The sequence below is a fragment of the Columba livia genome, chromosome 1 (assembly GCF_036013475.1).
Source record: "Columba livia isolate bColLiv1 breed racing homer chromosome 1, bColLiv1.pat.W.v2, whole genome shotgun sequence".
Lineage (NCBI taxonomy): Eukaryota > Metazoa > Chordata > Aves > Columbiformes > Columbidae > Columba > Columba livia.
In genome coordinates, this window is record NC_088602.1 from 32,792,924 (window position 1) to 32,937,102 (window position 144,179).

Below are 144,179 nucleotides of genomic sequence, written 5' to 3' on the forward strand. Positions count from 1 at the left end.
TCCTTTGACTGGTGGAGGATTTCTGTTTAACCCTCACTCCTGCAATATAGTGCACACAGTGTATACACCTATAGGCTACACAGCTTGAAGCGATTATAAAGATTCCAGAAGTTTTTAATAAAAGCTGAATTTGAATGCAATTTCCATTAAAAAAAAAAGACTACCTACTTGGCCATATTCTACAAGGGCAGGTATACTGAATATTTTAAAATGACTTTTCCAAATGATCTAGAAAGATATGATTTTGAGTATATTGGCACTGGAGTAGACCTGACTAGTCTAAAAGAAACTTCTTTTTTTTAAAAGATTGCTAGAATTGTTGATTTCTGCAAGCATTTATTTAACAAAAACTTGTGAGAAAACTTTCCACAAAGGTCAACATTATTTCATAAGAATTAAAATAAGGACAGAAAAATGTCTCAGTAGGCGTTTTGGAATCAGTCAGTAAACCCAATCAACCAGCTAAACAGCCAACTAAAAACAAAACAATAAAGGAAGATCAAGACTTGACTTGAACTTTCTAAGAAAATGCAGAAGCAGAATTACAACTTTTTCAGAGCTGAAAGGTGAGAATTTTCTTATGAGTGTTTCTCTAAGAGGGAAGAAAAAAATTGCATACATCTTTGCAAATCAACTTGGAGACTACAGTCAGCAATATTAATGAACACAGAAAAGCCTTCAGTCTAAACTAACAATGGCAGCTTCATAGCATAAAAAATATTTTCATTAAAGTTTTTAGAAAATTATTTATGAAGCAGTCACACAGGATTTAAAACACACATCAGACTGATTTGCCATGATTCTGACTGTCTTGAGTAAAAAAACCCATAGTATTCCTGTTTCTTTGCTTTATAATTACTCTGTACAAAGACATAAACTACTGCCTCTGCTAGGATGAACACATACAACTGTGTCAAAGAGCAAAGGAGCCAAAGAAAGCAAATATTAAAGTACTGCTTCTTCTGGTATCCTTGGAGAATCTGTGGTGGCAACAAAGCTTGTTGTTTCCTGTCTGAAGAAATATTACATATATGGGACACAGATCTCTAAATATTTACACTCTGAAGATCTTGTTCTCTTGCACTAGCCTGAAAGATAAGATTTTAAGGTTGAAATTAGAGATCTTCCAGACACTCACTCTCCCTACCTGGCAGCAAGGGCTGCATTGAGCCCATCTGTGCCTGCACATTCGGGCAGCACGTATGTAGGAGGTGTAATCCAAGCAACCCTCCAGCAGTGCCCAGTTAAGGTAATGATGTGGTTGCAGGACTGTCTGTGTGCTGGTTTGACTGAAAATAAGTTAATTTTCTTCATGCAGTTAGAAACCTTTCTTTTTTATAGCTAGGACGGTAATTATTTGGACTTAGTTTGAGAATAAGTGATAACACCCCAGAACAGAGTCAATGATTTAATTGCTCTGGTCTGAGAACCAAGGACGTTCTGAGCGCTCTGCCCACAGGTGTGAGGCATCGAGGAAGGGGGACACGGATGGGACAGAGCTTGACTGACAACCAGACTGATCCATAAGAGTATTCCATCCCATTAGCATCATGCTTCATATTTAAGGAGAGCTGGGATTTTCTGGGGTCTCTCTCCTTGCTTCACCTTCTTTGCTCTTTTTATCAAAGCCAGGGGAGTTCTATTTGGGAGGCTTAGTCTGGCCTTTTGGCATTTTGCAGAGGCCTCTGGGCCTTTCTGCCTTTTTTCTCTCTTCGGGATCAGCTCTTCAGGACCAGGTGCTGCTTCCTTGGACTGGCTGCTCAGTGTGGATGGAGTTTGTGAGGAATTGCATTGAGTATCTTTTATTTTATACTCTATTCCTATTATATACATATGTACACACATATGTACATATATATTTACTGACAGTGTATTAGTATTTTGTTATTTTATTTAACTGTGTTTATCTCAGCCCAAGTTTCTCCCTTCCCTTTTGATTCTCTCCCCTATTTGGGGGATGGGGAGGCGGTGAGTGAGTGTCCATCACGGTTGTATTGCTAGCTCGGGTTAAACCACGACAGTCTGCCCGGTAGTCATGAGCAGTGTCCACGGTAAACGAGGTGCTGGATCCACCCAGTGATGACACAAGCACCTCTGATTCTAGATAGTCCATTGACAGAGTTCATTAAAAAACAGCGGGTGGACTTGCTTGGAATAACTATTGGGTAATTTCACCTACAGTCCATACGTGGTCAATGGTGTTGTGGCTGAATTTTGAAATATTTGGTACTTTGTAAATGGGGTATATGATGAAATTTCTTTTTCCACTTTGAACAACAACTAAATGACACAATTCATAGCAATTAAATTACCAGTTTCAATGGTTTAATTTTAATTCCATGAACCTTGATGGATATGAGAATGAATTAAAATCTTTAATTTGAGAATCCCATTTTCATGCTTAGAGTGTCTTACAAAAAATGCAAGAGAAGTATAAGCATATACATAATGAAAAAGGGTATGTGTAACATGACATTCATATTTACAGACAGCATTGAAAATAATTTTAAATGTTCCTTCAGATGTGCTTTGTCTAGACTAGACTGCCATTTGGATTATTAACTAACCAGTGACCACATTATGCAGAGAAGTTATCAGTGTTATCTGAATTTCATTTTTTTGTTCAGTTTCTCCTATATAAGAGGAGAACGATGTAGAATCAATTTAAATAACTGTTTCACGTGTTGTACTGAGAAGTTTATAGCCCCAAAGATAACTGACTTATTTCAAAATGAATGTAAGTTATTCAGTTAGTATGCGCAAAACCAAACATTTAACCAATTACAGTACTGCTGGTTTATTTCTTCCTCAGGATTGTTAATGCCTATTAGGTCCACACAACTTCATAGCTCAATCTTTTTTGAGTTACTTTTGCACAGATTTTTAAAGGTTCAAAACATATTCATCTGTATTCATAGCCTATGTGCTTTAAAAGCAGTTGTACTTTGTTCAAACATTCAAAAAAAATAATCTTTAAGCTGAGGCTAATCATAGAAGACTTAATACCTCAAGGAAATAGTTCTGAGAAAGTTAAAAGCAGACAGAATAGGAATTTATAATGGAAGTTGGCCTGCAACCTTGGGATCTCATTTAAAAAATGTTTACAGGTGTGAGTATCTCATTAAAGACACATATAAGGCCTCAGCGTTGCATCAGGCATCAAGATGCAGACAGATCATGGGCACCTTTGTGATCCTTTCCTGCAATCCACGAGGGTCACACAGAGGTTCCTTCCTGTAGGGAGTTCATGTTCAGGTAGTATGGTCTTCAAGCTGTTCTACCTGGCTATCAGTTTAAAAAAATAACATTGTCTTGCTTTCAGAAAAAGCAGAATCTTATTTAATTACGTGTTGATCACTTTGTAGTGTTTGGCACTGTCTGTATACAGGTAGTGTCCAAGAACCACAGAAGGAGCAAGGGTTGCGAGTCTACCTATCAGGTACCCGGAGACCTGAGCTGAATGTCTGCATTCCAGACATAAAAGGAATTAAGCTGCAAAAGGCAGGATTTTCTCCACGCCAGCCCTGTCCCCACACTGAGTGAGAACTAGATAAGCTAGGTTAACAGGGAGAGGCAAGATGGAAGGGTGAAATTCAGGAATGGGCAGCAAAAGCTCCCATTGTGTGTATGACCATGAACCTTCACCCTTCTCATGAAATGGAGCTAGGAAAACAGCTTTTTTAGTACCTTGGTGATTAAACACCACACACTGAGTATGGGAGACTCAAATCTCCTCTCTGACTGGAGAAACTAACATTTACATCTCCCACAAGAACTCTCTAATGACTCAGCCATATGATATAATACCTCGGACTCTCACAACTTCTCCCTTTAAAGCTCTGCTGCTCTTCATGATGCACTTAAATATTCACTGCAGCAAAGCCCAAATCCAGTTTTCCCCCTCCTCGCCCTGCTGACTATCCTAATGACTGGGTTTTGTAGGCAGGTTACAGAATTAGACTGAGCCGGTCAAGTCATTTTATTCTTCCATGCAAAGTGGACTGATTTCAAAGCAGCGATCTCAGGCACCTCTACCAACACACAGGTGTTTGGAGACAAGGACATGCTGCTGGGAGGTGGGAATGTAAGCGGATCTCTGGGCACTGGTGCACACCCTTAAGAAACGGGGAAAAGGTACAAACCTGTCTCCCGCTCCACAGGAAATGAGGATGCCCCAATCTAATGCACTCTGAGAGCACTCCTGGACGGTCCTGCTAATAGAGCTGGAGTGATGCCCATGGCGTGAATCCATCAGGCTTGTGTGGCCAAGAGATACCTGCTGGGTACTCACAGCTGTATGCATGCTAACAGCTGCAAGGATGCAAAGGAAAAATCTCTTGGTGGACACCATGTATTCAAGAAGAGACTGGACAATGCCCTCGGACACATGGTGTGAACTCTGGGGTTGTCATATGCGTGGACAGGAGTTGGACTTGATGATCCTTGCGGGTCCCTTCCAACTCAGGACATTCTATATGCATCGAGCCTCTTCAGAGATCAGACTGTTGTTGCTCCACGATGAGGAGAAGCTCAGTTTGGGACAGGGGAGAGGTAGAGTACTGCTGCCACGGCAGACTCGTCGAGCTTTGCCAGCTGACTATGAGGAGGGCCACGAGGGTCTTTCTTGCCCGGCAGGATGCCGGTGATTTCACCTCAATTCCATCTGTTAACTTAAAAATACCTTTGAACAGCATCATTTTTGGAGCAGCGCTTCAGCGCGGCCGCCGTTCCCCCGCGGCACCGGTGCCAGTGCCGCTCCCGCCCCGCCACAGCCCCGCGTCCCCGGCACCGCCTCAGTGCGCGCCCCAGCACCGGCTTCGCCGCTCCCGCCCCGTCAGCGCCGCGGTGGCAGCGCCCGCAGCTTCCAGTCACCTCCCGGTGACACCGTCGTCCCGCCCCGGGGGCCTTTCCGCCCGGCTGAACGCCTGGAAGGGGGGGAGAAAGAAGGCGGCCATTTCGGGGCGAGGGGAGTCAAACGCGGCGACCCCTGCCCGGGGCACTAAAAGGGAAGCCAGCCCCCGAGCGCGGCGCCTCCGTGTGTGGGGAAAAGAGAACGGGCAGGAATATTCTGGAGGGAGGGAGGGGAAGAACGAGAAGGTGATGAATAACTTGAATAAATCTGCAGCGGAGCTGAGGGGATGGGGAGGGAGGCGGCGGGTCATGTGAGGCACAGTCATGCTGCGGGCCCGGCAAAGAGGGGCACCTGGGGGAAGCAATGCGACCGGAGAGCAGGGAGCGAGATGTCTGTCTGTCTGTCTGTCTGTCTGTCTGTCCACCACGGCCACCGCTGTGCCCCCACCCGGCGCCCCCTCCCCAGCCAGGAGCGCCGCCACGCGGGGACACCCCCGCCCATCCCCCTCCCCAGGCTCGGCAGCGCTCGGCAATTTCCGCCACTCGAGCCGAGTCTATTTCCGTCAGCCTCGGCCAGACGGGCTTTATGTCTGCCAGCGGGGCGCGCATGCGCCGCGGCCGCCATCTTACGTTGTCTCTCGCCTGCCCTCCCCTTTGGCGAGCTTTCCCCTCCCCCCTGCAGCTCGGCGCAGCGCCCTCCTACAGCGCTCCGTGAGGAGACGGGGCCGGGAGGGGGAGAGACCCGCGGCGGCGGCGGGGAAGCCGGGAGAGACCCGGAGGGAAGAAAGGACGGGGCAGACGCGCAGGCGGGAGGAGGACTGATCTCAGGCGCGGTTCTGCGGAGGAAGAGCGGGAGCCGCCTGTTATAAAGGGGGAGGAGGCGGAGGGGGAAGGAAGAGCGTGCGGAGCGGAGCCTTCTCCAGAGACAGCCAGACACAGAGGGAGGAGAGAGAGGCTGCCTGGCTGGCTCCCCCTCTCTTCCTCCTTTCATGGACTCTCTCGTTGGGCTGCTGCTGCTTTTCTTTGCTCTTTATTCCGTCTGTTTAATACCCAAAATGATTCAGCTCCATGGCTGCCACTGACGGGGATGTCCCTGCCCGGCTCAGCCTGCCGCTGCCGCCCTGCTGTGCGCCAGTCCTGTACGTATCTGCGCTCTCCTCCTCCTACTACTCCAGCGGTGATGGCGAGGGGCGCCGGCCGCCTCGCCGGGCTGCCCTGAGGGCCCGCCGGCTGCCCTCGCCCCGCCGAGGAGGCGGCGGCCGCCGTGGGGAGGGCGTTTCTGCCGGCGAGCCGCGGCGCCCGGCTCAGCCGCGGGGAGGACGGGGCTCGCCCCCCGGGGCCGGCCGGCTACCGCGGGGCATTTCCTCCGGGAGAGGCGCAGTCGGGGGGCGGCTGAGGAGGGGGGTGGAGGTGGAATGAAAAGGGTGGGGAGGGGGGGAAGAGGGAGAAAGAAAGTGAATGGCGGAGGATTGGAAGTGTCACATTCAGAGGCGCTAATCTAGAGGCGGCGGAGGACCGGCCCTCGCCCCCTCCCTGTCTCGGAGGGGCGGAGGAGGAGGGGAGGGGCGGGGGGTGGTTAGCGGCGGTGTCGAGGCGGTTCAGCCCGTGCTCTGCGGGAGCCGGGGGGGTTGTGCGTGGTGTCTCTGCCCGCCGCGGGCGCTAAGCTAACTGTGTGTGTATGTGTGTGTGTGTCTGTCTTTCTCCATACCGGGGGAATGCACCCTTAAAATACACCCGATACAATGCACCAGCCTGACTCAGCCGCAGACATTAGTGCTAGGAAGATGGCGCACCCGGCAATGTTTCCTAGAAGGGGCAGCAGCAGTAGCAGCAGCTGCGTTACTGCTCCCACTGCACCAGGTACCGGCGTTGGGAGCGCTGCCCTCTCTGCTGAGGATTATCAGCCGCCTTTGCTGGTCCAGCCGCCGCCTCCGTCTCCTGCAGCATCTTCATCAGCGGGTCCACAGCCGACACCCCCTCCTCCACAAAGCCTGAACCTCCTCTCGCAGTCTCAGCTCCAGCCACAGCCTCTTGCACAGACTGGAGCTCAAATGAAAAAGAAAAGTGGCTTCCAAATTACCAGCGTGACCCCTGCTCAAATATCAGCCAGTATGAGCTCCAATAACAGCATAGCTGAGGATACGGAAAGCTACGATGACCTGGATGAGTCCCACACTGAAGACCTGTCATCTTCAGAAATCTTGGATGTTTCTTTATCCAGGGCTACTGACTTGGGAGAACCTGAGAGGAGCTCCTCTGAAGAGACTTTAAATAACTTCCAAGAGGCAGAAACTCCTGGGGCTGTTTCTCCAAACCAGCCTCATCTTCCTCAGCAGCATGTTCCTCTGCCTCATCACCCTCAGCAGAGTGTTGTGATCAATGGAAGTGTTCACCCTCATCATGTTCATCACCACCACCATCTTCACCACCACCATCATGGACACCATCATCCATCGCATCCTGGGGTGGGCAGTGCCCCGGTTTCTGGAGGACCGCCGCCCAGTCCATCATTTAGAAAACTATCAACAACTGGAAGCTCTGACAATGTTATATCAACTGCACCAGTTTCTGCTGCATCATCCACTGGTTCCCCGGCATCTGTCGTGTCTAATATCCGCACTACAAGTACTCCTGGCAATTTAGGTGTAAGTCCTGCTACTGGAACTAGTACCTTAAATAATATGGGTGGTGGTAGTTCTAGCGTGGCAAGCAGCATGCTTGGTACTATAAATTTAAGCAACATCACGAGTACTGGTAATGTGAATGCTTTGTCTGGAACTAGCAGCAATGTTAATGTGAATATCTTGAGTGGTGTTGGCAATGGTACGAGTGCTTCCTCTAGTGTCATTAACAACGTTACTAATCCAACTGCAGGAATGGCAGCAGGATCAAGCCAGCAGCAGCCTGCATCTGGCACCTCAAGGTTTAGGGTTGTAAAATTAGATTCTAGTTCTGAACCTTTCAAAAAAGGTAGATGGACATGCACTGAATTCTATGATAAGGAAAACACTGTTGCGGTTTCAGAAGGAGTAGCAGTAAACAAAGCAGTAGAGACGATAAAACAAAACCCGCTTGAAGCGACTTCTGAAAGGGAGAGCACCAGTGGGAGTTCTGTTAGCAGCAATGTAAGCACACTGAGTCACTATACAGAAAGTGTGGGAAGCGGAGAAATGGGAGCACCTACTGTGGTACAGCAGCAAGCGTTTCAAGGTGTGGGTCCGCAGCAGATGGATTTTAGCAGTGCTGCTCCTCCGGCGATTCCAACATCTAGTATACCACAGAGTGTTTCTCAATCGCAGCTTGCACAAGTCCAGCTGCATTCTCAAGAACTAAACTATCCACAGCAGAAGCCAGGGGTCCAACCTCCTGCACAGGCCAGTCTAACCACTGTTACTGGGGTTCAGCCAACCCCAGTTAATATACTAGGTGTATCCCCATCTCTGGGCCACCAGCAACCTGCCATTCAAAGTATGGCTCAACAGCAGCTACCGTATTCTCAGCCGGCACAGCCCGTGCAGACTCTGCCAGTTGTGCAGCAGCAGCAGTTGCAGTATGGGCAGCAGCAACAACAACAGCAGCAGCAGACGGTTCCTATGCAGATGGCCACAGGTCACGTTAAGCCGGTGAACCAAAACTCTGTTACGGGGGCTATGCCAGACTACATTCAACATCAGCAGATCCTTCAGACTCCAGCCCCTGCTATGCAGCCCAGTTCTACTGGAGTAGGAGCAGGGCAACCGGTTTCTGTTGCCCAGGCACAGAGCATGCAGCCTTCAGTACAAGCACATCCAGCTGCTGCCCCAGCCCAGCCTGTTGCACATGCCCCAGCGGCGATACCAGGCGTAGGTACCAGTGGTCAAGTGCTGAATGTTGGGCAGCAAGGAAGCGTAGCTGCTGTGGTGCAACCACCGTCTGCTGCAAACCAAATTCCACCTCCAGTTATGCCGTCAACGGCTGCTCCTCCATCTTCACAAGTAGTGCAGCCTGTGCAGACAGGAATAATGCAGCAGGGATTACAGGCTGGTGCTTCAGGCCTTCCTCAGCAAATGGTCATTGCTCAGCAAAACACCTTGTTACCTGTACAGCCGCAGGCACAAGGAGTGGAATCTGTAGTCCAAGGGATGACAGGCCAGCAGCTGCCTGCGGTTAGCCCTATACCTTCTGCTAGTACTGTTCCTGCACCGAGTCAAGCTGGTTCAGCTGTGCCTCCTGGCATACCTTCTGCTTCTGTAGGTTTGGGACAGCCCCAGAATATAGCGCAAGCTTCGGCCGTGCAAAATGGGAATTTGGCTCAAAGTGTTAGCCAGCCTTCCTTGATATCAACAAGTATAGGTATGCCGGTGGCACAGAGTGTGCCGCAGCAGATGCCACTCAGCTCTACCCAGTTCCCTGCACAATCTCTAGCTCCATCAATTGTAAGCCAAACTGAAGATGGCAGGCGCCCTACAGAACCTTCCTTGGTGGGTTTACCTCAAGCTGCCAGCGGCGAGAGCGGTGTTGGAGCATCGGCCGTTTCAGATGGCGGTAGCAGCAACGTGCCATCCTCTGCTTCCCTCTTCCCGCTGAAGGTGCTGCCGTTGACAACGCCCCTCGTAGATGGTGAGGATGAGAGGTAAGACTGCCTGCAACTTTATTAAAAGAAGAGATAACACTGGTAGTTCGATTTGCACTAACTTGCAGGTCTTGTTACAGCCATTCTGTGAAATGAAGTGGTGTGATGCTTTTGTTTAATTAGAAAAAATGTTTCTCAGGTCTCAGCATACGTAGGTATGATATTAAAATACTTGTTTTTCTCTTGAGGGGGTGGGTTGTATTGATTATGCTCTGAAACTACTGCGTGGGTAAATTGTGTTTAACTATCTGTGACAGTGTGTATATTCCCATTGTATGGAGGAAGACAAAAGAATACTGTGGAATGTGGGTATGCTAGTGGTGATTGTAGTTTAGATTATTATACTGAAATAATTAATATTTATTCTTAGGTAGATTTTATTTTCTTCACAAGCCTACATTTCATCCTGCCTCGGCTTCACTTTTTCAAGTACTGACTTTACTCAGGTTGAACCAGTTGTGAGTCTGTGGTGAATGCAGAAGCCTTCTCTTTGACAGCCAAGAGACGCTTTAGGCAAATGAGTATGGTGGGAAAAGGGAGGTTCAACAACACTGTTGTGGCTCGTTAAATTGAACTTGGGGCAATTTTGGTCTTGGTGGTTTTGCTTCAAAGCATTAATCCATTGTGCGAGCCGCTCAGGCCTGCGGAGGGTTGGTGAGCCTTTCAATCTGGGGCACCAGTTCTGTGCCATCAGAATAAGAAGCTGCTCATGTTCTCCCGCCTTCACCTTTTCAAATAAATGACCACTAGCTGGTCTTAATGGTATGTGAATATTCTAATTTCTTTGACTGTGTTCAAAGAAGTAGCGTCTATTGTGAAAGGCACTTGCATGTGCAGGTTGAAGCGATCTGAATGGCAGCTTTAAAAAGTGCAGTTGTTTGATATTAATTACACGTGGGAATTCCTCATTGCATTGAGGACCTCTTGTGATAGCATTTACAAATGGATAGGAAGACTGTGGTGGTTCTCCCAAAGAACTTGTTGTACAAGAAGAAACTACATTAATGGGGGAAGTAACTTTAAGATAAATAGCCTGCCTTGAGAATGTGGGATAGCCCAGAAAAGAACCCTAGAAAAGAAAAACTGAGACTCAGGTGAGGAGGCAAAATAAAACCAAACATGAGTAAAATTTCATAGCAGTTGGAGGTGAAGTACTTCTTAAATATCTTCCTGGTGCCATAACTTAAATCAAGAGTGGTATCAGTGGCCAGACTTTATTTAAAAAAAAAAAAAAAAGGGTTGCTGGGGGAGACTGGATTCTTTTCTTTATATTGAAAGTACTCTGTCAGCAGTCTCTGATTATGTTGATCATGAGGTGTTGACTGCCTTAGTGGCTTTCATCATGTCTTTCTAAGATGCCAGAGAGCTATAATGAGTAGCAGCTTGTCTTCCAGGAGTACTGGAAGACAAGTTCCAGCACTGTTTCGTTCTGATTATGTTTTCTAGTCAATAAGTACGTGAAGGTGGTGGAAGACAGACTGAGGTGTTAAAGCCCACAGTGTCACCATTATGCTACTAGCAGTCAATTTTCTTGGAAACTTTTTTTTGTTGTTGTTTTCTTTCTTTCTGTCTTTCGAAAACCAGGACACTAACCCTTCTCTTAATAGGTCATGTTTGTGTTTGGTGTCTATATATATGTGCGTGTATATATAAATTTTTTTAACCAACCAAAAAAACCCCCAGAGCTTTCAGGAGATGCTAGCTGCGTAAGAGAATCCTAAACTCATTGATACTCAGTGTTTTGGAAAATGAAATCTAGCATGTGACTGTACCCTGATTTTAAGAGCATATGTTAGCTGTTTGTCATGATTGGTAGTTTTTTTCCAGAATGTTTAAATCCCTCAGGGTAACAATAGCCAGAAATACCCTCTTCCTCTGTTATTTGGCCAGCCAGAGATCATATCCTTTCTCCCATGCGCGTTGCGTCTTTGTTCAATCTGTCATCTCCAGGTAGCCTATACTTTTGTTTAGCTGCAGTTGGAAAATCATTTAGATGGGTTACATAGAGCAGGATATGACCCTATTAAATGGAGACCAAAAATAATTGTGTTGTTTTTGCATGGCAGTAGTGTTTAGGTTACTCTTCTGTACAATTAGACAACTTACAGCTGAACTTGTCCCTATGTATATTCCTGAACATAAAAAATTTAGCAAGATTGCTTCTGTTTCTGCTTCCAGGGGATATCAGGGTAAAGTGTTACTTGTGTTTTCATCTTGACTCTGGAATTTCTTTTTGTCTGGAAGTTAGACCTCATCACTTACTAAAGGTAGTGCAAGATATGTTGTTACTTTGCTTGGCTTCTCACTTCTCTGGCCTTTGGATGTTTTTAACTAGAGTTCTCTTGAGAGTTTTCTTGACGGTTACATTATTCCCTCTTTTACAGGAGGTAAAGGGTAGTGTATTGTAAAAGTACAGAAACATTTAAGAAGTGAATATACTGTGAATACATGTGTGTGTGTAAAAATCCCCATTTCTCTGTCTTATGTGTGCACACGTATCACTCATTTATTATTATTTATATCAATACATCCCAAGTGATTCTAACCCTGGCAAGGGAAAAGGCAGGAGAAAGTAAGTGATGACATAATTGGGCCAGTGAAGAAGCTGTAAAATTCCATTTAATGTGCCTTTGAAAAAACATCTGACCCATGTAATACCTTGTTTAGATTAACTCCTAGCTTTAGTTTAACCTATATATAATTGCATTTAAAGACACGCCAGTATCTTTAAGTCTTTAGCCCTGTTCAGTTTTTAGAATACCATTTTCAGCTCTTTCTATACCTATTGTCAGAGCATGGCCTTTTAAATGTAGACAATGTGGAGTTTATCTGCTTTGAAAACTGTAACCTTTATTTCCCCAGTGTGTGTGTGTGGTTGTTTTTGTTGTTGTTGTGTTTGTGTGTGTGTGTGTGTTTGTATTTTTGTGGCGTGTGTTTGTGTGGTTTCTTTTTTTTTTTAATCTTCACTATGACTTGAAATAAGAGATATTAAAAATGAACTGCTTGGCAGAGTGCTGTATGGAAAATCAATTTGCAAATTTTATTAAAGAGAGAATACAAATAATGCCATTATAGTTTCTGTACTAAAAAAAAAAAGGTTGACCTAGGTCCTCTGGCTACTCTCTCTTCAGCCTGTTGAGTATACCATAGATGTTTTTATGCTGATCGCTTCATCATCTCTTCTAATATTTCAGTCCAGAAAAATGTATGCCATGATTTTTTAGATGCTAAGTATCTTTTTTTCCTTAGCTTGAATCCTGGTATGGACTTGTTTTACTGCATATTTCTTCATAGCTTGTTGGATTTGTAGCAGTTACCTTGATTTATTCAGTTCAGTTATTAAATCCTGTCCATCTTAGACATGGTCTTTTGAGCTCAGTATTTCATCTCTAGAGCTGTAGAAGAGGATTTATTTTATTTTTATGCCTTTGAAACTCAAGTATGGAAAAATAGGTACTTACTTTGCAATTAATGTTCTTGTGTATTTACACTCTGTTGCAAAATGAATTTTATATCTTTGTAGACAATGCTTTATTATGGTATGTAGGCTTGCAATAAAGTTTTGTACAGACTTGTGAAATTCTTAAATGGCCTGTGAAGTGAGAACTTGAAAAAAAGAAATCGATGTATTTTACAGGTTTTATAAAGGCTTTTGTAAGTGAATTTAAAAATAACTTAATCTGAAACGTTGTTTACCATTACTCAAAAGGAGATTTTGTGAATGAAGGACAAGAGAACTAATAACTGTGTCCCTGTCCTTGACAGCATTTCCTGTCAAGTTGCTTTCATTCTTTAGTCTGCTGTGGGTTTTTTTTCACCTGTTTGTGTGTTTTATCCAGTGGTGAAACAAAAGAGGAAGGAGGAAAAGGTGATGATAAACAGATAAAACCAACAGGTTTGAAGTATTCTTTGTTATCTGACAATCTCTCAATTTTTTTTAAGATAATTTTTTATTAGAAGATCTCTTTACAGCTATACAGAGAAAAAGATGGAGGAAATATTTATAGGATGGATATTTTGGCTTGTTATTAATCTGCAGAGAGGCTGGGAGATTAAAGCTGAATGTGAGAATTGAAAGACTTGTGAGCAGCCTTTGAGAATCTCTAGTAGTAATAACTAGTACTAGCTTGTAAAGTGACAGTACAGTCAGGAAATTGGATGAATTTTCATCACGTATGCAAGTATATTGAAGGAAGGCTTATCGAGTGCAAATGAGATATTTACAGATGTAATGTAATACTTGTTGAAAATGTTAGTAAGCTGTAGTGAATGAACATACTGAAGTAGAACTGGAAGTTTAATTTCAACATTATTTCTGCATACTTATTTTTATTTTGTAAGCTGGTTTAGAGTGTTTTTTTTTTTTAATTTCTAAGTTTTGCTTATGTGTATTTGATGAAAAATGGAGAAGATACTTCTGGAAGATACTTCACAACAAACGATTTACAGTGACTTAGCATGAATTTATAGTGTTATTTTTCTTCTTTTTTTCTTAGTTGTACCCTAGGGCCAGTGTTGTTATTTTCCATTTTTCATATTTTCAACTTGCTTCAGAGTCTTGCCACCAATTTGAAAATTGCATAACTTGAATTCTAGGAGACTGACTTTTAAAAAAATCTCCCTGTTTTCAAGTGGACTATTTATGGAACTTGAAAAAGTAGTTACCCTCAGTAACGGAAAGTTACGTGAGTAAAAAGAGAGCACTTTAGCAAAGAAATTGTGGCTGCTGTTGTGTTACGCTGACAAGTCTGGCTTCTCATTTCATCTGAAGAAATAAAATACCTACTGTTGGCAGAACTGACCTTATTAGCTCTCTGCTTTAAGTAGAGAACCATGAGGAATTTAGGTGCCTGGGGCTTGTATGTCTTCTGGCCAGCTCTAGGTGGCAATACCTGTTAAAATGGACCTTTTTCTAGTATCTTTAACAGATGCATTTTCTGCATGCCATGGTTTTCTTTGAACTAAGGATTGCTACAGTGCTTGGTATTGCAGTTGTCTTTAAAGACAGGAAGAACCAGCAGATTTCAGGGGGTTGTAAAAGCAGTGATTTAGTACTTAAGATAAGGCAAAGTGTTGGAGATACTGAGGAAATGTGCCTCTTAAACTAATAATGTGATTTCCAGAAAATATTCCCTAGCTGTACAGTTTTGGCTGCTCTTTGGAAGTTGTCAGTGTATAAGCAGACTAAATCATCTGTGTATGTAAAAACAAACAAACAAAAGGTTTTAAAACATGTAATGTTGAAAAGAAGTCCTTGTGTCTGTCTCAGGATCTGCATTTTTAATGTTACAGGCTAGTCTGGAAATTAGAGTTATCCATCTGTCAGTCTCCATATTGGTAGTCAAGTGCTTCAGCCTTTGCAAGTTACTGTGAATAGATAATGCTGCAACAGCATAATGACAGAAACAGTGGTAAGTTAGCAAAATCACAAGGACAGGAGGGGAAAATAATAAAAACCAAACAAACAATCCAAAACGTTAATATGTTATACCTTCCTTAAGTGTAAGTAAAAAGACATGCAGATAGGTAGCACATCTATGCTACAACCTCTCCCCCAATAACGCTGTGCACTTCAGAGGGTAATAAAGTATTATAAATAAGCCTTTTCAGAACTCTGTTACAGCTTAGGAGGTAGACCAAGCTGTAAACAGTAATATTGCTCCAAACTGCGCACATCTGAATATGAGTGTAATGGCAAGTGTATTCTTGGTATGACCTCTTTGGGAATAATTTGTGATCTGGGTTTGCAGTTGGTGTAGGTGAAATGTAAACAAGAATAGAAGAGAATAGCATGTCTTTGTTCTCATTGATTTAATGCACTGGTTCTCTCTATTCTTGATTAATTTATGAGGCTAAAATGTGCTGTGTGTGATACGTGTTATACTTTAATAAATGACTGAAAACTTTTTTTGAAAGAGGGACTATACCTTTCATTTAACTCCACTTAGGCCACCAAAGGCAATGCTATTAAGCAAAAACATGCTTTAACAGCATACTAAGCAGAGACTAAGGGCAGGATTATTCAGTATATTATTTCATGGTAATGATCACTGTAAATAAGGAACTAGTTTATTCTCAGTGTGATTGTACAAGAAACCATAGCCTAAAGCTATGATGGAAAGAGCACTTGAGTGACTGGAGATACCACTTTATTTATTTTAGCCTGTTCTAAAGCATTCACAGAGTTACGAATTGCATGATGGAAGTGCAGCATAATTATGGTATCAAACTGGAGCACCTGATCATCCTTCTGGCTTTAATGTCTTGCAACACTAACTCCTGGTCTGTCTTTGGAATGTGCTAACAAATAGCAAAGATAGTCGGTTGTGGTGTAGAAGCCCTTATCAGCTCTTTTTCTGCGAGCCTTCAAACACCTATTACGTATTATCAGTGTCTGAAGTGGGATTTGGTTTGTGGTTGCAGTTACATGCAAAAGTCATCTTCCACTGAAGCTGGACAGGCTTTCCTGAGAGAGAGATTTAGAGGTTATGCATGTTTGGTAGGCAGGGATTGTAATGATCCCATACATGCAAATGCTAAAGAGTATCACTTGTGATAGTTTAGGTATTTTATCATTGTTGGTTACCTTATGGACTAAATTACTTGCTACCACCTACTGTATGAGGACTTCAGACTTAGGTGCTGTGCAGGATAAAGAACAATACTCATCATAGTTCAAATACAATATTATGCTATAATAATTGAACTTGTTCAATTTTATGAAGTTTTTTACGCTTTCAAAGTAAAATCTTCAACACTTGGTAGAACAGGAAAGTCACAATAAACTTTCTTCACCATTTTTTTTTCGAGCAAGCAATTAATTTGTTATTACATTTCCTTGGAATTATTTTGGCATTATTTTTTGTACTTTAGAAATGACTCCTGATGATTTTTTTTTTCCTACTCCACAGTTTTAACTTACACTTACAGGTCTTGATTTCATCCAAGTTGTTTTACTGCTGTTGATATTGAAACCTTTTTTATTGTTAGTAATTTTCCAGATTTCCACTAGTCTTTTTATCATGATACTTAAAATGAAAGTGTACATTGAGCCTGAATATTACTACTGTAAGTTTAGAATAATGCTATGTGAATTATTTAAAAAAATATAAACTGGGCTATATGAACGTATGAATATGCCTCAGTCTAAGTGTTGTTCTGTATGTATATATGAAGTCAAGCTCTCACTACTGTGCTAAGAGTGAAAGATTCACAGGTAGGTACGTCAGTATTTGGGCACTCAGACCAATGTGTGTTGCTGTGGGTTTTTTTATGTGTTTTTTTTTTTTCTTTGTGTTTAAATGTTTACTGTACAGCTTTCATGAGGTGTGTAGTGCTTGTGAATCTTCATATATTGAGTACTTTTGACAATCAGGTTGTATATTGAAGTACTGTAGGCATTCAAGCTTGAAGTTCAGGTAGAAGTAAAGCAGTTTGAAGGATTTTTAACATTAAGGATGGAACACTTTTTGTTTAAGCTGACTAATGCTTGTAGGAGAACAAATGCAGGTACAACTGATGTTTGTTTTTCTCAAGGAAACTTTCAGAAAACTGTGCTTTGTATTTAATAAAACTTGAGGGGTACTGTGATCATCTGTTTATATACTTTTGAATAACCCATTCTTTTGAGTATAGGAAGAGTACAGCTTTATAAATTGCTAAAACAGGCACCAGAAGATCATCCAGAAGTTCAGGCTTAACAGAAAGATGCAAGTGGGCCCCCAGTCTGTCTAAAAAAAAAAAAAAAGTGTAGACAGTATTTCTAGTAAGGTATAGATTTGATAGCAACTGGAAGTTGGTTGTCATGTATTTTATAACCTGCTGCTCAAGTGTGCTGAACCACTTGCCCAAGCAAATTGTTTGAGCTTGTGTGTGATTTAAGTACTTCCATTTGTATTTTGTTGTTGTTATTTTAAGTAGCATGGATATCCAGCAAGAACTTTTCAGGGCTCTGATTTCTTCATGTGTAATGAATATACAAACTTATCCAGCAGTTGCTTAAGCAACAGTATCATAGTACTGTGCTAAGTTTTAGGGATAGTACTGAAAGCTGCTGAAAATGTGGATATGCATTCAAAAACAGGCTTAGTGGCTTCATGCATTTAATAATGGCTTTTTTTTACTACTATACTGCAGTGTAGTTCTTAAAGATGAGTTATGCAGATAAGGTGATTTCAGCATGCCCTGGTGTTAGTCGGTGCTTATTTCTGTATTCTCAGCGTTACAGTGGGTTCATTCCTGTAAGATCAGAAGGTGCAAATCAAATATAAGTTGCATCATTTTTTGCAGATGTTGCTGATAATTTATTTGTACTCCTTTGTCTCGTGAATCAGTAACAGTCCTAGTGTTAATCTTCATTGCATACATATCTTGTCCGCAGTCCTTTTAATTGATTAAAGTATTAAGTTTCTGAACTTAGTATCTGTTAGATGTTGGTTGTGCTTAGTTTATAAATGGTATTTGCCTTTAAATCATTGTAAACAAAAATATCTTATAATGTTTTTCCAGTAACTTTGAACTCCCTGTGCAATATAGAGGGCTGGGATGCCTGTCAAGATGAGAGAGAACTTAAATGCCTTTTAAGCTTTCTCTGACCTTCACTTTGCCCAATTCTGTCACAGTTGTGTATAAATGAAAGATATGGTGTCTAGCAGTCGTAACTTACGTATAAGAAACTGAAGAAATAAAATAATTAAAAATGTAACCACACTGAATTTGTGGTTTTAAGTGCTGTTGTAGCTAGTAAGGAAGATTGTTATTAAAAATAAGCCCACTATCTTATGTATGATGGCTTTGACTTCTGTTGTGACTGAAAGTTTGAAATATATCACTTCTTAAAGAAGAGCAAGAAAAAAATGTCTTGGGCAGAATCTGAATTGAGTGACTTGTTTGCCATGTATTGCCTCTGAGTTGGGATAAGTAAAAAAAATTAACTTCTCTAGATTTCTTGGAAGATTATTTTCAGTTTGGTAGTTTTACCAGATGTATGTATATGTGTCAAAGTATCATAATGTCTTTTTGTACTGTGTGAAAAGATTCAGTGTTTCTCTGAGGAGATCTGTCTGTGGACTACAAACAGCAACTTAATTCTTACGTCCAGGTTGAGCCAGGCAGAAGCGGAATGCTTTTGTTTCCTCTAGGATTTTGCAAGGGTTTGTGCAGCAATGCCTGCTCTATAGAAAGGCATGTAAGGGGAATCAGAACAACTCGGGATGCTTAATGATTGTCATGTGTGTGGGAACTTGTGCAAGGTATTAATTGTCACTGTCCTTTGATGTCACTTGCAGTACAGGATTCTCAAGCTCTGAGTGTCTCTGAAATCTGGCAGGGAAGGAGTTTGCAGTAATAATTACTTTAAATTCAGCATTATGGTTTGTTCATGTTATAAGCTGTTGAATGAAAATCTTGAGCTGGCCATAAGTTGAAATTTCTGCTAAACATTTTGATTAATTTTCTTGGAGATTATTTGGTCTAAAATTCTGAATGGCGCATATCTGTGTACATGTATATCCGAACATATAAAGTATTTTTTTAACCAACTGACCAACCTACTGCTGAGTGAAGGAACAATTACTGCTTTTATGGTTTCATTTCTTGCATTCTTACAAAATAAGACCAAGTGAAAATAAAGTGAAAGGAACTATGAGTTAATTACTACATATTTTAAGTACTTGTTAAATAATTTACTGTAGCACTCAAATGAATTCAAAGTATAAATGTACCTCTTTATTCTATTGAATGAGGTTATTATGTTAAGAATAGATCAGCATATTGCACTGCCAAGTGTTTCTTTAGTAGGCCTAATATCCTAAATTGGGTGAAAAGGCAAGTTACTCATAAATGCTCAGGGAATGGTGCAGGATATGCATGTGCTTCCATTTTCTTTACTTTCTTTCCAAGTTTGTGAGACTCCGTCCAATTCTGTAATTGCTTGTGAAAGAGAGGAGTTGCTGAGCACGTATCTGATTGGAGAGAGATGAGGGAGGAAAGGAGGTGTGAAATGTTTTGATGGTGATTTTGTTTTTTTTCTTTCGTTTTTTGGTTGGGAAAATGATTTTAGTTTTTGAAATGGTATCAGGTATGTGTGTGTTAGATCCAAGTACACGCAGTTATTGGGAATGCAGCTTCTTATTAATTATGGGATAGTAGCTAAAAGGCCTCGTTGTGAGTTGGGGCTACACTTTGCTGCCTGCTTTATAACAAAGACCAGAAGAAATGGTACTAAAGGAGCCACTGTCTGATGTTCATGCGATTTCTGAATTGATTTTAAGATGGTGATGCTTTAAATCAGGCAAAATCCTAAATGTTTTTAGTACTTTATGAAAAAACAGAACAGCAAAGCAGGATAGTAATCTGTATGTTCCTCTAGAGAATGTATCCTGTTAATAATGAAGCACGCCATCTCTGAAATAGTACTGCATTGAAAATTCCTTGAGTCACCTTTTTGTTGTGAAAGCGTGGATTAGCATCTTTTGTAAGGTTACACTGACTCTGCTTTTGGGATGTTTAGATTCTTAGTGCTGCTTGCGTATGCTGCAGCATAGTGAAGTAACTGAGCAACCTTTTTCTTTCATTGGACTTTAACATGTAAATGGTAGATTATGATTTTCATGGAGATATTTTCAGCTTGTAGAGAGTACTGTGATCGCTGGAAGGAGAAAAATAAATATTAACACGTTACAGCAGAGAGTTGTGGCTAGCAGGAGTTATCGTCACCTTTTGTATGTGCCTGACCGTCAGAATCCAGTCTCTAGAATCGTTAATCGCTGTATTTGCTGTCTAAATACTTAAAACATTTAGAATGTACTATTTTAGTGCCTGCAAAGCTATTGGATGGAAGTATTTTCTTTGAAAGCGTGACAAGCAGTCCTCCAAAGAGTTCTGTAAAGGACATAAAAATTGTGTTAAGTGTGCCTGTCCTACAACATCTCAGAATTCAAGTGCAGTGTTGTATTTAAAAAAAAAATTAAAAAAATGTCTAAAGATGACCTACAAGGCTTAGCAGGAATTCAAAATGGAATGACAAAGTAATATGTAAACCGAGAAACAAATTTCTAAAGCTGAATGGTAAACCTACATCAAACTTCTGATTGGGACAATGACTCTTAAGGAACCTAAAGCTATGAGAACACTTTTTGTACTTTAAATTATAAATGAGAACTAGTGTAGAACAAGATCTGGACCTTATGTACCCTCAAATAGTCAGGGACCAAGAGGACACATGCAAAATTGTCTTGGGTAATATTAAGAAAGGTTTTGTCTGTGGAGTTCATTGCCATGTGATCCTGTGGATGCCTAGAAATTAGCAATACTTAAAAAAATACGTGTACATGTGTATGTACGTCTGTAGGAAACTATACAGCATTATAATAGTATATGGAATATTAAATGACTTCTGGCTTTAGCTTCTGGGACTACTTCTAGCCAGTTTGGAAGAAGCAAGTACATTTTTGAGTTAGATCTGCTCTACCTGTTACTTTCAATTTTTTTTTGGTGACTTCTGGAGTATTTGGTGCTTGCAACTATTGAAGACAGGATACTGCTCCATACCTTCTTATTCCAAACTAGAACTAAACTAAAACATAAGTCTTTTTATTTAAACTTTATTGAAAATAATATTGAAGTATGAGGGTAGGAGAGGAAACTAATGAAGTCAAATGGAAAAACAGAGTTATGGAAGAAGGCCATGTTATATACCTTGACTGTTGCTTGCAGAAATGTGAATGATTGCAGTTAATACCATGGCTGCTAAAAACTAGCTGAGATGCAATGGTGTGTTATTGACTTTATGGAGCAGCAAAAGCTGAGGTCGTTGCACCTTTTAAGTAGGGAAAAGTGTAACAACTGCCATGCTCTTTCAAAGCATAGGTCAGAAATTAAGATGTCATGTAAGCAGAAGAAATATATTCACCATTTATTAACAAAAACACTTATTCACAGTTGTTATTTTTCAGGAAGCTGTTCTCGTGGTTGAAAAATGTAATGGTCAGCACAGCAATGGCTTAAAATAGCATTTTGGATGCTATAGCACTGGCATTAGAGCCCCGTTGGCAAACATCCTGCAGGCCTGTAAAAGCGAAAAAATGCTGCAAATGTTAAACAAAACTTCAAAAGGCAGCTTCTAATGTTAAAGTTTTACAAAATTTTAAAATGATATGCCTATTTAACAAAATATTTGAGAACAAGTTTAAAATCCTGTAAAGACACTAGATAGCAGCAATTCTTGTTGGCAACTCAAACTAATTAAATAGCTTATACTGAAGTTGTACAGTGCATTTTTTCAGATACTTGGTTGTACGTTAGGATACACTGTAGGCCTTTCTAGGCCAGTTCTTCTTTATAAACATATGAATATGTTTAGTGGTTGTGTGATGGAATTGAAGTGTGTCGTTTGTCCTTTTGCAGACTCCGCGGGTACCGGGAGGAGGGGTGGCTTTGAGCAGCCTCCTTCCCTGTTCCTCATAGTCATTCTTGGTAGTTACACCCTGCCTCGGGGGAGGAGAGATGCCTTCTGGTGTGGTAACCCCTCTTAGAGCATCTGCTGATAACGCCATTAGCTGCTGCTAATGAAAAAATAGCCAAGTAGCAAGCATTTCAAAATCACTAGGTTCTCAGTGTTACTGCTGCCTGCAAAGGACTCTGAGTAGAAGATGTGAAGTGCTTCCTGTACTTACCCTTCCAATTCTGTCAGGTAAATGCTGTTACTAAAGTTCCCCTGAACTGTCTTCACAGTTTAAAACAAAACAAAACAAAAAAAAGAACAGGACAGTATCTATGGGCGTTTTTTCAACAAGGGTACATTTTAAAGAATGTTACCAGACTCTGAGATCTGGCATAACTTTTTCATTCTCTCATCACAGAGCTGCTTTGTCAAATGCTTTAAGTAAGTAACATTGAGGAGGAATTTGACTTTATGCTACTAACAAATTTTGGAGCATGTTTTTCAGGACTTCTGGGTTTCTAGAGTTGCTGGCGTACCAGATGCTCTGCATGTCAGAGGTTACTAAACCCTAAAGGAGACAAGTAATCTACTTAGGGTTTTCTCTGACTTTATTTAGAACTTCCAGTTTGTAACATTTTGGAAATAACTTTCTTTTCATTGTGTTGTATTTCTGTTTTAATTCATCCAGCAGCAGAATACTTACACAGAGCAGAATGTCTGTATCTTGTCCAGTCTGTGGAAATGAATGTTTTTCTTAGTGAGTTTGTGCTTGAACAAGATCTGGATGTAGTCCCTGACAGAGTACCGTTGTGGGAAGGATTTAAGTAAAAATCTGGATTAAGACAAGCCCCAGTTACTGTATCTGGCTGTTTCTTTCCTTATCATGTGACTATTGGCTAAATATTGATATTGTATTTGATCTACAGCATCTTGTCCAGGAATCCTATTTCAGAAGCTGGAAGTGTCTGTAGGCTTTTTGGGAGTTGTGCGTGGTGTTTGGAGGGGATGTTTGATTAGACTTTAAAGTGGCATGTGATGTGAATTATACCCAAATAATGCAATTATACCGCAAATTAGCAGTAAAATGAGGAGTAAATTTAGAAATGCAGGAAGTCTGTTGATCTTGTTTAAAGATAAAAAAAATTGGCAAAACTTAGTCTTTTTTATTACCATAACATTTTCTAGATATCGAGTACAAACTATCTCAAATGTTCTCTGTTGGCTGCAACATCAGGTAGTATTGGAGGATATTGGCTTAAAATACAAAATTCAGAAAAGTAATATACAAGTCATTCCATGGCCTATAACTAATGTATAAGACCAGTTAACAAATGTGATTTTGCGCATTAGTTTAGTGTCTTGCATTGAATTTCTGTACTTAATTAATTTTTTTTGTCTATAACCTGTTTTATGTAATAAGTTCATCTAGACTATCTTTTGCCTTAATGAAGCATGTTTAATATGAGATTAGAAAGTGCGGTGTGGCAGTAATTAAAATAGGATTAGCCAAGTGTTCTATTTACACTTCAGCTACTGCTCAGGAAAGTTATTTATGTCTTCCTCATGCTGGATAGTCTTTGTTTGAAGTTTGCATCGTATTATTATCTAGGAGATATTGTGAAATACTGTGTTTATGGGAATGCTAAAGGTGATGAATTAATTGTTCATTTTTGAATATCTTAAATTTCTTAGGAAATGGGTACAGAGTTGTTTGAAGTGGAATATAATATCCATAAAGAAATATCACCCATAATTCTTATGTTAGTGCTTATCAAGTATCACGTCTTGTTCACATCTACTGGAAGAGGGACAAACATGAGCATCTTACATTCTTGGAAGATAAACTTTATGCTAAAGATTGAGGAGGGGGATGTGACCATATGTAGAAACTTAGGTGTAGCTTTACACTTAAGAAAATGTGCCTGGCACCTCTAACATAACTTTGATATCTGTAAAGCATCCTAGGAGAAAAGGATCTGAAGAAGTTGATGTATTTATTGATCTGTGTTATTTGGACTTCATCTGTATAATGAAAAAAACAATTTGTATGTTGCTGAGCAAGGCAAGACAGCAGCATCTTTGAAGACAGGAGTAGAAGCTTGAGTGCAGGGGAAAACTATGCTCATGAAGGTGGTTATGTAGCCAAAATACAGGACAAAGAAGGGGTGCTGATAATCAAGACCAAAAGGAATATGTTCTTACAAAAGAAATCTTCTGGTGGGGAATAATAAACACTGATGGGTGAGGAGAGGCAGGTAGGAAGAGAAAACCAAATCCATTGATTGTAAATACATCCTCTTCCTCCAGATGCTACTCTGTAATAGTATGTGTTATTTTAAGCTGCCGTACTTTCTGAGTATATGTAGGTATATAGAATTGGGCTGGTGAGCTCCTTAATCAGAAGGGTTTTTCAGTGTCATTGACTAGAGGGTTTTTGCTGATCTTACAAGCATTGGTCTTGTCTTTTTATCTTCCATATTTATGGTACTGTGGAAACATTTTTTTTAAGATGTACATGTAAGTGTTGTATGTGTATGTGCTGCTTCCCGCATACAATTGGATATGCCTGTGATGAACAGTTCAGCATAAGGGGCTACATTGTTCTGAACTAGCCATCTAATTCTGTTGGAAGTTTTTAAATCTAATCAATCTAATAACTTAGTGCCAGAAGTTTTAATAGGTGCCTTTTGCAAAAACTTCTATTATGCCATCAGTTACAATTTCAGCAGAAGTGTTTAAAGTATGCAGTACTGGTTAGTAGGCTGTGGGGATGGATGGAATGTTTTTTTCTGCTTGTTGAGGACATGAGGTAGGGTGCTCCCAATATTATTTTTAATTACAACTAAGAAGTGTAAGTACTGACTCTGTTTTGCTTTTGAAAAGAATTGTCACTGCTGTTTGCATTTTGGAAGTGATCATGCTTTTTTGTAATTAGAGGTTTGAGACTAATTGGAGAAAATGATGAAACGGATTGATTTTTCTACTATTGCTCAGTATTTAATACTTTAGTTTGGCTAATTGATGTGGCTTAAATATTTTTTGAACTGTATATCAAAGTGGTACCTAAGTTCTTTTAAGTAAAAAAAAAAAATTAAGCAGAGTGAGGCTGAAGACAAAGCTCAGAGGAAAAATAAGGAAGCCAGAACAGCTTAGTGCATAATTGGTAGTTTGTAAATTGCTTTGAAATCAGTGACACCTGATGTCAGTGCCCTCAAAGTGCAAAGGGAATAGAAACACTTGCATGTTATATAGATCTCTACTGAAAAACTTGTTACTCTTGTTAGTATGTGACTCGTTTCAACATATAAACTGGTAAAATCCAGCAGCTTTAGGAGATACTAGATGGAAAAGTAGTAGATTTTCAGTGATTGTATTTAATAATAAATGTATTATTCACTGGAATGAGACCGAAATGCAAATATTTTTGCATCGTTTGAAATTCATATTGAAAATATGAACTGTTCTAAGGACTGCAGAACCTGATTCAGATACTTTTGTAATGCTGTTTTTCTGTTCTGGTTAGGATGATCTGATTCCCCATGTTATTTAAGCTGTTCAGTTGCCTCACAAAAGAACCTTACATCTCATTCCAGCATCAAAACAACCTGTTAAATTCTTTTGTGTTAATAGTGTTTGTCCTTTAAATGTTAATATAAGCAGGTCAAATAATTAGCTGTGTAATAGAAGGCCTACTTAATAATTAAAAAAATCTCAACACCTGAGGTTTAATGTGTAGAATTTCCAGCTGGGAAGGGAGATGGACAAGTAAATCTCTTCCTTAACTTTTGAATTTACATTTGATAATTCTTGGAATCCTGCATAGATCTAGGAAAAGGATTATTAAGACAGAAAACATTTATGATATGGTAGTTATTTCTGTGCTGTATCTAGGCAGGATTAATTTCAGAGCCTTTGACAAATGCTTATTATTTCTAGATATTTGGAACCCATTTTTCCCTGGAGGAAAAAGAGTGATGTAGCCAGAGAAGAATTTTCTGTTGGAATTTATTCATAGTGGTCTAAAAATTCATTGAGATTTTGTTCAACTGCATATGTATGTTTCTTCTTTTTGTCTGAATGGGTCAGTAAAAGGACATGAGCAGGAGGGGTGGGGAAATGTGAATTACTGTGGTTTGACGCAGAGCTGATTATATTAGTTGTTTGAAACTCTCATCTATCTCTTGCACCAATGCATCCCAAAAGTAGGAATCTGGATACGTTCCCCTTGAGGATTTTGATTTTACACAATGTTGACTTTTGAGTAGTTTCTTAAATGTTTTATATCCTTAAGATTTTTAATAATGTTGCTTTAGCTGAAAACATGCATGTACTTACAGGATTTTTTTATTGGAGCCAGTGAGATTATTCGCTAGTTACTTACAATATGGTGTACTTACAATGTAGTGTTTTCTTTCATTAATTTGGCTATTAGTTTATAAAAACCAGAACAGATGTCATAGCTGTAAAATATCTCCAAATATTTGATGTTTAAAACCTTACTTTGTAATACATAACATAAAAATTAGTATGAAATGCTCATGCTAATTTCAGTCTTTGACACAGTTTAAATAAATCACTGTCTTTAAAGGGTTACAAGTGACTGTGTTTACTTGACAACTAGGGAGGAGCAATTTAGTCTCCATAATTCTGCTAATGGATTTGAGTTAATATAACTCAACATTTTTTAAAAAGTCATGCTAATATTCATGCTTCAAGAGGCGTTAAATTATTTGCTTTCTTCATCTGTTGGTTTATTTAGTAGTCTTAGCATGTACTCTCTTCAAATGCAATGTGTCCCAAAACATCTGGATGAAAAATCCCTTGAAGTCAATAAAAAAATAGTGTCCCTGAATATTACTTGCTACCTTTGCTCTTTTTGGAACTGGCTCTTTGAAGCTTCTGTTTCTGTTCACACTTCCTCTTTTCATGTCTTTTGGTGTTTCCTGGGCTAAGTCATGCAGATAGATAAAAGAAAATTCGCACATTTTCTGTAGCTGTCTCTTGGCTCTTCAGTTTCAAAACAAGAAGTTATAAATTTAAAAATACAGTTGTTGCACAGACTTAGGACTGTATCAATTGGAGAAGAATGTACCATCTTCACTGAGTGTTTTACTCTCTCAAAACTTGGACGTTAAGATGCAAGCTTTTTATGTGATGCTTTTGCTGTATATAGATTTTTAGTTACAAATCAATAATAGACTGTTCCTATCAGTGAAGGTATGGTGTATTGCCTGGAAGAGGTTCTCAACAAATAGAGAAAGACTTCTTCTAAATTGGGAAATATCAAATTGTGACACATGTGTAAACAAGTTGTTTTACCAGTTTGATAATGAGGTGTTAGAATATGTTAAATATAGTTACTTAATGGCCTTGTGGCACATTGTGCTTCACTGAATGCCTGATAGTTCCTGTGAAGAAAAAGCCTGCCTTTCCAAAAATTAGTGTACAGGTATCTTAAATGCAGTTTTTGTTTCTCATGGTGAAGTAAGAGTACCATTGCTACCCAGTTTTTAAGAAAATGGGCATGAAAAGGTGGTCTGTTAGGTGCTGCCCTTGCTTCTGGGTCCCAGAGGTTGGTACACTGGAACATCTCACAGCTTACTATTCCTTTTGTAGCTTTTTACTCCTTTCTGCTAGCTGGCCCTGCTTTGAGCAGCAGGGTTGGACTAGGTGAGCTCCTCAACTTGTTGGTCATCCTGTGAGAAACTCAATACACTCTATAAATTTTTAAATATTTATATAAAAAAATCTAAGATACGTTGCTTATGCAGCAAACAAGCATGATTACTTGTCCTTTTTTTTTTTTAAGAAGGGAACATAAAAATTAGCACCTATGGAGGTAAAACAGGAACAGAAGGCAGTTCTTCACTAGAACAGATAATCTTCTTCCTCCATCACTGAACTGAAACTGAAAATGTTAAGTATCTTAGGTTGATGTGTAAACTACAAGCTTAACTTGTATTAGTCCTCTTAAGCTTGCAGTTATTCCTTGTTCTCTGGAACACCTTTAACTTATTAATGACACACCTGCATTTTATTTATTATCTCCCCCACCCCCAAAAAAACAAAAAACAAAAACAAAAAACACACACACAAAAAAAAAAAACAAACAAAAAAAACCAACACCAAACCATTTTTCAATAAACTGGATGTAGATACTGCTATAAATTCTGATGGCTGGCTTGTTTTAGCTTGCTTCCTTCCTGTGGTTCCGTACCTTGCTTTGGTTGCTCTCTGTATCTTTGCTTTTCTCCTCAACCTGTTAGTCACTAAAGAGAAGAGATAAGCGCCTGCCCCTCCTCCTCCCCTTGTGAGGAAGCTGTAGCTGCCATGAGGTCTCCCCTCAGTCTCCTCCAGGCTGAACAAACCAAGTGACTGTAGCCACTCCTCATATGGCTTCCTCTCCAAACCCTTCACCAATTTTGTAGCCCTCTTCTGGACACTCTCCAGTAGCTTTATATCCTTTTTATCCTGTGTTGCCCAGAACTGCACACAGTGTTCCAGGTGAGGCCGCACCAGTGCAGAGCAGAGCGGGACAATCATCTTGGGAGACCTCTATAGAAAGAAAATGCCTTGGTTTAGTTTTTGTGTTCTGAATTCCTTTTCACTAGTGCCTGTAGAGGAGAACAGAAACTTGAAGAACTATAAAGTTTGACAGGGAACCTGTTGACCTGCCATTTTCGGTTTGCCAACTCTTCTACTTTCCATGGTGCGCTGTTTTACCATATTGCTTTGGGCAGCAGCCTACAGGCTTCTGGGCAGCTGTCAACCTGTGCAAGCTCTGAAACTCCTTCCAGAGGAAGCAGCAGCTAAGTAGGTGTAGATTCTCACACAAGTGGAGAGGTGTATCCATTGGACTTGCTGTGTGCATCTTGGAAGTCTGAAGGGATCACCAGGCCTGACATGGGGTACTACAGACTTGTTTCCAGCTATTCTAGTGTTGGAGAGTTTCTCTTCGTCACTTTCCTCATTTTGTGTTTTCTGAACTAGTGGGAAATGTGGCATAACGGAGTGAAAATAACATGCTCGGACTTTAGTTTTACTAGTAATTCAGAACTTGTTTGGGTTTTTTTGTGGTTTTACTTTGGCTGGTGAGTAGACCAGAGTGGGTGTATAGGAGCCAAGAAAATGGAATACACTTTTCAATCCTTCTTCAGATTTATTCAAACTATTTATTTTCCTGTTCTGTTGAATTTGCTAAATGGCTTTAGTAGATAACTCAAGGCAAAACAAAGGTGAAAGAATTGGCAGCTGCATGTCCCTCTGCAAACACACGGTCTTGAGCTTGATGATTACCTTTTCATGAACTTCTGTGAAACTTTGAAAAAGAACTAAAAGAGACAGGAGAGAACAGGTATTGTTAAGTTTGTTTTCCCCTTGCCAAGTCCTGTATTTTGGGGTCTGATTATATCAGCATGACAACAGGAGTTTCACAAATGATGAACCTGGTTTCCCATGATGAATTTTTAAGATATCTCAGTCTTATGGCTGTGAAATTGCCAATATTTCAAATGTCATCCTGTATGTAGCTTGATGAAAACGAAATCAAGTCTGAGGTTAGAGTCAGCATGAGAAACGAACTAGTGATTGTAGCCTCCTAATTGAGTTAAACTGCCCACCAAATCAGACTCTAAATTTTTTTCTGAGATTGTAAACTGTCTGGAAACTGTAGGAAGATGCTGTTTTAGATACACACTGTAGGAACTGATGAAAGCTCAGCAAAACTGTGTGAAGAATTCTGTTGCATAACCTTTTATAAATGTTTCATAAATGTGGTTTTGCTTCAGTGGAAATATTTTTTTGAACTTTGGTTTGTGTTAGGTACATAAAAATACAGCAATATATAGTGAAGGCCACTAGTTCCTCCCCAGTCCTAGAGGTTTGGGAAGAAACTTTTTTTTCCAGTGTAGTTCTCTTGTTTGTACTTCTGACTCATCCATTGCATTCCATTTTCTTGCAGCTTCATGTGCTAGTAAACTCTTTTTGGTTTTAGCTGATGCTTTATTTCATGCTGTCTCTTGGATGGTATTTATTCTAGCACAGGCTAGTCTCACTTTGTATTTTTCTAAAACGCACTTGTATTGGTGGTCTCGAAGGAAGAAAGCTCCTGAAACTGAGCCAATGATCTTTCAAACTGGCCACTCAAAACTGTTTGCAGTTGGAGAACACTTTCAAAACATTTGTCTGTGCTTTGGTTGGTTAAAGGGGAAGAGATTCCAGAAGTGTTGGGTACTTGGAAACTGGGAACTATATGTCTTTCTCCCCCAGTCCAGGCAATTAAAAGAACTGTGGGGAAGAACAATTGTATCTATTGCAAAATATTCTTGATGGAGCCTAATTTCTTTTAAATGTTTGGTTGCCAGCTCTGGGAAGTGCTAATGTGTGCATTGATCGTCTTAAAAAAATGTACGCACAAATTTAAATTAAAAAATTACATTAAAAAATTTGGATTTTAAATTCAACAGATCAGGCTCTTTGAAATACAGCAGGAATAAGAGCGTGTATCGGTTGTAAGTTTTGAAGACTGAAAATTTTCTTTGAGTCCCCATACTTTGATTGTTTAAACCTTGATAATATGTTTTTTTTCAAAATTTCTATTGTAAATTATTATGTTTTGTTTAGTGTTCACCTCTCCGTTAGAAAAGCTTTTGTTTCAGGGTTTAGTACCTGTGGTGTCTTTTAACTTTTTTGCACAGTGATGCTAGACATTTTGATGCTGTCCTTCATACAGCCTAAGCTAGTAAAATGGAAGTAATAACAAAAAATGTGTTGCCAACTCTGCATATTATTTAGAAGGATAAATTTAATATTAGCAGTTCTCTTGTCAAGCATAACAATCATTGCTTTTAACGAATGTGTTTACTGGTAGACATCGTTGTGTGGTATTAGAATGACTCTTAACTATTTGGCAAATAGGGTGGTGTTGGACAAACTGCATTTGAACAGTGTTTAAAACAAAAACCATATAGGATTGCATCAGATTGTGAAAGAAAAGCTGAATTGTACTTAAAAATAGCATGGCTGATGCAATAGTCAGGTTAATGTTGAATCTTAAGTATTTTACCCATAACATTGGCTTCAGTCCTGGCAATGGCTTCATAAATGCAGAAAGTTACTGCTGCAAGAGTGTTCAGGTTGGTGGGGTTCACGCCAGTCAGCGGTTCTGCTACAGTGTGAGTGTAGGACATAGGAACCAACCTCAAAAGGTTTGACTTTAAAGTCCGTTTTTCCCATGACTATTGTGTTTATTATTTGAGAAATAAACAAAAGGTCCCATGAATGCTGAAGTTTAGCAAAGAAAAAAAAGGGGGGGAAGAATGTGTGTAGGGCTTATAAGTATTTCCATCCGTAGTCTCCTTGACTGTGGCACTGTAGGTATCCTTGTGCTGTTACCGTGCTGCTCTTCCCTTTGCCCCAATCATTTAAGTTCTTCTTGTGTCTCTTTCCTCTGCCCTCCCCACAGTAGTTCCCTTTTTTCTTTGTGTCTTCTGGCTTGCTGGCTGCCTAAAAAATACAGGCTGGGCTGCTGCTCACTCAGCTTGGGATGTGCTACCTGGAGAGCTGGTGGCCGTCCATCAGAACGGGTAATATCAGGGTGCCTCTTGCCATCCCTTGCGCTCATGGGGGCAAAAATACGGCTGCGCTCACCTACTCCATCGCTTTCATGACACTCCCCTGTTCTTTGAGGTGCCAAACTGGATTTAAATTGAGCAGTGGCTTCAAAAGTGGTTTAGTAGAAATACTTGGTTTGTCATGTATGTTGTGTTATGTTTATTTTTTTTAAGACTTAATCAAAATTGAAAGTTCTGTATGTAATGGGCTTTAATCATGTGTAGTCTTAAATGGTTTATGACTTCAAAACATTTAAGTGTAATAACTAGTAATTTGCAAGTTTATGGAGTTTTAAACTGCATGTAAACTAAAACAATTTTAAATAACTTTTAGTTATTTACTAAACAAAATGAGTAATTCTAATAAAACATAGAGACAAATTTATTGTTGCAGTTGCTGAGCTCTCTTTTCCTATAAATTGTATTTTTGTGCTTAATGTTAGCTGAAGTTTTGAAAAGGATTGTTAAGCTTGTGTGAATTTGGCTTCCTCATGGTGACTCTGGTTCCTCCCATTGAATTGTGTACTTTGACTAGGCCATGTGGAGATGGATTACTCCAGACTGACGTCATTGTCCATAGTGTCGTGTTCTTAGCTCAGATTAACTTCGTTTACATTATATATTTATGCTCCAAATGAACATGTAGTTTAAATTTGCCTTGTCATAGATGGAAAGCAGGGTAGTAAAATGATACTGACTTCTTTGATTGCTAGCTGCTGAATAGCCAGAATAGCTGCTCAGAATAACCATTTGTTCTGATTTAAGTGATAAAGAAGAGGGAAGGAATATAAGTTGTGCTAATGCATGTTGGGGAATAGGTGGGGAAAGAAGACATGAAGTAGTTGTATGTAGTGAGAAGAGTATTAAGATTTACATTTTCTCTCTTTACTTTCCTTTTAAAATATTTGCACTTTCTTGATAATGTCTTTTACCACTGTTTATTAAATTGTAGTTAAAGAATCATCATATGTTTGCATAGTTTTGTTTAGTCTATACTCAGTATTATTTTTGCTACAGTTAATGAGCTCTAGATAATGTGGAGCTCAAATCTGGTGCAGTCCAGTTAATGATTCATTTCTTTAAAGGCCAAGGTTATCATGGTGAAGTTATTGGCTCTTTGAAAATGGTCTGCCAGTGTGCACGCTGCTAACAGGTGTTCTGTGTGATTCCACTGGAGCCGTGGAGTATGTCCTTCCCCACGCCTCCCTCTGCCACTCTGGAGATGGAAGCATCTTCCATATAGTTTTGTTGAATTCAGAATAAATGTTTCATTGCAAGTTTTTGTAATGAACTGCAGTTAAGGATGAAAACAAATTATGACTTGATTGTGGTAATGAGAGACTATCAGTATTGGAAGTGCCTGAGGATCGTAATGTAGGAATTAGAGTTTCTCCTCCAAAAAGGTGGTGGGATCAATAGCACAACTGAAGTGCATCTACACCAATGCACACAGCATGGGCAAGACGGGAGGAGCTGGAAGCCCTTGTGCAGCAGGGAAATTATGATATAGTTGCCATCACAGAAACACGGTGGGATGACTCGTACAACTGGAGTGCTGCAATGGATGGCTATGAACTCTTCAGAAGGGATAGGTGAAGAAGGGAGGGGAGGTAGGGTAGTTCTGGATGTTAGGTGGCATTTTGATTGTCTAGAGCTTAATGGTGGTGATGATAGGCTTGAGTTTTTATGGTTAATAATCAGGGGGAAGGCCAACAAAGCAGACATCATGGTGGGGGTCTGTTACAGACCACTCGACTAGGATGAGGAGGCAGATGAAATATTCTATAAGCAGCTGGGAGAAGTCTCCTGATTGCTAGGCTTTGTTCTTGTGGGGGACTTCAACCTATCAGATGTGTGCAGGAAGTACAGCACAGCAGGGAGGAAACAGTCTGAGGCTCCTGGAGTGTATGGAAGACAAATTCCTGACACAGCTGGTCTGTGGGCCAACTAGGGAAGGCACCTCACTGGGCCTGTTGTTTGTGAATGGAGAAGGAATTGTACATGATACGATAATCAAAGGCCATAGTGATCATGAAATGACAGTTTTTGATTCTCAGAAGAGTAAGAAGTGGGCTCAGCAGAACTGCTACCTTGGACTTCCAAAGAGCAGACTTAGAGTTGTTTAGGAGGCTGGTTGGCAGGGTCCCTCAGGAGGCAGCTCTGAAGGGCAAAGTTGTCCGGGAAGGCTGTACATTCTCCAGGAAGGAAATCCTAGAGGCGCAGGAGCAGGCTGTCCCTGTGTGCTGAGAGATGAGCCAATGAGGAAGACCACTGGCCTGGCTGGAAGTCAGGAATAGAAGGAGAGTTTATGACCTTTGGAAGTAGGGGCAGTCAACTCAGGAGAACAAAGATGCCCTGAAGTTGTGCAGGGAGAAAATCAGAAGAGCCAAAGCCCAACTAGAACTTAATCTGGCTACTGCTGTAAAATACAATAAAAATGTTTCTATAAATACATGAACAACAAAAGGAGGGCTAAGGAGAATCCCCATCCTTTATTGGGTGTGGGGAGAAACAGAGAGAGAAAGGATGAGGAAAAGGTTGAGGTGCTTGATGCTTTTTTTTGCCTCAGGCCAAGAGCATCCTGGCTTGCACCAGAAATAGTGTGGCCAGCAGGAGTAGAGCAGTGATCATCCCCCTGTACTGGGCACTGGCGAGGCCCCGCCTTGAATCCTGTGTTCAGTTTTGGGCCCCTCACTACAATAAAGACATTGAGGTGCTGGAGAGAGTTCAGAGAAGGGCAATGAAGCTGGTGAGGGGTCTGGAGCACAAGTCTGGTGAGGAGCAGCTGAGGGAACTGGGGCTGTTCAGCCTGGAGAAAGGGAGGCTGAGGGGAGACCTGATCGCTGTCTACAACTACCTGAAAGGAGGCTGTAGAATGGAGGGTGTCTGTCTCTTGTCTGAAAAGTGACAGGATGAGAGGAAATGGCCTCAAGTTGTGCCAGTGGAGGTTTAGATTGGAAATTAGGAAAAAATTCTTCACAGAAAGGGTTGTCAGGCATTGGGACAGGCTGCCCAGGGAAGTGGTGGAGTCACCATCCCCGGAGGTGTTTAGAAGACACGTAGACATGTGCTTAGGGACACAATTTAGTGGTGGACTTGACAGTGCTAGATTAACGGTTAGGCTTGATCTTAAAAGGTATTTTCCAACCTAAATAATTCTATGACTTTGTTAGTGCTTTTGGTTTTTCTACTGCACCTCTTTTTTCTGTCTATGTATTTTAAATGTACAAGAGAGAAAAATCTTAATTAATGAAAGTACTGAGTCATAATATCAAGATACATTGCTGGAAAATCAAGCTTTTTGATTAGCATAGGCTTAAATATGCCATATTTCTGAAATCTGCATTCAGTTTGTGTAGAAACCTCTGCTATGTTTTAATGCTGTATGCAGTGTGCCATTTAGCCCTCACCCCAATATTCTATATGAAGTTGTGCTGTTGCCTATGCAAGTACCATTACAATGCATTTTAGTGGGTACTGGATATTAATCTTCTGTCATACAGACCACTTAAATATATATATATTCATGCTTCATTTTTTAAATTAGAATGAAAGAACTTGACTGGTAAATGGCAATTCCCTGATAACGTGAAAAAAAAATAACATTGAAAGATTGCTAGGGCTAGGAAAAGCAGACTGTTACAGTAAGTCACATCTTGAAGTATGAAGCTGGAAGTTCTGTTAGGAGAATTTTTCTGTTGGACTGAAGTCTACAATAAAAATACTTAAGAAATACAAGAGTAGAAAATTACTTGTTCAGATGTAAAATTATTTACATGAATTAATATTCAGTATAATACCTGTCCAGAAAAAAAGAAGGAAAACCAGTTACACATATTAAGCTTTGATCTAGTCTGCAAAATACTTATGGGGATTTGAGTTATTCAGATACCAAACGATGAATTAAGAATAATTTAAAACTTGGGGAAACATTTATTTTGAACAGTAACTACACTTAAATACAGAGTCAATCTCAGCTGAATTCTGTATAATATAATGCTTAACTGGACAGCCTCTAGAGAGAAGGAGTTTTGAACACCTGCCAGCAAGGAAGGGCTTTTACTTTATTAGGCATCTGTGTTGCAGTTTTCTTTATGTTGGCTGTATCAGGCTTTGTCACATGCACTATGCTTTCCTTTTTGTATCTTTTGGTGAACTAGAAGATGGAGTTTGACTTAATTTTAAGAGAGTGTGAGATAGTTTTCTAATAAGAGCTCTTTTGCGTGTAGAATTAACGGCAGCATGGAACACTTGTGAGATTTTTACTTTTTTTAGTAACTATGCAATTATTAAATAGAAAATTAAAATTGCATATAGTGTATGGCTAAAACCTCAGAACTTTAATGCAGATATCTCAGTCCTGGTGCACACTGATTGTAGAATCTTCCATTGGAAAGTAAATGTGGTGGAAGGAAAGGAGCCTTCGTGGTCTTTCATAGGACAGCTGATCTTAGGAACTTACAGGCAGAAGTGTTTTATTAAATATAATAACAGTTTTGGGGAAACTCTGTCCTTTACATTTTGGCACAGAAATTGGAGATCAGGCAACTAATTTCATGCTAAGAGTCATGTCCAGAGTATCTCTGGTATCTGTTGTCAAACTTGCTTCAAAGTAAATGATGCATATTGTATCTATCAATCACATGTGAAAGTGTTCACTAGTGATTCAAAGGATGTTTTTATCAAGAGGCCTCATAGTGTCTTGTGTGTTTGCCTGAGTGTGTGAGAAGCTCTCTTTTTATCTGCCCTGGATTGTGTTTATTTTTGTCAATGAAGTCTTGACTCGAAGGAAGGAGGGTCCTGTGAGATTCGGTATATGGTTAAACACTCTCCAACCCAGATCAGTCAGTGGGGTAAGTTTCTATTTTGGTATGGATGTTTGTCTCTCTTTTTTTCCCCTTCTGAATAATCTTGTTAAAACAGTAAGCCTAGGTAAGAAATAGATCTTTGTGTTTTCATATGTATTTTTTTGTAATGTATTACTTGATACTGTGTACTTTTTTTTGTTTCTTTCACACAACCTAAACCGAATGCTAATATTTCAACAGATACAGAATGACAGTCAAACATTGCACACTGGTATGCCTGTGAAGAGGCACTGCCAAAGTTAATTGTCTAGTGCAAAAGCTGGGAGTTCTGGCTGATCCAAGCAGGTAGGTGTGAAGGCGCTTGCATGGAGAGAAGATACAGGGACAGATCAATATAGTTTTACTTAAGCAAAGCCAAATGCTGCATTTCAAATGGCCTTTACCTCAATGGATTTATGAACACTTCTAGTATAAAATTTGTGGTAATCTTATTCCAAGTTGTATTTCAGAGAATGACACTATTTTAATTTGGTACTAAAATACATATGAATTTGAGGCACTAGTCTGAAAAGGAAAGTTAAGTCAGGAAATCTTCAGAACACATTTACTTAGCTAGTTAAAAGGCAGCGTGTTTTGTGTCATGGTAGCAGTACGAGATAGTCTAGAATGCGTATTTCACGTACTGTTTACACCTACTAGGTAAAAATAATGTAATTCTAATAGAAAACATAACTGACTGCACCAAAGACTTTTTAAGCTTGATTTTTGAATCTGAGAGTCAGACTCTACATTCAGAGGTATCATGGTGTGCTTGCACATTGTTTGCAAGTCATGACTCTAAATTGGCTTCTGTCTCCACTGTCACCAGCTTGTGTTAGACAAAAATAAGCTTTGGTTACGTCACACGCCTCTAAGTGCTGGAAAACTAACACAACTCACAATAGCATTTGACATCAGCTTGTGTCTTAGCAGTAACAGTTACTACAAAACTCGGTCCAGTTTTGGCTGTGGAGGTCTTACTGCTACTGAAAATGAGGAGAGGATCAAGCCTGTTGGTCAGATTGCATGCTGAATTTATAAGCTCTAGAGGCAGGAAGTTCTTTTAATGTAGGAGATGTAAAAATTAGTATTTGATATGAAAAGTGTAACAGAAGTGCTCAATTCTGAAATGCATGTTTTGAGTACTTTCTAAAGGAGAACCTCTTAAAACTGGTGACTATAAAAAACAACTCATTTGTTTAGCTTTTATTTTCCAGTGTATCCATGTTGCCCTTTACTAACATTTATCTATTCAATACATATATTTGAGTAAATATTGCATTAAAAGGACATTTTTGCTGCATTTGAGTTCTCCAGAGATCCCAGATGCCAGAGGAAAGTAATGAAGGAAATTATCAAAAAGGTCAAAACCTACAGAGAAAAGCCTTTAGTAGCTTCTCACCTGAAAAGTTCAGTTTGGACTTCAACCCATCAACCCCAAAAAACCCAGTATCACAGACATCCAGTCCAGTCTGGCTATTGAACAGTACTAGAATCACATCTCTTAACGTTGCTTACATGTAGTATTTCAGCTTCCAGGTTCTGCAAGTAGACTGGCTGAAAGACCCTGACAAGAGAAGTGTAGGAATTGTGTGAAGATTGAGAAATCAGTAAGAAAAATGATGCTTTAAAAAAAAAAAAAAATATGTAAGAAATCTCTGTAAGCTAATTGCATGTAAATGGAATCAAGTTAAATCAAGCAAGCCATGTATTAAGAGCTAAAAAGTAAAGTACAAAGACATTGTTAATATTAAGAAACTCTGGATTTTGTAATTTCTTCAAATATGTTCCAAGGTGTCCATCAATACTGTAACCTTTGTTGCTATAGGTAGCTTTCTTAAGGAGGAAAAAAGTGAACATGGCATCATATGATGTCTTAAAACCACTTATTATTTATTTATTTTTCTTTTTAATATCAGCTCACGTACTCTGCCCAGAAGAGCAGAATTTCCCTAAAGCTGAATGCAGGTCTGTCTTTATGACAGAAATCTATATTAGTGCCAGTAAAGTCTGTTAATCTGATTTAAAATGTGGTTTACACTCCGCTGTGCTTGGCATACAGAGTTGACAAGAAACAAAAATCACGTTAATAAAGACATGTGAAAATGTTCTTGCAAAGTAAACCATTTTAAAAATGAAAAAATAATTATAACATTGTTTAACAAATACTCATTTCTTTAGTTTTACAAAATTGATGCGTCTATTAATGGGGATTATTTTTACAATATAATATTTTCTGTAATCAACCAATCATTCAATTTTATATCCCTAGTGTTTTCCTGCTGTTATATATGCGCCAAGAAATACTGGCTGTGTTTCTCAAATGTGTGTTGCTGTGACGGCTAAATACAACTTTGGAATTCTCTGTCATGCTGACTTCAGAAAAGCCATATTTTTTTAGTACTCTTAAACTGGTGGTAGGAAGGGTCTTGCAGGGATTGGTACCTATGCCTGTCTCAAGCAAGTATTGTCATACACCTTGTCTTGATAATCTAGAAAATGCTGTGGCCTTCTGTTCTTTTAGAAGGCCTTTAAAGAAATTGAGCACAAAATGTTTCTGGAGAAGCCAAATGCTTTAAAACAAATTCTAAAATTCAGAAAGACAAGATTCCTACCATTCTATTGGTTTGCAAGTTTAGCTTTTAATGATGGGTTGCGTGACACTTAATCTCTTAAAATCAACACTTTGATCAATTGTTTTGCTGCCTTTTCTCCATTTTAGGACTTGATAACAATATCTGATACAGTTGTTGTAATACTTTTGACTTCTTCGCTTCTCTCCTGTTGAGTCTCCTCCTCTTCTTCCCTGCCCTCCAAAAAAACAGAACAATCCAAACCCAAGAAGTTTTGGAAAACTAGTATTTTTTCATAGTGTCAGTAACTTGGAATTTAAACAATCAGCCTTACATCACTCCTGTTGATACTTTAATATGCATGTCATGTTGGTGCTAGTTTCCAGGAGAAACATGCTTTACTAAAATTTGTAATATTTATTTTGAATAACAGTTCAACTGGATGCTGGTGCATAGATCCTGCAGCGGGTTTGCAGCCTGCACGTATTTGTGGAGGTATGACTAATGGTAGCAGGGTGACAACTGTAATACTTAACCTAGAACAAGTTTCATTTTAGGAACTGCAGGTACTCCATATGGCTAGTTGCACTTAAAAATAATTGCATGCTGCTTTAAAATTTCAGTTTGGTGGTTGAGAAATAGTTGATCTTACTTGAATCAGATGTGGCAGTTTGCGTTTTGTTGCTATGTTCTTTCACTTGAATCCTGCAGTTGTTGGAGCTGCAGTGTTGTAAATAAAAAAATGCATTGTTGCTTATACTCTATACCACTTACCAAATACCTAGATTCAGTTTTTTGCTTATTTTGCAGATGGTATTCTATAGGATTTCATCATCTTTGTTCAAAGTTTTTCTTTACTGGCTATTGAGCAGAACCACACTACAGAAAAACGGGGATCGTTCTTCACTAGCTTTTGGATTAGTGAGTAGCAGTGAAACCTGACACGTAGCAAGGGTGGAAGAAAGCACTAAAGTGAGTTTTTTATCTCAGAGTATCTATCGACAGTAGGGTCACTATGGAAAGGCATTGCAGAGATTCCTTTCTTTGCCCAAAGAAGATGAGAACATTGATTATAGGATTCCTTACTGGCTTCTGTATGCTCACAAACAGAACTGCCAGTGCCTTTCCTGACTTCATCTATATCTGAAGATCATCAACATTAGTTGTTCTTGTGTCATCACGGCCATAACTTCTTCTTGCTCCAACTAGAAGGATCTCATCACAGCCTGCACTTGAGTTAAATCAGCGAAATCTACGGTACAGTGACTGAGAGAAAAGTTGTTGTATATTCAGCTCCTTAAACTGGCTTAACATCCCATCTCAGAACTGATCTATGTGAGTCAACAAAAAAACCTCTCTGAAAATTTCTAGAAGAGCGATTCATGTTCTTTGGATGGTCTGCTCTAGATCTCTTTTCCAATCTTTTAAAACTTCGGAAGAGCAAAGGAGTATCTATTAGTATTTCTCAGAATGCCAAAAGGTGTAATTGTTTCAGCCTGAAACGCATATCTGTATATAGGAATCAATCAGGTTAGTATTCTTGATAGCTAGAACACAAAAATTACCCACCATGTTTATTCTTTAGAGTTCATAACAAGTTTGTTCGAGGGAAGAAAGATGTATGATAGGATAAAAATGAGAAGTAAAGGGTTCTCCCTTTTTTGGCAAGGGAGAGATACTGTGACCTTGATTGTAAGGAAAGGAATTTAAAAACAAGTTATTTCAAACAGCTTATTTCACATTGATCTTCCAGAAACTGTTTGGTTCAGCTGTTTCCCCAAGGAAAACACCAGTGGACAAAGTCCTCATCCTTTTTTTTTTTTTTCCTCCTTAAATTTTACATTGGATTTTTGTCTCTTCTACTGAACTGCTACACAAATAGTATAAGACTAAGTAATCTTCTGTTCTACACCCCTGAAACTTCAGTCAGTGATTTCGTACTGTGCAGTATTGCTGAAGGTGATCTGGAGTCTTCTTTGCAGTGAACAGAATCTTTACCTGGTGAAAGGGGTTGTCTCAAAGGCCCAGGCAGATTCCTGTTTGAAAGGAACCTGCAATAAGCTGGGTCGTGCTGTTTCATGTGGCTTGATTTGCTCTGATGCCTTCTATTGCTTTGAGCTGCAAAAGAATGTTGCCTTCAGAAGTGTTAGTGGCATTTGTAGGCTGCAACGCGTCACCTGAAATTAAACCTATAATGCTGTATATGGCATTTAGTTATGGATTATAAGTAACAATATTAGCAACTTGAAAAGCTTCTGAGATGCAAGGTATTGCAAGTTATCTGTTTAGAACGGAATCTTGAGAAGAAACATGCTTTTAATTATACTGTCCTTTTATGGTAGTTTCTTAGCCAGGAAGCATAGAGCAGTAGCAATTTGCATTAAGTTTGTTCTGTTTATTATATTTTCTCTTATTTTTATCTTACATCCTCTACTTTACTGGAAGAGGAAAGTATGTCATCCTGGAGATATCTGTTGGCCAGGTACACTTATGGGTGTGTTGTTCAGCTATTCTTTCTAAACAGAAAGACCTTCTTTCACAAAAACATGCACGTGGGATGAAAAGGCTGAACCTGACTATCTAATCTTCAAAAGTTGGTCTGAAAATATCAAAAAGGCAGTGTTTTGTCAAATTGAACACAACTTGGTCTCATGTTTGTTGAAAAGTCATGAAATTCCATTAAAAAGAATTAATCCTATTTTTTTTTTTTCTATGAAGTCTTGCTGTTTAGAGCATAAGTTCTTACCTTAAATTGAGATACCATCACCATATTCTGTGTTCTCAGAAGAACCAAAAAGCAGAGTATCATTGTGCATGCCCAAGCAGTTTCTCTGGAAGGAACTTGTGTTTTGGTCTTAACTACTGTAGGATATCAGGTTCTGTCCTTGACAGCTTTATCTGTCACCTTTTTAGGAAACAAAACAAACAGAAAAAAAAAAAAAACCCACAAAACAAAAAAATGGAGTAAGTTTTCCTGTCTGCTACTCTAATTGCAAAAATTAAAGATGCCTTTAAAAAAAATATTATTGCTGTGGTATTAAAACCTAGTTTTTTTTTTCCCCAGCTTTTCCTTGTATTTGGAGCACAGTGAAGGAGTTTGAGGAGGGGAAAGCTTAGAATTGAAGGATATGTGAGATACCTAACCATATAAGCTGTTTTATTTAGGTGTGTACTCTGAAGGAGAGGATGAAGAAACACCAGCAAAATTGCCCCAGAATGAATTAAGTGAAATTGCATCAAACACAATGAGTAGCGTACCTTCTTGCTTAACTCTTGGATCATACTCTACCTGGTGTCTTGGGAGCAATGAAGAGCACTGCAGGTAAAATGATAGTGCCTCCTCATGTGAAGCACACAGCTCCATGGTTACCCTACATGCAAATACCCGACACTGTTGCTGTGGTGCAGAAGGTATTGCGATGGATAATAACCAGTGAACACATACACAAGTGGCTTTGCATATAACTGTTTTAAGTCCAGACCTCTGGGTCTGTTTTGTTGCATGTTGGCTCCATGCTGCTGACAAGATTTCACAAGGGTGTATCAGCTTTCAGGACTTGCGAAGAAGAAAATTTCAGCTCTCTTATACATTATGTTTTTGTCATTCAAGTAACAACAAAACTCCTAGGACATCTAGGTTTTCAGGGGAAAAGAAAATGAGTATTCTAGAAATCCAGAAACAAGATCCAGGAACTTTCATAGGTTCTTAGCCTCCATAGCAATCATAACATGCCTATGTTAAGTCAGAGGTTATTACAGGAGCGTTAAACTGCTGTCAGTGTTTGATTGGTCTGATTTTGCAAATAGAGTAGAAGACTTGAGATCGGAGTAAGTCCTTTGCAGAGGAATTGGGGTGGAGTTAGGAGGTCAGTGAGGGAAACATTCAGGTAAGTATGATCATTTCTTCTTAAAGAGATTATGGGGAGATGTTCACTGCATTGCAATAGATGCCATTTTTAATTCACTTGAGAGAAAGCGAACAGAGGAGAGATGTGGAATTTTTTTCCAAGAAATGAGCACTTAAATGTGTTATTTTCCCCCCTCCACACACACACACACATCTACTTGTAACAAACTGAGAGAACTTTCTGGACAAAACATCTTATGATTGATCTTGTCTGTTGGTAGATGTCTTAAAAGTCTTGAAAGTTCACAGCTCAAAACTTCGGGGTTGTATTTTTTGTTGGCATCAGAGCATGAAAAAACTGCATGTCTAGTACCCATCTCTTGTCATCCTCCCCTATTGCAGTGACTATGTGTATGTCTCTGTGTGGCAGGAAACAAGGGAATGCAGATCATTATTCAAGAAGTTACCAACTAGCACTTTTCCTTCCCCTCCAGTCTTTCTGCCTCCCTATCCTGGACGTACGGAGTCCCTGCCTCAGCCTACGGCTTCATTCTTTTTCCAGCTGCCCACAAAAGTAAAGAACCAGTGTGAGAGTTTGAAGAAAGAATCCGCTCAGAGGACTGAGTCTCAAGCAAAAGCTCCAGGTTGCAGACTCAGAAAGAAACTTCCTTTGGGGAAGGATCTGCTTCCAGGATTTGCGCGTCTCTTTTTCCTTGGGCAAGCAGGGTTGCAGGTAGGTAGGGCCCCTTTGAACTACCATCCGCTCAGATATGAAGGATGGACTTTATGCTGTTTCTCTGTGCCTTTTTTTGTTGATATTATCTTCCATCTCTAGACTGAGATAAGGGAAGAGTGTGAGCAGTTTAAAGAAAAAACGTGGGGGAGAGAGAGAGGAGAAAAAAAAATATCCTGGGCACTTGGAAATAATGTTTTCTATGCTTCTGTGTAAGCTTCCTGTCCATGGGTCATATTCACACTTCAGTTCTTTGAAGCACTAATGACATTCGTTGTTTGACCCTTTTCTAGACAGGAAACTAAGCCAAGAGCAGAAACGGGTGGCTGGGGCCAAGGTAAGGCCAGCGATTGTATATGGCCCGTAGTCACACAATTGCCATCTCCTCCCTGTCTCTTTACACCAGTGCTAGGTGTGAATGTGCAGTAAGATAGAAGCTGCCAAATGGGTCTGAAATACGGCTTGACTCCTAGCACTGAAAAAATTCCCCAGTTCTAAACGTGTAAATATGTTCTTCCTTCAGAGGGACCTGTGGCTGCTGGGTTTGTTAAGTCATGTTTCTTTGCCCATGTGAAGGAAATAGACTGGGATGCCCTGGTTAAGGGGATGTGTTACCAACCCACAAGATCAGCAGTCCCTCAGGCTCAGAGAATGGGAATCAGTAGAATCAGCTCAGGTAAATTCTGCCTTCCTTGCTTCACGCTGTGCAGAGCAACAGCCTCTTCCTTGCAAACATCGGTAGCCCACAGTCAGGCCTTTCTTTCTCCAGCTATGTCATTGCTGACACAGGAAGTTTATTCTAAATTTCCTTTTGATTTTTAGCAAAAGGAATCACTTGAAAACTGGCAATGAAATTCTAAGGAGGTTTTACCAGTTCCTCTTTTGTGCTGAGTTGAAGTCATTTGGAACTATGTTACATGCATTATTACTTTGGTGCATCTTGTTGACTCTTCTCTCCCTCTTCATTCCCTCCCAAATTGCTTCAGGACACCTTCTAACCTTTATACTGCATCACAAGCCTTCAACAGAAGATCTTGAGAGCCATTTATGTTGCTGGAAGATGACTGGGTTTGGATCTTGGCCTTCCTCTTAAGCAGGATCTCCTGACAAAAATGGGATTGGGAAAGAAACGACTCCTCTTTCCATCACACAAAGCCACCCTAGAAATGGAGGCCTAGGCAGAAAATTACTTCTGATGCATAATTCTTTAGGAAGTTTGGCCTCTCATGGTCTTTTTGTTACAATGTCATAAAGATGTCTTTTTATAAAACCTAAACCTGGCATCTTCCTATCTGAAGATCAAGTCATTAAATCCAAGTTTAAGAGTTTACAGGTCTAATAATGTGATTAGATCTTGCTGTCCCCTTCATAGGAGATGCCATGTGAATCTGTGAAACAGGGTTCTGTGGTTCAGACTGTTATATTTGTAAAGCCTTTTCTGCTTACAGTCCAGTTAAATTATTAGAAATAATATTAATAAACTTCTTGTGAAAATGGTATTAGGCTTCTACCTCTCCAGGTTTTCGTAAAAACAAATTTCATCCAAAAATGTCACAATGGCAGTATGGGAAGTACTGCATTTTTTGAGGTTTCCTATGGTTTTGTGTTGAGAAAAGGTACATTGGAAATGTTGAGAGCTATGGAAGTGGAAAAACTTAGGCTTTTCTTTAAGAGTGAGAAGTTATTTGTTAGAAAGCAGAAAGCTTTAATTGTTTTCCCCTGAGGGATTCTATAGTCAAACGTAATTAAATGTCTTGCGAGATCTCAAATAAAAACCTTGTGTTTGGCAGTAGTGAGCAACACACGCGCATGCCCTTGTACTTTCGTTCTTTTTGCTATAGGAGATTAGTTTGGAAGAATAGGACTTAGTTTTAATGTTCAGATTAGGGAAGGGGAAAGCTTTGTTATGAAGCTGTGTGAGAGAAGGGATGGTAGGAGGGTGAACTGGACCCTCTGGCAGTAGGTAAAGAGCACTTTTATTTTCCTGTTTTCTGCTTCTGGCAGTTGGAGTAAACTAGTCAGATGCTTGTGCTTGAATCCAATTAATCAGTTACCATGAAACTTTTTATAAACAAATGCCTGGATCTTTCATTAAATTAACCAGTGCATTTAAATCATTGAACAATCTTAACGTAGCCCTGAGGCTACTGCTTCATGGCAGTTGCAACCTCTTACTATGCCGGAATGCATTGCAGTCTTGGTACATTCTAAAAACAATTACTGAAATGGTGCTATTTAAGTGTACTTACATAGTGAGCCATTTTCACTGGACTTCCTGAAATTTGGGTCTGTTGAATGGCTTTTTAATATACTTCTTTTGCTGTGAATATCAGACTTATTTGTCTTGCTGTTTCTGTGGTTATTGAGTAAAATGCTAAATTTATAAACTGGTATTTTTAGAAAACTTGATAGTCAGATGTATGTGTTAAACTATGCAACCACAGTAACACTTGTGAACTTTGAAGTTTAAAGAGAAATCAGTTTAATGTGTCAAATTCAAGACTTATTTTTAATATGTGGAAATATGTATGTGATGACCGTAAGATTGAGTGGTGGTTGTAGGTACAAACCTTGTGTGCTGAACAGGAGCGATCTAGAAGTTATAAGCTGAAGACGTGCAAGTCTCAGAAATAAATACTAACATCTGTGCCAGCAGTACTTTTAGCTGAAAACACCGATTTTTCTAACTTCTGGTCCATTTAAGGTTTTATATGTTTTGTGCCTTACTTAATAGGTATACTTGCCACAGTTTTTGGTTGTTTTGTTCTGTAGTATAAGGCAAATTTAAGGCCATCACATACTTATGAGCACTAAATACTTACAGTAAAATAACAGAGGCACTGAGAACTGTTTCTAATGTTATTGTCTCAGTTGCTAAAATGACTTTATTCTCTCTCTCCTTAGTCACAATTAGAAGGAAAAAAACCAAACAACAAACCACAGACCAAAAAAAAAAGCAAACAAAACACCAACCACACAAAAAACCTGTTGCTTTTCTGTAGTCAGTATTTTGATACTTACTGTCTATCAGCATTGTGTTAGCATATTACTATCATGCTCTGAGTTTTGCAGCTGGAATCCTGGGTTCTTGATACATCTTTAGAGTAATAACTCGTGCCTTTGTGTTATTAAATAATAAAGATGTCTAAAACCATTTTCTTGTTTATATTGTACTTAACATAATTGTATGAGTATCAAGTGACTCTCTTCTGACTGACTCCAGAATACCAGGGAACATGGAAAAACACTGTACGATTTTACGGGTTTTTAATCCCCAGTGCTAACAGAATTTTATAAGGTAGACTTGTAGTGTTCCTATTTTCCCTCTTTCTGTTCCTTTTAAGATTCCTTCATAATTTGAGCCACCTATCTCACTTTACGTAACCCTTTACATCTTCTTGACCAGATGCCAGCTCCTCCTAATTGTCTCATAGCCAGGCAGTAAAATCCTGGCTGTTGACAGCTCCTTTTATCCTGTGTGAGAAGAGCTATCTTGTTTAACCTGAAAGATTTGCTTGCTTCTTTCCACCTTCTATCCTCTGTGGCTTATGTTGCAACTCTTTCTGTTACAGGGTGCTTTGAGAGTGAGGAAGCCTTCTCTAAAAATCAGGAAATTTGGGGGAAAATTTTGCTATTTCAACCAGCGCTAAATGTTTCATTTATGTGAGATGCCTTGTCAGTTCAGAGTAGCTTAAGGAAGGGTTATGTATCAAAAATCTGTACCTTTTACAAATCAGAGGATGTTGTCAATTTTATAAACAACAAGATGAGAATAAGGAGCATAGGTTCTGGGGTGTGTATATTCCCTTGCTTGCAGTGAGGGAGGTGGGTAGCAAAACACCAGCAGTTTACAGTGAACTTCTGAAAGCCAGCCTGGTTCCTTCAGCAGTGGAGTGCTGTAAGCTGCATTTCATTGCTCCAGTACTGTTTTGTAGGGTGTTGGGTTTAGAGCAGGTAGCAGGGACAAAAATGCTTTTTCAGCATTAATATCGATGAAAGTAGATTGATACCTTGGCTTGCCAGATCTCTGTTATTGATCCCTGAAAGAATGAATTTGATTTATAGGTGAGTTTAGAAAAGTGCTTTTAATTGAAAACCAGAAAAAGGCTTTCTGAAAGCAATGGTAACAAATGGTTGAACCCTTCCAGTTTTGTTTCTTGCATGGACTTTGTGAAGACTTGGCGGCTGCACAGCTCCTAGCGAGGTCCATAAGTTGGTATCGGCAACATGAGGTGAGTTGGTGTGTTGTTCAGGACTTGTTGGGTTTTGCTACATAAGAAGGTAGATTTTGTAAATGGTATGGATGGCTTTATGAATGAACTATTTTAAAAATGGTTTTGAAGTCCATATTAAGTCCATGTTTCTTTTACTGGTGATGGTGACACTTCTCTGATCACTTGCCTTTTTTTTTCCAAAACGTAACCTGAGTGGGGCGAAATAATTTTATTTATCCTGATGGACAGTTGCAAGAGGTTGCACAAACAGAGAGGAATATGGCTTGGGGTGGTTTTCTTCTTAGTAACTACTTCAACAATTTCAACCTTACCAGTATCTGACGCCCTCTTGCCAAATTGAGATTATGCTATAATGTGTAATTCTGAAGTAAATAGCATTTGAACAAATAATGAAACTTTTATATTTATATATATGATGTGATCATAATTGACTTTTGATGGTTGATATGTGATTTAGGTAGCTGTCTCCAAATTTACCTTTGTGCTGACTTGACCTGAGGTTTATCCATTGGACGGAATTATCTTAGAGCCCACGTTAAAGTTGCAGTAACATTTATGCAGAAAGATTGCCAACAAATGTATACTGCTCTTCAGGGTACGCACTCTTCAGAAATTGCTGACAAATAATAGATTTTTACCTGTTTTTCCAAAACTTTGTTCCCTATGGATTTAGACATAAAATCAGGAGATCTCAGCTCCTTAAGGTAGAAGTTTAGTTGTGTTCTCATTTGTTATGTCGTCCTGCAGTTGTATATCTTGGCATTTACCAGTGAGAGAGGGTGTTACAGAAGGCTAGGAAATGCTGTTTTATGTGCAATATAAGTGAAGTAGAATGTGAATATGAAACATGAATTTCTCAGAAACTGTGGAAATTACCTTGAACACACATAAGCCGTGACTTGGAAAGCATCCTTATCTATTCAAGTGTTTCAGGAGAATTTTTACACACCTGCCGCTGGCATGTCTTTAGAACTTTTCAGAGTAGTAAAATTTGAAATAATTTAAAAAATGTTTTCCTGATCTCTGGTCATACTTTGCATTAGATGAGAAAGCATGAAAAATTAATTTGCAGAGTATTTTGAGTACATATGTCAGTGACGGAGAGATGAAGTCAGACTGAAGCGTGTAAGAGAATGTGAAGAGCAAATAACTTGAGCACAGTGGCTGTGCACTGGGGTGTTCTGGGTGACTTCAGGACTACAGAGAAGTTAAGGCTGAGTCAGATACTGGAACAGTGCAGGAATTGGATTAATGGAATAACAAGCACCCAGATAATGTAGAAACTCCCTGGACCTGACAGAACATCACCTGCATCAGCCAAGCTTTTCCCTTCCCCATAAACAATTGCACTAGTAAAATCTGAACTCCTATAGATTTGTAGTCTGTATGGTTAAGTTCTCTGGTGTCTAATGAAGTATAAGCACCTATTCAAAACTTTAGTATGCCTTGGGAACTAATTATGTTTATCACCTAATAGTGTCTAAACCAGCTGAGTTAATGCTGCGGCTTTTTTTTAAGGGGAAAGTTAGGGACAAGTTAGAAGGGCTCCTGGACTTGACTGTTTATGTAACTTTTTAAGAGCTCGTGTATCTTTGGAAGGTGTAACCCTCTGTTAGATCTGGTCGAAATTAGGAATAGGTTAAAAAAATTGATAGGGATGTGAGAATAGGGGCGTTCACAGAAAGAACTTAAATTGGTTCCTTTCCTAATAAATTAAGAGTAGTTGTAAAAATGAGAATGTGCTATAACAAACTTTTTAGCTTTTCATGTGTTAATCTCTTCTCAGTTTTACCTCTGTAGTATCCTAGAACGCAACTAATATTTTTTTGCTTAATTGATCTCTGAATTTTTTAAAACAATATTTACAAAGCACCTGATGAAATTATTTTGAGTATCTTAGGGAACAATAATGCTTTCTTCTATTACGTATTATGCTGAGGAGTGTTCCGGGAAGTGATTTCTGTATTGACATTTTTGTTCCCTTTATATTTGGACAGATGATATATTTTAAGTATCTGTTTCTTTGTATTAATGCTAAATTTATTGAATTTTTTTTAACTGTTCTTCCCTATACTTGCATCTGCTTTGGAGACTTTGTCTCTCTCTGTTGAAAGCGTACACTACTCAGGTCTCTCTAATACTTCCTTTTTAACTGCCTCAGAACTGTTTGTTTTAATAAAGCAGTTCTGCAAATGAGAAAGATGAACAGTAGTACTATGTTCAAAGAATAAATGTTTAAGAAAAATCAAGGAAACTTTTGTCCCCTTATCAGTCCTCACATTGTTCTCCAAAAATACATATTACTTGGAAGACTCAAGTATATCTCCACAGCTACCAGTCAAACCAGTGCTTGCGGTGTGGCTGTACTTCAGCTGCAGGGCATTTTGCTTGTCTCTCCAGGTAGTCTTAACATCCAAATTCCTGCTTGTAGCTGAATTTAAGTTAGTGTTTCAGATTAATTTTCTCTCTCCTACAAAGAGATTTAAAAATTTTGATCTTAATGGCAATATAATAGTGATACAAAGGGTTATGCAGCTTGCCTGTTCCTTATAACTTTGCAAGCTAAACGTTTTTTTCTAAGGGTTTTAATGCCATATATGAATGGATGAGAGAAATTGAGGATCTTCACTTGCCTTTATGCTTAAGCAGTGAATGGTTTATATTGCCACATTTTGTCACCCTGAACTACCATCTGTTTTGTGTCCCTTTTGGAACACTGACTGTTTCAAAATGTGGTTTGCTCTGTGATTCAGTGTACTTTATAAAGAAACTCTCTTTTCTGCCTTTACATAAATACTGAAGTATATGCAAGATGTTACGACTGGACGAGCTGTTTGTATTAACTTCTTCGCACAGAGCGCAGGATTATAGATTGGAAATACTTGAGAACTGCATTGTGTAATGCCTTGGTTCAGTGAATAGTCTCACCAGTTTGATTGGCATCTGATATTCAGTTATTCTTAGGACTCTCTTTTTTTGTTGTTGTTTAACATTTTTAATGTGGACTGCACTGGAGTAGATCACAGTGACTGGCATTCTGCAAGGCGGGTGTTCTTGTTGCCTGAAGGAGGTTTTTTTTGCTCTAGCTAAAAGCAAGTACAATAAAACTGCCACAGTCCCATATTTCTTTCCCTCTTCTTTGCTCCTGTGTTTTCTCTTTAATTTCTGGCACAATGAAGAGATTTTATTTACTTAGCAAGCTCCCCCCATCCATTGGAGAATCCTTGCAGGTTAGATAAACCTGGAAAATAAATTGCTTTCAGTATCTCCCATAACGTCATTGAGGAAATAGACTAATGTGGATACTTAAAAACAAAAAAAAAGGCCCGTATCAAAATACAAGAATTTACCTTTTTAACTTAGAATTGGAACAACTGTAATGTTTTATGAATGCTGTGTCCACCTCATGTCTCAAATCTAAGCTTCAGTTTAGTCTGTATAAAATAATTCAGGATGTTATTTGTTCCCATTTTCTCTAGATGCCAGGAAGGGACTTGTTTATTAAATGAGACCCATGGATAGTATTTCAGTACAAATATTAATTCATTTGGTTTATAGGGCAGGGGTTTTATCTACACCCCTAAATGAACTTGCATTTCCTCATTTGCACCCAAAGTTGAAAATTATTCCCCCAAAATTCTGACTGAAGTGTAGGCTGTCGTATAAGGATTTTGTGAAAACAAAAATCCTACTAAGGTTGAGTTTTTAGACCTGTAGTATAAAGTACAATACACGATACAGTGTTCTTTTTACGTGACACAAAAATAACTATCTTCTGTGTGGGTTTACTTTTTCCTTCACAGTTTGAGTCCTTTTTTTTTTTCTTTTGTAAGGAATAATTCATACTTGTGAGTGGTGTGAGACTTTACTAGTGAAGACCATCTACTTTTAATAAGCCCTCTGCCCTTGTTGCCTGGCGCCTGCCTTATTTAGCACACTGACCTTATTTTTGACTGGGTTTGTAGTAGTGGCCTCTTCCTATAAAGGCCATAGAAATACTTCTTTTTTTTTTTTTCAGTTAAACATTTAGAAGTTTTTTCTCTACTGAGCTGTTAGTGGCAGCCTCAGCTGTTTGTAATATCTTTTGCTAAATTGAAGCATTCTTGCAGGTAAGGGAGCTAAATATATATTTGTAGTGCTTTATATAAAATTTTATGCTCTTGTATATAGAAGAAATCAATATCTTTCCAACCCATGAGTATTATCTCTGTGGGGGTGTGCATATATATATATATATATATATATATATATATATATGTACACACAAATATGTATATATCAGGTTACAAAGGGATTTGTAGTTGAATAACACTATAATGTGTATTTTATTTTTTTACACTGAAGAGGTATTGCAGGTGGTACTGTGTATTGTGTGACACTTAATTTACCACTTTGCTTTGACCCTTAAGTTCTGATGTCTTGAACTTACTTAAAGAGCTGCTTCATAGCACTAGATGCTGATACTGACCTTTAAAATGAAAGTTAAAACCAAAACAAGCTCAAACTAGAGCAACTAATGTGATTGCCTGCAGAAAGCAGGCTGAGGTAACAAATTCTGCAAGGATTCCAAGGGAAGCTGTTCCTCTGTTTATGAGGAGGTTGGGTTAAGGATGCAGATGTCTCAGTGAGGATGTTCTGTGGGGACAGTATTTTCAACAGCTTCAAAACCATTACTTTGTATCTTCTGAAGTGCTCAGTAAGCTAAAAGCATGAATTTTAATCAGCTTCAAACTCGGTGCAGTCTGTAACTGTGTGTCGGAGTATGTCCTATATCTGTATAAACAGATATAGACATACCTCTGTTTCTGTAGAGAGATATTCTGCACCACCACATTATATATAATATCACTTTTGCGAACAGCTTTGAGGACTCACAACTTGAATTTCTTCCTTTTGAATTTAAAGCCTGTCCAACCCAGTACCTAATAACTAAACAGGTAAGGGCTTTAAAATAGCTTTTCCCCAGCTTTTCAGAACAGTATTATTATACTGCATCTGTCTAGGTCTTGATGATTCTGCACTGATGTGTAACTGAAGGGTTTTGTCCCTGCCAGGAGCAGTGGTTGGTCACTGCAGCAGAGATGCCCCTCTGGCCCTGGATAGGGCTGTAGGAAGCTTTTTTCTTTGCCATCTGTGACTCTTACGTGTTGCTTTTTTGACTTGACCTGAATGCCCTTACCCTGTAAGGGTGGTGAGGTTTGAATGCTGAGCACAGACCGATTAACAAGGCATTATGTCAGTTAATTCTTTCATTTTTAGATAAAGTATTGACATGGTTTTTGGTGGGCGCTGATTTGCATTTTAAGTAAAAGAGACAGCAGTATGGATTTTTAAACTGTTTGTGGTGTTTAGTGGTTTTAGTTCTTTGGTCTTAAATTGTAAAGTTTAAAGAAATAAGTTGCTTAATTTGTTCATGGTAGCTACTGTAGTGATAAAGAACAGATACGTTACTAACTTCTTTAAAAGATGAAGGCTGTAAATGAATATGGAGAGTGCAAGTCTGGTTCAGAATCAGTATTTGTGTGGTTTTTAGAAGGGATTTCCTTGTTACAAAACAACATTAGATTTACTTATCAAGAGGTGGCTTTGCCACTCTGATGGTTTAGCACCTGAGTGAGAGCCAGCTCACTTGGAATAAAATGAGCTAGGGCTTGAGGGAAGTGGAATGATGTCCTATAGAAATAGTAATGAAATAACATGACCTGCAGCTTATTTTTTCAGGACTTCTTAAACCTCAGATATGGTGGACTTGAGTATTTCTCAGTCACAACCACAGCAATATGTAAAAACAAGACCAGAGGTCCCAACTGGAGGAGCGGGGGGGAAATACTGAAATCCTTTAGCTTTAGAAGTGGATTGGAATGCTGAAGTGGGTTTCCTATTTCTGTCTTGTATTTACAAGAGTGTCAGCTCAAGATTCTGTTTTGAGGAGGTGCTTTTGAGTCCTGAGACCATCTATAAAAAGATTTTTATTGAAAATATCTTTCATTCATCTAAGAATTTAAAAGGATTAATTGATAGCACTTTAATTTCCCATTTGTGGAGAGGGTATAAGAACTCAGTATGGCAGTAGCAGGGTACCTGTGTCTGTTGTGCATCCTCCCTGGGAGGTGGCTAATGAATTTTTTTGGTAGAGATGTCATGGTCCTTATGGATAGACAGGTACTGTCTAACACTGTTACCATCTCCTGGTATCTCTTAGGAGTTTTTGTCTCAATTTCTGCTCTGTAAGTTGATGTGCCCTTGCAGGGCATGTCAGTATTTCTGGCATACACAGTCACCTGTTGTGTCTGTCTTGCAAGTTCTGGGCAACCTTCTGACTCTAAACACGTGCTTATTTAACATCAGTGTTGCTTGGTAGGGTGACGGTGTGTAGGGCAGCGCTTCTTTCCCAAACGCTGTGTTAAGCAGACCTGCTAGTGCTGTTGCTATGTTAGAACAGACCCTTCTAACTGGAGATCTGGGGGCTCTCATCTGTTCCTGGGGCATATTAACAGCAGTTTGGTTATACTAAACTTAGTTATGTCAGCATGTCAGAATAGGTGATGTAGTTTGAGATGTGTGTAGGGAGAAACCAGACTGGCTTGCAGGAGAGGCTGTTCCTGGGAACTCCTAATGATTGTGTACCACTTGGTACAGTAAACACAAGTGCTCCAGGTTTATCTTGGCACCCTCTCCAGCTGTGTATCTTGTGCATGGAAAGGCCATTATTCATGTTCCTGGAGGCCAGAATAAGATAGAGAAGTTTATTGCTTGCAGATGGTGCTTTACATGCAGAAATACGTGCTTTCTGCTTGTACAGATATATGACTTGGCATCTTACACAGCTTTTTAATTGTGTTAGCACAAATCTGAGGCTGAAGTTTTGTTTTTTTTAACCAGTCTATTTTCTAGAGCTTATTTTAATGTTATGTAGACCAGTAAAAGTTGTTCTTAGCAGACTAGTTGTTATAATAAAGGAACCACCATTTACTGGAGTAATTTTCTGAAGTCTTGCTGACTGCATTTTAAAATAGGACTGAAAGTGTAAGTGAGAATAGGAAATGGTCTTTGCTGAGCTGTAAAGACTTTGTTTTCCTTCCATCATATATATACTTTGAACTAAGTACTGCACTGGTGTTTTTACATGGAAGGAGAATCTGCACAAAGAATAGTTAAAATAATGTTGATAAGTGTAAGGGATACTTGGTGATGTTAACGTGGTTGTTTCCTCTGTAACCCGAGCGGTGAAACTGTAACAGTTTCACTAAGGATTTTTAAATTTGTATTTCTCTTATCTACAACATTGAAACTGATGAAATTCTTCTAAGTCTTTCTGTAGTATTTCCTTCTGATAAATTTTAGGCCATGTGTAACTGTTAGGTATGTCTAAATTTTTTCCCGTGCCTTTGTGTTGTTATCACTGTGGTGTTCTAGTAGAATCAGATATGCCAGGATTTAGTGTTAAATTTGGTCCAACTTATTATTTTGGTAGTGGAATTGAACCAGTATAAATTTGACACAATTGCATTCTAATACTGAAATTATCCATATATATATCAGTATGTGACTAGTTCTCCAATGACACTGATGGGGTGTGATTTGTTTCCCTTCTCTTTCGTTCTTATATTGAAAAATAGTGTGGTTTTATGGTATTATTAGAAACCTGTGACTGTTGACCTGAGTAAGCATATGTAATGGGTTTGAAAGGATCTGTTTGTCTCGTACCACTTCCTCCTGTATTCCCCGACTGTCCCTGGAAAAGTTCAGAGATACAGTCTTCATAATACCTTACTTTTTTAACATGAAGACGAGTTGATGTGTAACTCAGAGGCTTCAGTCCTCTCTGATGCCAGGTACTGTTATTGTATAAATATTGTTTATTGTTTCATAAAACTATTTAACCTGAGGGAGCTATTGTTTAAATTCTTCCACTGAGAACAGATTTTTACTAATGCAGCTCATGTTAAGCAGACATTGTAAGGCTGGAAAGGTGGGGAGTTGTCCTTTCCTCCTCAGCCTCACTGTGTTTCGTTCTAGTTCTTGCTGTTAGCTCTATGTTTTAAAATTTCAGGAGTGCTGCCTTGCAAGGTGTTTTTTGGTTGTGTGGTTTTTGTTTTGTTGTTTTTTATTTTCTTTCTCTTTTTTTTTTTTAAATTTTATTTTAAGAGTAGCAATATTGTTCTGTCTTGGCTACCCACTTCCACTTTGTGGGTACGACATCCTTCTTGCCACTTCTTCCCTCTACCCCAGCTGTTGTAATGTTGACTTTACGAGCAAACTGAAGCTTTCTCTCTCATGTTCAATACAGAAAAGATACTCTCTGTCTGAGAAACTTCACAAACAATTCTAAGAGGTCAGTGTTTCTGCAAAAGCAGCTTAAATCTATTGTATATCCTCTTGTGCGTGATTCCTTCCACTTGTGTTCCTGTTGAGCTATAGGCTGCCAACAGCAATGTCACAGCTCCCCTGATAATAGTACAGGTGAGAAATCAATAATGGTGAGGGGAAGGATCAAACAAAAAAAATAAGGCAATTTATGTTGGGAATGTCTGGTATAACCTACACATATGGTTGTGTGGGTGGCTATAGGCTTTGTGAAGCTCCATGCTTAGAAAACCTGCCTAGCTAATATTTGGGTTAATCTCTAGTAGAACATTAAATTCCAGACATTTGGTAATCAGAATTTTTGTAGTCTCACCCATCACTCCAAATTCATATCATTTATCTGTCTATTTTAAACGCATCTCTTGTGAAGTAGTGCTAAAATTACCCACTGTTTTGACCTGACAGTTACAGGAACATGTGAGCTCCTCCTGCTGCTGCTCAGCTGGTGCATGGCTGCTTACACTGCTCAGCAGGGATGGTGCTTCTGCATGGAAAAATGGGGCATTTAAAATGTTACGCTGACTCTTACCTGTATGTTTGACCTTTCCATAGCTGTGATCAACAGGGTTTCAACTCATCATTGCAGTGATGAGAGCATGACTTGTTTTTTAGGCAAGATGTTCAGAGCTGTTCACTGAAATTCAGCTGTTAAAGTGTTGCTGCCTATATAAAACCTGCAAGAACCTGGTTTGCCCCCCCTTAGTGGGGTTGCCAAGCCATGTGCTGTCACTCAGCTTGTCTGGCCAAGCTCATCGCTCTCTTGGAATGTGAACTGTTGTATGATTTCTTGCACAAGGGAATGCACCACTTAACTTCAGTGGAACTCGTGGAGGAGGTGTTAAAGTCAGTAATAGTAGCTGTTTTGCCAGATTGTTAAATTACGTCATTGGGATCAAATAATTTGGAAATGCTGAGGTTTAAATTTAAATAAAAATAAACCTCTGCTTTTCAGAGAAAATGGAAATGAAGGATCTGAAAGAGCTATCACACCATGTATTGGTAGAGAAGGACAGAATTAGGGTTATTGGCAAAGGTAATCTGTGGGACGCAATGGAAGAGAGCAGCTTTTCAGTTGTAACACAAGAAACACAGCACTGGTTCCTCTTCGACTCTTCCTCTTCCGTTTTCTGATGAATTCTTCTGTGTGTGAACACGTTCGCATCTTTGCAACTCCTGTAGCAGCTAGTACAGAGAGCTGAGTTCCCTCAACTTCTAGGCATAAAAAGGTATTTGGCAAATTCCAGATAATGTCTTTAGTTTTGCTTCCTCTACCTTGCAGAGCTGCTGTGTAATTAAATCTTCAACTTTCCTGGCATCTCCTGTACAACTACACCTCCTATACTTCTTCATCTCTTCATAGTTCCAGTCTTTTAAATGCTAGTGGAGAATGAGTTTTTTGTCATCCAGTGATTCAGATATTTTATTGACAGTTTAAAAAAATCTGTTTAGTGTTAGTTAGGTGTGTAGATCTTTGAATTGTGAACTAAAAGAGTTCAAAATCATTCATTTGCTGATAGTGCTATGCAAATACTGTACGGTAGATTGTCCAGTTGCTTAGCAATAACATTAACTGTCATGAGTGTTTATAAAGCAAATATAATACGGTATGGTCAACAAGGTATGTGGTGCTTTTTGTATTGCTTAAGTGTCCTGATAACTGTTGGAAAATGTGTATTAGGATTACACATGAGCAAGCACCTGACACTTCAGCGCAACAACTCGAGTAAGTAAATCTGATAAATGATGTGCTTGGGTTTTGTAACTTAAAACCCCACAACTTGAAACAAGTGGTGAACATGATGATTTTCCAAACACGTTAGCTTTGAACTTTGAAATGTTATTTTCGTGGCTTTGATAAATACTCTTAGAATGGCCTTGGATGTTCAGCCTGGGAATACTAAGAGTGATAATTATGTGATGAAAAGGCACAGTGTAGCCCTGAGGTGCAATGGGGAAGCCCTGATAAACTCATCAGAGGAAGGAGCCCCCAAACCTGGCTCTGCCAGGGCTGTCACTAGAGATCATCAGCCCTGGGGGCCTGGGTGACAGACATTTGATGAGTAAAGGGTCTCTGTGGGGTCAGCCTGCAGAGTGGGAAGGGGAGAGAGGGTCACTGCAGGACTTGTGGGATGCAGGGAAGAACATTTTGGGAGTCTACACAACTCAGCATGGGGATGCTTAGGGGAGGGACAAGGGTCAGGGAAAGAATAACCGTGGGGAAAAAACAGGGGCAAAGGGATAAAGTGGGCTGGTTGTGTGTAAACAGGTGGCTGTACAGTATGTTTGGCCATGCCCTTGTCCTCATCAGAACAGTCTGGCATGTCTCCTCATTAAATTGTTCCCAACTGTTAGATAAGGGGTCACCTTCTGTGTGTGCCTGTGGGGGTCTCGGTGCAAGCAGCTGGAGTCAGAGCACGGGTGACAGGGGCCTGAGGGGAGGGTGTATGTGTCAGTGTGTGATCCCTGGGGACTGAAGTAGACTAGCCAGGAGCAGGAGGAGAAACCTGGGAGTGGGTGTGAAGTCTGGGCAAAACATGTGCATCCTCATGAGGCAGCTGGAGGAGCTGGCTACTGCAGGAACTGGGGCTGCAGCCCAGCTGCTGGGGAGACTGGGGTGTGTGGCCAGCTCTGCATATGTGTGCTGTGCATGTGTTTTTGGATGGGTGCCTGTGGGGATCGTGTGCTCAGCCTGGCTGTTGGGCTGGACCATGGGGCTGCATCACCTCGGGCTGCTGCATTCGACAGCTGCTAATAAAGGGATGTGGGTCTGAAGAAACATGCCGAAGCTCTTCAAAAAGTCTTTCCTTGTTAAAGCTCGAACTGAACAACTGAGATAATTTACTCCAGGAGATACTGACTCTGGTTTTCAAATGTATTGTGCTGATGAAAAGCATAAGAAACTTAGTAAAAAAGGAATCATGGAGAATTATTCTAATGTAAAAATTTACAGATGCTGTGGCTTACAGAAAGTCAGAGAAGTCTGAGAGTACATAATTCATAACTAACTTTGAATATATATAATTTGGAAGATAACATTTGGTTTAAAATACAACTTTAAGTGTGCATACTGTGTTTGACAGTACTGCCTCCCTGCTAGACCTCTACTAAGAATATTTTCAGACTGCTGAGATCTTTTTGGTAGTGTATTTTCATTTGTTTTTAGACTACTTGGGAAAAATTCAGGGTCCTAAATCTGACCTTGAAGCCTTCTCCCTGGTGTGTGTCCCTTAAAGAAAAATCCAGATGAGCAGCATGTATTTAAGTGTCTCCAGTTCCTGAAATAGTCCTCTATTTTGGTTTAGTGGAGGTTGCAAATCATATTAAACCTGTAATAAGTTTCTCTGTAATGACATAAGCTTAATCTGAACAAAAGCTGTCATTTATAAAACCTTCTAGATACTTAAACTGTTCTTCAGTAATATTATAAACTTATGTAAGTTGTCAGCTTTTAAAAAAATATTTTGCTTTGGTGACTTCTTTCAGCCACCTGTTTGGCTGGAGGAAATTGCCACCAGACAAAAACGAGGAAAAGTGTAAAGCTACATGAAGTGAGCATGTGAATAGATGTTTGATGCTGTTGTGTTCTGTGGAACCTCAGGCACTTTGCTGCAAGGCTGTTTCAATATGTCACAGGCACGGTGTAAATCGGTTGCTATTGTGTTCAGCCATATTCTTGTGCCCAGTACAGATACATTTGTCTCTTTTTTTTGGTGTAGTTTTAAAATATGGTCAGACCTCTGAAGAAGCTCTCATTAGACACAGTGTCATTCTAAAGTCTCATCTATTTTAGAGCAACTGATGTAGGGGAAAACTGAAGAATGGTTTGCTTCATGTGTATGTACTGCTGAAAAATCTGAATGGCTTGTGCTATTTGAGGAATGGTATGCAGCTAGTAGCTGAAGACTGATGTAATGCACTAGAAAAGAGAGTTAAAGGTCTCTGATATCTTAATGTGCAGTGTGGAATAAATAAGTAAATGTGATATATAAAAGCTGAGCAGGTTACTGAATCTGGAAAGAATTGATTTCAGTTAAAATCTATGGAGTGCAATGCCTCTGTCCTGAAGATGGAAGGAAAGGTCCTCTGCTGAATTTAAGATAAAAATTTAGATTGAGATTTTGAAACTAGAAGAGAACTGTCTCATCTTTTAAAAAAAGAGAAAAACAGATATTAATTTCAGCAGAGGAGTCTTTTGGAAAGAATGTGTTATGCAAACCAAGTTTCCAAGGAGTCTGTAGACAAAACAGACTTTAGGACTTGATAGGCAAAATGATTTGTGTTCTAGTGCAATTATTGGGGGGTGTGTGTATTATCAATAAACTAGTGTCAAGGGCTATATGACTCTTTGACAAAAATTTTTTGTGAGTGTTTAGAAAGATTGACGGTCAGGTTTGTGTGACACCATTGTATTGGAAACAAGATTTTGTAGTTCAGGTGATCTGTGAAGATTTTTTTAATGTGGGTCAGATCTTTGAGAGCTGTGGGAAGGTCTCAATTCTGAACAATAATGAACTAATAAAATAATTCTGGTACCTGATTTTGGTTTTTGTTTGCTGAGGAATTTAGTGGGCACATGTCCTTTCAGTCTTTCTACATTTTTCTGCTATGGATACATGGCATTTTTTGGTTTCCCATTGTTTCCAGGCTTGCTTAGCAGGTGACTTGCTGAGATGACTCCTGCTCATCATTGGCAATTGAACGCTGTGGCTCCATTAGGGGATTAAATCTTTGATTCAGAAGTCATTAGCTTCATCCTCTTTGGCCACTAAGTACAGGTATAAGTGTTTTCCATTTTATATTCTGTTAGCTTCTACAAGATACAACTTGACTTTTAAAGCATGTTAGTATTTAGTCGTAATAAAAAAAAGGGTGGGTCCCTTACCTGAATACTTAGATAAGGACTTTTTTTGTCTATGTAGTGTCTGCTTACTGATTACTCACTTTCAAATGCAAAACATCAGAGTATGGGAACAATTGTCTGCAATGATTCTGGATTCTGTTTCATGATAATATTTTTCCTTTTACTTGTTAACATACTTGCGTGCCTATTCCTGCCTTCACCGATCTTATAAAAGCTATCAGTTCTTCCCTATTCTTGCTTGCCAAGAAGTCTTAAGCTAAATTAGTTGATGAAAATGTCTCTATTCTGCTGGTGCTGAGTCAGAAGTGTTTATTTAAAGATGATGAATTTAGTAATCATCAAACCATGTTTAAATCATCAGGAATGCTAATTATAGATAAGCTAACCTATATCTCTGAAATACTTAATGACTTGAAGCCCAAATCCTTCTTTCTTGAGTTAATAAGTGCGTTGGTTTCAGTTGGAAATGGGTGACACTATAATTCACAAATGACAAGAATAATAATTATCTAGATGAAAACATGAAACTTTTATCCCATGATATGGAGGGAGAGGAACTTAATGAGGTTCTCACTGTTTTCTATGCTCTTTAGGGTAAGAAAGGAATAAGAATCTTTGAGATTCTTTATGTGGTGTATATATAATTTTGACCACTTTGTGTTGGTGGCTTCCTGTGTTTTGGTAAATGTTGAATATTTATAGCTCTGCTGTTGGGACTCTGCTAACTCTTTTTCTTAATTCTTATGTTTTCTATGGGCTTCTTTGTTAGCTAATATTTGAGGATCATACTGTTGATTATGGCTAGTGGGTTCGAGAGCTGATCTGAGGAAGAAAACAATTCTTCTGTTTAGCTTAACAATTTATTCAACATTTTATTTCCAGTAAGTATTTATGGTGGTAATATCCCTCACTAGCTGGAGTAACTTTGCATTGAAAGTTACTCTGAGATGCAGCTATTTTAGAGAAGAATGAAAAGTCGTCTTCTGTGTTCAGACAGGGAGACAGTTATTGAGGTGAAGTTTCAGTCTAAATGGTGATAGTTTACTTTTTGTCCATTACATGTGATGAAGAAATATCCAGATTGTTGTGTCTGCCCTTTGTTAATCTGGAAGTTCCGTTTTCTTAATGATTGTGAAATGCAATGGCCTTGCATGCTGATGTGAAGCAGTGCTATTTTACTGAAAATAGAACCTTCTTGTATTCTCAGAGACCAAAATGCAGTTCTTTCTGGTTTTGTTTTTAAAATGAATGGAAACCTGGGTACTTCCTAGTAAGAATCTGTGGGAAAAAAAAAAAGGAAGACCATGAAAGAATTTTAATGTCTGACTAATTTAGGTGAAGAATCTGTCCTGATCTGCTTTCAGAACTGATCACCAGTCCTAGGGAAGAGTCCTGTTTAATTATGAGTTGAAAAATGATTCAGTGCAGCTTTCTCGTGTGGAAGCATTTGAACTTAATGGACCCTTACTTGTTATGCTAACAGGTGATAAATAAAATTAATGCAGAGCAGGCAGGTACGATTACTCTTATTTAAGTCACCGTTAGTGTGTCTGTATTCAGAGTATTTATGAATGTCTTTACATAAAATTTCAAATAGAAATAATGAGTCTGATGGGCTCTCCTGGTACACACGAGGCTTTAAGTATACTTTATTTTTTAAGTGGAATGCAAAATTTAAAAAATACCTGTTTCACTGTAGGCTAAATGGATGTGTTTTATAGGTTGAGAGAATTATTCTTTTGCTACCATGATTAAGTTATTTTCCCAATAACCGTGGCTTCTGGAGAAACGGCATAGATAATGTGAAATCAAATAATGCTAAATTTGCCAAGTTGGTTGTTTCCTACAAATACTGTGGGAAATGCTGTGCTGTTAATGAAGATAGATGCAGCATGCCACTCTTGCTGATGAAATGCACTTAGTGGCCACTGATGTTGCTGGACCTCTCTAACCTTCCCCTCCAAGTTTAGTTTCAGTGTAGATGGATATAAAGGTAAGACTGTCTTAAGGTGTTTTAAGCTTCTGAAAGCTTTGGGAAAGAAATTGTTGTGAATGGCGACTTGCCTGAAAAGAATGGGTTTGTCAGAGATTTTATTTAAATCCTCCTCAAGATTCAAGGATCAAATATAGGCACATTTTCTGATACCAAGTGTGAGCCTTTTCTTTTAATGTTAGGGGGAAAAAAAAATATTCTTATTTTGTTTTTATCTTGATGATGGGAAAAACCCAACTCCCAGCACCTATTATCTAATTCTCTTCAGTGAATTCCTGTTGTGTCAAATTCCCCATGGAGATTTTTTTTTTTCAGTGACCTGAATCTCTCAAAAACTTTGTGACAGCAGAGGATTGTCACCTCATTAAACTTTTGTGTGGCTTTGGAGCCAGGACAGTCAGTGTTTGAGAACAAATGAGTCTGAGCATCAGAAGAATGTATTGTGCCTGTGTAGAGTCCCAGTTCATAACTGCCAAGTTTAGGCCACTGCTTATCTTTGGGCTATTCTTAACCTCGGCAAACATGTATTGCAAACATTTCTAACGTGTCTCTAACCGTGCTGTTAAAGCTCAGTCTAGAGTACAACTTCTAGCATAAAAAAAAAACCCACGAAAATTCTGTCATAACTTTGACCATCTATCTATTGAAATGGTAGAAACCTCAGTCTTTAACTCGTAGAAGCTATAGAAAGTCGTTCAGTTAAACATGTGATTACTGTCAGCAGTCAGTGCAGGCGAGAGTGCTTGGGATTCAAAAAGCAACTGGCTCTTTGTAGACTTCAAAAATACTTAAAATTGTGTGACACAGACATTTTGAAAATAATGTTAAATGCGATGATTTAACATTAAGATATGTCTCCAGTTCATTTATACAGTGTATTCCGCTTTCTTCTGTGGTGTTGTGGTTTGTTTTGTGTTTTTTTTCTCTGAACTATAGACATCAGCAACATTTGTTCCTGTTCTCCTCTTTTGCTTTATTTTGCTTTCAAGTTCTGGAATTGACTGTAGAGAACAGTACTCACTGAGTTATTAATCAAATATGTATCTTTGCACTTTAACAAACTGTTAAGGGTAGTTTAATTTGGGCAGCATTCATCTAAACATTTGGACTGAAACAGTGGTTCAGAGTGATACATTATGAAGGAAATAGTCCTGAGGTTCATGGGTGTTTGACTTTGTGCAATTGGTGATTTGAGTGTTACCGAACAGCACCAAAGCGTATAAAACTCATGCAGATTCATAGGCAGGTTTTTAACAAAGTTAAGACTGAAGTATTCTAATATTTGCCGCCTTGTTAATATTACCTACAGCTGCCTGTTAAACAGACTTGGCATTTTTAAAATGGATTCTACTTTTTCTTAAGTGTGCAGTCTTCAGAGCATCAGCATTTTGGACCAGTCTTCTGGGGTTTTTCGACATGGTCTTTAGACAGGATCTCTCTTGCCAGTTTGCCTATAGATGTCTTTCAATACTGTCTGCACCCCAGATCATGACATTATATCTAATTACAACATAATTGTTTGTGACCATTGTTTATAAATACATAATTGGATCTTATTAGCATGACCTGGTAGTACAGTTACACTGTCTTGACTTCTTGAGGTTTCTGGATGGTTCAGAGCTAGAACCTGGTCATAATTGCATTTGCAAGGAAAGCAAGCAGGGTTTCATCTGGAATAGTACTGTAAAACCAGTTGCCTTCTGTCTGACTGATGTATTTGTTTTGGAACAATCTGTTGGAGAGCAGTGTAGGAGAGAGGGACCTGGGGGTCCTGGTGGACAGCAGGATGACCATGAGCCAGCACTGTGCCCTTGTGGCCAGGAAGGCCAATGGCATCCTGGGGTGTATTAGAAGGGGGTTGGTTAGTAGGTTGAGAGAGGTTCTCCTTCTCCTCTACTCTGCCCAGGTGAGACCACACCTGGAATATTGTGTCCAGTTCTGGGCCCCTCAGTTCCAGAAGCACAGGGAACTGCTGGAGAGAGTCCAGCGTAGGGCAACAAAGATGATTAAGGGAGTGGAGCACCTCCCTTATGAGGAAAGGCTGAGGGAGCTGGGTCTCTTTAGTTTGGAGGAGACTGAGGAGTGACCTCATTAATGTTCATAAATACGTAAAGGGTGAGTGTCACAAGGATGGAGCCAGGCTCTTCTTGGTGACAACCAATGATAGGACAATGGGCAATGGGTACAAACTGGAACACAGGAGGTTCCATTTAAATATGAGAAGAACCTTCTTCTCAGTGAAGGTGCCAGAGCACTGGAACAGGCTGCCCAGGGAGGTTGTGGAGTCTCCTTCTCTGGAGACATTCAAAACCCACCTGGACGCCTTCCTGTGTAACCTCATCTGGGTGTTCCTGCTCCGGCAAGGGGATTGGACTGGGTGATCTTTTGAGGTCCCTTCCAATCCCTGACATTCTGTGATTCTGTTACTTTTCGCTTTGGTATCTTCCCCCCCCTTCCCCAGTTCTGATTGAATTGGGCACCTCTGAAAATGTTTCATGTACTGTGTTTCTTGCTCTCTTCAGCTGCTGCCTTATTTACCCATGCCAGGGAAGTCTGAGGGAATGTGACTTTTCTCCTTAGAAACATCCAGAAGGGAGAAGAAGAGTTATTTATACTTTTTATTTTTCAGACTAGTGTGATCTCTTAACTTAAACTGTTGCAAGTATACGTGTATGACATGCTAAATGCTACTGCTGTTGAAGAGCTGAGGTTCTGGTTTGGCCTCCAACCAGGAGTGCTGAAGCCAAATAGCTGAAGTAATTTTAAAAATATAGCTTAATATAAGGTATCTTCTGAGGAGTTGCATGCTGTAGTTTTGTAACTATACTTCTGATGAGCCATACAGTTTTTCTCGGTTCTCGTATCCTAGAGCTGTCTTATTTTGGGAACTAATTGCTAGTTCTTCTGATGCCCTGTTCTATTCCTTTCTGCTGTTTCACAAAATAATTTGTGCTGTTTTAGTTGAGGGTGGGGAATCACAAACGTGTGCTCTTTGTGAAATGCAAGGTGCATATGAAGTCTGCACCATTTTTGTTTACTGCTTTTTAGCATTCTTCAGGCTTAGTCTTTCAGGTGGCGCCTTCCAACTTGTGGTGGACTGTCAGGCTCACAGTGCTCATGGACTTGGAGCTCTGTCTGCTCTTGTTCAGTCTCTTCAGAAGGCAACATGGTCTTAATTTTGAAGCTAGCCCTCCTTTGAGCAGGAGGTTGGTCTAGATGAAAGCTGAAGAACCTTTGCAATCTGACTTTTTTCTGTTATTCTGTGGTTGGTAGCACCTGTATTATACATCAATACGTGGTTTTGAAGGCTTCCATTTTAGCTACTTTTCTTCATTGCTCTTTTCTTTTTATTGTACCTGCTGTGTCATTACTTGTTCCCATATCTTGAAGGTATGAACTTCAGGTAGAACCTATAGCAAAAGACATTTGGTCAATTAGGAATACTTGCCCTTGAGAATTCTTGTCCCTGTGTATTCTGGTCAAGGTCCATTTTCAGAGAGTTTTCTTGTTATTTCATGCAAAGTAGACAGTAGAAAGAACTTCTCTACTTAAGAGAGTAACCAGGAAAACTAAGGCAGTTCACTGAAATAATTGAATAAAACATTGCTTTCATAATCAGAAGTATAAATACGGTTTTGATCAGATAATTCATGGAGTCTACGTGCAGTACTGAAACTACAGTAGTAGACAAAACTTCAGCTTGGCACAGTAACAAAAGATTCAGACTCTTGTCAAATCCTGTTATGACAGTTGATTCATTACTAAATTTGGAAGGGTAGACTGCATAAAATTCCTGTTTTTGTTTGAGTTCACACTATTTTCTGTAAAATACCGTGTTCCAATGCATGTGTAGGTAAGTCAGCAAGGGTGAAGGTGAGATGGATGAGTGCAAAAAAGTCGAGGCTTAATTTTTTTTGTGTGTATGTGCGATTGCATCTGCCATGTCTTCAGTCACTTGGGTTTTTCTGAATTGGATTTCTGAGCCTATGGATCTTCAGAGGAATTGAGCTTGAGCGATTAAGTTTGAGGTGATCCCAGATCTTTTTTGATGATGTTGTCTTGTCTTAGGAGCTTTCATACTGCTGGGCTAAGCAAACTAACGATAGTTTCCATTAATGCTTGACCTGGCAAAATGTGTATGTTCTGTCTGTTCAGGCCAACTTCACTAACAAAACAGTGCTGACATCACCTTTATACTAGTGATGCTTTTGGCAGTTGAGGAACAAGTCTTTGCCATGTTGGCTGGTGCTCTGTTAAAACAAACAAACAGGAAAAAAAAAAGGGGGAGAAGAAAAATAAAAAGACAAAAACAATACCCTCAAGTGTTTGGTTGTTCATAAAGAGGAAAAACACTGAATTACATATTCATCAGCACAGAGAAAATGGTTGCACAGTGGACCACTCTCTCTTTTTTTAAGCTTTTCATTTTTCCTAATGAAATATGTTGAAAAGAAGTCTCATTTTTAGAAATACATTCTAGCAGTATAAAGTCTTGGAAATTAAGACTGCCTAAAATCTGTGTTAGGACATGCCAACCTCACTTGTGTGCCTGTGTGCACACATATGCATTTGTGTGTACTTTCTTAAGCCAGGTTCAGCAAGGACTTGTTTGTTTTGTTTTTTCTTGTAGTATCCCTGGAAATAGGGCAGGATTTGAGTGCACAGTATCTTGCTGCTTTATTATTTGCGCAAAGGTAACTGCTAAAAAGCAAAGTCGGATTAGGTTGGGAGGCAGAGTGCAATGACCCTTTGGCATCTTCAGCTAAAACAACTTTTTTCTTTTTTTCCTGTCATATGCTGCATGGCTGGCACAATGAATAAGGGTCATTTCTCAATAAAGGTGCAATGCCATGGACATGTGTTTGTTGTGGGTAAGCAGGTGACCTCTTAGTAATGGAAAGTAGTAAATTTAGGGGAGTTTTCAGAAAGACACCAGAGGGACTCTGGTGATCCAATTAATATAAGAATTACTTTAATCTGAGATGTGACATTGGCTTTACAGTTGGGAAGGGAGAAGGGTTTTTAAATATATTGTCACTTCAGTGTTTTGAAGGAAAAAAATAATAGATGTCCTATTATTTATGTGAAATACCTTGTTTTCCTTTCTCATCAAGCGTGGATGTTCTGATGTGGCATCAGTAACTTGCTGCCCTTGCCAGTGGCTTTGTCGCTGATTGGAGGACTGTCGGAAGGAAGGGTGTTGTTATAGCTTGAGTTGGTGAGTGTGGTGTACTACAGCCTATCTGCTGCAGTTTTAGAGGTGAACTCTCCCAAGAAAAACATGGTGTGTTCTGAGTCTGGTTCAGATCACTGTCTGTTTCTGGACCCATTCACAAGCAGGCTTCAGCAGTCAAAGCTGTGATGGCTTCCTGTACTTGGAGCCCAGGGGAGATTTATCTGGGCTTCTTCTGCCTGCACAAAGCCTTAAATATTTACTGGGAGAGAAAATCAGCACAGGTTGGCCCTGAGCTCTCTTTAGACCTGAAAGTTTAGGGAGTGACTCTGGGTGGCCTGGGAAAGGGTCTGGCTGTTGGGGCTGGTACTGTGTCCTGGAGGCACCCCCTTTCTCAGGGCAGTCTGTGAGAGGAGATGCTCATGGCAAATGGGCTCAGGGCAAAGATTTACCATCTTGGATTTTCTCTAGGACTGTGTCTCTGCAAGCTTCCCTTTGACATGTTATCTGTAGTAGGGGAGAGTATAAAAACAGGTAGGAAATGCATGGTACAGGCCTGGGGGATGCACAGCAGTTGGGGACAGATGTGGCCTGCAGGTCCCAGTTTCGCATCCTGGGGTTGCGCTCCACCATCATCCAAGAACCTGCTTTTTTTCTGTAAGTTGAGTTTTGTCTGCAGTACCTCTGAGTGCTGTCACTGCGCTTGGATACTGTTATATGCTGTTATAATGTTATATTTCTGTGATAGTATAAATCCTGCCTAAGAGGGTCTTACGCATGACTGTCCTGACACAGCTCCCAAACAGCAATCCAGTCTGAGTTAGAGCTGGAGTTAGGTTGTGGTTGGACTCGATGATTCTGATGGTCTGTTCCAGCTGAAATGATTCAATGCCCGGCCTCTGTGCAAAAAGGAAATACTTCTGTCCCCTTTTAGCTGTTATCTGTGTAAATGCAGGCAAAATCGGCCTGTTGTGTCTTCTTTTTTAGACTGTTTTCAGGAAGATACAAGTTTTCAGGAGAAACAGAGGAGAGCTTGAACCACTGGCAGCATCTCATTTTTAGGGAGTTATCTCTTGATTTTTATTTTTTTTTTTTTGTTTTTATGGCAAGCTTTCGGTGTCTGTGAGAGCAGTTCCGAGCCCGGAGGTCCGCTCCGGGGGACTCTCCGGAGCGGGGCGGGCCGTGGGGGCCCCGGGGTGGTGGCGGGAGGAGCGGCCTGCGGGGCCCTCCGCGGCGGCCGCGACCACAGCGCTCCCTGGCGGCCGCGGCGGCGCCCCGGGCGGGCTCCACCGGCAGATCCGCGCCTGCGGGAGGGTTATATCCCCCCCCAAATCCGTAGCAGTGGGGTGTGGGGTGAGTACCCCCGCAGGGTACGGGGGTGAGGAGGCGCGGGTGGCGATGCCCTCCCGCTGCGGAGGGCCCGGCCGGCGGCGCGGAGCGCAGTGTCCCTCTGGCGGCGGCCACCAGGTGGCGGCGTTGAGTCGCTGCTGGCTCCTCCGCCCTTCAGGAGACTGGGATGCTGAAATACACGGGTTTGGCCTTCTTTGAATTTTGTCGAATGAACGTGAACAGGGTAGGTAACCGTGTTTAAACGAGAGCGGTGCGCCTGTGGAAGTGTCATCCTCGGGAATCGTCAGAAACTGTCTGTAACTTCAAGTTGTTCTCAGCAGAAGCTTGATCTCGGGTGTGCAGCTGCACTGAATGCAGTATCGGAGGAACAACTTCACAAAGGGGAAGAAGGTCAAGTCCTTGCTTGCTTGAAAAAAGGTGATGGAGTTCAGTGTTGGCTCTGCATGGCAAAGGAAATAGGCAGAACATAAGAAATTTGCACAGTTTGGGGGGGTCTTAATTTTCCCACAAGTTATTAACGTCCTGAACTACTGATTTGGATTTTACTCTTAAGCAGCTTGTATCACTAGAAGCAGGATTCACTCTGAGCATCATCTGATAGCCAGTAAAAACCAGAACAGCTTTAGTAAAAAGTAACTGGTGTCTGCATGTGCTGGTAATTGGAAACGCAGCTGTATCTGCATCTGACCAAACTAGCAGCAGTGGGAGTTAGTTGGTTGAGGGGAGGACCAGGGATGCAGACTCTGCTGGCATATGGCATTTGTGAAATGGTACTCAGTAAGTCAGGCAGAGCTTTCCACTCACCTTATAGATGGGCTGCTGGGCGTGGGTTGGTGGAAGTAGCTAATAGCATTACGGTTGCTTTTTTTGACACCACATCTGGCTATTTTGCATTTATGTATGATGGTGATTGTTTCACCTTTTTATAGACTGATTCTGCAGAGTGCCAATTTGGGGCTGCATATGTAGATTTCATTTATATTCAGCTTTTAACTCAAAATATGTATAGCGCTATAGTTCTGGGGTTGTTAGTGGCTTGCCTGACCTCTGCGAGCCAGCTGTATCAGGCTGGGGGGTGGCTGCCTCTCCAAGCCCACAGACCCCCATCGAAGGAGGGAAAGGCAGAAAAAGCTTCAAAACTGCCAGGGCTAGGTTATGTATTGCATTGGAACAGAGTTCGCTCATGTACGGTACTCCTTTAATTATTATTGTGGTTGAACAACTCCCAAATTGTATGGAGAAAAATAGTGAGTGGCCTGTACCTGTACTTACACTTTTAATCTTTCTTGTTCAAGTTCCTGGTTGTAAACAGAGAGGCTTTTCTGCCTTAGTGTGACTGTAAAAGTTAATTCCATACATAAGGAGCCCTCCAGGGGCAGCTTGGTGTGGATAATGTTGAGCCTTCCTGCAGTGACACTGGGAACTTTCTGGTTACACAAGCGTCGGGCACTTCCGATTCCTATTTTTGTGTAGACTGTGCTGGATGGGAAGTTTAAAAATACGCGTGACCTCTTTGGTTTTCCTCAAACATTATGTACACGGTCAAAGGATAAGTGTTTCTTTTTTTAAAAAAAAACAAACAAACCTGCATCGCTATTTTAGGTGCCGATTTCCAGTGCTGATATCAGTGGCAGTTTCATCTTGATATAAAATTAAATTGCTACAGAAGTAAAGAATAAGAACCTGAAAAAGTTGTGTTTGTGCCTTTAGAGGAGTGTTTGTAGCAAAAATGGATAATTTGTCTTTCACGTGTGTTGTATGGAGATGTGAGTGTTTTATAGGCAGCTGAGCTATAATTGAGTAGGGGCCTTAAAGAAATAAAAACCAGCCATCTAAATGGTGAATGAAGGGAGGTCTCAAGGCAGCATGAGTAACCATTTCCTTTAAAAACAAAGATGTGCTATGTGGACTACCTTTTAATTCTAGTAAAAACTTCCGTTTATGCACGAACAGCAGTTTGAGACTGAAAACTATCTATTTTGTCTTGAAAATGGCAAGAAAATAATGGAAATAAATAATAAAACAGAATTAAGAGAATGTTGCAGTTTCTTTTGTTCAGTTGCAGAGCAAAAGGTATCCAAGGTTCAGGTCTTTAAAAATCATAATCCAGTTATTCTTCTTGCAAGCAATGGTTATTGCTAGGTTTTCAGCACTTTTTTTTGAGGCGTTGAACTAAATGTAAAAATATCTGATCATATGGTGGTTTTAGGGTTAGTCTATGCAGTTTAGGATGATATATAGTGATATTTTTTTTTCCTTCTTTTAAAAATTACGATTATTTTTCTGTTGTCTTTGGCTTTGTTAAAGGTGCCAGACTGATCATCTTCTGTGCTGTGGATCTCAGCTTTCCTTACAGTGTGGTGTGATAGAATAAACAGGGTTTTTTTGTTTGTGTGGTTTTTTTGTTGTTGTTTTTTTGTTTTTTTGGGTTTTTTTTACATTTTCTACAGAGACAGCTGTAGCTCAGTTGATTTACGCATGCTTGATATCCATTGCCTGTCTCTATCCATCCTTTTACACTTCCCTCGTGCTTCGAACTTGATTGCAAGTGTGTCTTCTGCTGGGGAGAGGACACTGAGAAGGTTTACAATGTGCCAGTCAAACCAAACCAAAGAGAAAAATACCAGAAAGGGCAGAGAAAATAATATGGGGAGGTTGGAAAGAAGTGGTGGATGGACTCAGAAGCAGGAGAAGCGCAGGAGCTGCTATTAAGTTCCTTCGCAGTGAGGATCTCAGCTTGAGTAACCTTGTGAAGCCAGAGGGTGCTGTTAGGTGCTGTGCCAATGGCTTTTAGCTACCAGAGTTCTCATAGTCCATTGTATTGATATTTTGTGTGTGTGTGCGTGGTTTCTTTTTTTTTTCTTCTTTTTTATGAGCTTCCCTTTAGAGTTTGGCTTATGCTGAAAAGAACTGCTTTAAAAGAGGGGAGGATATTTATCACGGTTAACCGTAGTGTAGGAGATTAAATGTGTAGAGCTGCTTCTGTGATCAGTGGAGAGGAAGGCAGGGACAGTGGGCTCTGGGCTGAGTTTTACCCTCTAGACATCTAACCGTGCCTCTGCCGAAGTAAATTTTGGGAAACACGCCTTGATAAGCAATATGTGAATTATGTTTGGTAAGATTGCGAGCAGACTGTTTTGTTTTTAACCATGTGCTTATCTTGAAGGGTTCCTTTGAATGGACCAGACAGCGTCACAGGTGACAAATCCATGACATAACCATATTTTTTGAATAAAATAATCAGATAATGTTCTATCTGTGTCAATATCTCTTTGTTCCCAGGCACAGATGATTCAGTCACTTCTCAATTAACCTTGAAGTAGCAGCCTTACTGTTCATTGTACTTGTTTTGTATCTCTTAATATGATATCTTAGATTATAGTTTAGGTGGTTTTTTTCTCCTGTCTTTTCTGCCTGCCTACTTATCTCCTTTGGAATGTGATTCTTCAACTGTTCTGATAAACTTTTGACACAGGCAAATATCAGTCTGTTTATATCTGTATTTACTGAGCAAGCCCTCTGCTTGGCAGTGTGCAATGGATCTTTAATTGGGCATGCTATACGGAGCTGTAGACAGGAGAGGGAAATCCTACTGCCATGATGGGTATCATTAGAAAGATGATTAGCCAGGAAAATGGCCCGAGTATTTTCTTCCTTATCTACTTTTCTTATTCCTTCCTCCTCTTTAAAAATGACAACAAAAAAAACCCCTAAATAGATGATGATAATAATAATAATAACAAAAAAAAAATCATGTTTGCTTTTTGGTGGTAGCAATTCCTGTCTGGTGCTTCCTGGAAGACCTTATGCTGATAGTGGAGCTGGTGTATGTGTAAGGAAGGGCAAAGCAGCCTAGAATGAAAAACATGTATATATTCTCACACCTCCCTCTCTGCCAGCCACTCATTTCTGCCATCTCTTTTGTATTCTTCACATGGTGTAGCAGGTAATAATTTTTGGTTTTCTGACAGATCCAGCGCAAAGGAGAGGGCAAGAACGTGTGGGCAGGATGAAATAGGAGAACCTTTCACGGCAGTTAGTTGGAGCCCATTGTGAAATACTGTAATAGTGGAATACATGTAATGGAGTGAGAGGAAAATAAGGTTATTTAACTTATCTTGTTAGCTGCATTCATGCCTTTTATTAAAACATGAAAAGTTCAGCCTTTTTCAATGGAAAGCTTGTTGCCATGAATGCCTGAGCAGATTACTTACATCTTTGGGCTTAAATCAGTATGTATGTGCCAATAGGGATCACCACAGATGTTTAATGGAATATGGAGCTGTTCACTGAAGAAGAAAGTGATAAACTTTGATTTGTTTTTTTATTTTTTTTTTTTTCCCAGACAAGTTGGAAACAAGAACTTTGAGTTCTTATAGCTTGATAGATTGATATTCAGAAGCCAGAATTACAGAGACTTTTTGGAATGCACTTCAAGCACATCATCCTTACTGCTTCTGGTGCATTTTTCAGTGAACAATAGGAAGTGTTACCCATTATTAACTACAGCCGAGATGCAGATAGGTCAATAAACTAGCTTTGTGTCCATCTGTCCTCCCCACTTGAACACCCGCTCACTTTCTTCCTCCCCGTGCTCTGCACAGCAGTGACAATAGCTCTGCATTGTTTGGCGCTTGCACAGAGCGCCACTTTCTTAAAAAATCCTCATGCTTGCAGTGACTGAATCAGTTGTGATTGTGGAAAGACTGGTGTAGGCTGGCTTTTTGCTTTTTGTTGCTGCACTGTTTGGTGCAGCTCTGCCTCATCTGGGTATTCCTGCTCTGGTGGGGGGATTGGACTAGGTCATCTTTTGAGGTCCCTTCCAATCCCTAATATTCTGTGATTCTGTGTGTGAAAAGGCACTGGCCATAGTGGTTAAACCAAGGGCTGCTGGTGCGATACCAAACCGTGGGGCTACTGGCAGGAGAATGTGTGTGGTGGAGAAGCTGTTGTGCACAGACAAAGTCATCATAGGCTGGATGTGTTTGCTCAGTGGCTCGGAGAAGAGCGATTGGGAGTCTGAAATTTCTGATTTTATATATATATATATTTTTTTTTTTTAATTTTCCTCTTCTTTTTTTATTTTTTTTATTTTTCTCCCCTCTTCCAAAAGCTGTCATCATAAGATAATGATGTCATGGCACTGGGTAATGAATCAAAGTGCTGGTCTGCCAGGAGAAATTGAAGGGCTTTGGCAGCTGCTCACTGTAGATTTACTTTCTTAATACTTTTTCTTTTTTTTTTCTTCCTATATTTCTATTTTTCCAGAAAAATCTGGCATTTCCAGAAATGCTCTTTCTGTTGTTCAGATGCTGTATTAAATGTACCAAAAAAATAACATCTGCTCTTACCTTTCTTTTGGGTATTTTTAGCCTGTAATTCCTTTATCCTCTTCATTCCCTCATGCAGTTCCTGACCCTTCTCTCTTTAATGCCTCAGTCCCCTTGATGTTTTCTCTGACTGCTTTTTCTCCCTGTTCCTTCCCTGCTTTCACTTGCCTTTTTCTATTATTTTCTTCTTGTCATTGTATCTTTCTTAGTTCACTGATGTTATTTTAGTTTCCAAATTTGTAGTTAGATGGCTTTCCTGTGGTTCTGTTAAATTAATATTTAATTTCATGATAAATACATTTTTCAGGCTCATTAATAATGGCATATATAAAAATAATCTCTTGCTCTGTGAGATGCAGTAATACTATTCCAAACCTCTATTTTGGTCTCCCAAATAACCCCCATCACTTAGCTGATTAGAGCAATTAATTTCAATAAAATGACAGATAATTACTGGTTGTGGAACTGAAGTCCCAATTTCTGGTTTAAAAGAGGGGCATTTTAGCACATCTGTGTTGTCACACATTCTGTGCTCCCTACTCATAAGGGAATAGATGAAAAAATAGTCAGGTCTCTGAAGAAAATGCTTTGTCAGAGGCACTTAATTTCAGAATTACTTGTTGTTGTTATGTAGCCAGATAAGAAAATTAAAGGTTGTGACTTCCAGTCTTTTCTGAAATAAATGTTGCCAAACACATTCAGTTTAGAATATTGGAACAGATAAAGGGTAATGCTGTTTAAGAGTTAATTGTTCACAGTAAAAATAATCAAGTATAGGATTTGTACTGTCTTCTAATGCCTGCTGAAGGAAGTAACCCTTCATGTTTGTGGTCTTGGTGACACTTGAACTGATGTGGCTTAAGCATTTGCGGTGGGCCACTGATGGGATTCACTGCAGCAAAAAAACCCTTATAATATCTGTGGCTTAAAATGGCAAGGCATTCAGTTTGCTACCTGCAGTGTTATTTTTGTTGCTGCTGTTTTCCTGTCAAACCTCTTTAAGTACTTGTGTATGTTCACAGATATCAACTTATTTGAGAAGGTTTCACAGAAAAGAAAGATGAAGGATCATGGTTGGACTCGATCTTAAGGGTCTCTTCCAACCAGAGTGATTCTATGAAGGTTATTTGTGTGAGGACAGATGATGCACAGAATACTTGTCAGACCCTGGAGTTTCAGTTTCAGCAGCAAGTGACACCCTTTGTCCTTCTGCATAGGGCAGCACCTGTGTTGTGCTGCTCCTAAGAGGTCCTGCTGCAGCACCTCCCCTCCTGGTGGCCCAGGGGCCTGGTGGAGTGGCCTTCCTATTGGTAGCAATGGGCTCTTGGAAGGCTTTATTCTGGTCTAAACATCAAAGAATCATTCTTTTAGCTAAATTTCACCTTGCAGAGTGTCTGGCTTAAATGAAGGAGAGAATCAGGGTGGCGAAGCGTTGCTTCCTCCCTGGGAAAATGTTGGCCACGACAGGGAAATGCGGTCTCTCTGGGGTCCGCAGGTTCCTTTAGGGCATCAAAAGTCACGTTACAGCTACTGTGCTCACGATGCCGAAAGTGGTTGGTTGCTTCTGTATGGATTTGTGCTTGTGTAGTGTCTCAGAGGTGATGCTGCATTGTTCTACTGCTTGCCTCCTTTTTGAAACAGGTTGACTTCTTAAAAATAAGATGCTAGCCTCACAGGGCCCAAAGCTTTTTGGGCCCAAACTGTGGCTTGAGTGCAGGCTGTTCTCTGGATTCTGAAAGAAAGGAAAAATTTGGGGAAAGAGTTGTAGAGCTAAAAACTTTTCCTATGTGATAATGATTAGAACTAGATTGTCATAATTTAACTTACTCCTTCGATATGGATGTCACCGAATGCCCAAGGAATGTCGGCTGTAATTTAGTGTCGTAAAGTTCCTGTATTACTGAGGACTTTCTGGTATCCAGGAACAGCTGTAACTGGTTGCTGTTAGCCCACATCTACTGGTGTGTCTCAGTCTGGAGGTTTGGGCAAGACGCGGATTTGGTTTGTAATTGTCCTGTGAAGATTTTCTTGATGGGAAGGCTTGAGAGTCCTGCTTTGTGCTGCATCTGTCTGTTGAAGTTAATTTACCACTAACTGTGAGGCTCCATTTCATAGATTGTGTGACGAGCAACTTCATAGTTCTCTAAAGTTTTCTCTTGTATGCATAGGTTAAAAAAAAACCAACACAACCAAACGCATGTGCGTGTGTGCTGAGGGTTCCTTCCTCTCCAGTCTAGCTGAATGTCCATAAATCCTTCATTATTAATTTTGTATTCAGCTGATGCAATGTGAAAAATAAATTTACAATGCCTTGCAGCAAAAAGTGCTGAGCTGCTGTTATTGTGCTGTGTCAGTCCGTGTTAATCAGGCTTCTTGTTAATCGGAGATTCTGCTGTTTTGGATTTCACAGGTGCTGGAGCAGAGGAGCACTCCCTTTAGGCTGGGATAATATAGCAGCATAGTCAGGGTAGAGGTGCCTCACCTATAGAAGTAGAGAGACTGGGCTTGTCTCTTGTAGTCTTCATCTGATTTTACTGATCTCCACAATAGAAAAAGCAGTAACCAGTAAATATTCTTATGGGAATACCAAGTACCAATGCTCATAATTCCTTCTTCCCCCCAAGATATTTTACTCATTTTTTTAATCACGTTTCTTTGTCCCAATAATAACATAGTTCCACAGCTTTAATACACTTTGAGGACATCTATTCTTCAATAGAATTAAATCCTAGAACTTCAGTGACTTCTAGTTAGTGGAATGTAAAGCACTTACTTGTGGTTTGCTGTGGTTCTTAGAGAAGACTGACTCCTTGTAGGTGCTCCTTCATGCTTGTGGTGGCTTCCAGGTGTACCTAACATGTATTTTTAAATCAAATCTGCTCTAGAGATTCAAATTCATATCTCCCTAACAGGCAGTGTGGTTGAAGCTTCATATTGGGTAGCTTGAAAACTGTCTTTTCCCTTGGTAGGTAACTCAGAGTTCACCGAGCAGAGTTTTACAGAGTCTCAGAACTATGTCATGTGAGTAACTTCTTTAAAAGAAAAAAACCGGACTAGTTCTTGGAAGAAAAGTCTCTTGAGTTATTAAACTTATTATAACCTATTAAGTTATTCCTTCTTGTGCAGGAACTGCTCAAGCTGCTGGTTGCTGACAGATAGGAGGATACAGTAGGAAAGTTGCGTTTATCTGCCTGCTTTTTTGGCTTCTGTCCCAGCCTCTGCCTCTGGCTGTGACTAGATGTGGCTCCTGGGCTGGGTGGGTGTTTCAGGTCCAGAAAGATCTTTCTGGTAGGTGTTTCTTGATCTTTCGCACATTGAGGATTTTCTTGTTGGCAGTATATGTAGCGGTACTAAGATAAAAACAAAAATTAAGTGGAAAACAGCAGGCTAATTCTGTGCAATTGTCATGCTCATCTTTGTCAACTCAAAGCCTTACTTTTTGTGTCGCTTGGTGATGACTATGAAGGCTGTATAATATTCCTTAGATATTCAGTTAGGATGTTAATACCTAAAGAGACTTTTCTTGAGTTGCTTAACGGTGGGCTGAAATAAAGCTCTCTCTCTAACTGCACTTCAGTACATCTGTTCAAAATACAAGGATAGCAAAGGTACAGCAGTGATTTCTGCCGCTAGCATTTGGGAATGAGATAATTCTCAACTTGGCATTCACGCATCTGTCTTTCACTTCAGTGCTTTGGTTTCCATTGTGGTGCGGATGTCTTTGTACAGTGTTTATGTGATTTTTACCTTTTCTTGTTGTCAGTTTTATTTCCTTTGATAATCAAGCATGTATTGCTTCACTGGTGAATTTTAATGAATATTTTCTGAAGTCAGATTTGGTTTTTGAGTGCTGCAGCCTTGCAAGACTCTTTTGTGCCAAAGTACTCCATAAAGATTGGTGGGAGGATGGGGGGAACAAAGCATTAAAAAAACCAAACAAGCAACAAAATAAACAAACCTCCCCTAAACAAACAAAAAAGACCCCACAGACAACAAAGCCCAACAATTTATTATGCAAATGGTATCTGGGGCATCTTCTGCAACAATAAGCCGTGCAACTTCATATCAATGTTTCTTTGTTCTTTTTGAATCCCCCTAGTAGTAGTCTTGGAGGCTGTGCTGTAATCACAAAAGAAACACTGGAAATCCCGGTTACTTTTGGCTTATGTCACTCTTGGATCACTATTTTAGAAATTTTTTAACCCTTAAACGTCTTAAAAATTGCAAGTTTGTTGCTTTAAAGCTTCCAGAAGAGCTTCGATGTTTGGTATATTTTCTGCTTTGTCAAGCACTTGTTTGCAAATCAGAATTTTAAATTTATTCTTAGTTTGCTGCATCACATCAAAGTTGACATTTTTACTGTCGGGCTTTTCATGTCTGTAGTCTGAAGGTTGGCTTGTGTTTTATTTTCTGCTTTTTCCAATGGTAAAGTGGATTATTCAAGCTGTCTCCGAAGTCCTCTATAGTAGGCAGAAAATGAACCTGCGATGTGTTTTTACCCCATGAAGGTCTGGCAGCTGACTCAGTGATGTGTGACGTGCTGGGGAACTCGTGCTCGAGTGCTGCGCTGCATTCAGACTGACACAAACAGTGAATTCTCTTGGCCGAATGCCAGATTCTTTCACTTACCGTGTTAAATCTAAAACTTGGGCTGATGGATTTTGTTTCAAAACAAAACTGTCACGGAGTACAGCAAGTTAAGTACCTTGAAATATGCTCCCTCCTCCCCTTTGGGCATAAGAGCGATGGGCGGGGGGGGGAGGTAGAACCTAGGTATCCTGATGCTGTCATGCATGAAATCCTGTTGTTTTTTTGTTTCACTGAATGCTAAAACTTACCCGTATCTGACATCCTCATGTACCCACAGTGATAACTCATCTGTGTGCAATCTGTCACTTTATATAACAGGCAGAATGGTTCAGGACAAAGGAAGGAAAGCATAGCTTGGTTCTGAATTCTTGAATGTGACAGGAGAAGAAAGATGATCCTTGTACTTCAGGCATTTTTTGGTTGCAGCTAGAGGCTGTTTTTCAAAGCACTAAAAATGTTCCATTGCTTAGTTAATTCAGTTGACTTACAATTTCTTTGTGGTTTCTATTACCTGTAAGCTGTTGACCTGCACATAACTAAGCAATACTTTTAATTACTTGAAGTCACTGTAGCTGGAATTGTCAAATTTATGGGAATACTTACAAGCAAAATCACATAGCTGCTGCAAATACCTGCTTCTGAAGCAGTTATGTTTTAACACTTAATTTGATTTCAGTCTGGTAACTGACAAAGCAAATCCTTTGCTGTTTTTCATGAAGGCAATAAATGGAACAAATAAGACTCCTGTGGGGCACAAAACTCCCGGATCAAAAGGTGATGAGTTGGAATTAGGTGCTTTTAGATCAGTGGTATAGAAACCATTTTACTTGGCATAACTGGAGAACTAGCATCAAATGGAGCCTGTGAGTGTTACCTTACTGCAAAGTCATCACTAAAATTGGGGCTGAAGCACGAGGAAAGGTGATAAGTGTTCCCAGAGACGGAGCTCCTTATGGCTTCTCCCTGTGGGCCCAGCAGCGTACTTGCTTCTCTGTAGAATTAAGCACCTGAATATAGTCAGTAGTCCTGCATTATACATGCATATATATTTATATTTGCTTTTTATTTTCCAACTGAATCCGACATGACTTCTTTTAATAAGCAAAATGCAAGGATTTTGGTCTAGGCTGATGAGGATGCTGGGAAGATAATTTTACAGTAACTTTTACAGCATACGTTGATAGAACAGTTGTTTATCTTTCATACATTATATTTGGTGCTAGATTTGTGTCTCTTAAAAAATTTATTTCCCCCCCCCCCCCCCCCAACTTGTATTCTAACATTTAATGATCCCTCTGGCCACAAAGGAAACCCAAATTTGAGTCAGAGCAGCATTAGAACATTGGATGCACATGACTTAGTGGACCTTTTTTTAAACTGTCTTGGCACAGCCCCTAGTGTGATGGTGCTCCTGTTCAGAGAACATCTTGGAATAGGAAAGGAGATAGCAAAGACTGTCCGTGGGAAAGGTTATCATCGCTGCTTTCATCCCTTTCCCACCCCAGCATATTTTGATGTATGTCTATTGTTTTAGGCATCCTGGAAAACACCTGTGACCAGTGTGTGCACTGTATACACAACAGTTATGGAGAAGGTTGTCCTTCTATCTGATGTCGACCATGCAGCTTTGCAGAGGGGAAAACAGGTGACAGAGATGGCAAGAAGAGTGTTACAGAGAGTTAGGAGACGAGCAGCTTAAATCAGCTCTGTCGGTGCAGTTCTGTGGGATACAGAGCCAGCAGAGCCTGACTGCCGCTGGTCAGCCATGTAGTTTATAGCACAGCCAAGGGAGGTTGTAGGATATGTAGTATGTAAGACAACCTGACTAGTGGGATTCATGAGGGATTATTATTGTACTAAGTCTCTGATTATGAAAGGATATGTAAGGATGCCACTAAAATTAGAATTTCTGTTGTGATTCAGCTTTCTGGAATTGGTTTTGAGCATTTCTCTGTCAGCTTGATGCTTTGGCTCTTTAAAATAAGCAAGACTCCTTACTATAATTAAAATTTCATCTTGAATGCTGAAGTTATTTAATAATACGGGGTCAGACTTTCTCTTTAATAGTTGCTGATTGCTGTAATTGGTCCCTTTGTTCCTAGCTGACTGTTCCTTGAAAGCCTGGTGAAAGTCTACTTCCTTACACAAATCATTCCCCACCTTTTTTCTTTTAAATATGCAGTTGTACCATGTTGGTTTTCACTTGAAGCTTTCAAGAGTAACTCTGCTTTCAGAACAAGTGTCCCTGTCATAGGACCATTACACCTGTCTGATGCTTCTCCAAGAACCAAGATCCTGGAGTACAACTGTTCCACCATCTGAGTGGTCCCACCTCCATGGCTTTTTGATGGGACTGAGAGGAGAACGTTCAAATGAGCTGTGGCTGTTAACCATTTCCATGCTGGAATGGACTTGATGTAATGAGAGAAATGTTGATTGTAGAGTGTAACTTGCCTGCTTCACTTTCCCTGGTGTGCTTTTAAAAGGAACATGATGCTCTGTCCTTACCAGCCAGGCCTACCAGGTTCTGGGAAGACCCTTAAGAAATATTTTGCACTGTTTCACAGTTAGTAGCTCTGATGCCCAGTTTAAATCATTTGAATTCTCTTGGCTCTGGGATCGGGGAAATAATCCCACTGCACCACTCCCCGCGCCACCCCAAAAAGAAATGTTATTGCATTATTTCTTTTTCTCCATTTCTATCTCGTAACCAAAATGCTCCCTTTGTGTGATGGTAGACTTGTTGGTTCTAATAAGTAGGACTGGTTTGCTCCTCCCTCCTCCAAGCCAGACTTTTCTTTTTATCATGTAGTACCTGCTCTCATGCCATCGGTCACCTCTTCAGTGCCTTGGCAAGGTACAGCAGAAACACAGCTAAATAGTAGATGGCCATGCTCTGAGTCAACTTATTTCTTCCCCTTATAGTCTTAAAAGGCAAATCTAGTTGAGGAGACACATCTGACATTGCTTTAGCAGGCAGTGGTAAGCTCAAGAATCATTTGCTGCATTTGATTTCTGGTTGGCTCTGCATTTTTGTGGTTTTGGTCTGATGGAAAAGTGTAATATCAATGCCTGTGTTATCTTGTGTGATGGGGGTTCCCGCACACATGCTGCAAGTAGCCAGCTTTTTCTATGGTGAGGGATTATCTCCAGCTTGTGTGTAGGCAACGAAGGTGAAGCTTGTTGACTTCTCTTCTATGTACTGTGGGCAATCAACTCTTGTTCACACTGAAAATGTTCGAACCAGGATAGAAGAAGGAATATGTTTACATTGAAGCAACTTTGGATAATAGTATCCATGCAGGTAAGATTCTAGTTACATAGTGTAGATGTACCACAATGCACCAAAAATTCCTTACAGTGGTCTGTGTTCCTGTGAGGAAGTATATGCAATATCTGATTGAATTTTGAGTTGATGCATGATGAGTTTTTATCGTTATCTGGTCTGCAGAGGGCCCTGACCAGCTGCACGTTTGTAAGTCTTGTCACCAATTCTTGTTATAATAGCAATCAGGGATAGGATTTGCCTGTGTAAAATACTTTTTAGCAAACCAGGTTCTGTGTCGAATTACAGTTGCCATTAAGCACTGGAACTTTGAGGCTCAGCTGCCTTTCTCTGAGCAGAATTAGCTACCTGGAGCGATTAACATGTGCTTTACAGAAGGCGGGAGCAGGCTGAATCAGCTTGAGTGTTGGCCAATTTGGCGCTGCTGAAAGAAGATGCATTTGTTTGAGATTCGAAAACCTAATCGCGAAGATGTTAATCTCTCTTGATGCTTTATGTAACAGGGCACCATGTGACCTCAGGATCTGTAGCGTCGTCACTGTTCGCCCTTCTTGTTTTTGTTGATCGTGACCAACCACTGTTAAACTCCGCAAACTTTGAATAGAAGCGAGTGGATAATCTTTAACGGGCGAGGCTTTGTGATTCTTGAAAGTGCTGCGGAGTTCAGGACCCATGGTTAATAGTGGAATGCTAATGCTAATCTTGCGGCTGCCCAGGACGGAGAGGTATTTCTCCCGACCTTCCATCTGGGGGAAACCAATCGGCAGCTCCTAAATAGATACATCAATGAAAGTGACACTTGTCCAGGGACACGGCTCTGACCAAATAACCATGAAAGTGTTATTCTTGGAACTGGAACAGCATCTAAAGAGGTATTTATAAAGTTTTAAATTTTTAGATGCTTGATTTGCTTGTATTCCTCCTTTTTTTTTTTTTTTTTTTTAAAAATCTTGAACTATTTTGTTTGAGCAAGTACTTAAGTGCTTCTCCTAAACTGAGGTGCTTGGCACTTGTTAAAACTATTTCAAACTGTTTCAAGCTAAGAGTATCATACTGGTTGAGAGTACTACTGTGTTGTGCAGAGTGGTTTGCATATTCACTGAAAATCTACATGTCTTGAAAAACCTTTACTGCAATATTTAAAGTATTCCATTTTATAAAATGTTTAGGAGTACAGGTACTTTTCTTTCCTCCTTTCATAAAAAAGCCCCACATTGTTACAGTTATTTCAAATCTTGTTGTAATGCTGAACTAAAAATGATACTTTTAACAGTATTTGAAACTTCTTATCAAAACAAGTTTGTATTCATTTGTATATTTTTTATACATAATATATACTGTCTTCTATCTTGCCACATGTTCAAATAAATATTTAGTTAATTAGCCTTGATAAATGTTTGGAGAGGCATTGAAATATAGGCTAGTCTTCTGCAAGTTACGTTTATTATCCTCCTTTTCCATATAAACAGTGAAATATGAAAATGCATTGTTCTGATTGAGTTCCTTTCTAGTGTTGAAAAGAAATGTAAAGTAACTGGGTGAGTAGGAAGAGTTATTTTACTGAGTTAAAAATACATGACAGTGGGGGGAAAAAGTGCCCTGACTCTTCGTGTTTTAGAGTTGTTGTTCTGTGTTCAGAAGGCAAATACCTTTCTGTGGGAGGGAGCACAGAATGTGTTCTTCCTAACTTCTGATCTCTGAACTGGTGCTTTTGTTATGCCACACCCTTGAAATCCAAAAGCCTTGCTCTTATTATATAAATTTTGACAAATACCAATTAATACATTTCACTTTATATTCTTGTCGTGCTATATTTGTAATATTGCCTGTGGTGAATAGGTGTCTCTTTAAAGAATGTAAATTTATACATTGGAAAGCTTTTAAAAAAAAAGAACACCTCAGTTTTTATTTCTTCAGCAATCGGCAGTTTCTGAAAACATGCTTGAACTTTCAAATGAAGGTTAAAAAATATACTGAATGAATTCATCTGAACGCCTAAGGGAAACAATGTAATGGAAATCTTCTATAATAGCTGTTGAAATATAATGACAATGGGTATGCTATGCTTGAGCAGTGTGTGTTCAACGATGACCTGTGTCATTGTGTAACACTGAACAAGAAAGGTAATATTGAGAAAATTGTTTCCTACCACAAACCAATCTACTCTACAAAATGTATGATGAAAAAAGTGTGATGCAGCATACATCTGATTTTTCTTTAACCTTTCTGCATTATTAAGAGGTTTTGCTTCAACTGATTTTTGCTGATATGCATAGCAGCATGATGTAGCACCTCTAGTCATAAACCAAAATCTGCATCTGTTAATATTGTACATAAAATTTGGATATTTTCTGCTGTATTTGTACTAAATGAGGTGCTTCCTGTTTACTTCTGGTTTGCTTTTGTTTCCTCTAGTTTCTCTTGCAGAGATGCTGGTTTTGCTCTAGTTGTTTTTCTGTGAATTAAGGTTGGCTGATTCTCATGTCACCAAAGATTTCAAACCAAGGAGAAGCTTTCAGCTCTCTTGCAGCTGCTCTTGGCTAATGTTGCACATAGTTATATTTTCTTTCCAGAATTGACCCTACTGAATGTGTGGAGTAAATCCAGAGAAACATCTGATTTTTCTCTGGGTTAGACATAGGGTCTCTTTTTGAGGGAGAGTACAGTTGTGTGTGACTTTATGGAGGAAAGAGGAGCAATTTCCAGGTCAAGCATCTCGTTTAAAACTTTGAGGATAGTGACACAGTTGGTGGATCTTTCCCACTTGCAGTCCTTTGTCAAGGGCAGGTTACAGCGGACTGAGAAGGGTTTTTACTCCTAATTACGTTCAATACTTCATGCTTTCTCAAGTTTGGCTATCGGAGTGAAGTCCAAGATCTAGAGTTCAGGCACTGGAGCTCGATGAAGGTGCTTTGGAAGGGGCATCCCTAAAGTCTTTGTGCTACTGGGGAGCTGTCTGGGCTCCAAGCAGCTGGAAAAGGTGATTACATGGGTGTGCAGGAGCTCCTGCTTCCCGTGGAGCGCAGACCACAGGTTGGTGGCCATGTCCACCTGAGATCCATTGTATATCAGCACATCTGAAAGGGGAAAAGAGGAAAAGGGGAAAGAGGAAAGGGACCTGGGGGTGCTGGTGGACAGCAGGATGACCATGAGCCAGCACTGTGCCCTTGTAACCAGGAAGGCCAATGGCATCCTGGGGTGTATTAGAAGGGGGGTGGCTAGTAGATCGAGAGAGGTCCTCCTTCCCCTCTACTCCGCCCTGGTGAGACCACATCTGGAATATTGTGTCCAGTTCTGGGCCCCTCAGTTCCAGAAGGACAGGGAACTGCTGGAGAGGGTCCAGCGTAGGGCAACGAAGATGATTAAGGGAGTGGAGCATCTCCCTTATGAGGAAAGGCTGAGGGAGCTGGGTCTCTTTAGTTTGGAGAAGAGGAGACTAAGGGGGGACCTCATTAATGTTTATAAATATATAAAGGGTGAGTGTCATGAGGATGGAGCCAGGCTCTTCTCCGTGGCAACCAATGATAGGACAAGGGGTAATGGGATCAAGCTGGAACACAAGAGGTTCCACTTAAATTTGAGAAGAAACTTCTTCTCAGTGAGGGTGCCAGAGCACTGGAACAGGCTGCCCAGGGAGGTTGTGGAGTCTCCTTCTCTGGAGACATTCAAAACCTGCCTGGACACCTTCCTGTGTAACCTCACTTAGGTGTTCCTGCTCCAGCAGGGGGATTTGGACTAGATGATCTTTTGAGGTCCCTTCCAATCCCAAACATACTGTGATACTGTGATCTCCATTTTCATACTGAACAGTGTTCTAGCATCCTCCATATTTCTTTTTGGAACTTGGTTGGAAACACTGAAGATGTGAGCCTGGGGAAAAACAAATCAGGGGATGCTTCAGCCTCTTGAGTATGGTGTCAGAAGGGAGTGCTGGGTGTACCTGCTTGCTCTCAGGATGGCTGAAATGGGCTGTAGTTGGTTAAAATACAGGAATGATACTGAAGGCAGGGACAAAACCTTCAGTCTTGCACAGTTATATTTAGGTCACCCCTATCAGAATTCCTGTAACTTCAGATTGTTTAAAGCATACCATAGTGAAAAGCATCTAGTTTCTATCTGATGGTATCAAGGGATAGAAAACCCACTGTAGTTATAAGCTAGTCCTTCTTATAGTTCTTAAAAGTCAGACTTTAATTCATCATGAGATTATTATTAGATGAACACTAATACGAAAAAATGAACCAAAAATCTAACAGCTCCTGAAGCCTAGTATTTTTTTCTGTTTAAAGATTTTTTTTTTCACTCAAGTCAAATTGCATCTCAGTCCTTCTAGGATCCTTTCAAGTACCTTGACATCTTTCAGTTTATCAGTATAAGTAAATAACCCCCAGCCCCAGTCTTTGGATCCATTTGATTGGTCTTTTGGATGCATTTCAGTTTATCAACAGCTTGTTTTAAAATGCTGAGCTCTTCAGAAGTGGGGCTGAAAAACAGGTTTGGGCAAACTAATTCAAGGCAGGAGCCTATCTCAGTTGCGACAGTGCTACCCTGTGACTCAAACATTCACTTGCAAATATTTTGTTTATAGCTGTCATGATTGCTTGTACTCTGCTGATTGATGTTACCTACCTGCAATTAGCAGTAGCTGGAAAGAGTCAGAGAGGAATTCCCCCGGTCAGTACCTTGTGTGGGAGCTGGTGATGCCTCCCTGGATGGGAGGCCGCCTGGGGTGGTTTTTGTAAGAGGTGGCTTGTCCTCTGTGCTTGGTGGGACACTGCAGCACTGGGGGCTTTAAATCCTCTGTCTCAACAAGGTTGTTTTTTTAATTTTCTCCTTCCTAGAACTTGACAGCGGTGTGTTGGTGCTGTAGAAAAATGGGCATCTGGGCTAACACCCCGCGTGAGAATGAGGAAACGCACCTGGGAGCTGTTTTGGACTCCCATGCGTTACTAAGTGGGTTACTCATTTCAGACTTCTGATACTGGAATTGGTTGGGTTTTGTTTTTGTAGGGGTTTTGTTTTGTTTTGAGGTTGTTTTTTTTAAGCCACAAAGGTTCAAGGTGTCATCTTAATGACAGTGGTTTCTGGAGGATGAGGTAATTGTTTTCGAGAAGTACCAGGTGCCTGACACAGTATATACATGAGCTCAGACCTTGTTTTTGGACTCTTGTAACGGCTAATGAAACATATTTTAGGTGGATATCCACCAGAAAACAGGCATCAGCAGTATGAGGGAATAGTCTGGGCTGCTTCATAAACAGGATGCCACTCATAAATTTAGCCAGCTCTGCATAAAGACAATTACTTGGTTATTGAATAGGTATGAAATAATACGCTGGAATCTTCCCTTCACAAGTTGTGTGTTTAAAGATTATAAGTGTGTCTTCTGCTGTTTGCAAAATGCCTGGCTCGAGAGGTGACTAAATGTCAGTGGTGGCCACCACAGACCTGACGGTCTTGAGGTACTTGCTGTTCGCAAGCTAGAAGATGCAGTCCTGTGGAAAATGAGAGATTTCTACTGCCTGGGGTTCCTTTAGAGGAGCAGTAGGGTACTGAGGAGGGCTGAAATCTCACATTTGAAGGAGAACTGGGATTTTAGGACGTACAGGCCTTCTGGAGGTGACGTGGACCCATGCCAGCCATTTGTACTCTCTGGCCTAGAAGGTGCTCTGGTGACATCTTTAAAGTATGCTGAGCCAGCATATCTGTTCTGACTGTTCTCTTTGGTTTGCAGTGTGGCAGAGTTACAGGAATGAAGTGTTGTGCCAAAGTGGGTAATATATCTCTAAAGCCATAAGGCATAGTCAGGTCAGGTTTAAATATCTATTTATCTCTCTTTAGGTAATTTTTAAGTACACCTCATTTCATAGTCTTATGTACTTTCCCAGGTATCTTGCATTCTGTTTCAAAATGGTATTGCTTTACAATTTCTTCCTTCAGCAAGGAGAGAGTAAATGTTTTTTACATAGATATACTCTGTTGGGATTTCTGCGATTGTGAGTCACCAGGTTTTGTGCCTCTTAAATCACTAAAGCTATGCTTAGATTAAGAAACCTGGGAATATTTTCTCACTCCAGGGTCTAGCTGTACCTGTTACTCAACGCCATAGCAAGTTGAAGCACGGGCATACATCAGGTTCCTTTCAGGTCCTTGTTTCCACAGCAAGAGTTTTGGGGGAAAAGGGAGCACAGGCTGGGTAGGAAATTGTCCAGCAAATACCTGGTTTGGTGGTTGATAAAGGAGAGCAGGACTTTGGGATACACCACACTGTGCAATCACCTCCTCTGGTGAATCAGGTCACATTCTTATGTGTTTCTGGGAGTTCCCCACACGCTTCCTGAATGGGTAGAGGTACACATGGGTTGATTTCTTCAAATGAAAGTTTCCATTCAGGTATAAAAACACCTTTAAATACATTAGAGTGAATTCCGCCTGTTAAAGAGCACTTCTGCTTGGACGGAACAGCAAGCCTTGAATTTTATCTAGATTTTTTAGGAAGTCACCAAAAGATGGTAGACTGTGGGCTGAGGCACAACTGAAGTAGAGTGTTTTGACCACTCAGACATTAGGAAATATGGTATCACAAATTTGTGTAATGCACATGCATTAGAGCCAGATGAGTTAATCTGAAGATCATTCACCTACTTGTTCATTGGTGTTGCTAAAATGTTTGAAGCCATTTGTCAGTGATTGCAAAGAGAATTAAATTGAAGGAGTGCAAATGGACGCCTGGATGGAGGTCTGTTGTCTTGCGGGTTTTGCCAAAGAAGAAAAGTAGCATTGAACCTTCACTTTATTGTCTTTATTCTACCACACATACAAGTGAGCTGCAGACTTATTTAACAGAATGGCCTTAAAAATGTTTCTGCACAACAGGGTGGTAACGAGTGATGTGCCGCCTCAAGCTGAGTAGTGACAGACCTTCCTTCTTGTTCATGGCAGATTGGGTTCCACCTCCTGGCTGCTCCGTTCCTGCACTGTGGTCTTGTGTTTTGTTTATGTACTTTCCTCCTTTGATCATCACTGACTATTTTTAATAATTTCTGTAGAAGCTAGAGTAGGGAACTTCATTCCCATCTTCCTGAAGACCACGGAACAATGCTGGTTAAGGATTTCTTCCTAGCAACTTTGAGTTGACTTCTAGTAGGATATACTTCTGTGGGAAGTACAGGCTTAATTTCCAGTGTTGAATTGAAATGTGACCATCAAAGGGAAAATGATCATCAGTGAGGAGTGTATGCCATCTGTTATGCCATATAAATAATTTCTTAATAAGTGTGACTAAATTACTAGCTGATCCAAGATTTCCAATATAGTTTCAAGGGGAACAATTAGTAAAAGGAGACAAGGTGGGAAAAGAGGAAGGAAGGGATTAATGGGCATAGGCTTTACAGGGGACTGGGGACAGGGGAAATGAACAGAGTTGAAATTCTCCGTTCCTCTCCTTCCACAATTAGTACCAGTCATTAAGACTGTATTCCCATTTTGTGTGACTTCGTGTGACTTTCCTACAGTCTTGAGGAAACAGATGATATTGGGAGTTTAAAAAGAACAATAAGAGATTACCCTTCTCAGTTACAGGTTAAGTGGGCTAGTTTTTAATATGATTACTAAATCCCACTATGTGCTATCAAGTTAAGGTGGGGTGGGCGAGTGTCAACCACTGTTCCTCCTTGGGCTGTTGGCCCCCTGCATCAGAGATGCTGTTTAGTGTAGAGAACTTCAGCTTTCCAAATGTGTGTCATGCCACTGCACCAAACCACTTCCTATACTTGCTATGTTTCTTTTGTTATGTTAGGTGTAACTTGAAATGCTTCAGTGACTCTCTTTTCTCTCCTCTTCATCTAATTTTGGAGTACGTGGTTGAAAAATCTGAAGTTTACAGTTAGAACAAGTGGAATTAAATGCTCGTGTAAGTGGGCTTTACTCTGAGGTGTTCTTAGCTTTGAGAAAGGCACTGCCCATGAAAGCTACTTGTAAGACCAGGAAATTGAATGCTCTTTTTATGAGTTAAATGTAAAATCATTTAAACCCAATTTCATTTTGCAGAAAGGAAAAATGAATTTCAGCTTCATGCTTCAGGTAGTAACACTTAAAAATTGTAACATCGCTTTCGTACATATGCTGTTTTATGGCACTAAATGTTTTTTCTCCCCTTCCATCCTGGGGACAGTGACAACATGCTGAGTGAAGTCATTTACCGCTTTCTGGAGGAAATAAAATCAATTTCTGGCTCAGATGTCTCACTGAAAACTTTCAGGATGCCAACACGTTTGGTGGATCTTTTCCCACTTGCAGTCCATGGTCAAGGGTAGCTCATGGGATCCTGGGGAGGGCTTCACTTTTAATGGAGTTACATATTTTACACTTACTCATTTGAAGCTTGGATATGAAATTAGTTTACCAAACTATATGTTACTGCAAATGTGTAACCCTTTAAATTTGAGTGGTGTTGCATCTGGATGCAATTTCAGGTTTTGAGGTAGGGTAGACCTCATTTGACTCTATGAGGAGACTTTGAATCTCGCTGAATGTGCCCAGAACAGGGTCCTTCATCCCAGCCTGCTTGCTACGTGGTCATCTACGGATGGTCTCAGGGAAGGGGATGCCACACGCACCTCTCCAAGCATCAGAATTGCTTTAAGATGGCTTGTATCTCCTTGCAGAGTTCTCTCTGCCTAGTGAAGAGTGGTTTATCTCTGTATCTGACTATATCCAAGTGCTTGACACAGACCTTATGATTTATTTTGCCCACATTAAAATTGGTAGGATCATTATAATTCTCATTAAAAACAACTGGGATTGACTTAGCAATTAGTTGCCTGTAAAACAGAAAAAGAATATTCTCAGAGGAGACAGTGAGAACTGCTCCTTGTTTGTCTTTTGATCTTACATGGTTATCTTCTTGCTTTTAAATGCAGCTTTCTGTCTCCTCTGCAGAGTGCACAGCATGATACTTCTGTGTATGCATTGTCATTAGAGATACTGTCAGGTTATTTTCAGAACCCCAGCGGGTTATATGTATTCTTTCCACTGAATATTTATTTAGTTATGCTTGCACATCTGGCCGAAAAAAAAATAAAATACGAATATAGTACTTTATTTCACTAGCATCTTGCTTAGCTTTCACTTTTATCTGTTTTTCATGGAACTGAAAACCACTTCCTAGCAAAACAAATTATAGATGCAAATAACTTTTCTCTGGGGGAGGATAAATACACATTTAGGAAAACTGACAGAGTAATATCTGGTAGCAAGAGGTTCCTGAGTTTGGCGATAGTACATTAAATTGAAATATGCAGAATTAAAACTAGAAATAAAGTACATTTTAGCATTTGGAGCTGAGCAGTACATTCTTAAAGGCTTATGTTCTTTAAATCAGAATACTAAATACAAGTTTGGGGCTGGAAAAGGAAGTTGGCTGAGACTGTGATCTTTATTTGGACTATATGAATGTGATCTTTTTTTCTTTTTTCCCTAGTATGTTAAAAAAAAATAATTATGACTGTGGGAAAAGAAAATCATTGAGTAGTACAAGATAGGCTTATCTTGTACCTTTGCCGAGATGAAGAGGAAAAAAAAAACCCAACCAAAACCTCATGGCCTATTGAAATAAATAGTCCTCCAGTCCTTGATGTCAACTGCAGCCAGAGTCCTCTTTAGGTTGGTTGTTGGCTTGGAGCAATTCTGCGTAAGTTTGATACTGGGAGGTTGCTGTCAATACACAAATAGTTTTGAATTTATGAATTTTAAGGCAGAATAGTGCTTTGCCATTTATTGATCATTTTTAGATGCTAAGTGAAATGTAAATTCAGATGTCATGTAGAATCTCATTACTGTAGTCTTTTATGGAGTAATTAACAGCTTTTTTAGTGTTGTTGTTGTTAACCTCTTCTGTACTTTTACTTTGTAGTTGAATCCACAGGATCTGAGCCTGTCTATAGTGTAAAGCGAGAGCGTGCTGTGACAAATTGTTGTTTTCTAGTTTCTGGTGTGGTGTCGTTGCAACATAGTCAAAAGACAAGATTTATTTTAAATTCAGGAGGTGCTCGTAGGGCTTTTTAATGTTGGCATCTAAAGGGAGCAAGTTACTTGAAAGATACATTTTTAACACGCACACAGAAATATGCCAAACCAGACTTGCATAGAGACAAAGTGAATCTGTGCCACAGCTTCCCTCATTATGTGCTGAAGATGAAAAGCACTTTTTTTCAAGTGCTTAGCATGATTAAATTGAGACAAGAGGGAATTATTTAGTGGGAGAAACATGGTGTTTAAGAAGTGAAACACTACAAAAGGTGAAACGTGCTAAAATGTCTCTGACTACTATGTATGTTTCAACTGCAGCAGTTAATTTATTTGAGGATCAAAGATGCTGGTGAACTACTTGGTTAGCGCTATTGTATTCTGCTCTGCTCGGTTCTCAGTAACTCTATCAAGTCTTTTTCTATTATTTTATGCAGTTTGTGAACACCTGGGGCGCTCCATGGATGTGCAGGTTTCCAAAGCGTGTCACCCTCTGTGTAAGGAGACTCCCAACAAATGTCCCCCCCCATCGCCTATCCAGGGCTAACAGGGGCTTGAATTGGTCCAGCACAGTGCAAGCCCAGAAATACGAAATTCTGCAGCCTTTTCTCACCTCTGCTCCCAGAAATGCAAAATTGGAAGCTTTTGCAAGAGTGGGATATCGTGTAGTGTCTGTTAATGAGGTGTTAAAAGCGATGGTTAGAAGGTTTTGAGTGACAGGGTACTCTTCTTGACTCCCTTCTAGGGAGGTTGTAAGGGAAGGTGAATCAAAACTGCATAATTGGAGTGAAGTAGGTGTTGAATGTCGTCGTGGAAGAGGCAGGAGGGGAGACTAGGCAATGAGCAAGCAAGGGGAAGTGGAGTTTGGAGGATTATTTTCCTTAGATACTTTTATTTCATAAATTAGACTTTATTTAGAGTTTATTTTAAATTTTATTGTTTGATTTTTGCATAAATGAAGTTTTATTTAATTTTTAAAAAGCAACAGCGAACCCCCAACCTTTAAATACGGAGTTGAGTGTCTGTCCCTGCCAGGCAGATGACAAGAGTGTGAGGTGAATGTCAGAGGTTAGTGATGCTCCCTCGCTGCTCAGTTTTGGGGATGAAAGTGATACATGTCATGTTTTTTCATTTCCTAGATGATCTGAGAGCTCAAAGCTTTCTCAGCCATCAAGAGACACTTATGGTTTGCTTTTTTTTTAATAGGGTGGGCAAAGCACAACATGCATAGTAATGTGTAGTTCTACTTGTGCAGCTGGCAGCTCTCTGTTGAATCACAACTCATCTCGTAGGCATCTAAAAATAAATGAAGGAATTTGCTAAAAGCCCACTGAAGCTAATGGAAGATGGTTAATGACTTTACTGGGAATTGGATTTAGGAGCATATCTGTATCTCTTCATGAAGATGTATTAATATAGACTAAAGAGGGGGAAGTTATTTATTGCTAATTTAGTCTGAGAATCATATCATTTTTCTGTCATAAGTGGATTAATGGCATTTAATAATTGACGATCCTTATGCCAGCACTAACAATCATCCTGGAGTGCATCCATGAGTTTTATTTTTTTCGTGTATAAATGAAAAGACATGCAAATGTTTGTTGTCTATCCTGCAAGAGCAAAGCAAGTGTCTCAAGGGTATGTCTGTTCAGGCATGTGTGTTTGTGATCTTGAGTTATTTTGTAAGGATCTAATTAACAGAGATAGGACTTCTCACCTTTTATACCTAACCTGATGTTTTCTGATTAAGAGCTTCAGGGTACTGAGGTTGACCCTGAGCTTCATTTTTGTAAACTCTGGTGTCCCAAGTAACTGCCATGGTGAGGAGTAATTTGAGACATTACTGATTTCCAAGCCCAAACCCTTCATAAAACATTAATTTAGATCAACTCTAGGACAGGAGCTGATACAGATTCCAGTACAGATGATATGCTTTTGGAGCTGTTTATTAAATTGCTCACTTGATCACTGAATATGATGAGTATCATCATGTGCAGTCAACTAACCTCTGCAAAGAAAGTGGTTAGTTGAAGGGTACACACTGATGTTTGTCCATCGGGATGTGGGAAGCTGGAGCCTGATGCATATGTTTGAATGTGTTGCTTCTAATTTACTTGCTGTTAAATTTGCAAGTCAATACAGGCAAGGAGGATTTTTTTAAAAAGCTTCCTTTAATTTTCAGCCTGTTAGGCAATATTCTGTGCAATTTCCCCAGGTACCCAGAGGGCAAGGTGAGCTGTGCCCTTGTGGGATGTGCATCGTATGTGGTACCCGGAAAGCGGCTACGAGGACCTGTTATTCTTAAATGTGACCTCTCTCGTGAATAGGATTAGTTTGTACTACTCTGCTGGCATTATTGAATGAAAGAATAGTAGACTAGGACAACATAAATAAACTAAGAAGGATGATGCAGATACGCAAATGCTAAATTTAGCTTTAAGATGATTATTCTGTGCCTCCTGGCTTTCCTGCTTCGCTGGGAGCAACACCTGTGACATATATGTGACTTATAGTTCTTGGAGAAGTGTGCCATAGAGAACTGAAGAGGGTTTTGGGTTTATTTTTGTGCCTTTAAGTCATGTAATGCCTGGTGAAAGTGCTGGTCTAGAAAATAGTGTTTTTAGAGGTTGGTTGTTTCTTGTGGAAATGTTTTGTGGCGGTGTAATTCGGCCCTGGGTCTCCTGAAGCGTTAATGGTAGAGAGGATCATTTGGACTGGCTGTGACTGCAGTGGTTGTGTTCCATGGCACACAAGAGGAGCATAAAACATTTTCTGAGAAATACACCACAGTTAGGTGGGAGAAGGATTTTTCTTAAATTATTAATGCATGTGCTGCAACTTTTAAGACTGTAAGTGATGTATGGTACAGTATAATCTAAAAATGAGGGAATAGGCATTTCCCCTGTTACTGTGGAAGAACATCAGCTGGCTTGTTAGAAATCTGCAGGTTTGTGCTGCGTGTGCTTTTTGTGGATGATTTCATGGGTGAATTTTTTTTTTTTCATGAATGGCTTTATGGGCCAGTAAGACCTATATAAGGGATAAACAGGGATCGTGGGAGCGTGAAACAGTTTGCTCTGTCGTGGGCATCAGTGTGTGTGTGCGTTTACTGCCTTTCACAGACGAAGCGGGTACGGGTTTTATTCTCTGAGGCTAAAACTTGCCGCGCCGGGGGCAGCGCGCCCGTCTCGGTCCGGGCCGAGGCGGTGGTCCCGGGAGGGTGTCTCTCTCCCGGCGTGGGGGGGCGGGCAGCCGTGGGAGCCGGGGCTGGTCGTTACCGGGCGGCGCTGCCGGCTGCCGAGAGGTGGCGGTGTCGGCGCGGCCACGGGCGGCCCCTCGGCGGCGCGGCCGCGCTCCCGCCGGCGGCGGCTGGCAGCCCGCCGGGCCGCGCTGGGCTTCCCCGCCGCTCCACGGCTCCTGCTATATTATTTGTGTGTGTGTGTGTGTGTGTATATATATATATACACACTTATATATATATATTGTTTTTTAATTCCCTCTCCGTTCTTGCGGGTGAGCATCGGTACGGTGAGCCGCGCTCCGGCACCGCGCGTGCCAGGGTTTCGCGGGTATGGGGGGGCAGTGAGCCCTCCCACGCGTGCGGGGCCGTCCCGCGTGGGCGCTGCGGGGCGGGCAGGGCTCTGCCGGTCCGGGGGGGCGCTCCTAATGAGATGCGATGGGGGCGGGGCCCGGGTGCGGCGTAGCCAATGGGCGACGGCGCCGCCGCATAAATTATGGGGGGTGGCGGGATGTCCAGGTTTTGTGCGGCGCGGCGGAGCGCTGACCTCGGAGCTGGCCGAGCGCAGCCCCGCGCCCCACAGGGTCCCGCCGCACGGCCCCGCCGCCGCCCGGCGGAGCTGCCCCGCCGTCCGGAGCTCCCGCACACGTCCGGAGAGAGGGAGACCTGATTTCTCCGGGGAGCGTTTCTGGCCGCGATTGCATGAATGCCCAATGTTGTAGACCAGTGGCAATGGATCTAGGAGTTTATCAACTAAGACACTTCTCGATTTCTTTTTTATCGTCCTTGCTGGGCACCGATAACTCGTCCCTGAGGCTCGACAGTAGGTAAATAAGTGTTGTGTCCGAGGGGCCGTGCCGGCGCGGCGATAGCGGGGCAGGTGAACGCCGGGCTGGCTCCTTTGTCCGGGGGAGCCGCAGCGGCGGCACCGGGCGCCCGCCTCGCCTCGCCTCCCGGGGGGCGATGCCGTCCCCGGCGCGGAGCGCTTTTGCCGCAGCCTGCAATTAAGCTCCATCGTCGTGGTCTGCTGGGAGGGGGGGGGGGGGAAATGTCGGGATATCTGATCCGGCTGCGGGCGGGGGTTCGGGGCGGCTTCACAGGTTGCTTTGCTGCATTGGAGCATCCCGGTGAGGCGGCGGCAGCGGCAGGGCAGCGCGAGGATGACTTTCTCAGCCAACTAGCTACCAATGCCCGCGTCTCTTGGCTTTTAAATAATTCAGCCGCTGCTAATGTATGTTTTTTTTTTCTCTCTCTTTCTTTCTCGCAGCTCCTCTGGTGCAAGCGTGGTAGCTATCGACAACAAAATCGAGCAAGCGATGGTACGTACCGATTGGGGCATAAAACCTTGTTGATGTTTGAAGCAGTAAACAATATCGGGATGCGGCGGGCGATGGTTAACCCGTGCGCGAACGTGTTTTTCTAGCGGGGCCGGGGAGGGAGAGGGAAGCACGGCTTTGGTTTGGGTTTGTTTTATTTTTTGTTAGTCGTTTTATTGATCAAAGGCTTGCAGAGGGGAGGAATGCGCTCGTTTATCTATCGATGCCGGGCAGGGAATGACGGCATTGCTTTCGGCTCCTGCCTCTCCAAACGATTGATCCCGGCTCCATGCGGCGGGGGAGGGGCGCTGCTGGGGCAGAAAGCATTTGTTTGTGAGGTTTTACCCCTGCAAGAGGGAGGTATTTTGGAGTACTTTTGATTTTATTTTTTTAACTCCTCCAAGCGCATCCCACTCCGGGACACCCCTGCCAAACGGGTGCATCCCCCGCGGGCTGCAGCCGCAAGCGACCTCTGCCTCTGTGCCTTTCTCCCGGGCGTCTCGGTGCGCGGGAACGGCAGCAGCCCCTCGGGGGCCGCCGGGCCGGCCCCCGCCCTGCCCCCGGCGCGGTGCCGCCGCGCTGCGCCTGGGGCCCGGCCGCCCTTTGTTACTGGAGCGGTGCCTGGAGCCGCTCTCACGGGAGGCTCTGCCGACTGTTGCTAGGCAAACTGCGAGCCTTTAACTCCCGGCTATAAATAACTCGGTCGCTCATTGGCCGGGCCGCGCTCTGACGTCAGCCGCGGCCGCGCAGGGCCGGCAGGAGGGAGGGAAATGCGGCAACCTGCGCTGAGAACTGGCTGCAGCCGGTGCGCGGGGGGCGGGGCCTGGCCCCGGGGGCGGGGCTTAGCGGGGGCGGGGCCTGCTGCGCGCCCCGGCGCCGCACGTGTGCGACACCCGTTTCCCGCACCCCCCCCTCCCCCCCATTCCTGGTGCCGTCCCCGTGCGACACCCACACCCCCTCAGTTCCTTGTGCCGTCCCCGGCTGGGGCGACCGGGCTCTGTCAGCCGCTGGCCGCTGCGAGGCAGTGCTTTGCCCGGCCCCACTCCCTCAGCTGAAGGGCTGCTGGCCGCGGGTCCGGCTCAGGGGGCTTGTGGCCCTCGTTGGGATGGTTCTCTGTGCCAAGCAGGGCTGGGTTTGCACCAGCTCGCTGCATCCCCAGCTGAGCAGGGTGAGAGCCCCTGACTGTCGTGGGGCTGCTTTCCTAATGCATACGCTCTCCTCTGCTTTTCAGGATCTGGTAAAGAGTCACTTGATGTATGCGGTAAGGGAGGAGGTGGAGGTCCTCAAAGAGCAAATCAAAGAGCTGATAGAGAAGAACTCCCAGCTGGAACAAGAAAACACTCTGCTAAAAACACTTGCCAGCCCGGAACAGCTCGCCCAGTTCCAAGCACAGCTGCAGACTGGTTCTCCACCTTCCTCTTCCCAGTCCCAAGGGACAACGCAGCAGCCTGCTCAGCCGGCATCACAGGGGTCAGGGCCTTCAGCGTAGCTCAAGATGTCATTGCCGTTGTGATCGCTGGCCTCTGGACTGCCCAGAGCAAGAAGGACTAGCGGGAATCCGCCGCAGCCACCCTTCATCCATTTCAATGCACATTGCAACTCAGACTAAGGACTCCACGCCCTGCACACATCAGGAGGGGCTTCTCCCCCCATGAATTACGCACTCATCTGTCTCTCTCTTTCCTCCCTTTCCCCCTTTGGCTTGAAGGAGTCTTTGTTCTTAGGTTGATTGAGTAAAATAAACTTCTTCCAGAGAATTAGCACAAGTTCACTGGGGACTCGAGCAGCTTCTGCAAATGGCTGAGAAACGAAGCTGCATGCCTGAATTTTTCTGGTTTGTTTTTTAAATCTTCCACTCATCCAGTGATAAAACTGATACAAGTGCTTTTCAAGCTTGGAAATATGAAGAAATAGACTGGAGTAAAAAGCGATGGCTCAATCCCCCGTAGTGCACTGGGGTTCCAAAGTGAGGACTGGTGCATAGGATCTAAGGAGCAGGGAGAAAGGTAAATTCAGTGTTCAACACTTAATTGTCACCTGAAACCTTAAGTGCAAATATTTGCACCGTTTTCTGAAGCAGTGGACAGGTGCATAAAGCTGTATTATATATAGAAAGCAGGTAGGTGACGTACAGTTGGGTCATAGGATAATTACAATGAAGGTTATTTGCCTCCTGTATATTTGTGTATTTAGTGTAATTACTTTGTAAAATAGAAAACTGTAACTATTTAGGTTGTACAGATTGAAGTTTAGTTGTTTCATTGGCTGATCTGAAGAAGTTTGGAAAGTTGTTTTTTTTTATGCTACATAAATAAGAATGCACCTACGCAACTGTTCAGAATTTGGCAGATTTATGCTGTTTGTGTAACTTCTGAAGTTCCCTGGCTGCTGATTATCTTGAAGTAAATCTTTGTTCATTGTAGTTTGGTTCAAGACAGGAAAAACCACTCCAAAAATTATCAAACTCTGCTAGCAAAGAATTTAAAAAAGAAAAAAAAAAATCGATTTCCCAGTATGGATTTTTTGCATATGATCTGTATAGTAGTATGCATATGTTTTTGTGCATGTTCTCTAAACAGTTGTAACACGTCAATGTATTTAACTGTTGCACTTGTCAACTTTCAATAAAGCATACAATGTTGATAAATCACTGTTTGTATATTGTACTAATGTTAACTGCAGTCACTTCCAACATGTTGCAGTGCAGTTTTACATGAGCAGGGAGGTCAGGAAGTGTAGGTCTGGGTGCAAGATCCTCTCTGTTGGCTTCAGAGCTTTAGTTTCAGCCAAAAAATGCAGCTCCTTCTTTCCACTGTTTCTTAAAAACGCAGCGAGTGTGAAGTCAAATTAAGGGGGAATTGGGGGCCTGACTAAGAGCAAAGCTCCTTGTTTTGGTCCAGTCTTGTGAAGTCAGGACTGTTGTGTGGTTCTATACGTTGAGTAGGAGATAAGCAGGAGCCCATGCTGGCAGCAGCTCTGACACGCTTAATTTGGGGTGACAAAGGCAGGGAGCGTTACCGCTGCCCCAGCAGGTCAGCTGTGGCATTGCCTTCTCTATGAGACCAGGCTGAAATCTCCATGTCCAAAAGTTAATTGCTTTCACCTCTATAGCTCTTACCTTGATTAGTTCTTCTTATTTCTTATTTTTTTTTTTGTGAGTTGAAATGGTGTAAACTTGTATTATTTCTGCTTTGTGAAAGTGTTGAGGAGAATTCCCGGTCCTGTGCAAAGATAGAGCTGTTTCCCTTCAGTTTGGAAAAATAATTTTATCCTTTTTAGTCGTGATAATTAAAATATAACCAAATCTAAAGCTATGAACTTCCAGATGAAAGACTATAGATAGCGTGTGATAGTCTGTAGCTGGGGGAGTGAAGGAATTTGCAGGTTTATGGTGGATTCTCTTTACTGGTGTTTAGGATGTGAATCTTGGACATCTAGAGTATTCACAATTAACGGGACAAAATGGTCAAATCCTTTTGAGGAGTAGTAAGACAGTACTTTGTGAAAGTGGCATCCTAAAATTTGAATATAAGGAATTAATCTCACTTAAAAAAAACTTTGTAATTAACGTTTTACATGGCCTTATGTGGCTGCTTACTTCATATAGTGAAAATCAGGAGATACCTTGTGGAACTTCAGAATAGTCAGGTGCAGCAGAGGAAACAAGAAGGCTGAGGGTTCAAAGGCAGGACAGTCACCTTTTTGTGTGATTTGCAGCTAAATTCTTGCTTTTGGGGACTCGTCATGCAGCAGTTCAGACACCACTTATCCGTATCACAGCGCAAGGGCTGTGTTACCTTCATTGGGATTAGTGTATCAAAGCGTGTGCGTGAGTGTGTCTCTGTCTAAGTGTGAACTTTTAATTCGTAGTTTGTGTTCTTGAGATTTCAGTACGTAATTTAAGAGTCCTCTTAACGGGGAAACGCCAGCGAGAAATGCGAGATGTTTTTCTTTTGATGGATTAAGCTAAAATTAGAAATTGATGATAGCCTTTGTGGCAGAACAGCACTTGAATTATCTGGATCTGACAAAAGGAATGCTAATTTTGGTGCTGGTTAAATGGCTTAATTGTCTCCAGTTGCTTTTATATTCTGAATGTCTCTTTAGCACTTCCAGTCTGTAACACTGAGTATATAAAAAAAGTCAACACACAGATCTGCTTTTTCACCTGCTTCACTGACCAAAATTTGCAAAGAATTATTTTTTGTTTAAAAAAGAAATAGACCTCTGGGTTTACTTCTTTGTTTAAAGAACAGCTTGAATATATTCTAAATGCAAGGGTTTGTGGGTTTTTTTTAACTGTTCTTTAATACAGTGTGTGGATGTCTGAAGGTTTTCAGTTAGGTAATACATTAATAATTTTAGTACACGATGCTTTAATGTTGGCAAATCTGATCATTTAGTCTTGGATACCGAATACTTTTAAAACCACAGAGCCAGTTTGTGGAGCTGTTTATGAATTGTTAGTCAGAGCAACGTTTTGTTGCTGAGGTTATTTTAGCAATAGCTCTGTCAAAACTGAAGCCTCCATGAAACAGATTCAAATTGACTAAAATTGCACTTGAGACCCAAACAAAGAGTAGACATTTCAGTCGGGTTGTGTTGTAATACTTCTGGAATGAATTGTTTTTATTATTGCTTTTGTTCTAGAACAAATGATTTTTCAGAGCACTTTAAATCAAACATTGTCAATAGTCAAGAATCTTTTTTCCACCAGAATTTTTCTTTGTACAAACTCTGAAATGCTCAGGTTTTCATCCACAGTGAGAATCAAATTAAATGTAATCTGTCTTTTCTATGTCAGGCTTTTTGTTCTTTGTGTATCTCCAGTTCAGTAACTCTTCAGGCTATATTCAAGCTGTTTGTCATTTAACTTTTTGTTGACATTTAGCTGCACACTTGCTTTATTTTTAACAGCAATATTTAACTGATCTAAGCAGATTATCACTGAAAACAAGTTGCGATTTTTTTTCCCCTCTCCTGACTTTTTGTTTTAAACAATAATTTTTGGCAATTCTGTGGCAAGTCCAGATTCTGAGGGGCTCTGTAAATACTTGGGGAAGAGAAATGTGCTTCAATAATGTGCCTGAAGACTGTCTGGAGAGCACCCAGGCAAAACCTCCCAGCAGCAGTGGGGTAAATGCAGTGCCCCAGAGATGCCTCTCCCTAATTCTTAGGGAATAAATCAGTGCCTGGGAGGCAGCTTCCCCCCTTTCGACTGGAGAAAGAACCCAGCGAGGCTATTTGGGAATTACCACCCTTGATTTCTGTAGCTAACAATGAATGTATTAACCTCAATACAAAGAATTTTAATTATTATTTGTTCCTCATAGGGCGAAATAGCAGTACTCAGCTTGCTGACTGAAGGCATACTCGTTCAGCTTAATATATGCCATTCGCAAAACCTCTTGTTAAGCATCTTGAGTACTTTTGCAACAGTTCACGTCTTACAGACGTTGCATTATTTCTTGCTTTTCTCCTCTCTCTTTGGGGTTATGCATTTTAACTTTATCGAGAGTTTTCTGCTGTGGTGAACCTGAAACAAGCTATAAATCCGAGGCTTCACCTAAGCTGGAAATTAGCCCAATTCCATCCATTGCTGGTCAGTGTAACTTAGATGGACAAAACGTAATGCAGGACGGCTGCTGGAGGGATCTCCTGGGAAGTCTGGAGGGAGCTCAGGCACTTGAAATGCTTGTTTGAGGATAGTCTGAAAAACACCTGCCACTGGCCCGGTCCTTTCCTGCCATGAGAAACAAACCCTTCCAACCGCATTGACTACGTGCTGAGCCAGGCCAACAAATGGTGTGTTTGAACATCCCATGGCAAGGAGTTTCCAGCAGACGCTGGCAACTGCCCTCCTGAATCAGGGTCCGATTTCCAACAGGAGCAAAGCCAAGCTCAGCAATGAAGTTAAAAGCCAAACCATGAATAAACCGACTTCCTTACATTGTAAATACATCGGAAAAGGGCAGCAGTTCAAAAGGGAAAACAAGTGAAACTGCGATGGCTTTTCCTTGAAACTAAGTCCCAGGCCATGGTTGTTCACTGAGGTGCCCCCAGGAGAGTTGTACTGGGCCAAGAAGAGACAAGGGGGTTTGGGTAGGACATGGCCAAGAGTCCCCCGAAATGTAGCACAACAGGAATCTGGGTACATCGTAATGGCCAGCTGAGGAAAGGGAAAACAGTTCTCAAAAGGCTTGATCCTGAGCTAAGCCAGGTTCTTAGGTCATCTTGAAGCTTAACTTTGATTCTTCAGCTGTGTTGGGTGGGGGTGGCTTTTCAGTGATGCGCATGTGGTAATACATGTTGGATGCGATTCAAGTCATGAGAAAGTGGCTACCGGGGGGCGGGAGGAAAAGAAAAGGTCATAACACTCTAGTTTACAGTCTCCTAATTTGGGTGGACTGAGAGCTCTGTTAGAAGTTTTCCCTCTAAAGGCTCTGTAAGATGGTGAGAGGTGGAGATCTGGCAACTGCAAGCTCAAGGCAAATCCACCTGAATCTTGGAAGGAACAAAAGGGGAGCAAATACAATTTGTGAGTCTTTAAAACACGAAGTCAAGATGAACAAACATCTATTGCTTTCAGAAATGAAAGCAAATCTGTTGTTCATCAGGGAGTATGGGAAGCGGGGGAGACTTATTTGTGCATTATTTAAATTACTGTCAGCTGCTTTCCAGTCCAATGTACAGTCAGGTTCTCTAGGAGTTGGAGTTGGAAGCTGGGTTATCTGTGCTGAGCTCTCAGATCTCCCCCAAAAATCTCATTTAAAGTATCTGCCTGTGTTATGTTTCTGGTGGAGGCTGCAGTAAATGGTCATTCTTCCTGCCATTAGTTTTATTACTGAGAACCAGCCTGTTCTGCCTATCCACTGCTGCTTTAATCAAAGCTTTGCTCCCAGATAGCCATCAGAAAAGACATCTGCAATTCAATTAGATATGTGCTTAAACTCACGATCTCTGCAAAACCGGCCGCTGCCAGAACACAGTGCCCTCCGCACCGCGGGCTTGCCAGGGCTGCAGGGCTCCGCTCCAGCACTGCTACCTCCTGCCACCAGCCTGTCCTCCTTCCTGTCACCAGCTCTGCTTACGAGTGCTTGAAATGAGGATTCCTTCCTCATAGGAGGCTGGTAGGAGTCTATTTCTTTTTCCTTGTGAAGCAGGAGAGAAGCCGGAAACTTGACACGACTCAGGAACCACGAGATCTGCTTTACGATGTATCACGAGTGGTTGCTGTAGAGTAGCGTCTTTTTGCTTTGGGAGGTAGGATGAAGAAGCTCCAAAGGTGCTCCAGGGATAAATTATTGCACCTTTTGCATGGGCGTGAAAGCATGATAAATTGATGCAGATGTTCACACCACAAGAAGTCTTGGCTTATTTATTTTCACAGACTCTGCAGTCTCAGGTGCTGTAAGTGCATATCCCCTGGTGCCGGCTGCTCCAGGGCCACCATTCTTGCTTGCGGTGACCCTATGGGGTGATCAAGGTGCAACCCAAATGCCTGGGCAGACCAGAACACTTGAGCCTCTATGAGGAACCGCTCTTCGGAAATATTTCCTTGGTCCTACAGGTAAAAGTGAGCTCTGAGTGAATGTCAGGCAGATCCCTGACATCTGCCACAACCTTGTTTAAAATGATCCAGAAGGATGTTACAAAGTGCTTTACTGGTCTTGCTTAAAGCATTTCTAAGAACTGAACATAAAGGCTCGCAAAATCACAAGTGAAAGCAGTTCAGAAGGGAGGTTTGTGTGGGCTCCCTTCTCGAAAAGATGCAGTTGACAAAAACCCCAAACCCAAAGAGAAGCGAAGGTGAATGTGGGGAGTGGATGTGGGCTGCAGCTCACTGCAAACTTTCACGCCACCAGTTGACAGACAAGCGGGTTTGATGCTTACCTGGGATGGGGGACAAGCAAATGGGGGTCATGGCAATGCAGCTGAGTACAGCCCTGAGTAGTCCAGGTGCTCTACCTGTCTGGACCCTCTGAGTGCAGGACTTAGCAAAGCCTTGGTAAGTGCCTGCAGCCATGGACTTATCTGTCATTCATGAGGGATGCACCCTAATGGTGATAATGAAAGTGCTTTAGCTCCGTCAGGAGGAGGTGAGAAGAGAACAGAATTGTAAATACTCACAGGCAGTGCAGGAAAAAGTCCCCTAGCCCTTCTCCTCATCTCCATCAGCTTTATCTTTAAATCCAGTGAGCAATGGTGGTGGATCAAGTTCAGTCGTGCTCTCAATGAACAGCAGCTGCCCTTTTAATGGGTTTGTGTAGAGGATCTGGACCAGGACAGCCTTTTTGCTCAGAAGGCAGTTACTTCTATTTACCTTTCTAAGTGTCATAAATGCAATTGGGCTTTCTAAGGAATGGCAATAGCTGTATCACCAGAGCATGTGGAGAAAACTGAAGCAGCTCCAGCCAGTGATAGGACACAAATAAGTCAGGGCTGCAGGTGCTCAGCTAGATCTGGGATAGAGGAAGATGATGGGAGAGGCTGTATTCTGATGTGACCTGTTGGATGCCAGTACCTGTGTTGGAGGTGTTGAAGCTGGGTGGTGATTTTACTCCAGCCCTGGGCTGCTTTGGTGACCTTGGTAGCCAGCAAGGTCTGGGAGTAGGTACCAGGACCAAGCTGCTGTGATAACCCACATGCAGAGCAGGGGAAAATTGAAAGGGCTTGAGGAGCCTTATTTTCTTCCTCTCTCACAATATTGATTTTCTTAGAATCCTAGAGTCATTTTGGTTGGAAGAGACCCTCAAGATCATCAAATCCAACCATTAACTGAACTCTGGCACTAAACCATGTCCCTAAGCAACATATCTACCCATCTTCTAAACACCTCCAGGCATGGTGACTCCACCACTTCCCTGGGCAGCCTGTTCCAATGCCTGACAACACTTTTCTGTGAAGAAATTATCCCTAATATCAAACCTTAACTTCCCCTGGCATTTCTTCTTTTCCTCTTTTTCCCCATTTCCTCTTGTCCTATCACTTGCTACTTGGGAGAAGAGACCAACACCCTCCATGCTACAATCTCCTTTCAGGTAGTTGTAGACAGCAATCAGGTCTCCCCTCAGCCTCCTTTTCTCCAGGCTGAACAGCCCCAGTTCCCTCAGCCGCTCCTCATCAGATTTGTGCTCCAGACCCCTCACCAGCCTCGTTGCCCTTCTCTGAACTCTCTGCAGCACCTCAATGTTTTTCTTGTAGTGGCTGACACGCCAGAAGGCTGTGCTGCCATCCAACCTGGATAGGTTGGAGAGTTGGGCGGGGAAAAATTTAATGAAATATAACAAGGGCAAGTGTAGTCTTGCATCTGGGCAGCAACAACCCCAGGTTCCAGTATAAGCTGTGGAATGACCCATTAGAGAGCAGTGTAGGGGAAAGGGACCTGGGGGTCCTGGTGGACAGCAGGATGACCATGAGCCAGCACTGTGCCCTTGTGGCCAGGAAGGCCAATGGCATCCTGGGGTGTATTAGAAGGGGGGTGGTTAGTAGAACGAGAGAGGTTCTCCTTCCCCTCTACTCTGCCCTGGTGAGACCACATCTGGAATATTGTGTCCAGTTCTGGGCCCTCAGTTCAAAAAGGACAGGGAACTGCTGGAGAGAGTCCAGCGTAGGGCAACAAAGATGATGAAGGGAGTGGAGCATCTCCCTTATGAGGAAAGGCTGAGGGAGCTGGGTCTCTTTAGCCTGGAGAAGAGGGAACTGAGGGGAGACCTCATTAATATTTATAAATATGTAAAGGTTGAGTGTCACAAGGATGGAGCCAGGCTCTTCTTGGTGACAACCCATTATAAGGCAAGGGGAAATGGGTTCAAACTGGAACACAGGAGGTTCCATTTAAATTTGAGAAGAAACTCCTTCTCCGTGAGGGTGCCAGAGCACTGGAACAGGCTGCCCAGGGAGGTTGTGGAGTCTCCTTCTCTGGAGACATTCAAAACCCACCTGGACGCCTTCCTGTGTAACCTCATCTGGGTGTTCCTGCTCCAGCGGGGAAATTGGACTGGGTGATCTTTCAAGGTCCCTTCCAATCCCTGACATTCTGTGATTCTGTAATGGAAATATATATTCTTAATATACTTTCAATAAATGAAGTGAAATCTCAGGGGAAGGGAAGCCTAGCATGGGCCCCTATCTGTTTCAAAGGGTGGACAGCAGAGGAGGTTTGGGGGATATTCTACTGGAGCATCCTCAACACCTGCAGTGCTTAAACCCACTCCTGGGCCCTCTGGGTTTTGGCAAAGCAAAGGTACATGCCCAGACCCCCTGGGCCATCCATCCTGAGCCTGTTGATTTAGGAGGTGGAGGGTCCATAAGACCAAGCAATATTGGAGGGGGGCTTTCAGCTGGCCATTGTCCACACATCCTTCCCTCAAGGAGCTATGGTGCCATCGAGAGGGTTAATGCCCCCAGCAAGTGCTGAGGCACATAGGGCAAGGAGAGGGCTGCACCTCTGCACTGCGTACCGTGGGGGAAAACACTCTGGTTTTCTAGGGCGCTCTTATTTCATCTCAGCGTGGCTGCTCACAGTCAGCCCGGAGGTAAAATCAACCCGCAGCACAACTTTGTTTGCATTTCACCATGCTGCTTCAGTGGCAAATGCCCCTTTTCTCAAAAAAAAAGTTTCCTTTTGGGGTCATGAAAATACAGGTATCAGTTATTAGTAATTTAGAGAGGAAAAAAATCTCATATCTACAGTCTGTTGTTTCCAAGAGGGTTAGATCCTTTGTCTTTTCTCAAGTTAGATTTAAGGTGAGCATTTGGATTAATCAAGAAGATTGAACAATGCAAAAAACCCCAAACAAACAAACAAAACCCAAACAAAACCACCACCGCCACCACCAAAACACAACCCAAACTAATATAAACAAAAACCACCTTGCAGAAAGTAAGGGCAATTCTGCACATAGTGATTTTTGGTGGCTTTGGTCATGAAAGTCTTACCCCAGGGTGAAGAAGGAGTCCTTTCAGCACAGCCTGGGAGTTCCAGCTCCTGCCCCACCAAGTGTGTGCTGTGGCACCCCCAGCGTGGGTGGAGAACATACCCCTAGTGAAGTGCCTGGTGTAAAAATACTGCACCCCAATGCTGGGACACTGCCTGCCGACTTGTCCCTGGGAAGCCATCGCCAAAGTACTACTCCCTAAAAAATATGGATATGTTCTTAAAGGTGGGACTTTCTGTTAGACATCCCCCTTTGCTGGGGTCATGGGATCTCCTGGTGTGAGAATGGTTGTGTTCAGCAGTGTCTGTTCCTGCTGCTCTATCCAGTGCCAGTGCTGTGACACTGATGTTTCTCTGCTTACAGTGATGCTTTCTGCTCAGTATAAACAGGGCAATTCGGAGCATTACTGATCTGTAACAGCCCTACCTGGGCTATCTGTGAGGACTGACCCAGCCCAGCACCTGATGCCCATGGCCAGCAGCAGACACACGAGGGAAGGAGTAGAGCCATTCTTGTCCCTGAGCATCTTCTCAACTTCCAGCAGCCAACAACTGAGGGAATTCCCTAACTGAAGGCTGCAGCTGGGCACCCACGTTTTATGGCTGCCTTTGGATGTGTCCTCCAGGTGTGTGTTTAAATTCATTTCCATCCTTTTGCTCACTCTGCAAGAGCAGCTCTTCCCCAGTTGTCCCCATCCAGTCTGGCTCCCCAGTGCTCGTGCTTGCCCCCCAGCATGGCAGCATGTCTGGAGCACAGCACTGGCCCCAAGCCATGCTGTTAGACCAAGGGCATCGCTTCAGGCTTTCCGCTCTGGATGTGTTGCCTGGCACTCACTGTCATGAGCTCCTTTGCAAGTCCTCACCCTTAAGGTTTCAGGTAGGCTCACACATGGTGTCCTCTGCAGCTCTTCTCACCTTCATCTCCGCCTCCCCTCTTGGGCACTTAAAAGAATTCATTCTCCACTTTCGGGAAAGGAGAGGACTTTGAGTGTTGACATCCCTTATTAGCATTGATTTTATTTGCTCTCATGGGTGAATCATTAGACAAAACATAATTAAATGGCTTCCTTTCATTTCCATGCAAACTTTCACTTTCTCTTTCTCTGAGGAAGATGTTGTCCTGGCAGGGCTGAGGCAAACGCAGCTAAGGGAAGGTTTAAATGAAAGGGATTCCACACTTTTGAGATGTTGCATATGAAAACTCACAGACATTATTATTTTTTCTTTTTTTAATAACGGAAAAGAAAAGCAGCCTTCACTTTTGGTCTGAATTTTCACAAAATTCCATTTCTAGCTATACTTAACTCCAAAGTTTGTCAATGAGGCTACTTAGCAACGTCAGTACAGACATTATATATATATACATATATCTCAGCTATGATCTATATTAGAAGTACACCCAGGATACACCTTCAGTATTGCTAATTTCTGATGACCTTATCATAATGCCAGATAGATTCGATGTTCCCATTTAAGTCCGAGCTCCTGAATGAATCAGCTTCTACCTCCCAGTTTCTGAGAAAGAGAGCTGAAAATATCGATGAGGTATGATACATCAAGCCAGAAATCAGAAAAGAAATAAGAGAAAAAAATCCAACATTATTTCTTAAGATTAAATTACACATTTGGGCCTGACTTTGGGAGTTTTTGATGCTTCAACATCTCTGAAATTGTGTTGGTGCGAAGTTGTTGTGCCTTGTTTGTGTGCTTTGATAGTAGAACAAGCTGCCTTTGGTGATATGGTGCCCTGATCCTGCAATAAATTAATTAAGGGTTTGGGGATCACAGGATCAGTCTTCCCAGGTCACAAAGTGGGGCCAAAGTATTTTCTTGGTGTGTGATAGTTTTGAGATATTTAAGTGTATGTTGGATCCTTATTTTTAAATACCTTTATTGATTTCTCTATCAAAGAGCATTTTTCTTCCTGCAGTATTTTGTCTGGTGACTCATATTATATGCAAATAATCAAGCTGAAATACTGGTTGCTTTTGGAGAAGGAATAAATGATGGCATTGTTCTGGATCATCAGAAGCAATTCAGCCTGTTCCTTAAGGCAGGAATAAGGTTGCAACCTTTTTTTTTTTAACAAAGATGGAAAAGTCAAAGGGCTTCTGGCTTTTAACTGAGCAAACAGGTGAGGAGAAGCAGCATCCAAATTGGGGTTGCACAATCCTGCAGCCTCTCGAAATCAATGGCATCCATTTATTCACCCCAAAAGACTCTCTGGAGTGCTTTTACTAAAGCATCTACAACCTGGGCACTGTGCAGCACCAACTGCTCTGTAGTAGGCAGCTTCCTCGGAGAAAGGGCTGTCACAGACACATGGTGTGAACTGTGGGGTTGTCCTGTGCAGGGACAGGAGTTGGACTCTATGATCCTTGTGGGTCCCTTCCAACTCAGGACATTCTATGATTCTAGCTGGTGCCCAGGCAAGCAGAGCTGGTGGCACCACACAGCCCTCTGTGTTTTCTCACAGTGGCCCCCACAACGAAGGCAGGTCTGGGGAATCAGAACCCTCTGACAACCAGTTTTCTAGAGCTCGGAGTGCGTTTTGCAACACAAGGTCAAGAGAAAGCACTGAGTTGTTTTGTTCTCCAGAAACTCTTTCGCTAAATCAACCAGACTGAAAAATAGCAAGGGCCATTTCCAGCAAAAATAACCAGCCACGGTAATGATCCCATCTCCAATCCCCTTATGTACTGTTGTCTGTGCAGAACTGCACTAGGAGCGTAGTGAAGGAGAAGAGACATGTTTTTCTAAAAAAGTGGAAGTTTGACCTTTTTCTTGCCCAGCCCCCACATAACAGTATCTGTCTCTCCTGAGCCCGTTAGGAGATTTAGTTTATCATCTTGCCTGTCCTAAAATGTGTGGACAGGGAGGTTTCCAGGGGGGCAATCTCTTGACAGCTGTTTTCTGCTGTCAGCCAAACAATTAAGCAAAACACCACAGCCCTATAATTACATGTAAGGCGTTTCTCACGTACCACATAAGTCTGGCAGCTGCTAACAAAGGTCTGGGTGCGCACGGGACTGCTCCATCTGGAGATGGCTGTGTAGGCAGCCCATTTCATGATCCATGCAAACAGAGAGACAGAGCATACCGTACATTGCCGCTGCAGCAGATGTGTCCTGACAGAGGCTTCTCTGGAGCAGGTAAATACGAGGGGTTTTCTGCGCTGTTTACTTAATGGGGGCAAGGTGCTTCAAAGAGGGGAGCATAATAATAGATCAGTTCTTCTGGAGATGTCTTTGGTGCTGGGAGAGGCATGGATATCTTACGAAAACCTGTTTAAGGAACAGATGGGGCAAATGACACATTTGGGACCTGGGCTGTTAGTGTATAGAGCACCTCAGCACGGTACCCTGGTGGTCTTCAGATTCTCCCTGCTGCCGAAGGGTGTGCTATTCACTATGCTGCACTTCTCCAAGGGTCTCTGCTGTGGCCCTATGAACTCTGTTTATCCTGGCGTGCATTGCCCCTACCCCCTTTGTTAGCCCAAATCAAAGTCTTTCTTCACTGAGATGAACAAGCACAGCTGATGGAGCCTCCTGCAGCAGGACAGGCTCATGGTGCCTTGTGGTGTTCATCTGTTCCTTGGCACCATGTGGTCCTCATGCTGGGCCAGAGGGGAGATTTTTGTAGACTGTCCTGACTTGTTGGCCAACAACTGTTATATTTAGGGCACAACTCCAAAATATTTTCTTGTGGGAAGAGATGGGCTCTTTGGGAGTTGTGGTTGTTGCTTCCCATTGGTTTCCCTCTCTTGGTGAGGAGGGAAGCCCTTGGGCATGCTGGGCCATGCGGTCAGCTGGGTTGTCCACAATGTGGGGTGTGGAGGAAGGGCACAAACCCTGCGGGGTACTAAAGCGTGGCAGGTGGTAGGAAAGGCTTTGATTTTTGCCTGGAGAGGGCAGGAAAGGGGAAGAGATGCTAACAGTAATAATAAGAAATAACCTGTGGAGAGAAGGTCCTCTTCTCATAGCAGAGAAAATACTGAATTCTCAGCTTTGCAGGATAAACTGACTTTGCCTTGCGCTGACACACCCTGAATGCCATATTTCAGGAAGAAAAGCATGAAAGCTGTGAATTTTGGGGGAGCCCTAGGGAACAAAACACCTGACTTGTATTCCTGTCAGTTGGTTTGCAATGGCCAGCTCTCCCCTCTAGCCTCGCAGGCTCTGGTTTTCTGACCTTTTCTCTCAATAATGATTTATTGCACATTAAAATACTTACTACTGGGTTGAAACGACAAACTTACACAATCCTGCGGCTTTTGTTTCTAAACAGCCTGCGTTTAAATGGGGAGAAGAAGAGCTAAGGCTCAGTCGTTTATTGAGCAGCCTTTGCTCCGCCGATGCTGGAAAGTCATTCTCAAGGCAGTGACACCCGCCGACCCGAAGCACCAGGGGAGGAGAGCAGACCTCAGTGTGAAGTGGCCCATGCTCAGTGTGTGTTTGTACTGACACAAAACCCTGGTGAGCGGTGGCCTGGGCTGCACTTGGACGTGCTCCGTGTGTTGATGCTGCATCAGCATGTGGCTCTGTTGCTACAAACACCCCTCTTGTGCCAAAACACCCGCAGATCAGTGCCGCCTGGGGTCTCCTCCTGACCTTGGGTGGTGTGATACAAGACCTTCAACCCCAGACAGGTTCAGATGCATGTTATGAAATGAAGTTATGCAGGAAGCCAAGGACTTTGTCTGGGAAGGGTTGAGTGCTGTTCCTCCAGCGGCACATCCTGGGTGTGGGAGATGTTGATCTGCACCACCACCGACCCAGCAAATGTCACTGATGCAGCGGGTGAGGATGCCAAACCAGGTTCAGGCAAAACTGAGACTTCTTGTCTCCTGAGCCGGGTTTCATCCCACGTGATTGTAGAGATGTCACAACATGGATGTAGAATGACTAAACCTTTAGGGGACCTGGGGAGGTCATCTGATCCAACTCCCTACTCAAAGCAGGGCTAATTTTGATGTTAGAGCAGGTCACTCAGGGCCATGTCCAGGTGAACTTTGGAAACCTCCAAGGATGAAGATCCCACAGCCCCTCTGGGCAACCTCTTCTAGTTTGTTTGTTTGTTTGTTTTGGGTTTTTGTTTGTTCGTTGTTGTTGTTGTTTTGAGGTTTTTTTGTTTGTTTTTTTCCCCTAATACTAAATCAGAGCTTTCTCTGATGCAACTTTTGTCTGGTTTCTACAACAGAGTCATCCTTGATTCCTTTATGATCTTTGTAGAGAACCAAATTTCAGGTCTCTGAAGTTTTCCAGCTCTTTTATGGAGAGATAAATTTCAAGTTTCAAATGAGTGCCCGTATTTCCCAGCTGGTGAGACAGGCTCCCCTTGTGCATGCTGCTGCCCTTCCACTACCACTCATTCTGGGCCACAGGTGCCTCCTCCATCTTTCATGCCCTTTGGAGACAACTAATCCTTCCTTAGCTGTGGATGTCCACCTAGCAATCTAAAATGGCATTTCTTGACAAAGCCAGAGCAGATCCACTTTTAGGGGTAGGAAGAGGAGCTGGTTGCCTTCACCTTTTTCACCTGCATCTCCCATGTTTGGGGACTACAGGTCATGTAGTCATGCCCAGCTTCTCTTCGGTGCCCTGGCACTTGTAGATGACTACGGAAGAGCCCTTCTGCTCTTCAGCATGCAAATTAAGACAGAAAAGACAATGTGCATTTCCCCCCTCCCACAACCCCAGCATGTAGCTTCAATATTTGCGTTATTAGAAAGCTGGGGGCTCTCCGTGGAGGCATCCTGCATCCTGGGATAAAAGGCAAATGTGTACAGGGATTGGGGGGGGAGTGGCATGTTTGTGAAACATGGATGTAATAATCCTTGAGCAATTCATTTATTTAGGAATGACAAAAAAAGCCAGCAGGTGATTCTTTTGTTCTCTGACAGGGACAATATTTTTTTTGTATATAAAAAAGGCTTTCAAGAAAAGCTTTTCAAGTTGACGCTATCAGAATTTTTTCAACAGAGTATTTTTGACAGAAGATACCAATTTGCTGAAATGAAAAATATTGCAAAAAAATACGAAAAATGCTACAAAAAGGTCACAGTTTTGTAGAGAAAAAATATAAAAGGAATGCTTTCAATTCATAAATTTTTCATTAAAAAATTTTGCAATTTCACACTGATATTTTGAATGTTATATGTTATGTAGGGTGGTTTTTTTAACATTGTGGCTGACATGTCGTGAAATCATCACGGTGCATAATAACATCTTATCATCTCTAGCGCAGAGTGTTGCCTGTTTGTTGTAGTGAAACAATTTGGCACCTGATCAAAGTGTCTCCTGCCTGTCTTGAAAAAAAAATAATGTCAAACTTCCATTACAACACAGACAGGAGACACTTTGATCTAGAAAAGAAAATATGTTAGTGTTTACTAAGTGGCAGATGGTTTTAATAGTTCTAAAATGAAACAGAATTAAAAAAAATAGTAAGATATTCTTATATAATATGTGACACTAATGAAATGCCATGAAATGATACAAGAAGAAAGCAACATAGAGAAAAAGTGAAGTGAAAGTAGCGAAGCACATTTATAGAGGGTGACTGTTTTTTTGGTGGGGTTCTGTGGTTTGCCATTCACTTTTGACCGGGCTGGCTTTGCTGGTGCTGAGCCTCCCCCCCGCACCGGAGCAGGGCTGGGGGCCAGGAACACCTGTCTTGTTTAAAAAGGTGAGGTTGACCAGTCCAGCAAGTATGACTCTCACCTTGTTGCCTTTGGCTTGTTTAACGTCAAAGAAAAAATTCCAGACGAGCAAGAGCATATTTTTGGTGAATACATTTCTTAAACAAAAATGAAACCTAAAAGAGCTGCCTGGTCTGGTGTTTATGAGCAGAAACTTGAGTTGGTTGGACTAGATGACCTTTGAAGGTCCCTTCCAAGCCAAACTATTCTATGATTCTACAGTTAACTGTGGTACCTGGGGTTCTGAATGAGAGTGCTGAGTGACAAGTCTGACTCAAACCATCAGGAATCGGCTATTTGGGAAGCGGGCACCAACGTCACACCATTGTGTGTAAGCATTTGTTTGCAATAATAATAATAATACTTTTAAAAGTTCCAGCATCAAACAGAATCTTATGATAGTATACACACAGCATAAGGCATCCAGAAACAAACACACACACAGTCTTCACACAAATACACCCCAGCAAGTGTGGAGGGAAATCATCAGACCAGCTCACCAATGTGGTAAAAATCAACAGAAAAGCAAAAATGTTCTTTTCTGTTCCAGCTCCTTGCCATTAGGTAGGTTGGTAAAATCCCAATGAGGGTTCCCACTCCCCTTTCTCTGCTAATTCATCCTGCTGTATTTTAACTCTTAACTAATAACGTGCAGCCATCACCACGGACACAGCAACAGCTGAGATGTTGGGTGCGTGTGTCCTGCAAACGCTGGATGTGCACAGGCAGCTGCCAGTTACACGGCTGGCTGGTGGTGCAGCATCATACTGGTGTCCCAGTATGGGCTCCCAGCTGCATTGACATCTGCCAAATGGAAGAGCTGACTGCTGGCCTTCCTGGATCAGGCATGAGGCATGAGACAGTCAGAAACCTCTTTGCCTTTATGCCATCAAAACTGGGGGTGTCCAAGCCCAAGGCACAGCTGCTCTACCAGGAGAGGCAGCTGCGACACGAGGTGGCTGTGCTCCCCAAATGTTCCTAAGGACCTAATCCTGCAATCCTCTTGCCTGTTGAGGTGCTGGACATCTATCCTCCCTACCCGTCAGCAGGATGGATCTGGCACAGCTTGCAGTGTGCCCTGAAAACTCATCACCATGGCATTCCTTATATGTGTCTTTGTTGGGTGTTGCCTGTAATATTGGATATTAGGAAAATTTTCCTCACAGAAAGGGTTGTCAGGCACTGGAACAGGCTGCCCAGGGAAGCGGTGGAGTCACCATCCATGGAGGTGTTTAAAAGACACATAGATGAGATTCTTAGGGATGTGGTTTAGTGACAGTGAGTGTTAGGTTAATGGCTAGACTTGATGATCTTGAGGGTTTTTTCTAGGCAAAATAACTCTATGATTAGGAAAAAGCCAAAGAGAGAGTGGAGGGGGACAGCACAACGTTGAAAGGGAATTATGTTTAGTGGGCCATCAGGCTGGTTTCTTCACCAGTGTGCTGTCACTCAGATCAGGTGCTGGTAACCTCGTGCCAAATCCTAAAAACACAAGGAGGGCTGGGGAGGAGGCAGACCCCATGTCCCAGAGGCTCTGACACAGGGATCACAACCACTTTTTCTTGGAAAAGCCTGTGGAAAGGTGAGGAACCACATGGATGCTGGAGGCACATCACCCCAATGCTCTTCTTTCGCATGTCTGCATCTATGGGGTGAAGAAGCCAATGCCCCCACCACCTTCAGGGGTAATTTGGGAATGGTGGAAGCCCTCCTGCTGAAAAGGCAGCATCTTTCCATTGTGTTCTTCATAACACATTTCCACGTACTTGTAGAAAGCAAGAAAGTGGTACACAAAGGGTTACTGCAGGAGGAAGCACCAGGGAAGAGGAAGGACAGATTTCAAGCCCCCTGTCAGCCAAAAACCTGAAACTGTAGGAAGCCGTGGTGAAAAGAAGGAAAAAAGAAAAAAAAGAAAAAAAAAAAAAAGGAGATTTGAATAGATGCAAGCTTGGTGAGGGGGATGAAGAAAGAGAAAAACACTGCAGGCATGAAACCCTTCCAGCTGCTTTCCACAGACCCAGCACAGCAAATTCGTTACAGGAAATAAAGCATAGAAAGGGCGTGAGATGGGCCAAGGTGGGGGGGGCACATGGAGGGATGCTTTCAGCTTCCAGCGAGGCTGGAGGGCTGAGCTCACCTCCGCACATGGGCCTGTGGCCAGTGCCGAATTTTGGGCACACTCAGAATCTGGGGGATGTGGATGGGGTTGGATGGGGGAAATGTCCCATGAGCACCAGCACAAGCAATTGCAGCACCTCTGGCATCCGACCTGCTAAGGGTGAATTGGGGAGAAGCTGCAAGAAGAGCAGGTATTGGGTGCTTGGTCTGTCCTCCGCGGTACCCAAATGTGCTGCAGTCTCTGCAAACATCTGGGAGAAGGATGCTCTCAACACATGTTTTGGAACATGCTGCAAGACCTGTCAGTCCTTTGTGCAACACACAAATTAGCAAAAAGAAAAAACAAAAAATAAGGAAGAAGAGAAGTCACTGGGCTCCTCAACCAGCTCCAGTTCATGGAGATGCGCATCAGGCTCCCACTGCTGTGCAGGCAGGTGAGGTCACCTTCAGTAGCAGTGACCTTGCACATCCACAGGATGCTTTTCACTACCGGGAACTTTGCAAACTAGTTTAGCCCTGAGTAGCATATACAGGTTTTGATCGTAGATATTTGGCAATGAGCTAGAACTGAGCAGGTCACCCCACTTCCCCACTAGCCAGCAGAGAGGAAGAGGGGGAGACACCTCCCTCCACACCTGAATTATGTTACCTCTGGATGGGACACATTGCCCTCACACTGACCTGCAGCAGTGCCTGGGCTGGTGCTCAGGCAGGGATGCTGCCTGGTGGGATGCCCTAAAGGAGGGACATCTCTGGTCCACTCACACCATCACCACGAGGTGCCATTTACTGTCTCATCCCCTCTGCAGCTCTGGCCACCAGCCTCAGCCGAGCAGCACCTGTACCAGGTGCTGGTGCCTTCTACTGGTTGTAGAAGCAAATTAATGAGGAAGGAGGGGAAGAATGACACTGCATCCTCATGTCCAAGAGATATAAGTCTTTTCTCTATATAGGAGATGAAGTAGCTGACAAGAAGATGCCCTTTCTGATGTGACATGTTGTGTTGGGAGTTCCATTTGTGAAGGTCACCAGTCACACATGGTGGGAAAGCAACACAATCATATTCTTCAATCACTTCCCCAAGGTGGGACCCTGGAGCTGTGAACCCAAACCCCTGCCAAGCTCCTGGGGGTGGGGCAGGGAGCAGTTACCAGCAATGCGAAGATTAGGGTCAATGTCACACCATTGCAGAGAAGAACTGTGGGAAGTGAAATGGTGGCTGATCCCATATGAAAGAGGGTTTATGTGTAAAATCTGTGAAGGTAAAGCTATAGAGGCCAACCTGAGGTGTGGTTTGCATTTTTGACCTTTGGTGTTTAGGCGAGGTTTACAAAAACTAGCTCAAATATATAGAAGGTGCAGACCTGTGCATGTAAATTCTGAGGTCACTAAGGGCCCTCCCTGGAAAGAAATGAGCAGGGGGTGGATGGGGACAGTTCCAGTGACAGGTACCAACAGAAACAAAGGCTGTTGCTTCACTCTTGGAGGTGGCAGACAAGAAGCAATGGCCTGAAGACTGAAGGAGGAGCAGGATTCAGGTTAGACTTTGAGATAAGGGCTGAGTGGTGGGGAGAAGTCACCCGCCGAGGTGAAGCCATCCAGGCTCGCACGGAGCTTGACAAATGATTCGGAAATGGCTTCTGCCAGCAGGAAGCGTTTGTCTAAACACAGCCCCCCGGCTGTCTTATTCAAGAACAAAGTCAGATTTTCTGGGAGCCAGCACTAAACCCAGGTCATTATCAGCACAGTGTTTCCAAGATGGGTCTCCAGATAATGAAACTAATTCTGTTTCTCAGGCGAAATTTCCATGTAATTCGCTGGCAGCTGAGCGCAAATAATGAACACCGCTTGAGGTTCAATACTACAAATGTTTTTGCTCAGGAATCAATCCATTGATCAAGGTGTTCATTTACTGCTAGAAAAATTGTGTCATCTCCTGAATCCAGCTGTGTGCTTTAGAAAGTGAAGCTACCTAGTCTGCTGCACACTGTTGACTTGCTCTTGGTCACAACACGCTTCAGCTTCCGCGCTCGCTGCTGCCTCCTCCTCCTCTCCATCCTCCTCTCAGTGCTTCAGGTGCTCTGGGGCAGATTTTGTGTCATTTGTTGCTACTGGGCTGGTTTGATGTGCCGAACATGCAGGGAGTACGCACTGGAGGCAGCATTTGTGCTGTCTGCCCAAGGATGCCTGAAACTGCTGGGTACCATGTCACAGCAAGGAATAACTCTCTGTAGATAATGATAACATAACAGGTATGTCTAAGATGCTGTGTTTTGTTTTTTGTTGTTGTTTGTTTGGTTGGTTTGGTTTTTGTGTTTTTTTGGGGGGGTTGTTTGTTTCTTTTTTTAACCTTTTCCTTCTTAGTTAAAGGTCACAGAGTCAAAAAGCCACAGAAACCCAAGCATGGCTGTTGTTAAAGAACAGGACTAAGTACCAAATGCAGCTTGGTCAGACTTTGTTGAACCCATGCAATTCTGGGATTCTGCAAGGAGATAGCCTTACAAAATGATGTGTACCAACATGCTTGTCCTTGTATAAAAACATCATGTTGGGATGCATCCCTCATGACCACTGGAGCATGTGAAAAGCAATGCTTTCAAAATGCACTTTAAGGCTTGTGAAAGCCTGAGCAGGTTTGAAGGGCCTCCAGGTACCAACAGAGCGTGGTGCAACACAGGGATCTGACCCTCACAGCCCCCCAAGGAGCCCCATCCCTTCCTAGGAAGGTGTCCCATTTCATCCCTGTTAGAAGTCTCTAATAAGCTTGTAACCTAAAATTGGACCACAAGAGCAGATTTTTGTCATCTGGGCTCACTAAAGCTTCTTCAGATGGCAGCAGTGCCAGTCACTGCACTCTCACACCACATGCCAACCTGCAGCCTGTGAGAAGACCCCAAGCAGCATCTCCACACTGCCCAGTTCCCCACGCGCTAAGCAAAACTCCCGCCAGCTTTCACGTCCGGACACATTTGTTAGCAAAACTTAGCAGCAGTTAAACAATGAATGCTGAAATTTTGGGGAGGAAAGGTGACCAAATGAATTTTTTCTTGCATTTTCCAGAGCTTTTTCTTAAGCCACAAAGACAGCTTTCAGTGGGAACCATGCCAGGCTGGGGACTGCTTTGTATCTTCCAGCTCAGCCCGCTGCCTCCCCTCCCTCCCATCCTTCAGAAGCATGTTCATACCTGGTCCATGGACAACAAAACCAAAGAGAGACAGCAGCTGGGTCCTATAGAAGACTTCTCCTGTGGCCATGAGAATATGGGTGGGGACAGAGGGAGAAAGAAGATTTCGGTTGTTAGCGCTTTGCTCTTTTACTAGCTCATGTGAAAACAGTCGCAGAAAGACAAGATAAGGAACTCTGTGGTTTCAGCTTCTAACCTCAAACAGTAAACGCTCCTCAAAAACAGTTTACAATGTGGTCATGTTGCTTCGAAGAAAGGACAAGGAGCCCAACTGAAAAAAACACAATACAGTAATTGGAAAATAGCATTTAGTCACAGAGGAGCTGTAAATAAAATAGAGGATGCTCCAGGATCTGACAGCTTCAACAGTCCAATAGCATTTCTCTCCCAGGAGGTTTCTTCTTCTTTTTCTTTTGTTGAGATGCCTCGGTCACTATTGATACAGACACATCCTCCCAACAACCAGCTAAATTATGTCCCCTTCCTCAAACCCCATTAAAATAGATGCTTTTCAGCATGTGCCAGGAATATCCTTATGTGAAATGTGCTAAGATGTTGCAACTTCTATTCAGTTTATTTCAAGTCAGTACAATGACGCAGCGTGAGGCAGTGCTCTGGAGCTGGGGAAGAAAACAGAAAGGAGAAGTTCATTAATTTATAGTAATTTTGGACTGCTGAGTTTCATTTTCATGCATGCTGCTAGCATGGTACTCACAGAACACGTTGAAGATTAGAAAAAAAGAAGAATTAAATACTGATATAATAACTACGGCACTTAACAAATTCACAGAGAAAAAACCCACAAAAAAGAAAAACAAAAAAAACAAAACACCAAAAACCAAAACCCAACAAAACCAGATGTTCTCTAAATGCAAAATGCAGCTGTTGCCAGGACTGAAATAACAGCTGACATCTACTGATAATTACTCATTAAACTTGTTCAATGGGTAGAGTTTAGCCACAGCAGAGCACAGACTTGTGTAACAGGCTTGATTCCTTCCCCCTGGCTCTGAAGAGTAACTGAATTTCTACTTTGGCTTTCCCCCCCTTTTTTTTTTGTTTAAAAAAAAAAATCCCTTCCCATTTTTAATTTTGGTGCCATTAGTGTCTTCCAACAGCCCTCCCCTCCTCTCCCCGTGCTCTGGGTACCCACCTCATGAAGATGAGTCCTGGGGCAGGTCCCTGTTGGCACAGGGCGGGCTTTGGGCAGCTGTGGGCTTTGGGCCTCCAGCTGTGCCCGACCCCCGAGACAATGGATGAGCAGAGAAGGAGGTTCAGAGTGATCAACTCGAGGGGTCTCATCCACATTGGTCTCCCCCACATGGACGATGCACCCATATGTTACTGAGTGTGACAATCAAACTTCAAATACAATTTTGGGGCAAAAAGTGCAAAATCCTGCTAACTGGCACAATGCAACTCAGCAGGAGCATCGCCTGATGCTCAGCAGGAGCATCGCCAAGGGGTGAGACCTGGAGCCGAGTGAGACCATGGGCAGAGGAAGCTCTGGAGCAGCAACCGAAAATCTCAGGCTGTTCGTGCCATCAGCAGGAACTCCTGATGTTAGTCACGGGCACTCCAAGTGCAAATGCTGCTTCACACATCAACAAGTGGTGGTAGTGAAAGAAAAAAGCAGATTGACTCGGTTTAATGTAAACATGAAAAAAAAATCAAACCAAACCCTTGAATCTTGTTATCAGAAAGGCACTGGGCTGTAGAAACACTGCATTTTAAATTAGCTTGTAATAGTTGACTTTGAGTTGAGGGTTTTTGGAAGAAAAGTAAATCTACTGTTTTTCCCTAAGGACTGGAACACATCAAGGAGTACATCCATGCTTTGCTTTCCACTATCTCTTTTTGTTGGTGGATTTAGATGAGGCAAGAACTGTAAATGAGTTTTAAATTAAGGCAGGCTAGGCTTAAATTAAAATCCCTCTTTCATAAGTCAGCTTTGGCTATTTTCAGCTTCAGCAGCCCAAATGCTGGAGAGGGGTGTTGGTGGATGGGTGGACCTGCTGCTGGTGGAGCCCAGGCAGAGCTGCCACAGCCACAAAGGAGAGATTTTGGCACCCTTTGGCCACAAAGCCACTCCTCCCCTGAGCCATCTGTATGCAGAGATGTACATGCACGCTCACGTACGTATTTATTTTTCACAGGGTGGGGTCTCACACTTCCTCTACTGGTTTCACTGGGGCAGATGCACTCTTTGCAATGAACTGGCATGGGTTTTTTTCCTCCGTTTTGAAGAGGATGCCAAGGAAGAAGGAACCTTGCCTGCCCCAGGAGCAGGGGGAGCGTACCTGAGGTGTCCCCCCAAGAGCCCTGTCACCCCCTGTGCCACCCCAGTACTGCCTCACCAGGGCTGGGCCGCCTTTTCTCTCCGGTGGGTGGGGGTTTCATTGTGCTTTTCACTTGCCATCCACAACCACTGTTTGGCCATCATTACTTTCTCATTTCATAGATATATGAATTAATTGTAAGCATATTTACACATACAATTTTACACATATATTTGTTGTATATGTTTTATTGTGTATAATTCTTTTACACATACATTTTGTAAGGTGGAGGGTGTGCAGCGGGGGCTGCTGATGCCCGCTCTTCTGGTCCCCCATGCATGTGCAGCCCCCCAAGTCCCCTTTCCCACCACAGGCTATGGCACTGGCACACACGTATGGCTCTGTGGGAGGTGGGCATGCCTGCCAGGGGAAGCCCTGTGTTTCCCCCTTAGCCCCATAGTCTGCCCTGACTGTGTGACCCCCCATGCATCCTACCACCTGTATCAATTCATGCGCTGCCATACCTGCCCCCACAATGCTCCCACGTGTCCCCCACATTGCCTACGTGTTCCTTCATTCTCCCACTTCTCAGTGCACCCCTGCATGTATCCTGCTGTCCTCCCATGGCTGTCCAGCTGTGCTTTTCCACATGTCCAGCCGTGCTCCCATGTGTCTCACCACAACCTCATGAGTGTCCCCCTTCACAAGCATACCCAGTGTGCTCCATCCACGCTGTCTCCACATGTCCCTCTGCACCTTCATGAGTGTCCCTGTGTGCCATGCATGTGCCTCACACCCTTCACATGTCCCACCAAAATCCCTGAATGTCCCCAATGGTCCCAAATGCATGTCCCACCACACCTCTACATCTGTTCCCCACACCTTCTCTTCCCCACATCTTCTCTGTGTATCCCACACGGACCCTCCCTGCTGTCCCATCTCTTGCTGTCCCTGGGTCCATGGAGGCTGCTGACACCTTGATACAATGTGCTGCCAAACCCTTAGGCGACAATTTGTGAATTTGGGATAAATGGCTCTCATGACAGCAAGGATGCTGTCTGAGTTGAAAGCAAAGACCTTTTCCTCTTGTGATGCATGCTATCATCTTCTGATGAGCACCGCTTATTTCAAGCCCTTTGAATATAGGTTTTCCCTTGGGGGAGAAATCTGGGACTTGAAGCGTGAGTGTTTTGGTGTAATTTGCCCAGCTGTGATGGACCGACTGGTTCTTGAAATGAGAGTGCAGGCAGCTCTCCAGTTCCTTCAGTATGGGGCTGTCTCAGCTTTCAGGATATAGCATGTCCCCAAGAATTATTTCAAGCTGTAGTGTGGAAAACACATGGTAAACTGTCCAGCTGCTTGCAGTAGCCCTGCAACAAGACCGATATCATAGAAGTGTGACCACATGTGGCAAAAGACAGAGCGTGCTCTTTGGTGTAGCTGCATGGCCATAACCAGACTAGATTGTTACTAACAACCAGAAAGCAATAAACCTATTGCTACTTGCTTTTTAAGCCAACTTTCAGCTGACAAACAAGCAAACAATGTGACGGAGCTTCCCAAGGTTGGTATTCTGCTGTTTGCCTTGGGTGTTGACATTTCAAACCCCATCGTTAAGTTCTGGGAAGAACTTCAGTCATTGATGGGGACTGTGCTATCCTTGCAGAAAGGCGTAGGGGCCTATTTTTCATATTATTTGCATATTTTCTCATTTTACTGGGCATGGAGAAAGGAAGGTTGTGTCTGTGACACTGTGTGGTGCAGACCTCCCATCCGGGATATGTACCGAGGTGACACTGCGGCTGACAGAGCAGGCTTGGCCACCTGGGTTAGGCTGGTTTCACATCCATCCCAGTGTTCTTCTCCAGTTGCGGCCAAATATTTTGGAAGGAGGGAGAAGGGGGCTTGTGAATCTTCCTCTTCCAACATCTGGGATCTCTGTGCCTTTCCTGCAGGTTCCTAGTACTTGATTTGCTCTTTTGACTGCTGCTGGATGTTGAGCTTGTGTTTTGGTGGACACTAAACACAGGACCAAGCTCTTGACTGACAGTGCCCACATGAATCTAGGACTCTCTTTTCTCACCCCAAATACTTAATTTTGCAGTTATCTGTGTTGTATTTCTGCCCTTTGACCACTCACACCATCTGCAGTTCCCACAGCATATCCTTGTCCTTGGATAACTTCTTATCATTGGCAAACTGTCTCACCTCAGTCCTCACCCCTTTTCCACGCCATTTATGAAGACGCTGAGCAGCTGAGGTCGCTGCACAGACCCCATGGAAGGTCACTGCTATCATGCTGCCGTTGTGAGAACTGGCTGTCTGCTCCTGACCTCCGTTTCCTGTTTTTCAGCCCGTTATCTACAGATAGCAGGACCCACTTTCTTACGCCCGAATGGCTGCATTTCCTGAGGAGCTTTCTCTGCAGGCGTCACTTTGTCCTGAGCAGCTCCTTGGGCTAATGGAGCTGTTGTGCCTGCAGATAAGGGCATGCTGGTCCCCGGTCACCTTGGAGCAGCTGTACTTGTACCTGCAGGTCCAGAGCCGCTCCACCAGCTTTGAACACCTCACTCAGGTGTCTTTGGCAGAAGCACGTATGCTTTGGATCCCCTCTGTGGTCAAGGGGAGAGAGGGGCAACTGTAGACCCTCCAAGCGCCCATTATCCAGGACAGGTGCCCATCATCTAGGGGTCCTGCAGCCAACGAGGTGCCGACATGGGGCTGAACAGCAAATGTCCCCGCTCAGCAGAAGTCTATAAGTACGTGTGGTGTATTTGGTGTGCGCACACATGCCACTGGGACCAGTTCAGTTTCTGAACAAAAACAGGTGATTTTGCAGCTAGGATGGGGCCCGTAGCACATGCTTTTAGCACTACTGTTTTTCTCATGTGGTGTTGAGTCAAGTCCAAGACCTTTATTGACTCTGCTCTTACTGTGATTGATTCCTCCTGGTTGCCGTTAAATACTCATGGCATATAACCAGCAACCATGTTGAGTTGCCCCTCACCAGCAACACCTGAGACATCTGTACATCACCTATAAAGCATCCTGGTAGCCCACACTGGACAGGCATGACTTGTTTCTCTTCACTCAGCTCTGGATAACAAAAATAACAGGAAATGGCCGCAATTCTCTTATTGTTTTATTTAATGATAATTTTCTTCTCTCTCTCTGCCCCACTGAGGGACTTTTTGGCAGTTTGCAAACATCCCCCTGTTCACATTCACTGAGTGTTACTGCAGGCATTTCTTTCATGTGACAGCTTGAAAAAGGGATGTGAAAGCTTTCCTTCTTGTCTTCTTGGCCTTTCCCTCCATCATCTGACCCTCATGAATGCTCTCCAGCAAACAGTTTGCCTTTCTTGCATGGTAAGATCTGGAAATAATTGCCTGCCACAGCACTTATTTCCATCAGTGAATAAGCTTGTGTAATCACGCTGTGGTCTTTGCTCCACAGTTCATTTTCTTAACTCAGAAATGTACTTTTTTTTCCCCCACCATTGCATACATTCTGTTTATCCCCATGATTCACTGTTGCAAATAAAGTAGGAAAATAAGGGATAATCACCACTTAAATACTTTCAAACCAGTGCCATGTGTGGGGGAAAGAAATCCCAAACCAAAGAAAAAGTCCTAGCATCCTTGAAAGAATGTGCATTGAATATATCTTAGCCTTTCCTGATGGATCATATGTAAAATCATGGTCCTGACAATCTGAAAAGCCACCTCGTGATTCCTCGAATTCTCCGACCACAGATGAAAGATTGGCTCAGACCAGCAGCTCAGTTGTTATGGTTCTCACTGATCATTTGTTTGTGTTTGCTATAGCAAGCTCTGGGAGCAGCAAATGTCATAATCTTGTGTTATTGTATAGCTCCGAGGAGATTACTGATAAATAACAATAATATACACACGCGCATAATGAACAGAGGCAGCAGCCAAACAGAAAAATAATTGCTGTCTTGGTGGAGCTTATTAACTTAAATTAAGCAGAAACAGTTTTTGGGGGTGGATTCCACCCTTTTAATTTCCTGAAAAAAACCAAAGCCAATGTACATCTTTCAAAATATGTGCTCTGGGAAATGTACTGCATGGAGCTGTGCATATGTGTGTGCCTTTTTTGTTTTTGATTGTGTGTCATATTCACCCTGGGACCAGCCACAGAGAATTACACTGGCCCTGTTTGATCCGGACACCAGCATGATCCAACACCCATCAGAGAATGTGTTTCCTCACCAAGCATCGCTCCTGTGCAGTCAGCTCCATGAAGTGACCCAAACCCAGCTGATCTGAATGTTCTCCCTAAATAAGAATGAAATTTCAGTGTCTCAGGATGGCTCCAAAGTCCCAGCATACACCATGGAGAGGTTGTTCCTACCTCCCCCCAAAGCCACAGGGGTCTCTGCCCTGGGGCCCCTGGTTCAGCTGACCCACCATCACATATCCAAACAGAGCTACTCCAGGTTGTGGTAAAAGCAAAGGAGCTCGACAATACAACTGACTGCCCAAACCATTTTTCTAGCTCCAGTGCTACCCAAAAGCCAACCTGCAATGGCTACTTGGTTGCTGCTACCTGGTCTTTCTGTAAAGGAAATTATTCCAACAAGAAAAATCTGGGCAAGCTTTGGCCAGATTCAACTATACCTGTGAGCTGCCTTTTGCCGTTTCACTTAGGCAAAGAAACAGGAAACCCAGATTAAGTAGCTACTTGTTTAGCAGACTGAGCTCTGTTTTACAGCTTAGGAGTTATCTAAAGGATAGCAAATCTACCCTGAAAAAATACATGCTTTAGAGATAAAGGTGAAATCTTGGTTATACTGAAATTTATGAGACTTTTCATAGGGTTTCTCACCCACCACCCTGGGAGTCCTGTCTGGTATTCAACATCAAGCCACCATCTTTAGGTTAATCTCTTCGGGTGTCAGAGTTCAGTTAATCACAGCTGAAATTCATCAAGTTGACAACTGCCAAGTAGCATTGTCATCTCTGTTGGCTGGCATTAGCATGAAGTCAGAGAAGTTATTCTCAGTACGTACTGGTTTAATTAAAATTAGCCGAATCCTCAGTTAGTGGAAATTAGCAAAGAGGGGAATGTTAGGGAATTCCTTGCTGCTGAACTGTGGAGAAGTGTCTGCAGTGATGGGGTTCCCAGGTCCCTCACTTGTCTAATGAGGTATGGATTGGGTCCCCTCAGTGCAAATAATCAGCACAGTCTGGAATCGCACTCCTGGGAAAACCAGTCTGCCACGCTCCCGCACCACGGCTCGAGTCTTCTCCCATTCCGAGTTAATAATAAACACAAGCCAGCTAAGTGATATACGTGACATGTTTATTACCACGTCCTTTAGAAGCAATTTCCTTTCTGCTGTTTTCTCACAGACAGTGTAATTACTGACTTAAAGAGAACAGAAAAAAAAAAAAAAAAGAAAAAAGTTTCCAGATTTGATCTTTCCCAGATGAAATAACAAAATTAATGAACCAGTGTATTCTCTTCAGAGATGTAAGGAGACATACCTTAGGGTTAACAGATGCATTTCAGCAGGTCTTCAAGTCAAGTGACGCAGTGAAATCAACTCCATATAGGTACAGCTTAGCAACAGCAGGTTTTTAAATGGTTATACCCAAGCCATTGGTTTGTGCCTACGTAAAAGGCAGGCATCATGACATTCCCAGCTATGCTTTGCAAAACAAACTCAGACACTGTTTCTCACATAACAGGTGATTGCTCAGTTCCATACAGGAAAAAAAAAAATATAATTTGAGGCAAAATACTAAGGCTGTTGGAAGAGGTGATCACTGACTTCATCAGAGCTAGGGTTTCCCTAGCATGCTGCCTTGTCTTGGGTTGAGCAGGGGGAAACACAGTGCATTTCGTGTTGCATGTTTTTCCTGTCCTGCTTTGTAGCCCCATCACCAGGGAAGCCCTTTAATGCAGGACAAAAAATAATGTGCTTATTGCAAATTGCTCACCAACGGGTGACCTAAACTGTCCTAATAATTGCGTAAAACTAAAGACTGAGAGGAGTGTGAGGGTGTGCAGGCTGAGAAGCAAGGGGGAAAAAGGCTGTTGGAATTTTCTGCACCGATATGCCCAGTGAGAAATAGTTTCCATGCATGCTTTCAACCTCTTCTGCTTGGAAAGAAAGGACACAGCCCTAAGGCACGATCACTACAATGGACTCTGTGTAAGATGCTGCTTATAAGCATCCGTCAAACTGCAGTGAGCACAGGGCAGTGTGGCAATGTGTCCTCATTCAGCAGCACTTCCCACGGGCGATGGGTCATGCTGGGATCCGGCAGGCTGTTGCTTGGTTCTGGCACGGGGGCGTGATCTAAGGTGCTGCTTTTTTAACCTCTGAAGTCCCAAAAGATTTGGCTTCCGACATTCTCAGAGGGCCTGACTTAAGTCTCTCTGCCCACGGGCCATCACGAGCAGGACCAGGTGGTCCAGATGGTCCAGCGGGCAGGACCTGGATGTTAAATCATCCCCTGGAAAGTACTTTCTGCTTCCCTGTTGGTCCAAGATTTGGAGACTTCCAGGGCATACTGCAAAACCTGCAGTTTTGCAGTAGTCTGCCCACTCCATATTAGCTTTCAAGAAGGGTAATTTAGCGGTAGAAAAACAAGGAGGTAGAGACAGCCAGCAGGAGGGTGACATGATGGAGTCGTGACAGACAAAACACATGTGCCACATTGCAAGGCAGATGAGGCCACCCCACTCACTCTTCTCCATTCTCACCAGAGCAAGGGCACCCCAAGGGCACCACCAGATCAAGCACAAGGGGAGCCCCTGGGAAGGGTCAAACCCCTCTTTTGTCCATGGGAGGTCTCAGTTTTTGGGGGCCACTGTCCGATGGGGCTGGTCCTGAAAGCCACCCCTGCAAGGGTGGGCATTGGGAGCCCCCCCTGCAAGGGTGGGCATTGGGAGCCCCCCAGAAAATCCCCCTAGCTCTGAAAGCCCTGGTCTGTAACTCCTCATGGCCAAGACAACCGGTTAATGGATCTAGTGCCACAGCACAGTTTCTGCTTCTTGCCAGGCAGCTGTTGTAAGACTGGCTTGAATGGGGCTGTTTACTACAGCTGAGGGGAGAGATGGGTACCCTCGGGTTTGGGATGCTGGGATATCCCTGCGCTGTGGGTCAAACATAAAGGAATAATTAAGTTTAATTCTTCCGAGGAAGAAATTACAAGTTGAATTTCAGCTGGTGTAAATCAGCACGGCTCTGCTGGGGTCAATGGAACCAACCCAGCTTGTGCCAGCACAGGCTCTGGACTGGTGCCTGTCATTGTGCACAGTCACGAACACCGCTGACTGCCATGAAATCAGATTGAAAGATTAATAAAATAATATTTTGCATTGTCCTCAGCACAGACAGGCCATTTGGAATAGCACAGCAGCCACGTATAGCCAGTGGCTCCGACCCATGCTGTTTTCAAAATTCACTGGTGTGCGTGGAAATTAATACGGCTACATGGTGAAAAGTATTATTCTCCGCATTATTTGGTAATTTAGACTTATGACTAAACCATTCACTTCATTTAGTCCTATAGTTTTTCTTTTGATTCACACACAGAGCTTCCAACTGGTTCAGAAGCTGAGCTGTTCTCTAGAAAATATTCCTGGGAACCAGGGATCTGGTGCCTGCAGGGAGTTGCCTGTATGCTGCCCAGTGGGAGTCAGGTGTGTCAGGGAAAACGCGTCTTCAGTTCATCTCCTCCTGCAGTTCCTCCAGAATTCCTCTTCATTGACAGTTGCTCTCAGATAATTATTCATTACAATTTACAATAACCGTGGTCATTAGGCAAATGGAAGTCCACTCTATTGCTTTTACAATACGTGTGACATTGATCCAGTGAAAGACTCAACATGCAGATTTTTTATTTTGAAATAGCTTTATAGGACTACGTGCTACCCTGACATTCTGCCCTACGTGCTAGTCTGACATTTTTCATTAAACAAGAAAACAAGTTTTTGTGAAATCCAGTCATTTGCTATCATTTAGACTCCTTTCCCAAAACTGTAAATTAATTTTGTAGATTGTAACTCAAGCTCACGTGGTGTGATGTTGCTTGGATATTAAAAGGTATTATTGCCATAAGCCCAGTAACACTAGATTTGCTATTTAATCGTATCACACTTCTGATTTGCAGCAGAAGGAACTTCATGGTCCAGCTAGACACTGAAGCTGAAAAAAAAAAACAAATTAAATTTTATTTCTTGGAGGTGTAATAGCCTTTATTCTTGCAATTACTCACCTATGCCTTCTCAGATTAGAGCTAATTACTGAAAAAGATGAGCTGTTCTTGCTTTCATTGTTACAGCTGGGGTGATACTGGATCAGTATGACATGATACATATTCATTGCACTTTGAGACACATATTCTCAAGTGAAAATTGACAGAACAATTTCAGCAGACATAAAACCTTCTCCTGAATTTGCACAAGGCCCGCAGATGCTGCTGCCATGCAGTAAGTTTTTGCAATATTTTCTTTAAAGATGGATCAGCAGAATCGAGATTGTGATGTTGTTTTACAGGTTATGAATGCATCAAAAGCCCAAAGGCACTGGTGCTTCAATTTTATGTCCATGGCATACCGAGGGTGGCTTGCTGTGCTTTTCCTCCTACAGAATGAGCCTTGCTAGGCCAGCTGGAGGACAACAGAAACCTTCATCTACTAAAGAGCTGTCGAGTGTCTGCAGATCCCTTTTTGATTTCTCCTAAGCTGGAAAAGACTTCTCAAACTAAGGGGTTTCCAAACATCTGTTGCTGGGACAGCCTTGGTTGCTGGGACAGCCTTGGTTCCTGGCCTTGGCTGGCCTCAGGTTTCATCCCCTACATCGCAGGGACCATCTTCATAACTCCAACTGGCACAGCTTTGGATCTCACAGAGCAATCTCACCCATGGTACCTATATCAGACATACCTTAAAAGCAGCTCTGATTTCTCCTGGATCTCCTGTTCTATGTCCTGCTAGTTGAGACAGGTATTTGTTGCCTGGGACACCATATCTGCATTGCATGAATTATAGTGGCAGACATGAGGTTGAAACAAATTCCTTTGGCAGGATTAATGCCTGGATTTCCAGGGGGTGTTGCCTTGATCTTAAGACTTGGTTCCTTAAGGAACCCAATGTTTTTCTGTTGATCCAGGGATAGTGGAAGAAAAAAAGATTGTCTAAACAGGAGTCAGAGCTGCTGAATGCTCAGATCTGTCCCTTTTCCCTCTCCTTTTTGTCTTCATTGACTACTGAGGAAGCATGTAGGCATTGGTTTTAGATATTAGCACCCTGTTTCTACTCTTCACAGCATCCTAAGTTGGTGCTTTGCTTGTGTCTGCATCTTTTTCTGGTTTTACACATTATTACTCCCTGATAATCACATGTTCGATTTAATTTCCTGGTTACACCTGGAAAAGCTTCCCTGTTGGGAGCAGGACATGAAATGGGTTTCATTCCCTGCTGTAGCCCCTGGTTTAGCTGCAAGATGAGAGGAGATGAAGCCAGCTTTGCCCAGCTGGGAGAGGAGGCAGTGTGGTGGGCAGCCTTGCTGTCCAGCCTGGGAGGACGTTCCATCTCAGCCCTCTCTGCTTTGGCCTGTGGAAGGTGTCCAGCCGAGCATTTGCCCAACTTTGTAAAACACTTTGCTGTTACAGGTGGGCTGCACTTTCCAAGCATTTCTAACTGTTCTCTCACCCTTGTGTTTGGCTCCCGTCCTGTCTTCATTTAAATCCCCTTTGAACACTCACTCCTTCCAAGAGGCCTATAAATGCTAACCTATGTCAAGATAATGTCATTATCACTACCATCAATAGAGTAACTCATCAAGTGCTGAAATAAATCACTTTCCCTAGGGATTACTGCCTAAAAGCCAAATGTAATCAGTAAAGCTTGGGTTTGACAAGACTGTCACAGATAGAATTCATTTACTAATGAGTTGCAGCCTAAAGTCCACACTGGTAATGTGTCTGTGGTTTTAATGAAACATTGTGGAGACCTTCTTCTTAGCATTTGTTGCTTGTTAGATAGGCTGTTTGTCAGATCTGTCTTCCCACTCAATGGGAAAGTTTTTTCTTCCTCTTCCCCCAGTTGAACAGTAAGTTTCTGAGCATCCCACTGCCAAATACTGTTTTCTAAAATGATTTTTCCTCTTTTGGAATAATGTACCTTTTCAGGCTAAATCAACATGCCAGCTATCCTCTTGCCTGTCCACAGAGGGATGCCGCCTTTTGCAGTGGTTTTGACAAAATAGTTTCTCCTGACAACTGCTGAGAGAAAAATAAAGGTGCTATCTGTTCACCGTGCTATCAGGCAAAAACTTGAAACATCGATAAGGATGGTTTCTAAGCAACCAAATGCAGTCTACAACCATAATAACAGCACTTTGAAAGTAAATCACTTAGTCTGGTACACGTGAAGCCTCACTCTCCAATTAATGGCAAATTCATATCAGCTCCATTGTCTGACAGAAGCGCATTAACAGGGCTGAAGTGGTTCTAAAACAACACTTAAAGTGGTAGAGCCAAACTCAGAGACATTAGGACCTCCTAAAGACAAATCGTTTTAAAGAGGTTTTGCAGAAAATGTCCTAAAGGTTTTAATAGAAAATGACAATTTTTACCTTTTCTACCCTTTTAGATGTTCTGGTAAATTGTGTCTCTCTTCAAGGAAGACTTCTAAAAGCTACAGAAAAGATATCCATTGCTGTGGGTTTTTGAATATTTTGCCTAATTTTACTCATAGAAAAGTCACCTGAGTACTATCAAGCACTGTGTTTATTACAATGACACATCTTTATAAAGAGAAGTTACTCTTCATAAGAGAATCACGTATTGTGTCATTGTCTGCTCTGCTGAAATGTAAACAAAGGTCAAAATAGGATAAAAAAATGTTCTTTCTCAGTAGATAATTTGGAGACCTGTAAAAATACTTTCCCTGTCACAGTCCACTTCCTAAATCTATCATTCCTCAGCTCTACACCTTGTCTTGCATCTTCTTTTCTCATTTGCTTCTGTGTCTTACTGCTGAGAGAGGGTGATTCTGCCTGAGGGTTAGTGCCCAATGAGCTGATCCCAGAGGAGCTCCTGTCTGTGACTGGCAGCCGGTCTCCTCTGGCCATAGGAATAGATGCAGCCCCCACTTTCTCTTAGCTGGTGAGCAAGCCAAGAGGACTCACATCTTCATCCCCATCCTCCTGGTACATTTTAACAAGCAGGGAGGGACTTAGGAGACCTGATGGGCCGTGAAAAGGGTGTTAATGTTTTAAAATGCTCTACAGAGGAGAGCAGCCATCAGCCAGCTGTTGTGAGGAGGGCAGGCGATCCAGCAACTGGTCCTTAGGTGGCCCCATCATAGACATATTGGTGGGAGCTACCTCCATGGAGCACTTGGAAATGAGAGACTGGGGTTTTGGATGGGGAAGGGAGCATCCTTGGCGGTTAGGGACCAGCTAGAAGGGGTGGTAGGGAGCCCAGGGAAGCCTCACTCACTCACCTCACTCACCTACGCATGGCACTCGAAGGGTCACAAACACTGTGGTCCATGTGGGAATAAGGACCAGAACTTCAAAAAAAATTGAGGTTTTCTGGGGAAACACAAGTGCTGCAGCCACCCAGGAGCCTGAGCAGCTTACAAAGAGCTTTTCATGCTGCAGAGTCCTTTTAAGTGATGTGCTAAGATCTCCCTGTAATTTCTCTGGGCCTAGCTTGTTTTGTCTGATTTGCCCAGTTTTTGGCACAGTGATGCTGTTGAACACCATTATTTAATGTTTTTTTTTTTTTTAATTTCATGGCGTATTTCATATGGATATATGAAGAAGAGAAACTAATTAATATTCCCTATGAGCAGAAGGGAGGAAAGGACACAGAAGCCCATCCACATGCAACCTATGATTCCAAGGTCAATGGATTCTTTGGCTAAAACTGAAGAAGGATCTTATGACTTCCCCACTGACAGAGCAGAGGACTGCCATATCTCCTCTGTGGCTGAAACTGGATCATGAAACCCGGCCTGGAGGCAGGTTTTGCTTCTGGGTGATGTCCTGCTCTGTGGTAGGAGGAACTCCTGAGGGTGAGAGCAAGTAGATGGATCAGGCACTGTTGGATGCCCCATACTCACGGCAGTGGAGGGGCTGTAGGAGAGGCTGGGATGGGAGACCCATTGCAGACCCATCCCTACTGTCCCAGACCCATCACAACCATGCAAAGAGTGGGCTAGTATTTTGGGGACCCACCCACCTGTGCCATGTCAGCTGTGGAGGTGTGCTTATGGCACAAGACCAAAAGGAGTGGCAAGGTCTCTCCCCTACACCCCCATCACAGTTGTCCATGTTGTTATAATAATTATCTGCAAGGAGGGAATTCAAAAGTGCAGATATAACAGATCTCTGGGGTCTCCACAGCTCTTGAAAAAGCAGAATTAACGAGCCCAGAACATTATTCTCAGGGCAGCTTCAGATGCTGCTGTCCTGTTTTACAGATGTCTACGTCAGGTTCTCAGCTATCCTTGCATATGGGGTACATATGGAGGAGAAAAAAAAAGGCAATGACTAGTGCAAAATGGGACTTGCTGCAGCATTTAACAGTCCTCTCCACTTACTATTAAAATGCAACTTTGCCCAGTGAAAATGCTGCTTTATTGCTGCAAAAACACTTCCCAAAGACACAGTCCGTAAAGCACAGCAGGGAAATGTGCCATGAAACGGGTGGCTCTGGGCTGGCAGAAGCAGGGCTGGGAGCAGCAGCTGGGTCCAGCTGTCCCAGAGACACCCAGCCCTGCTGACCCAGCTGACGGGGGCTCAGCAATCCAGGAGCTGCTGGGTAGATGGTCTGGGGTTGTTTCAAGAGAAAGTAGCAGCTATGTACAGTGTTCCTCACTCAGGCTGCCCTGGGTGACAAATCAGGCCATGGGACCATGCTGAGCCACTCATCCATCCACCATGTTTTGGCTCTTGCCATGCCTCCCCAGGCGAGCGTCTGTCATGGGGAAGAAATTTTCCTAGACATGAGGAAGAAATTTTTTACAATGCATGTGGTAAAACACTGGCCCAGGCTGCCCAGAGAGGTGGTAGATGCCCCATCCCTGGAGACATTCAGGGCCAGGATGAACAGGGCTCTGAGCAACCTGATCTAGTTGAAAATGTCTATGCTCATTGCAGGGGGTTTGGACCAGATGACCCTTGAAGGTCCCTTCCAACCCAAACTATTCTGTTTCATTGACTCTATGAGTCTACGATTCTCTCCTCCATCTTGCCTGGACATTAGTGGATACATCTCTCCAGCTCTGACAGTTTTCCTTCATCTGGCACCTGGATGTCTCCACTTCACATGCCCACAGTCTTTGCCTCATTGCCATGCTCCCTAGACTGCGTGCATCAAAAGGCAACTGCACATGCCTGTTTGCACCCCTCAACCATGTGCCAGTCTGGGGGCTGGCTGGTCCTGCTGCTGTCCTGTATGACACTGCTCAGAGGTGTCAGCCCCAGCAGGGGCTCCTCTCCCTGTCAGCCCCAGCTGGGGGCAGGAGGAGAAGTGGTGACCAAGACACAGAGGGTGACATGCCAGTGGGACCTGGAAAATCCATCAATTTTTGACCCATATGGAGGGCTGTGGTGCTGCTGCCATCCCCAGGAAGTGGCTGGCACCTCCTTTGAAGCTGCTCACCCATCATCTGTTTGCCAGCTGCCCTCCCTGCTGTGGCTGCCCACAACAGTGTACTGGGTGGGAGGTGGAGTGGGAGCAATGATGAGGCTCAGCGTTCGGTGGGCTGTCCATGGTGGGGACGGGTGACATGCTGCCTGTGCAGCATTGGAAGGTGGGTTTTTGGAGCGGTGGTTGTGGGCTGCAGCCATGGTCCTTCGGGTCTTCCTCCTCTCTTCTACAGCAGCTGGTAGTCACTGAGCAGCAGGCCAAATTCTATTTCTGATTAAGGCAAATTGCACTTCAGTAGGATGCCAAATCATTGCACAGATGTGCAGAGGACATTTGGCTTAGAAATGCATGAGGACGCCGTTGGTTATGGCATAAACCTGCATCACTGTTTCAGAGGTGGCCAAAAGCAGGGGACAGCATAGGAGCTCGCAGTGGGCAACGGGGCTTCTTAACCCTTTCTGCTGGTGCTTGCTGAATCCCCTAGGGAAGAGGACTTGTTTGTCAAGAGCTGTTTTCTTGCCTGTACTAACTGTGCCTGTTTTCATGAGCCATATACATCTCACCCCCCTGACTGCATCCTGGGCAGTCTGTGAGGGCTGCGTTCCCTCTTAAAACGCATCAGGAGGTTGCAAAATGCTCGGTTATCACAGCTCTGGCTTTTTGTTGTACTGTGTCCACGATCAATATCCATCTTAAGGCTTCTTCCATGACGCTGCAGAGTTTTCTTCACCAAACAGGATGCAGAAGAGATAAGAAATTATGCAGTTTTTTTTTTTTTTTTTTTATTATTTTCTTGTATTTTATGTAGTTTCAGCAAGTATGGTTTTGCATTCCCTGTTTCAAAAATATACACCCTCACTTATGCAGTAGACAGGCTTTTAATGCTTTGTCTGCTCACCTTATCTCTCCATGGCCAAGTAAGGTATGTATTTCCTCAGCTAAAAAGCTGAACTTTTTAGCATCTATAGTCAGCTAAGGCAAATTTTTATGAAGTTATTTAGAAAATAGAAATTGGAATCAGAAGCCAGATTTCAAAGGTGAAGCACTAGTTGTAAAGCATTAAGAGGTGTGGGGATTGATAGCAAAATATCGAAAGAAAATATTGAGCTTCTGGGGAAAAGAAAAGGATCCTCTTCTTTTCAGAACAGTCTCTAGGAAAGTGAGAAATCACATATTCTGTTGTCCCAGCCATGCTGAAATTTCTGTGGCAACCACAGGCAGGGACAGAGGTGAAAAATACAGGGTTGGAGTGGAAAGGAATGAGCGGCTGCTCTCAGGGTGTAAGAAAATAGCACAGGTGTTAAAGTGCCCTTCGGTGCCAACCCAAACAAAGGGTGGTCTGCTCTTAATTTTCCTTTGAGTTACAAGGGTGTAGTTTCCAACTACAATGAGATTTCTTTCAGTAAAATTTAGTTCAGGAATCAAGATTATTTTTTTAAACTGAAAAATTAACAAGTCCAGGGATTTGTGGACTCGTACTTTGGCAAACGAGGTTGATTTTAATGGCATTAGCGCCGAGTGGACAAATGGGACTAATTTGCAGTGTAGTGCATTCCAGATATGTAAAAAAATTGCTGGTGATAAAGATTTATGAATACCATGTTCACATTGATGAAGGGTCTGGTTGTAGCTACTAATTTAATACTAGTTCACCTTGAATTTTTTTGTGGCCTTTTTGGGGGCAGGAAAAGAGGGAGAAGAGAGCAAAGGGATTTAGGGGATGCAAGCAGTGTCAGACTCCACTAAGGAAACAACAAATCTTTTAAGGTCACAGACGTTGTTAAATTGTGCTTGAAATGTCCAGCACTTTTGTCCAAGCTGATTTCATCAAGCAGATGTTTGGTTGTTTATTAAACATAGAGAAAAAGCTGAGCTGGCACGGTGAGGACTGGCACAGCCTTCCCGCGGCACTGGGTCGGTAAGAGATGCTTCAGAGCTCAGCCACCATGGTTTTGTCCCCAGCAAGATGCACGGTGAATCTGGAAGTGCTAGGCACGGCTGAGATGTTTTTCTTTTTCACTCTGGGGGAGGTTTACTGGGCTCTCAGCTCCTCTAAAGACATTTCCATCAGTAGCCAACAAAGGGCAATGGTTGTGTCTGGCCTGTTGCTTCAAGCAGTGTCATAGGCCTAGTGGAAGCAAAACACCTCTCTGGGTCACTCTGCCCCCAGAAACTCTTGTCATGCACTGTTGGATGTGATGTTGAATTGTTCAGGAGGGATTTCTGTGGCTCCTGAAATATTCTGACTTTGAAGGTGGCCTTGTTCCTCTATCAGTGACTAATATTCTTCAGGTTTCTTATCTGACTGCTCTTTTTTTTTTTTTAAAAATAATAAATCTTGGGATCTGGCATAAGGTAGCAATTCCAAACCAACAACATTTCTTTAGGCTTATCAAAATACACAGAAAAAAACAAAACTCAAGAAGCTTCAGAAGATGAATTGACTGGGCAAGTAAAATTCTATTACTATATGTAATGTTCCCTTTGAAATGTGTTTTTGCAGTTTCATGTTGTACCATGAACAGCAGATAGCTCATGTGCCCTTCTGAAGGCTAATTCACTCATGTAACTTTGTGTTACATGCCTTGTGTTCAGTCTTTATAAAAAACTGATGTGTTCTTAATCATTTTCTGCCTCCTGCATTTCTTGCTTTTCTTCTAACTTATTTTTACATTTAGAGATTCTCGGCATTGCTTATTTAGGATGTTACATAAAAGACTGTGACAACTGTAGTAGCTGTTTAAACATCAACCCCAGCAAAATGAGTGTAACATCATCATTTATTTCTAATTGGTGGTGATTTCTCTGCTTCAGACCAGAAGATCCTTATGTAGCATCTGATGAAATGAAGTCCAGGATGAAAGAATCTAGCGAAGGCAGAGGCAGAGACAAAGATGAAGACAGAAAGAGACATTGTCTTTTTCCATTTAACTGTAGGCACCTTCTACCACCAGACCTGTTAAGCTTATTTAAATATTTTGAGGCTATATGTGAAAAGCCTAGGACTGGATTGATCCTGTACCTGGAGCATCAGAGGTAAACGTGCAGCTAATTTCCATGGTCTTTCAAAACTGGGTGTCTCTAGAGAGTGGTTCGCATGTTAAGTATGCCATATTTTCATCTTTTAAAAATAGCCTAAGGCCAGTTTTGCAAGATATTGTTCCAAAACCATATGTTTTTATTGAAAATTCAGGCAATTCAGGAAATCTTGCCGAGGAACTGGACCTCCAAGTCACCATCCCCAAAGGAACCAGGCAGAGAAAACACTTTTGCCATTTGCCTAGCAAGAAAGATTTGAAGGCAGTTTAGAAAAAGCATACTTAAAAACCATTGCAAAGGTGTTTTCTACCAATGAAGATGATGGTGAGTGCTCAGTGAGATTGTCAGGTGTCAACAGGTAATGCATTTCCATCCAGATCAATAGGAGCTGGTAGGGCAACACTTTCAAAGATTCTGCTAAGTAGAAGCTCCTTCTTGCAAGCCGGCCACTAAATGCTCAAGAATCTAGATTACCTGAAAATCCCATATCTCAGGAGTTAAGTTACTTTTCAAGTGGTATTTGGGACCCTAAGTAGTTTTTCAGAATGCCTTTTTGAAAAATGTTAGCGCAGATCCTCTTGGATGCTGCTTGTGACCATAATATGTTTGGGGGGGCGGGGTGTGGTATCTAAGAAAATTTGATTATCATTTAATTGAGCGTGTTTTTAGGTAGATCAAGTGCAAGAAGTAATTTTATTTAGCTTGAAGTATCTGGTAAACATAAAGAGAAAAAGGCCTCTGTAGTTGGACAGGTCTTATCTCAGTATCTTTATTTACATTTTCAAAGAACACTGACGCAATCGAGCTACCAAAAGAACTGCTTTCCATCAGCCTGGGAACAGAAACAAATTAGTCTTTAATAGTGTCGTGCGAAAACTATGGCAAATGTTATGTAAAACTGTGCAAACAGAATGTTTGTGTTCTAGTTCCAGGTCATTTAGTGGGCAAAAAAAGAGACATCTTGTGTGAAATAGCCATGAAACGGTTTGCTATTATATAAGGATAGGAACTGTTGGATCAAACTAATGGTGGCATGCCGAGAACCAGATGCTTCAAAGCAAAATGCAAGACATCCCAGTGTGGATAATTATGAAATAGTCTGACCACAGGGGAAATTTCTGCATAAACGACTTTAGTCCTAAAAGGCTACATGTTTATATTGCTTCTGAAAAGGTTTTAAGTCTGATTTCCCACAGACACAGGGCTTATGCAAGTGATGCACTGCCTGGCTGTGCAAAGCCCAGACTCCCTCCCTGTCTTCTCTCCTGCCTCCAGCAGCCTCTGAACACCTCCAATCTCACAAATAGTTAAGTTCCTACAGGTTTCATGAATGTAAGCTGCTCCCCAGTGAGGAGTGACGGGTACTGGTGCCAGCTCAGGGTGAGCTTACAGCTCATTAGAAACTGGAGAAACCACACGGGAGAGCATCTTATGAGTGCTGAGACTGTGGGAAAAGCTTCAACCGTTGCTCTCCATCAACATGAGATGCAAATCCTAAGTAGCCACTGGCACTAATGGCACTGTCTCTTTTCCCTATTGATTATAACTTTGAATATCCTCAGGATCTAGCATTCTTTCTGACTAAATGTGTTCTTAGCTTTAACAACATCCAGGGGCAATGAGTGTTAGTTGAATAATGTGCAGATAGGACATCTCCTTTTAGTACCAGAAGTCTACAGATTTTGCTGTAGCTCTTCCCATAAAGCAGCTGGGCTTAATTAGTGCATGATGCTCTTTATGGGCTAGCCAGCTAATTTGTAAATTAATTAGAAGTAAGTTGAAGGCAGTCTCTTGCCTCTTGGGAATACTAGAATTCATTGTTTCAAGGTGTTGAAACCTTGCCTCTCTGCCACACTGGACTGTTTGACCCTTCTCTGGAGTCAAAACCAAAAGAAGAATTATATTATCACTCTTCTCAGACCAGGACAGGGCCACCCCATGGCACCCATCTTTTTCACACTGAGCTGCTGTAGAGTCCTCAGGATGGAAATACATAGTGCCTTCAAAGATTTGCCATCTTCTCAAGGACCTGAGCCACAGTGATCTGCCCCATGCCAATCCATTTGCCATGCACTGCCAAATGCCACATCCTGTACTGCTTCTTCACAGCCTCCACAGCACGAATTAAATGAAGCCTCCTAGAAGAAGATCTGTGGTCCTTACCATAGTGCTCACATTGGCCTGGATGGTGTTTAGATATTGAGCAAAAGTTATGATAGGAAGTTCTAAGGTGAAAATGTGAGTGCTCTAAACCAGCAGGAGATAGGTGTACCTGTTTTCCATAGACTTCAGCAGCTGGTATAACATTGTTAATGGGGAAATTTATTCATAGATATTTTGGCAACTTCTCAAGGTAGTCTCATTTCAATTGCAAATGCACACCTCTTTCTCTACTTTTCATTAACATTTGTGCAAGGACGGTATTGTTCCTAGGAGAGGTATGGGGAAGGCACTTTGACACACCCGCCTGTGGGTTGCTTGATCCTAAAATAAGCAAAATAAAATCAATCTTTATTTCCTTCGGAAGCCCAAATAATTTATAAGGTGAATCAACCTGTCAGGGACAGTCAGGGCTGGCAAACAATATGTCATGTCTCAGATAGTGGATTACACAGTTCCACTGCTTGGCTGCAAACCTCAAATATGCAGCAAAGCATAGTGCTGGAGTCTATTGAGGCAAGATGTTAATTGAACAAGTTCAGAAATTCATACTGTATATACATTTCCCCCCACAATGACCTGAGCCGTGTGTTTATTCAGTTTTCTTGGAGATGTGGCTTTTATTCACACGGAGGAAGAAGTGCTGAAAGGACATGGAGGCCTGGTGGCCTGAGAGAAGAGAAGCAGCAAGACCCTGTAGATCTGAGATACTGGTATCTCTGAAGAACTGGTGTCTGTTCTTGGCGGTTTGTTTCTGAAAGGAAGGTCTGGAGGATTTTGCTTGTGTGTTTTTATATTTTTTGTTGCTGTTGTTGAAGTTGCCAAGCATGATGTGTTTTTGGCAGGAACACCTATTTTGATGTAGCATCGTGCTTCTCTGAGCAGCCATATCAGCAGGTTATTTTCTACACCTTTTCTTTGGACCCTAGACATTTGCATCCATGCATGCAATATACCTTACATTCCAGTCTTCTCTTGCATGTCTACCTCACATCCTTCACTCTCATTTCCACACTCCCACATAATCTACTGGAAGGGCAATTTTTTGGCAGTCGAGCAGGGTGTTAACAAGGATCAGATGCTGCCATCACTTATGAAAGAGCGAGGTTTCCTTTACCAGCTGTGGTATGTGCCGGTAAAAAAAAAATAATCCATTGGTGTGGATGTTACAGTGAAGTTCTTGTATTTAGCAGGTGAAAAGTCAATATTCGACCTGCAGGGAAATTTGCTTATGGAAAACCCCTGGAAGCGGTTTTTAGCAGCAGGGGATTAGTCACCCTTGGGAGACTGGTAGCCCCTTGGTGCTTCTGGCTCACATTGTGCTGTGCCACATGCGAGGGTTGCTTTGGAGGCTGCACAGTGTTAACAGTGACTCCTGCTTTGCCCCAGGTGTTGAGTTTAAGCGCATGGTTCCTGGTTATTTTGGGAAAACATGAGCTCATGCTCCAGACAGCTTTCTCTCCAGTTCTTCCCTGTGCTGCGGAGCTGGGAGGGGTAGTGCCCCACATCTGCGAGGAGCACGTCGTGGGATTTCTGACAAGCTGGGCTGAGGATGTGGGGTGGTGGGGAGACAACAGAAGAGAGACCGGGTGCTGAAAAAGGGATGTTTTCTGTTTCAGATGGTGATCAGGCAGAGGAGAGAGCAGAGCAGTGAGGTCATGGGACGAGGCCCGAGGAGTGGAACCTATTAGAGCATCAAAAGCAGTGGATTAAGTCATGCTGCACTAAGGCTGAGGCAGGTCCTAAAAAAAAAAAAAAAAAGCAGAAAGGGAAAATACAGGTGATGAAGTAAAAAATGTTTGACAGACCAGAAAACTGCCTTGGCCACAGGGATGCCATCTCAGAGCAATGACTCTCCTTGGCAAGAAGAAAGGCAGCTGCTGCCTGAAGGACAGTCACCGATCCTCTCCGATCTCCAGTTCCCCCCTGATCTCCAGCACCGCTGGGCTGACCAGGGAGAAGTAAATCTCGCACAGCACCCCAAGGAGAGTGCCAGTTTTGGCTGGCTGGTAGAGAGAGGGGGAAGGAAAGCCCCGGCCAGGAGGGCCCTGTGCTAGCTTTGCGGGCATGGGGATGCTCTTTGGCAGGAACTAGGGGAGGATCAGCTCAGTCCATTCTCTCGGACCAGCCAGCCCCTTCCTTCCTCTGCAACTCAGACAGGGCTTTGCAGAAAATAAAGGCTGCTAAAATACAGTGTCACTGCTTTATCCGGAAATGTCTTGAAATAATACATATTTACAGCTTTTAATGATGTCTTTATCATATGGGATTCTAAGAGTGTGTGGACCTTGAGTTGGGTAAGCAGAGCTGGAAACAGTTTTTCTAATGGAGAGTACACTTAAAGGCAGCTCTGGGGGCAACCAGGAGGCTTTGGAAATTCGGTTTCTTTGCTAGATATGACCAAAATGAGCAAGTGTTAAAGCATCAGGGAAGACATAGCATTTCATTTAGACATCTTGTGTTGAAACATCGTCATGTTTTGCTTGGAGAATTTTCAGTACCATGGTACCTTTCATTGAAAATACCTAGAAAAATAAAACATGAAAAATGAAACAGAAAAAAAACCAGCTGAACAGAGAGTCTTATTTGATACATGGCTGTTGGGAGAAGAAAAGTGGTTGTTTCAGCTGTTAAATTATTCCTCCAGTTTTACTACTAAAACTCTCCTGAGTCACTCCAATGGCACAATGGGGTCTTAAATCCTATCAGGGGATCTTTCTGGCACAGGGAAATCCCTGGGTGGCCCCAAGCCAAGGAGGTTGCTTAAGGGAGGCTACAGTTGTGTTTAGATCAAGCACAGCTCTTTGTGTAGGGCCAAAAGCGTATGGGAAGG

General features: G+C 42.1%; 1 protein-coding gene and 1 long non-coding RNA gene across 16 annotated transcripts; both read left to right on the plus strand.

The window, feature by feature from the left end:
* Window positions 1-5,467: 5,467 nt before the first annotated feature.
* TSC22D1 (TSC22 domain family member 1) lies at window positions 5,468-99,928 on the plus strand. 15 transcript variants are annotated; one of them, XR_010470763.1, is made up of 6 exons: window positions 5,493-5,990; window positions 6,603-9,463; window positions 36,565-36,669; window positions 37,896-39,431; window positions 42,102-42,258; window positions 43,278-46,670. XR_010470763.1 is itself a non-coding variant. In XM_065054314.1 (4 exons), exons 2-4 carry the CDS (start codon window positions 6,636-6,638, stop codon window positions 98,768-98,770), a joined length of 3,138 nt encoding a protein of 1,045 aa, XP_064910386.1. In that variant the 5' UTR covers window positions 5,468-5,990; window positions 6,603-6,635; the 3' UTR covers window positions 98,771-99,928. The 15 variants fall into 15 exon arrangements, 6 of the variants coding, with proteins under 6 accessions (XP_064910386.1, XP_064910397.1, XP_005501857.2 ...); XR_010470764.1 differs by having other exon boundaries at window positions 39,370-39,431; XR_010470760.1 differs by having other exon boundaries at window positions 36,565-39,431.
* A 10,753-nt stretch (window positions 99,929-110,681) lies between these two features.
* Window positions 110,682-114,355, plus strand: LOC135578697 (uncharacterized). The gene is made up of 2 exons (XR_010470789.1): window positions 110,682-111,372; window positions 112,508-114,355. It is a non-coding gene; the product is annotated as an uncharacterized LOC135578697 (long non-coding RNA).
* The last annotated feature ends 29,824 nt before the right edge of the window (window positions 114,356-144,179 follow it).

What these genes read in the sequence shown, in the direction of transcription:
- TSC22D1 (XM_005501800.3), top strand. Translation starts at nt 6,594, where the DNA reads ATGCACCAGCCTGACTCAGCCGCAGACATTAGTGCTAGGAAGATGGCG. An exon ending in GTAGATGGTGAGGATGAGAG is followed by an intron (nt 9,464 to 97,232) that starts GTAAGACTGCCT and finishes TCTTTCTCGCAG; the next exon opens with CTCCTCTGGTGCAAGCGTGG. An exon ending in ACAAAATCGAGCAAGCGATG is followed by an intron (nt 97,285 to 98,512) that starts GTACGTACCGAT and finishes TCTGCTTTTCAG; the next exon opens with GATCTGGTAAAGAGTCACTT.